The sequence below is a fragment of the Prinia subflava genome, chromosome 3 (assembly GCF_021018805.1).
Source record: "Prinia subflava isolate CZ2003 ecotype Zambia chromosome 3, Cam_Psub_1.2, whole genome shotgun sequence".
Classification (NCBI taxonomy): domain Eukaryota; kingdom Metazoa; phylum Chordata; class Aves; order Passeriformes; family Cisticolidae; genus Prinia; species Prinia subflava.
Window position 1 is genome coordinate 1,086,995 of NC_086249.1, and position 144,179 is coordinate 1,231,173.

Genomic DNA, 144,179 nt, shown 5'->3' on the forward strand with positions numbered 1-144,179 from the left:
AAGGAGAAAGGACACAGAGGCAGGGAGAAGGAACAATTTGGGAATGTATGAGTCCAAGAAATGTGAAATTTTAAGACCTAAAGCTATTCTGAGTTAACAGAAAGAGTCTGGATCAGCAAGGTCTATGACTTCAGATCGAGCAGGTTTCTATCCCTTCTTTTAGGGCATTTTCAAAGATCAAACTTTGCAGGACTTTCTCACCTACAGAGATTCATTCCTTGCTAACCCCCACAGCAGCTTCTGCTCTCCAAATCCTAGGGGAAGTCTAGATGTGGCCACCAGGAAGAGCCCCATCCCCTTCTGGGTGACCAGGCAACCCCTGGAGGAATGAGGCTCAGCTCAGCTGCTGCTTTTAAACACTCCTGCCACAAAAATATGAGCCTGTAGGAAAAACAGTTGTGTCATTTGTCAGAACAAAAAGCTACCAAGAGCAGCAGGCAGGAGCATGCAGCAAGGAATTGTTTCCAGGTCTGGTGGGTAAGAGCTCATGGCTGATCCTCCATGCAGGTCCCATGCTGCAGAAGGGTATGTTACCAGGTTTGTTCTTATTCTGCCCCTGCAAGGGATAATCCTACTTTTATCACTCACTTATTCTTCTCACAGGAGCCATACAGGATGCTACACTTCCAGTGACAAGAAAATTACTTGAGTTTAAGATGTGTAAAATTTAAAAACCATGGGGAGAGGGAAGAACAGAAATCTTTCCCCAAGTTTTTTTATTGAATTCTTTGAGAATTAAGGATACTTGTGACTTGGATTAACAAAAACATGGAGCTGGAAAGGAGTTCCAGAGCCTGAGTAGACCACCCTCAGTTGCTGAGACAGGATGGGATAGCTCTCAGTGCATCTACAACCTGGAGTCTACTGGGCTGGAGAACAGCTTTTGAGGAGAGAACCTGGGACAATGAAAACAAACTATGTTGTGGGTGGTGGTGGCAGGAGTGGAGCCAGCAGGACCAGGGAAGTGATTCCTTCTCTCTGTTTGACACTTGTCAAACAGGGCACTGGGACCGGTTTGGGCTCCCCAGTACCAGGTAAATGGTGAGAGAATACAGCAAGGCCACCAAGCTGGTTGGAACTGGAGCTCAGGGCAGGGAGAGGCTTAGGCAAAGATGGACTTTATTACTGTCTGCAACCCTGAGATGGTATAGAGATAAGAGAGGGACAAGCTCCAATGGGAGATGCTCAGTGATAGGAAAAGAGTTAACAACCAAAGTCAGAAGAGAAGAAAATCCAATTAGGAAACCTTTTCCCCATGAAGGTGGTCAAACTGTGGAACAGGGGTTTGGGTTAGGGAATCTCCTTTGGAGATACTTGAAAATCTCTTGACAAAAAAAACTCAGATCCAACTTCAAAGCTGATCCTTTCAGTCTTCTTTACTCAAATTCCACAATCATAAATTATTCACTGGCCCTGGCAGAGGTTGAAGCTGTGGCTGCTCCATGCCTGAAAATGTTCAAGGCCAGATTGGGCAGGACTTGAAACAACCTGGTCTAGTGGAAGGTGTCCCTGCCTGTGGCACAGGGGTAGAATGAGATAAGCTTTAAGGTCCCTTCCAACCTAAACCATTTTATGATTCCATGTCTTTGTTCTCCTACTCTCCAGTGGCAGGGATTTCAGTCTCTTTGGATCCTCTTCTCTAATATTTCCCACCCTACAGTTCTGATTTTTTTCCTAAAATACCCCAACTGCACATCTTCTGTGTGGCCTTGCTTTTCTTCTCATCCCATGGTGGTGGATGAGTAGAAATGAGACCTCTCCTGTTCTCTGTGGATCTTGTTAATGCTTTGCAGGAGATGTGTCTCTTTTTTAATAGCACTACCTCTGACTCTGGCATCACCTGTGCTGGGGAACCTCTGAGCTCCTCTCCCATTCCTCAACCCCACACAGAGCCACTTCACATTTCCTGGTTAGGTCACAGCAATGAATGTAAAACATTCATCTTATTCATCTTGTTAGAAAACCAGCTTCAAATTCCAGCTGAGATCCATTGGGTGAAGAGAGCTGCATCTGTTTTTATAAGGTATCAGCCCCATCAAGGGGAGAAAGTGGAAGCAGAAGAGCTGTTGTTTATGTGCCAGATGGGTATGGACCAGTCCCAGGCCAAATTCACACCTCATCATAACAGCTTGTTAACCAGCAGGTCAAGAGCTCAAGCAGTAATCCTGCTGTGTTGCAACCTTCATATAGACATGGAAAGATTGGAAGATGTGTCCCACTCCTGGAGGCAATTGGGATATCTGAAGTCTTACCTGCTTGTGGCATTTATCAGGGTGATCACACAGTGATTGGGTAAGACACTGTGCAGATATTTCTCGTGTTCATTAGAAAGAGAGACAAGAGAAACAGTTTAAGTTGCAAAAACTTGCTCAAGAAATGTGCTTAGCCATAGGACTGTGGATTCATCTGCTGCATTTTAATGAGCTCCCTTTGAGAGCAGCACCAAAACCCTTTTCAGGAACTATGCAGGGCAGGCACCTCCACCTCCAATCCCAGGCAGGAAGAGGAGGATAGGACAAGGAAGGGTAAGGCACCACTGGAGTGGGCTAAAAATACAGCTCCACTTTGGCTCCAAAAACATTTTGGTGTAACTTGCTAACTTGAATTTTATCTGTAAACATTTTCAGCCTGATACCACTGGGAATCCTGATTTTTCTGAGAGTTACCAACAGGAAATCCCTGAGCTGGAGAGTTTAGCTGTAATGAATTTATTGTACATTCAAGCACTGAACGTCAATTTGGATTACAATGGCAAAAATAAGCATTGAGAGAATGCAGCTGGACCTTGGGGTCACCTGTCAGGAACTCCAGAGTGAAATTGGCCAGATATAGACCAGCACGGTCCTAATTTATATTTTTCCCTGTGCAGATATAATAGCTAAGACTGAACAAATCTACTACGTCTTGGAGATGAGCCCCCTCACCCTCTCCCCATCACCTTTCCTACTTTCCACAGGATTTCCTTGGCTGTTGAGGCTTCATTAGAGGCTGCCCAAAGAGTTCTGGAGTGTTTGGGTGTGTTGGAAGGCTAGATTCCTCTATTAGCACACACCTAAATCACAGCCACTTGTGTCATTCTGGGAGCCTAAAGTCCCAGGTGCAATCACGATTCCCATCCTCCCAGACAAATGAAGACAAGATCCCACCCCTCGTGCTAAAGGCACACAGGAATTAATCCAGAGCATGGGATACCAGAGGAGAGGTGCACAGGGGCAAGAGGGATAACACATCTTCCTTTCCAGGCATGTTGCCACAATGCTGCCACTGTTCAAGGGCTGCTGACAGCTTGTGCCTGGGATTTCATCCAGACTCCTGCATCAGCCTGGTTTCATATAGCAACAGGGAGGCTGGACTGGAAAACTGGGAAACTCCATTCATTTCTTATGTCCCATCCTAAGCACTCAGATGAGAGCTGATTTTCTTCTGCCGCCCATTACTCACTGCACCCACACAGCAGCACCCACGGGCTGTGCAGTACAGGAGGCACAGAGGGGTAGCACCATCACACAGGGGTGGGAAAAGGTATCCTACCACGGGGATGCTCAGAGGAAGCTGAAATCCCAGGTACAAGCCATATGCCAGATTTTAAAATAATTTCAAGCTAGATGAGAAGAATCCAATGCAAATCATAAGATATCCTGAGCTGGAAGGGGCCCACAAGGATTGTCAAGTACAACCAAGGGTCCAGGAGTGTTGTCCAAATACACCATCTCTAAATAAATGGTTTTGTTGAAGTTTCTGTTCAGTAGGTGCTAATGTTATTGTTTTTGATGTTCTCCTTAATTAATGTCATATTCCCTGAGGTTTCCTCCTAAATTCTTCTCACAGAAACTTTACAACATTTTATAGTTAGCTGGATGAATAAAATAACTAGGAGAAAAGGAAGGTGAAGTTTCGTTCCTCCAACCAAAGGTTGTGGGACTGAAGTCTTAAAAAAAATTAAATAAAATAAATATAAATCTTAATTCATAACTCTACTCCATAATTCTCTAACCTGTTTATGGTGAATCTGGGGATACGACCAGACCTTTATTTGCTTTGAGGGAGCATTGAACTTCCTCTGCCTTGCACATGCACACACATAATCATCTGGCAGACCATGGCCATGCTGCCCTGTGAATTACTGAAGTCGGGAATGGCATTTGCAGGGCAACTGAAGCCTCTTTTCTTCCCTGCAAACAGTCGGTGGCATGAGGAGCTGGTCACCTCCATCCTTTGTCTGCTCCTCCTTCAGCCCTCCAATCACTGGGAACAGCTTAGGCTGGAAGCATTTCCCCTAGCCAAGTAATTCAGAATCACCCTTGGAGACTTCATGGTCTTCCTCCTCTCCTCTGTTCGAGTGACTGCTTGTGTTTTCGGATTCCAGAGCCTCTAATTTGCTCTGCTTTCACTGCTACACTAGCACCAAAATTAAAGTGAGGGATATTAAGTCAAACTGAAGTCACACCTGTTTCACAGAGGTTTTGTCAGGGAAGAAGGTAGTTCACAGAATCATTTAGGTCAGAAAGGATCACTAACATGATTGACTCCAACCATTCTGCAGCACTGCAAAACCCAGCACTTAACCTTGTTCCCAAATGCCATATCCACACAGCTTTTAAATCTGTCCTGGGATGGGGACTCCACTACTGCCCTGGGCAGCCTGTTCTGGGGCTGGACAGGCTTGTAATGAAAATGATGAAAAGTTTTGGGACCCATTTGTTTTGGCAGGTAGGGAAGGATCAATGGTGTATGTTTCACTTGTTGATCTTATGCTGAAAATCACAGCTGAGGCACAGGTTTCAAGATGCTTAGCCAAAGAGCATGAAAAATGTTCCTCTACTCCGCTGCTCCCCAGCTTGACAAACTCTGCTCAAGGCAGCAACAATTTTCATTAAGGCTGGAAGCTTTGCTGCACAGAGCAACCCACGCGCTGCAGCGCCTGATATCTGGCTAACATCAGGGAGGATTAAAGCTTCCCTCTTAGGCCCTTTCAGTTCCCAGCAAAGATGACAGCATCTTGGAATTCTCACCCAGGACAAATCCTACCCAAATTTAGCAAGCCTCCTCCATGGACAATAGGATAGCCAAGCTGCTTTTTGTTGTCACACTATGCATTACTGACAAAGTTATCACAATATAAACACCAAGCCAAGTCAGCCAGGGCCCTCCACTTACTCTAGCATGAGAACATTTCCTGCTGGCTCAGGGGAAAAGGTTATTAAAGGCACACTTTGAGGGAAAGGTAAAGAGTGCTGCCACAGGTTGTGGACCTGCACTTGCCTTGCATCAGTGTCCTAAGTCAAGAAAGGTGATCTGTGAAAGGAGGGGTCCATCTGGTAGATGAAGACTATGAAATCCAAAGGTAAGGTGTTAAAACAAAATGAGGTAGATGGCAAAAATGTGCAGCAGGAACGTGGTTGAATGTGCTTAAACGCACCAGGGAATTATGTAAGAAGTTGCTGCAGTTTCAAGAGTTTTTAGCTGCCCAAGTCAATGCTCTGAACAGAATAGAATCACAGAATCATTAAGGTTGGAAAAGCTCTCCATGATCATCAAGTCCAACTGTTCCCCCAGTTCTGTCAAGGCCACCACTCACCCATCTCCCCAAGTGTCACATCTACACATCTGCTAAACCCCTCCAGGAACGGGGACTCCACAATGGCACTGGGCAGCCTGTGCTGGGGCTGGACAACCACTTTTGGGAAAAAAAGTTTCCCTGATATCCAATTTAAATCTCCTGTGGCACATCTTCAGCCTGTTTTCTCTTGTCCTGTCACTTGTTCCTGAAGAGACCAACATCCACAGAGGACAAAAACAGATGTGACAGACATCAATAGGTGGAGAAGCCATACAGAATCCAGAGCATTTGTCTTTCAAGGCCATCTGAAAAATATGTGAAGTTATCAATCTCTTTCCAAAACAAGCAATTTTTTTGTGGCTACAAATGTAACAGAAACAGAAAAAAGGGAATGTTTTTAGAGAATTCCAGGTAACATTCAGCCTGCCAAAAGGGATTTAAGTAAGGTGTTCCCAGACTGCAGAAAACCATCATACAATTGCTTTTGTCCTTCTCTTGCACAGGAAATGAAGGTGTCCTGCCTGAGCACACAACACAACCTGTGCTGGAGGAGGAACAGCCCAACAAGGAAGAGTGGTGTTCCTGGTCTTCAACCAACTATCGTGGAGCCAGCACAGTCCTGTTCCTGATCATCAGGAGAAGAGCATTTGTGCAGTGCCCCAACTGCCCTTACAGCCAGCGTGGCTTTACCTTTGTATGCCTCCAGAAAATTAATTCCATCACAGTGGCTAGAACATCCATCTCACCACAAGCTCCTCTGACACAATGCCTATCTCATGGCAATCACAGCCAGGTCACAAGGAGGAATTCAAAGCTCCTCTGCTACGCTCAGCTTTAACACTCACCACTAGAACCTCATCTGTAGCAAACAGTGAAAAAACAGTGTTGTCAGCAGCATTTTGGTTTTTGGGTGAAGGAACAGGAATCTGGTGCTGTGTGGGTGTTGCAAGACAGCAGGGAAGATCTCTGCCTTCTGGCAAGGACTGAGGACTTCTACCCAGAGGAGCTGTGGCTGCCTCATGCCTGGAAGTGTTCAAGGCCAGACTGGACAGGGCTTGAAGCAACCTTGTCTAGTGGGAGGTGTCCCTGCCCATGGCTGGGGGATGGAACTGGATGGTCTTTAAACTCTCTTCCAATATAAACCATTCTGTGGTTCCAATGTGCTTCTAGAGCAGAGTACTACCAGCAATTCCCATGGCAAGCACTGAGGATAAGCTTTGACCCATGGATAAGCTCTGACTTATCCAGGCCCAGAGATCTGTTAACACCAGACATACTTGATTTCAGATCTCTCTGGGCCAGGTGTCAAGCTGTGGCCAGAAGCACAATGGCTCATGAACAGGAACCCTCAGCATCTTCCAGACGAGGCACCAAGACACAGGAGAACTTCCTAGAAAGCAATTTTAGACAATGGTGGACTTGGTTTATTGACACTCTTTTCAGCATTAGTTTCAACATCTGTGAAAGAAAGGAGAAAGTCTGTGAGATTACCCCAAAGCTGAGATGTTATCAAATCCTCCAGCAGATGCCACATCTCACCTCAAGGAATTGTTCTCTCTTACTCCAGCAAAGGGCACAACTGAGCCCACAGAAGGGTCCTCTTTCTGCTGTGCACTCATATATCCAATTAAACCACTGACGATGTATTGGGTTCCAGTGAAATTCCACCAGCATTGCAAATTTGCAGGGAGAAGATTAATATAGGAAAATTATTTCCAAACCCAGGACCCATATTCTGAGCAGAGCTAGCCAGGTCAGATGAAACTACAGAAGACAACCCCAAACTACATCGAGAATTTCAGACTAACAACTGAAACTGGCTCCTAAAGGAAAAACCAGAAAAGCAAAGGCTGAAAGAGAGACTTCTGCAGCAGAGCTCCACCAAGGAAGGGCAAGGAAGTCTGTGCATGTCCTCTTTTGGAGACACCCTGTAAGGAAAAGGAGATTTTCTTCCCAAAAAATGCCTTTCTTGTAGCATGTGCAGACCTCAGACAAAAATAGATGCACTTAGCATTGGCAGTATTGGGAGCAATCAACTGGCCAGCTAGATAGTGTCTTCCTGACAGGAAAAGTCTAAAGAGACTCAGAAGTGGAACAGTCACCAAGAGATAGTGCTGGGATTCAGATTTGGGTAGGGATAGGTGACCCAACCATCCACCGTGATGTCACCATCCTGCCACCTTCTGTATGAAGCACAAAGAAAGAAATATCTCCCCAAGGGCAGGAGTTCCTCTGCCTGCCCTGCCCACAAGGTGCACTCTCACACCCTCGTGCCTGGCAGAAACACAGTGGCTGGGCTGGCAGGTTTTCTACGTGTACCAACTCTGCATGTGCAAGGTTTGTAGCTTTTTGTGCAGCTTAACTATCTGAACTGCCTTATTCCTGTATTTAAAAAATAAACAGATTTTGCATGAAACTTTGAGGCAGTGTTCTATGTTTGTATCTGTTTTACATAAACATAAGTATGCTATGGCAGTTCAGGAGTTGCTGATCGTTTCTCATCCATGGTTTCACATAACACCTGAGGCAAGTCCATACAACCTGATTTGCAAACTCCTTTTTAACAGAGATAAGAAACACACTACGTAAGGCAGTTGGCCAGATGGACTCATGGAAGTCTAGGCTCAGCTCACGGTTCAAGCACCATCACCAAAAGATGCTCTGGCAGCTGGAGCAGCTCTGCCATGGGAAAAAAACCAAGAGAAATAGTATTTTTCAGCCTGGAGGAAGGAATACCTTAGAGCCCCTGCCAGTGCCTAAAGGGGCTCCAAAAGAGCTGGAGAGGAACTTTGAACAACGGCCTAGAAGACAGGACCCGGACGAATGGCTTCCCACTGCCAGAGGTTGTTAGATGGAATATTGGAAAAAAAATCCTTCCCTGTAAGGGTGGTGAGGCCCTAGCACAGGCTGCCCAGAAAAGCTGTGGCTTCCCCATCTGTGGAAGTGTTCAAGACCAGGTTGGATGGGGCTCTGAGCAACCAGGTCTAGTGGGAGGTGTCCCTGCCCATGGCAGGAAGTGGAACTGGATGATGTTGAGGGTCCCTTCCAAGCCTATTCCATGGATCTATTAAAAGTAAACTAGTAAAGCAAGATTGAAGAGCCCTGAAGATTGAATGTTGAGCCAGTCAGTGCAATACATTCACCACTAAACTGAGCAGCAGCAGAGCTGACATTTCAGTTATTTAGGGCAAAAAAGCTTTTATACTATTTAATGAAAAATTGTAAACAAATGTTGCATTTTATCATATACAAAACAAAGTGATATTAAAATAATGAGCAATTAAAGGAATTGATTAGATATTTTTTTTCCCCTGGAAAATAATTTTTCATCTGGCATTAAGAACAGCTTGCCTGCAGACTGGAGGTGCTCACAGCTGCCCAGAGACACCACCTATGCCAGATCATTTCAGAGCAGACAGAGCACATGCAAACACTCCCACCTGAAAAAAACCAAAATCCAGACAGCAAGGGGACATACCCTCTCTGGCCATTTGAAAGGTGATAAAATGAGGCACAGAGGAGCCCAGGTTTATCTAGATTAACTCCAGTCTTCCAGCAGCACCTCCATCATATTCTTTCCACTCCTTATTCTTCATTTTCATGCAACTATATTTCAGTAATGCTGTTCAACATTGTAAAACAGCTTAAAGTAAAATTTCTCTCCTGTATCTCCCCACTTCAGCTTCTGGTCCATGCAGATGATGTCTTGGGTTTTTACTCTCTGCCAGCAGACAGACTGGGTAGAAGGAAAAAAAAAAAACAACCCAAAAAAACTCCTAATGGTGCTGGAGGCAGAGTCCATGTAGCTCTTCACATTTCAGTGCTTCCCACCAGAGACTCATGAGTCATGGACAGGCTCCTGCCAAGACTCGTGCAGCAGACTCCTGTTCCAGGCGCACATCAGCATTTTGGGCAGACGTATGTTGATTACTGGCTGGGATTGCAGAATGTGTTAGGCGAGTAGCAATGCTTCCCTGATGAAGGAAGACAGTATTTCCACTACCCACAAATGTCTACAGAGCCTGCTTCATCCCAGCCCCAACACAGCTGGAGCCGTTTTTCTAGCTGCGTGCCATCTTTCGGGGAGAAGCATGAAAAAGAACTGCAGTACCAGCTCTTCTGAAACAGGACTTGGAGCCATCAAGGCAGTCAGTTCTTCAGGCAAATCTTCTTGCCCAAACATTCACATTTGAAGCAATATTGACTTGATGAACAACAAGCCAAGGATTTTGGGGCTGGGAAGGCCACTGGGGTTTAAACCAGGCTCATAAAGAAAACAAACACAAAGGATCCATTGAAGAAGACACACAAGTTGAGAGATACAAATCAGTTTTATTTTATAAAGACAGATGAGCTTTCCTGCAATTGCCAACATAGCTTTAATGCGTCATTTACTATGGAATATTCTGGTCTTGCTTATTTTAAATACCTGGTCAAGCAAGGATAAACCAATGCTGTTGTGCTTGCTATAAAAATAGAGTGGAATCTGATCTTCCAAAACTAATATGCTCAAAAATCTTAAGGATTTCTAATGAGGGATTAGATTGAGATTGCAATGAAATGCTTTCTCAACTTGAAGACAGTTGCAGTTTTAAGTGCCACGGTTGTGCAGGAACTGAAAGGCTCTTGAAAATTGAAAGCACACTATGATCCATTCTCTCACCCTCAAACCTCCTGTTTGTTTCTCTTCCACTACACTGTTTCCAAAGTAATTTACAGGGGGTGAAAAAAAAAGAAAAATAGAAGGAGAAAGCTATGACATAGCTGCAGTCTGTACAATCCCCTTCCTCACAGCCACAAGGAGCTAGTCAATGCTTCATCAGCCTTGTGATGCTGTCTCAACTCACACCACCTGCTACATGGAAAGTGCTGAAATGGAAGAGAAACACAGGGATAATTTAAGGCTAACTAAAGATACATCCATAGAAAGCCCATCTGAGCAGCTTTGTGCAACAGATGCAAAAATCAACCGCAGTGTTTGACACATTAACAATTACAGGGGTTAAACAGGAATGGCAACACAACATTGGGGAGCAGAACTACACTTCATTTGGTTTGTGCAACCTGAGAAATAAACAACTAATAAAAAAAAAGAAGTCCCACTGATGCTGTACAAACCTAATTTCACGTTGCTCAACTGCACTGAGACGTTCCACGTTCACCTATGAAACACAGTGATTTCACAACTACTCTTTGGGTTGCTGAAAAGTCACCATCACACTCAAGCAAATGCTTTTCTGTTATACAGGAACACAAGTGTGTGTACAAACAGGCCTGTGCTGCCTCAAGCATGCCAGATCCCATCCCACAGGGTGCAAAACCGACCTAAAGTTACTGAATTTCACCTGAAATTATGCTGGTATCAGAAGATAGTAAAGGGCCCAGGATGGAGTATCTTATGCTCATCATTAGAAGTGCTGTTCTTTCAGGTATTTATTTCTCCCTCTCTAGGCCAAAGCACAGCAAGAGCTTCCTACCTATTCCTTCCCAAAGATGATGGCAGTGCTTGAGCTGCTGCACCACTTCCTTTGGGGAAGCTTTCATGAAGTTGGAACAGAGGAGCTAATTTGGGGGAGAAGATACTCATGGGTGTCTCCAACTTTGCCCTTGAAATCATGTTCAGTGTCTCAAAATCAAGGTCTCTGAGTGCTCCCATCTAGCACATCATCCTGGGACCAACCAAAGCCAACAAATCGCTGCAGAGAGGCTTGATCCAACTACTCAGCTGCAGACACAACCATTAAAAGCTAACCGAAGAAATGTGAATATAGTTTTAATACAGTCATTAAGGCGTTACCTGGGAAAATGCATATTCTAGAACAGTGCTATTATGTATACCGGTTCTCACAAACACATCTTGTTTTGACAAGAGAAAGCTGAGGTTATACATATCCATATTTTTAAAAAGTTAATTTTAGCTAACCTTATGGTGAAATTAGGAAAAGACTAGGTTGTGGGTTCAAAAGAAAACATAAACCAGGGAGAGAAAAAAAAGCCAGGCATGATGAAGTATTTTTATTCTGCTATATACTTTTATATTTCAGAGCTCACAACTGAGCCCAGATTCTTGGGTATACAATATAGAAAGCAAGAGCAATGAAATCCAAACTGAAGCACATACCAGGAATCACAAAACAGGCTGTAATTGCTTTCCCATTAGTGCAGCTGAACACATGTGGAGGTGGTAACCCACCCAACAGCAAACTGCACCTCCAGCAAACCACAGGAAGCTTCTTTCCTCAAAGTACAGATGTTTAAAAAAATTAATTAATTCAGATGAATAATGTTAAGTGCCTCCTTTTTACAGAGGGTGGAGCAATTCCACACATTCACCTAATCCCAAATTGCTTCATTCCCAGTCTGGGTTTTTGGAAGGTATCTGAAGTGTCTGAGGACACACTGTCCCCACTGCACACCTTGGAGGGCAGCAGCTGAACCCCACGTCGGTACTCGGTTCATTAAGGCTCTGCTAACGAGATCTGTGCCCACCCTAAGTGGAGACTGGTCAGGCTGAGATTATTACACAGAACCTTAGAGAAGATTTACTCCTCAAGGCTTCCACTGGTAGGAAGAGCAAGCATGGAGGAAAAGAGGAGTAGAATAACCCCCAAATGTAATTTCTAATTAAGCAGGCACAAGGAAACTGCAAAAATCACACAGATGCTCATTCTCTGGCAAGTTCACACCACCAACTGAACTGACTCCTCAGTGCAAACCATAACTTCAAATGCTACAGAGCACAGCCAAAATAAAGTTTGTAACAAATTCATGGTATTTCTCTAATACTGACTACATTGCTCAAGCGAACACAGGAGTACATGGGAGAATGTAAAGACATCTTATCATAAAAGTATTTTAAATTAAAGGATTTTTTTCTTCTGAAAAAATTAAAATAAATTTAACTCTAAATAATAATTAAGAACTTAAAAAACATTCATAGAAGGGGCTGATCAGCACTAGAAGTTGTTTTCAGGAAAGCCTTAATAAATGGATTTCAATGCCCAAGAAAAAAAAAAAAAAACAAACAAAAACCCCACAAAACCTCCAACAGATTATAAATACCAGACATAAAAGGACTTAAAGCAGAATGAAAATTTACCTGGGCTGTGAATACACCATGATCCTGTGTTATTGCGCTCAAGTCCATTTGTCTAACAACATAGGAACAGCTTTAGCTTCTTTATTTTCATAATTAATATAAAGAATAAGTGCAATTTTATTTCAATTCCAGATCACTGATTTCACCTCAATGTCTGCTATCAAATCCCTGTCTGAGCTCACTTGTCCGAACTTTTACGAGGTCTGCGGAAGCTGGACATGTTCTCATTCAGTGCACAGATCCTTCGAGAGAACTCCTCAAACTCCCCTAGGACTTGTTCATCACACTCGACCGCTACAGCGTGTTCCACTGGGATAGAGGTAAAGTCTTCCAGCTGATGGCCTGCGCTGAACCCCGTCGCTTCCATACCCATGATCTCCTCTGCCTGCTCCACCGTGCAGCAAAGCACGGGCTCGAGTGCAGGCTGAAACTCACAGGGCTGCTCATTGCTCATGGTGCCAGAGCACTCTCTAGGCAGAAACGCCCCATTTATTGCACTAGAATGTCCTGTGAAAGATTCCTGCCCATCTTGGGTTTTGTTCAGACTTCCATTTTCTCCATTTAAACTACTGCACAAGTCCTGGCCTTTCTTGGTATTTTTTTTGGAGGAGTCCATAGAGGTGTCCAAGGAAGAACACATGGGTGCAGGTTTTTTATCCAGCTCTCCAACACAGGCTGTGACAGCAACAGGTTGAGTTAAAGCAGAGTTGTAACTAGGAGGAGGAGTTTTGTACTGTAGTCTCTCATTTCCCGTGCTGGCTCGTTTTCGGAGTCCTTTATCTGGAGAAGGAAGCCCACTGGAAAAGCCAATATCCAATCTGCCGAAGCTAGAGCTCTGTCTCTTTGGAACAGGAATTGCACTGGATGTATGGTGTCGATCACTATAAAAGAAGGAAAGAATAGATCACAGCCATCAGGCATGCTCATGAGTAATACAGATGTTTAACCAAAGGCTGAAGCAATTGTTTTATCACAGCTCCAGGCTCCGTTTGGCCAACAACTTGTATCCCAAAGTGTAAAAACTCCAAGCGTGCTTAGAGCCACATGAACCACAGAAGACACCGCAGAGGACAGCTGTACTGAAAAGCAGTGAGGTCGTGTGGGAATAATTACACAGCTCTAAGGTTTGGCGAGCCAGTCACCCAGGAAGCCATTACATTATGCTCATTCCTACTGCTAAAACTATTTTATAGGACCAAGCTGCACTTTATGAAATATTACTATTGAACCATATCTTTACGTATTTATGGCCTGTACTGGGTCATCATGTAAACTCTTCAAAAGTGAGTAATAATCCTTATTCACAATTATGAATCCTCCATAAGCAAAGAATCCACCAGTGGACTTCCCTGACAGCTGCACAAAGGAGAGAAACCACACCAATTTCACTATTTACAGAGGGTTATTCTTGCCAGATCTTCTGCCTTTCTGTGCCAGTCATTCCAAAACTTTTTGGACAAATGCCATTCTCTATTTCTTAGGGAACATGAACCACCAAGCCTCATTTACAAGTCTGACTTTACTGTTTAATACAGTTCCGCAAGCTACTTTCACTGTCTCAAGCTCTATAAATCCACTTGGAAAATCCCCTTTACGTCATCTCGGGTATGTTACGAGAATTTTCCTTCATCAGCTCAATACTTATCCAAATATAATCACCACCCTATATGCAAATAGTATGCTGTACATTAACATGAACAGCTGGTTCACTTTCCTTCCAAATTTAAAAAAATAATAAACAGCTATTATTGATCTGCTGAATATACAACTATGATTCAACCACTGTCAGTATGAAACTCCTTCATGAACTCCATTTAAAAGAAACTCCTTCTGCTCAAGGCCTAGTACATTTTGGGTTTTGTCTGGCCCAGGAAAATCTTGAAACAGCAGTTATGAGTAGTCCCTAGCACAGATCCTTTTCCACATTACTTTTCTTGTTTTGCTCCCCTTCATAAATAGAATAAAGTAGATTGCAACAAGTCCCTCTGTGAAGAATAAGTGTCCCCATGGGAGGGCAGGGAGTAGTAATACTGTTGAATTTCCTCTCCCATATTACCTCCTCCCAGGCTGCCCCTAAATGCATCTGTAAGGCTTCTGTCTCTTCCACAAAACCCTCAAATCACCTTAACAAGAAGCTGTTTTTCAGAATACACAGTTGCAGACAGTGAAGTAGAGAGGCAAGGGCCACACATGAAGGCAGCAGCAAAAACATCAACTTTCTTCTTAGATTTCAACAGCTGTTTCAGACCTTTTGAATGCAAACTCCACAAAGCCTTTACAGCTTTGTCTTTTAAACAACCCATGCACCATCAACCACTTATTTTCAGAATGATGTCATATGACAAACACAGGAATCTGCAGCAGAAGACTTGTGAACTGTACTAGGGCAATTTCCACTACAGATATATTAGGGATGGTCTGTTTTGCCCTCCCTTCCCTTTCTGCCTTCATTCAGAAAAATAAATGAATACTCGGTATTACTTATTTGATGAGATTCTGTTTATCTTATAGTTAAATGACAGGTTCTAGGAATCTGCCCAGGTTCCAAGATGTCCAAATAGTCACAAAGACAGATATTCAAGACACTTCACTGGGTCAAAGGACACATCATCCCATTTTTATGTGAACTAATTGCCCAGGACAAGGTGATAGCTGAATATACAAGTCAGGATATTCTTTGATTCTTCAGCAAGTGTTGATCAGCTCAATTTAGGCACAGCAGCAACTCTTCTATGAATCAGAAGAAATGTAAATGTCCAAGTAAATCAACATGAAAACTGATGTGTCTAGCACAAGAAAAACAACTTTAAAAATTGTTGCAGTGGGCGTATAAATTTAAATTCCCCCTCAAAAGAAACATTCCTAAATTCCTTTGTAAAAGTAGCCCTTACAGGAAAATGGGTGAGCAATTAATTCGCTTGCAGGACCAGAAGAGTTTTTTAAGAGGTTGTTACAACAAGGCTACTCAAGCTAACATGTTAGGTATGCCTGAACAATACTTCTTTAGTCCAGCAGCCAAAAATATCTTCCCTTCCTTACTAAATTGAACTGGCAGAATGATCCGTACCAAGTGATCTAAACATAGCAGCAGTAAGTTGTTCATCTCTCCCACCTACAAAATAACTTCTTGGTTAGCAGAGAACATAAGGGCTGCCCCATAGCACAGTAAAGCAGGAATTATCCCCATTTATTGAGCAGATATTCAAACTAATGTATTAGAACAAAAAGTGCTTGCAGACAGATTACCTGAATGACATGCACTGAAATGGACCCTTAAAAGCAGGTTTTAAGCTGGAGAAACATAGGGGCAGAGATCAGAAACTGTCCATTGTTACCAACAAATATGAATAGGATGGGTTCAGCTTCAGTCAGGAATAAATACAGGGATAACATCCCAAATCTGAGAATGGAGGAATGAAGTCAACAGTATGGTTTATCTACTTAAATATTACCTAAGGCGTCTAGACAGAAGCAAATATGTATGAAGGACTTTGGAGATCAGCCATTCAAGAGTTAATTGCCTGGGCTCCTTGCACAGTAACCAGAGAAGGAAAATGAGAGAAGGGTGGTGATCCCCTCTTTGAGAGCCAGTTATTATGAGTAGGGAAGTCACCTTCCCTGGATGTCTCTTCCTGATCACAGGGGCCAACAAGCTCAGGCTGAGTGACAAGTGTCTACAAGGCAAACATGAGAAGATAAATAGCTCTCTATAGACTTCTAAGTAGACCAATGGTCATAGTCTTGCAGGCATGTAAAACAGATCCATAAGGGCTCTGGGTACAGTGCGTTAAACTGTTACATCTTTTCCTGTGCCATCACCTCCCTCCGGGTGAGAATGGAAGTCATACTGAGGTTTTAGTTCAAAAGTTATATTTAGACAGAGGCACAGAGCTCAGAAATACAAGGTTGATATTAGTACCTATGAATACAAGCAGCTGATGGAGGGTGTCTGTCGTAGAAGAATTATTAAAGAAAGGGCTCATAAAATCAGACCTGCTCTATTAAATTAATAGCTAGCCTGTCAGCTCTTCTAAGTGTAGTTAAACAATTTGCACATTCCCATGCAAAAACAATCTTGGTATGAGAACTTGTTAGCACAACAACCTATTCTTGGGTTGAAAAACAAATGCACCTGCAATAACAAGGGATTTGTCCCATGAGAATCAGTAAAGAAAATATGTAAAGAATCCAAGAACAGAGAGATTTGATAGACAAGTAGAATACCTTTTACTAACCAATAGAGTAATTGGCAAGAAACCTATTAATCAATTAAAGTTGCACACAAGGTCTGTAAAAACAGTGTAAAACTAGTTGTGTGAATAAAGAATTGGCTTTTCCCGCATGAAGAAAATGGAGTCTCGACTGACTTATTATAACAGATGTCTATTCCATTTGTGTTTTCCTTGAGGCTGTACTGTTACCAGAATTCACGGCATTCCTATCAAGGTAAAGTCCAGAGAAAGAATCCCAGAATAGAATCCCAGAATAGAATCCCAGTAGGATCTGAGTTGAAAGCAGCTTTCAAGACCATCTAGTTCCAATCCCCCTGCCATGGGCAGGGACACCTTCCACTAGACCAGGTTGCTCCAAGCCCCATCCAAACTGGTCTTGAACACTTCCAAGGATGGGACAGCCACTGCTTCTCTGGGAAGCCTGTGTCAGACTTCCCCACCGTCACAGGGAAGAACTGCTTCCTAATTTCTAAATTAACCCACCCTCCATCAGTTTAAAGACATTGTCCTTTGAGCTTCACAGCTCATGAAATTAAGAAAAAATACATAAAAGTATATAAAAAAGAAAGTAATTTTAGAAAACTATCATCCAGTTACTCAGAAACTTTAGAGACTATCAGGTTTTGTCCGCAGTGAGAAGGGTTTGGCATGCAGGAGCACAGCCCTTTAGTCCAAGGCACAGCTTTGAGATGAATTACTCAGGTTGGGCTGATTCAGCTTCTAGCAACAATCCCTTAGTTGATCTCCTGAGACAGCAGACAGGTATGGATGTCTGTCCAAAAACAATGGCCTGTGACTTGTGGAGTATAAAAACTGTTTTGATTAACTGTCATCAGGCCCTAATGACTTTTAGTCATCAGGTTAGGTGACACTAGAACTGGTTTCACATATGGGTATGTACAGTTCCTGTGAGAAAGCAGGATTTCCAAATTAAAAAAATAAAAAACAATGAGAAGCCTCAGGTCATCTGTGGAAGGAAATACAGGTGACCCTGCCCCTGATAAGTAACAGCTGTGTTAATTACCCAATTCAGCCTCACCCCTAATGAATCATAGCTATAGCCAATAAAGATACGTGTGATAAAAGTGAGTGGGTTAGCTGGGGAGGGAGAAGCATGGGGAAGAAAGATCCTGAGGAGAGAGATTCACTGCTGTGAAGTCAGTTTGGGTGTGCAGTTAGAGCCTGCAGTCACAGTCTAGCTAGGTAAAAGCTGCATTCAGAGTCTGCAAACTAATATATGCATAGTTTAGCAGGAAATAACCAGCAGTCAGAGGCTGCAAGGGAAACCTACAGCAGAAGGTTGCTGCAGCCAGAGTGAGTAAACAGTTGGAGTGAGGATGCCTGAGCTGTAAAGAGGAATAAACCAGGACCCTTTTCACGCTGTGATAAACAAGAAGTCTGTGTGTCGGCTCATTTCTACCCTCTAACAAGTGGGCTGCTGCAACAGTCACCAATTTCAGTGTTTCAATTGCATCCAAACCTCAAAAGCCAATTCTAACAGTCTGACTTCAGCTGTAAGTTTTTCTGGCAGCAAAATTACAAAGTAGCTATTTTCTCCCAAAATATTAATTGTCGCTAGCTAACGAATAGTCAGTTTGAGCATTCTTAGCCCTAAGGCAGAAGACACAGACTCCTAACTGTAAACAGGTGAGATAAAGTGACTGAAGTAAGGCACAAACATTTCTGAAATTATTTTCTTGGTGAACACATTTGGGTTGCAGTTTTGATAAAACCTTTCTTCAGTCAGATTCATCTGTGATTATTTAATCTGTCTGCAAGTGGCTCAGAGAAACTGTAAAGCAATATGAGGGACAAAATACAATTTACAGGCTCAAATATGTATCTTTTCCTCTCCACAAAATGTTTCCTGTGAGGAATATAACTGGATCACAGCTGGACAAAATACTAAACTTTGATTGCCTGGCCAAAAGCCAAAATCCACAGCTACAGCTCTTTGCTATGAGAATGCTTTTTTAAAACTGCAAAAACCTAAACACCATTTGATCTTTTTGTGTTGCAAACTATGACCTCATGGCAGTAAGAATAGTAAATGAAGGTGTTTTAGTTGTTTTATAGCCATCTGAAACGCTTGAAGCTCCATGAGCAGTTCAGAGCCAATATCATGTCAACTGTGCTAAAAAGCAATAATAGTTTCTCACCTTCTCAGAGATTACTGGTTAAATAATGCACAATAGCAATAGGAAGGCTGCCAATATGAAGTTAAGATGAAACTGCATCTTTTGGCAGCTAAGAAATTCTGCAATACATTTTTAAAAAATGAAATCTTCATACCTCAAGCCACCAGAGCTTTCATAGAAGTTTAGGGCTCCTCTTGATTCTAGCAGTATATTAATCAAGACATAGCCTCAAAACACAAATTTAAGCCTTGGCACTCAAGTAGTTTTGAGAAAAGCCTTTAAATGCAACTCAAAAGGTCATCCCCTTGCCTACAGACAAGCCATTCCAAAGGAGTATCTTGTATTTGCCAGCATTAGGTAAGTCTACTGTCTATCCACTAAGAAAAAATCTTCTTGCTGGACTGCTCAGGTTTGCAGCATGTTCTTTACTTTCTGTTAATCACAAATACTATCCCTCACAAGTGACAAAGAAAAAAAAAAGCTGAAGAATAGGTGAGAAAATGAGTCAGACTCTCTTGATTTAATGCAACCATGATCTAAAGAGCCTGAATTTGTGAAAGGTAAATCTGAACATGCAAAAAGAAATAAAACTATGTTAAAAATGTACAGGCTACATGAAAGTGGGGATTTGAAGGGAACTTACAAAAAACAGGGAGAGCAACTTTTTTAAAGAGGCAGAGAGGAACAGGATAAGGAGGAACTGTTTTAAACTAAAAGAGGGAAGATTTAGATCAGAGATTAGAAAGAAATTCTTGGCTGTGAGGGTGGTGAGGCCCTTGCACAGAGAACTTGGGGCTCCCCCATTCCTGGAGGTGTCCAAGGCTAGGTTGGACAGGGCTTGGAGCAACCTGGTCTAGTGGAAGGCATCCCTGCAGGGAGTGGAACAACATGACCTTTTAAGGTGCCTTCCAATCCAAACCTTTCTGTGATTTGGTCTCAAATGCTGGTTTAAACTGCCTGCTCACAAGAAAAAGAATCTAAGGCAAAATCTCCATAGGACCTCTTGCATCCACAAAAGCTAACCTGAAAAACCGAGCTACTTTTCTGGAAGCCAGTGAAACTCCAGGATTAAAAAACTGGAAACAGAGAGAAGTATTCCCAAAAGGAAAAGGAAACAGAAAAGATTTGGGACAAAAGGAAACACAGCAGGACATTGGTACCAGAAAAGGTATGAAGATGGAAGCAGAGTTGTAGACATGCAAGCTTGCTATAGTAAAACACACAAATTGGGATGTGAAAACATGTATTAATCATTTAAGTGTAATGCCCGAGAAACCAAACCAAAACAAATCTCACCAGGCACAGGAACCAGCCACTTAAACCTTGATGCACAGACACTGTGCAGACCTTCCAAAGTGCCAAAGGCTAGCCCAGAGCTCCAGGCAAAACAGGGGAACTCATAGAAGATTGAAGCAGAGACTTCAGAGCCCAATTTGCTCTCACAGATATATGAAAGAGATGAGCTCTTCTACAAAAGCCATGGAGGATTTTTTGGGCTTGCTTTTAATCTAAAATGGTAATGATTATGGTAGTGACAGAACTTAAATTCAGAAAAACTCAGCGACAGTGCTCAGAAAGGAAACTGAAGATCAGCAAAAGGACCAAACAAATCAGGCAGTGCAAGTGAATATGTGGGTAAGAAAAGCTCTTGTCTCTCTGCTCTTATCCTGCAAACAAAGAATAGCCTGGAAATATTTTACTGCCTTCAGTCTGTGTCAGAGGAAATCAGATGACTCACAGTAACCTGAAACAAAAATTTCCTTCAAATATTCGTTTTAACAGCTAGTGGGTTTTCTGCTCGTTTCAATGTTTGTCATCAGGTATTACCCACAGGACAGTGGACATCTGTATTCTGCCCAGTCATGAAAATCTAGCCAGTTTTTCCCTCAAAACAGACTCCTTGTAAAGACTTATTTCCATTTATATTATTAGGAAGCACTAAGAGGCATTGTTTGTAATCAACAGTTTAATAAAAAGTAAGTTAAAAATTAACAACTATTCATACAAGTTCTAGAGGTGAGAAGGAAATGAAGCACAGACATCCATGGGGAGAAGAAGGGAATATGATACTCTCAAAGAACTATACCTAATATCCCTACATGAAATATTACCCAGCCAAAAAAAAGTGCTTTGTTTTGTTAATGATTGTGCATCACCTATACAAAACAACAACAGGACTGTATGGTGGCAAAACCGCCAAGGCATAACTAAAGTTTCCAGATCAGTTCTTCAGAGACAGCATGTGCCAGAAAGAAAGAACAGATATCCACACAGAAAATGATTCCCATTTCAAAGGTTCCAGTGTCAACCCACTTCTGCTTATTCAAGATTGTAGGAGACATCCATGATGTGCACCCCTCCCACTCTACTGATGAACAGAGAAAAGAGTTACAGATGTCAAAGTCTGGCCTTTCATTTTCAGATTTTCTGAGGGGACCACACATCATCTGAGGATTTTTACACTACTGTGATGGGCATCACACAAAAACTCACAGTGATAGTTTCCCAATGAAGAAGGCTTTTCTTTATGCATCTTGCTAGAGGAAAAAACAGAAGCAGAGAGAAACTTTTCAGTTGTATCTGAAATTACTTACAGAAAAAAACTGCACAAGGGGCTGAGCTTCCTCTTTTCAGGACCTATTTACTTCCTCTGTTGGCTGAGCTGAATTTCCATCAAGCAAACTTTTTAGAGTATTGCACAAAGTGGAAACTTTTTCTACTCCTGTATTTTTTTTCCTTAACCAAAATTCCAAACAGCAACCTGGAGGTGGGGGTGTTCAGCCTGGAACAAGAGAAGGCTCCAGATACACCTTAAAGCCCCTGCCAGTGCCTAAAGAGGCTCCAAGTGAGATGGAGTGGGACGTTGGTCAAGGGCCTGGAGGCACAGGACAAGAGAGAATGGCTTCCCATTGCCAGAGGGCAGGGTTAGATGGGATATTGGGAAAAAATTCTTCCCTGTGAGGGTGGTGAGGCCCTGGCACAGGTTGCCCACAGAAGCTGTGGCTGCCCCATCCCTGGAAGTGTTCAAGGCCAGGTTGGATGGAGCTTGGGGCAACCTGATCTAGTGGGAGGTGTCCCTGCCCATGCCAGGGGGTGGGAACTGGATGATCTTTCAGGTCTTTCCAACCCAAACCATTCTATGATTCCCTGTGACCTGTTGTAGTAGGATTCACACAAGTACTTTTTAACATCAAAATCAATTTTAAAAAGAAGAAAATGTAGAGAGAAGAAACTGCTTTGCTCATTAGAGTTAAGAAGGCAGGAAAACAAACTATTCTATGATTCTATGATAAGATGAGAATGCAGGATACAATAATTGCTTAAAGCAAGAGCCTGCATGAATTGTATGAGTGCATACAATTCAAAGAGCATAAATTAAAACCATGTGAATACAACACACCTGTTGAAATACACTGACTAGTAAACTGTGCTTCACATTTTGTAAAGTTCACCTCTGTTTAAGGAGAACTGGTTAAGCCTTCTGCTCAAACAACTGCTGCAAGATAAATCTAAACTAACTTTAGCCTCAAAACATAGAAACCTGTCTGATTTGATTTTCTGCAGACAGTAGAAGATGGGTCTGAATCCTCCAGAGTGAATCAGAACAGAAATACGTGGGATTTCCCTGGAAGATACTATAACTTTCAGTTATTTATTACCGTAGCTTCTCATTTAGCAACAATGCTGAACATGCAACTGCTATTTTCATTAGCAGCAATTATACTACAGAGAGGTTATGTTGCTTATCATTCATATTCCTATGCAGCTCACTTGAATTACAGTCAGGGACTGCCCAGCCTATGACCTGTTTTGCTTAAGCAATTTGATACAGAAGGTGCATCTGCTACCAAACATTAAATACAGTCTTAAGACAACAATTAATTCACCTCCCTCTAGTGAAGAACATTGTTTTTTCAAACAGGATTCCCTTGCTACATCAGCCTCTGAGAAGGGTTCTGGGCTGATATGGAAGAGCTTGTAAGAGCATAAGAAAACAGCAGAATGTTGTGGACAGTTACCTGGTCTGCATTTTGGGAAGGTCATAATCTCACCAAGCATGCTCAGCTTGTGAAGAGGAGCTGCTTGTTTGAGACAAATCCTTACCTTCAATTTTTTTGGTAGTACCCACCTCTTTCTTTTAAATTACAAAAAACAAATACTTACCACCTAACCATTAGCCCAAGCTCCATGAAGTTTTTCAGGTTAGGAAGAGTTTGCCTTAGATCTGGAGTACTCAGCCCATGTTGGTATCTAAGCTACAAAAACAGAAAAAAAAATTCCTAAAATTAACACAGCTTTCTAAATCCCAAAAAATATAACATCATAGCCAGTTAAGTTACTAGGTTTTTAGTAAGTTTAGGATGATTATCCAGCAGTTCCAAGATATTTATTCCCCTTAAGAAAATTTTCCATTTACTACTTGTATTAGGAAACCCACACAAGAACAGGGACAAAATAATCAGTCAACCTGACTCTTAAACCTCCTTACACTTTCTCCATTTACTATCTGCAACAGAAGAACAGGCTCACAGCTTAATAAAAACACGGCCATTATGGGAAGAGACCAAACTCCATCACAATGTTCTATATTCATGAATTCCAAATACTTATTTGTGTGTACTTGTCAGTCTGAGTCTATTAGTGTATAGTGGAATCAGTAATGGAATTATTATAGTAACATCAATGAGTAAAAATACATATTGTCACACAACTGATCAGTCAATATCTGTGCTCCTTACACAGTTTATATCAGCATTTAAATTCCTGTTATTAGTATCATAATTAAATCCAGCACCCAAATCAGATGCTACTTAGTGAAGGGAAAGGCTTTTTAAACCCTGACATACTTTAACCTGAATATCGAGTCCTACAAGTTGTTATGTTGTCCACATGACATAATTGCCACTGCTGAGAATTATAAACTCTGTGTTTAACAAGTCATCAAATTAAAAATACCTCTGAGGAAAACAGCATATGGAAGGGAAAATGTCTGTCTTTCAAGTTTAAATCTCAAAATTTCAGGGAAACTTTGCAGAGGAATTTATCCCTTGTGTGGTTAAAATATGAAAAAAACCCCAACACATTACATTCCCTAGTATCTCTAGGCTACTGGAATGATGCACTACCAATTTAATAAGTGGTTCTCAGCATATGTTAACATGCTCTATCTGCTGGACTTCAATACAGATACACACACTAACTGCATAAATTCAGTGCTGATAGAGCTACTTGCTGCAACATGGAACAGTCCCACTCAAAGTTAAATTTCTTTTGTTTAGAATCACGCACCTGTTTCCATAATTCCTGACAGTAAGATGCAGGAAAGTATCTAAAGTTTCAAAAAAATTTTGACTTCTCCCAAACAATCAGTTTTTCAGAGAAAAAGACTCCTAAAATTGGGAATGATTTTTATGCTTGTCCAAGTTTCAGAAAGAAAAATTACTTTGGAAGAAAATCACCCTCAGTACTGCATTGTACAACAGTTGGCCATTTATTACAGTTTATTATTTCCATATGGACAAAGCCAAATCATATGGTGGGCTTGGGTTCATATTTTCTGCTACAATGACAGAATCTGGCTTAAGACAACCATACAATATAAATTACAAAACCATCACCACATTCTCCTTATGGGATTATAGTGGATTTGATTAACTGGAGAACTAGCCTAGAGCAAAAGAAAAAAAAACCAAAACCACCAATCTCAAAAACTTTACATTTGTTCCTCCTCCAACAATGAAAAGTTTGTGGCATACCCATTTTTACGTAAGTAATTTTTACATTTTAAGCTTTCAGAGCACGAAATAAGGTGGATTAAAGGATCTCTCCAACAGCCAAAATCAAAAGAATTCATTGGAGACCCCAGTATCCTAACATCAGCAAAACCACTGCTTCTACTAAAAGACATTTTCATATTTCCAACAGTAGAAATGCATATGAAGTAAAGTTAGGATACAAGTTTCATGAAACCTCTAGAAAAAGTTACTATTTAATTCATAAACTGCACAACATTTTGACTTTGTAAGAGATTAAAAGCAAAGCAATACTGCCTGGTGTCTGCCTCAACACAAGCTGCTGCAGATGTATTTGCAAACACAGAAACTGCTGAAAAACTCATCTAAGAACAGAAAAACCCATACAAAAGACAGCTGATGAATCGGGTTTTAGTTTGGATCCAAAATTATCACTCCGTTAACGCAGCAAAGGTTAACTCCTGCTCCACATAATTCTGTGGTAGTCTCACATATCCTGACAAAGAAATCTCTGCTTTGCTGCATGATGCAGGCCACTACAGGTACAACACCAAGAAAACGGGAACATGGAGGTGGAGGGAGCTTAAAAACAACATTTTTTACTTAAAAGATCAAAACTCCTCTTCCTCCTCTCCTTAACTTCTGACATAGTAAAAAAAATATTAGTAGGGACTGGGTTTTTTTCCCCAATCCATAAGGTACTTCTCAAACACCTTCCCTTAAGTTTAAATTTTTAGCATCCAACACCACATATGCAGGGCTGGTTACTCCACCTCATCCAATAAATAGTAAGGCACTGAACAGGAGTCATAAGGACTGAATCCAGAGGACACCACAGAGATACACCAAGGGTTGCTGGAACACCTCTGCTCTGAAGACAGGCTGGGACGCTAGGGGTGTTCAGCCTGGAGAAAAGAAGGCATTAGGGAGACCTCAGAGCCCTTTCCAGTGCCTAAAGAGGCTCCAAGAGCTGAAGAGGGACTTTGGACAAGGGCCTGAAATGACAGGACAAGGGAGAGTGGCTTCAAACTAACAGAGGACAGGGTTAGATGAAATATTGGGAAAAAATTATTGGCTGTGAGAGTGGCGAGGCCCTGGCACAGGTTGCCCAGAGCAGCTGGGGCTGCCCCAGGCTTGGAAGGATGGGGCTCCAAGGCCAGGATGGATGGGGCTTGGAGCAACCTGATCTAGAGGAGGTTTCCCTGCCCATGCCAGGGGGTGGGAACTGGATGATCTTTAAGGTCTGTTCCAGTCCAAACTATTCGATGATTCCCTGTGACCTGTTATAGCAGGATTCACACAAGTACTTGTTCGCATCAAAATCAATTTTAAAAAGAGAAAAATGTAGGGAGAAGCTGTTTTGCTTATGAGAATTAAGAGGGCAAGAACACAAGAGCAGACAGAGGTAAACATGCGCTGTCTTGATTCTCTTAAGGAACAGTTCAAATTTCAATTGTTGCTATTAAAAGTCACCTATCTCTACAATAAGTTTCCAATGCAATAATTTTCAAAAGCAGCATTTTATTTAAGATTTTAAAGATTAGATTGTTTCTTCAGGATATTACAGACCCAGCCATCCAAAGAAAACAAGCCTGTTTTAACTGGAGTGGTGTCCAAGATTTGTGTTCATGTAGAAAACCATGTATTCTCCACAGGACTTTGAGTAAATCACTAATGATGTTCCAGTGACAAAATATTAATTCTGATTTCCATACCAATATTTAGCTCCTATACACAGCTTTGTTTTCCCAAGTGCTGTTCTCATATTAGTTACTAGCAACATATACTCTACAGAAACAAGATATAGGAAACGAGATGCATCGTATTTTATGAACAGTTCAAGGCAGAAGAACTTAGAAGAATTATCTGTATGGAGAAATCTGAATAAATAGGATAATACATTTACTTTAAGGCTAACTTCTCTACAGAAGACCAGCTGATCATACCAGTGGGTATTTTCTATCATACCTATGTATTCCAACACCACAGAAAACCATAAATGTTAAAATAAGCTGCATTTAAAACTGGTTCTCAGAGGAAAAAAGTACATTCGTTCTTAAAAAACTTGTATTAGCTTTCTAAAGAAGTATTTAAAGACTGAATTTCCCTAAAAGACTAATACTAACAAAGCCACAGCATTAGCTGTAAGTGAGGCACAACAAACTGAAGTTGTAACAAAATAGGCATAATTATTTTATACTATTTAAGATGAAAAAAAAATAATATTCAGCTGCTTCAGTTTCTACCTGTATTTCCTTCTCTGCAACAGTCTGAACTTATACTGGAAGGTGTCTGTCCCCAGCAGTGAACAGCTCCAATGTGAGCATCTCTACTGCCAATCAAAGAGCTTCCATTTCATCAACCGAATTGTTAGACTTAAAAATCATGTTAGACAACAGAAAATCTTACTGCCTTCTTAAAGGTAATTCCACAGCAAAATGTTCATTCATCAAATCTACCAGTAGAGATACATAATTTATTAACTAACTAAAATACAAACCTGCAAAATTTAAGTTACTTTTCTATAAAGTCCGTAAGAAGGATTAGGACTACTAAAGTCGGCTTTAAAAGAAACCTTTGAGTTATCATTCTATTTCTGGGTAATTGCAGGTTGCACCTAAGATCAAAATTAGGGGGGTTGCCACTCTGGGCCTGCTCTTAAAAAAAATACTGCTATCCTGCATTTATGTGCAAGGAACAACTGTCCACTTCTTATCCTAATTCCTGCAGCAGTATTTAATAACTGATGGTATACAAGCACATACATTTACTTCCAGCCAGAAACCACAGAGTACCTGGATTCAAATAGCTTTTTTTTGGAGGGGAGTGCAGAATGACTCCAATTCTAAACTCATCTGTTCATCATTTCTCATATTGTTTCCCCAGCCATATTCATCTTGTTCTAAGCCATGTGGAAACAGTCTAACAGCCAGTATATGTTATTAAAGTTCAAAATAGCAGCGACTTTAGTACATATTGTGCATAATATTCATGTCGATACCAAAATCTGCTGTATTTTGGACTTCCCTTAGTCCCCACTGCAGGCAACTGGTTCTTGATGTTGTACCAGCACCTGTACCTAAACAATAGGTGGACTCAACCCATGAGTTATGCAAAGGTCTATTACACTATGCAAAGGTCTTGCAATATTAAGGCAGTCAAAAGCAATTTTGAATTATTTTCAGCTATATGTAAAGTTTCTCTTGATAGCATCAAGAATTTCAAAAGAACATCTGCTCCACAAATGTGAAAACCTACCGAGAAAAATAGAAGCAAAAGTACGGTTTCAATCAAATTTGCAGAGCTGGTCACAAGCCAATCATTTGCATAAGGTTTTCAGAAAATGTCAAACACTGGGACAGAAATATTAAGTTTCAGAACTTTTAATAAAATGACATAGTTAATTGTTTTACAAGATCCTGGGTGACTTTTCAGAGTATGACGGAGCACTGGCAGGGATTCAGATGACTAACCACTGCAATAATGAAAATGGGAAGTGTTGTTATAATGCCTGTTGCTATATAAACAACTGTGGAGGATCAGTGAAATAATGCCTGCTGCTACATAAACAGTTGTGTGTGTTTATACCTCTTGGGGGCAATTATAAAATTTTAGATTACTGAACTCTTCACATGTTGCTTGCCTTTGTTTTATTGAATCTGTCTAGTTGTTCTAGCTCTGAACACCTATGTGGGTTTACTGAAAAACCCCTAAGCTACAACATTAGTGAACCATGCTGTATCAATAGCTCTTTAGATAATGCACCTCCAAACTACGCATATAAAAATAATTTTCATTTTTTATACTTAAAAAGACTATCAGTAAGCATCAATTACAGTTTGGAAATAAACATAACAAAAACCTTTTTTAAGATTCTTGGGGAAGCAGGAGCTAAAAAAAAGAAAAATAATCACTGATTATAACAAGTCTTGAAGCCTTGAAGTCCTCAATCTCACTTTCAGAAGGAGCAAATAGAGGGCAGCCACAGCAGTGACAGCCCTCATCCAAGCAAGAGAAAATACTGAAAACCAAGTTATTTCCATAGATATTATGACTTATCTTCATATGCCTGCGTCCGTCTCCCAGAGTTACACCTGAAAAGTAGATGTTTACTTTGCAATTCATTCAAGAGTATTAAACTAACAAGAAAGCAAGTTACATCCACAACCTTGAAGACCCATATCCATCATTAATCCATTGAACATATGCTTTCAAGTTCCTCAAGCCAACCCAGCATACCTAAAGCCTTCACTAAAACCACCTTAAAAGACTCCCACCACAATTTTGATTTAGCAATAGCAAATAAGGCACACAAACAGTGATCAAAGCACTAAAAGGAGATAACTGCATTTTATGCCGTACCTTTGAAGAATATTACAATCAGTTTTTTTAAAGCATGCTTAGTCTGAACTAACTTGATTTGTCCCACATTTACAAGGGAGATGATGATATCAATAAGATAATTTCCTATTATCACAAATTCCTAGAATGGTTTGGGTTAGAAAGGATTTTTAAGTTCATCCTGTTCTAACCCCCCTGCCATGGGCCTGGATACATTCCACTAGACCAGACTGCTCCAAGACCTGTTCAGCCTGGACTTGAACACTTCCAGGGGTGGGGCAGCCACAGCTTCCCTGGGAAACCTGTGCCAGGGCCTCACCACCCTCACAGGGAAGAATTTCTGTCCAATAGCCCATCTAACCCTGCCCTCTGGCAGTGGGAAACCATTCCCCCTTGTCCTGTCCTTCCAGTCCCTCTTCTGAGGGAGCTTCTTGGAGCTCCTTTAGGCACTGGAAGGGGCTTTAGGGTCCCCCTGGAGCATTCTCTTCTCCAGGCTGAACTCCCAAGCTGTCTCCAGAGCAAAGGGGCCCCAGCCCTTGGAGCATCTCCGTGGCCTCCACTGGACTCATTCTAATAGGTCCATGTCCCGATGCTGAGGGCTCCTCACTCTCACTTTGACCAGTAACACTGATAATTAACACTGGAGATGCTACACAGTCCCTGGACCAGGCCAGTCACTAGTACAGTTCAGAAACACTGATCTCTATATTGGAGCAAAACGTCCTCACAGAACTCTGGCTGGTTCAGTTCTCACAAACTGCATCAAATTGAGATGTAAACTTTTTCTCACCACTGGTTCTTCCTGCCCCAAGTACAGCCTGTCTCTTTTCCTCTCCTCTTAGCCTGGAGAATTTTAATTCACTTCCATCTGAAAGGCAGGGGAAATTCGAGCCTGAAATCTACATACAGGAATGATTCAGAAGTGATATGGGAAACTCTATTCTCATCTGATGAAAGACCTAATTCCCTTTTACCTTCTTTGATTTGTCCTACAATTATATATATTAAGCTGCTTCGTCCTCTCATATTCACCAAAACACAAAGTCTGATCTTAATTCAAAGACATCAGCAGCCTCACTTCTAAATGAGTAGCAACTTGTACTATTCTGCCAAACATTTATTAAGAAGTTTTCTTCTAATTTTTAGAACTGCAGCAATATTTAATACTGGATTTTGTTTCACAGCAATAGTGTTTATTGGAGATAGACCTCAAGAAAATAAGGAAATAGGAGTATGTGTTTGAGTAGTTGTAAGAGCACACTGTAGAACTAAATATTTAGATGAGCCAAAAAGCTGAGTTTCCTCAAGCACTGTCTCACTGATATTTATGAAACCCTTTTTGAGAGTAAACACAACACCCCTCCAGAGAGGTCTCAAACATTAGCCTTCATGGTTTGAGTCTGGTGTCCCAGTGAGGGGAACCATTACCAAAGCCAGGCTGGGAGAAATAGCCAATTTTGTAAGTAAAGTATTCCTGTAAAACTTAGCAGTTACTGGGCTTGTTACAAAAACCAACATATGTGGGCCCCCATGCCCATAAAGGTATACCTCATATGCCACAACTGTTTCATAAAAGAACAGTAGAAAAGGCAATTTAGAAGATAGAGCTGTTACTAGCCTCCAAAAAGCTTCCCCCACTCCCAGTGAAGCACTCAAATAACTAAACCCATGTTTACTGCAGTCTTGCTGCATTTATAGCTTGATAAGATGAAACTATAGAGTACATAACCTTTACAGGTTCAGGTCAGAGCTTCTTAAAAGGGTTCAGTACCACTATTTGATGTTTACTGGATTATAGGAGATGGGCACACTTATTTCCTATTACTTCATTCATCCTGAGCTTTTGTATCAAAAATCATTACATCAGGCATAGAACAAGAGGTCAGATGTGCAAAAGTCAAAAGGAGAAAGGTAAATAACATTCTGTACCTCCATCTTAAAACATGGTATTTTCTGTGTGTGTTTAACTCCCTAAATGTAATTCTGCATACCTGAAGTTTGCTTTTTACCTATATATCAACCTATGAATACCAGAAGGGCAATATTCTCAGGGAATACACAGGTACGTACAGAGAACTCTCCCACCTTGTCCTGGACGGAAATCAGAAAAAATATATGGTTAGGGTTATAGTGCTACACACTCCTCCTCCACTTATCTGTTACTTTCACTTTTTAATAAATCCACTCCAAAACCAGCCAATTTTCCCATATGACATCAGTCCAGCTCTACCCTGTACCTTAAGATGCCGCAGGAAAAGAACCTGTAGGATTATTTCAGTGGGCAAACAATGAGCTCCATTAGATGTTGTAAACACAAAATCTTTCAGCTATTTGCTCTTTCATGTTGTGTTGGGAAAGCCCTTGTTTTAAAATGGGTGAAACTGAGCTTCTGGCTGTTCATTCAACCAGGTTTGTGAACCCTGCTCCTCCAGGTGAAAAGGCCTTTCCTTCAAGAAAGCTTTACTCAGAGCAAGTGATTCAGCCCATGACACTGTGGTTAAATGGAACAACAATTTGGTGATTCTCTGCTCCCAGCCACATCTTGCACTTCAGCTGAACTGCCTTCCAGGTATCTATCACATTACCTTTGGTGAACAAAGGAGACTGACTTCTAAAAAAGATTAGATTGTGAATCAAATGGGAAGCCCTCTCACTTGAGGAGTACAGCATGAACAGTTTAACCTGTGAAAGACTTGCTACCTATCAGGGTAACACCAGCATTCAGTGAACTCCACTTGGCACTAAGACACACAAACACAGGAAATGGTTTCCCATATGATGGATTATATTTTAAACTTTAAAGCTAAGGTCAGAGAGCATTAAACCAAGGACAGTTCAACAGTGGTCTTCCTGAAAATGTCAAGTTATACATGCTAAATTGAAGCAGAGCTTGTTTTTTTTCCTAATTACACAATATTAACTTCACAAATATTCACATGAATTACACACGAGGCCAGCAAAGAGAGCTGCAATAACCCCTTCAGTATTTCCAGTCTCTTGAAAAACAAATTAATTTAAAGCTCTGTGTGGTGGTGTATAATTTTGTGTTTTAATACCCGATGTTTTGTTCCTTTCCCCACCCTTGGGTTGGTGGTTTAGCCTAAGTTGTATCCACCCACTAGGTTGTCAGTCTTCACTGATACCTACCCCTTATTCCCAAATGTTCTCTGTCAATCCTGCCTTGTACCAGCCCCTGCCTGGACTGCCTGTTTGGAAGTCCCCTATTTTCTGAGGCTCCATTGGTCTGTTTGTATTAATCTCCTCCCATTAGCCTCTCCATTGGTTTGTGCTCTATAAACCCCACCCTGCGTTCCTCTCCGGTCTTCTCCCTATTGGTCCCTCTACCCTAAAATCCCTCTCTCATTCTGTCTCTTAAAAACCACTGCAGTGCCCTTGTTCTTGTCCTCGCCTCTGCTCTTCATTTGAGCTATGTTACAAATAAAAGATTCCTGGGACTGCATGTGGGGCCCCACTTCTCTCCTTTCTACACTGATCCTGCAGCGACTGCTTGGGACTCTCAGGACCCCAGGGGTTGTATCCTGCCCCTGCCAAGTGCCATATCACCAGGCACATCGTGACAGCTCTGGGTATCCAAACATTCTGGACTGATCAAAAAGGGAATTAATCCATACATATCAAACACTTTTATTCATTTGATGGAGAACAACTTGCTCTAAACTTCAATCACAGTATACAAAAAACCTGAAAGGCATTTATGGATGATAAAGTAGCTGACATAACAAAAGCTTTCAAAATAGGTTTTGTCCCCTGATGTGCCAAATCTTACGCACAGAAGTAAGAGAAAAATTCTGACCCAAGGAGTACAAAACATACATATTAAAGTATACAACAGAAGAACAAAGAATGTGGGGGGAGAAGTGAAAATAATGGAAGCTCAGGAAAAAAAAATCTAAATCCCACAAATCACAACTTGTCACTTGGTTGCAAATAAAAGGTAAGAGGAATTTTTATGCATTAAAGCAACTGAAGTTTCAAGAAATTAGATGCATTTTACCATAATTTCTTTTACCCATTCTGCCACATGGCAGAAACAGAGAAGGCTCCGAAGGAAGAAAGAGGGTTGCAAAGCAGGACTTGGAATTCCACAGATGGGAACATTTTATATTTGAATGTCCAGCTTTGCCTCCAGTGCACACACTCTACTTTTTAAGAAAAACTATACACTGCAGCTTTTTCCTGCACTGATACATTGTGCCAGGGCTTGATAATAGACTTCCCACTTTCCTATCTCTTTCAATTCTATAACATAGAACTTATATGCACTACAAACCAGCTGAAGCTGGCAGACAACATGTGTTTATGTCAGATTGACTATATCAGGAATTTGTTTGCCTTTTGATTACTCAATTTTGGTTCTATTTTAAAAACATACTAATTTTTTTAGGAAACTTTGCAGTCTGAAAAGCTAATGTACAGAGATGATGACAGCTACACATACAAAAGCTATGTAACACAGAGAATATGCTTGCAAGGCTGGTTCCCCAAAATTATTTTGGAGTACTGACTCTAAGCACAGCTGGTGATGTCACCTCTCCTATTCATAGAAACCCAGAACAGTCTGGGTTAGAAAGGACTTTTAAGCTCATCCTGTTCTAACCCCCCTGCCATGGGCCTGGATACATTCCACTAGACCAGACTGCTCCAAGACCTGTTCAGCCTGGCCTTGAACACTTCCAGGGGTGGGGCTGCCACAGCTTCCCTGGGAAACCTGTGCCAGGGCCTCACAACCCTCACAGGAAGAATTTCTGTCCAATAGCCCATCTAACCCTGCCCTCTGGCAGTGGGAAGCCATTTTCCCTTGTCCTGTTGCTCCAGGCTCTGCTCTTCAGCTGTCTTGGAGCCCCTTCAGCACTGGAAGGGGCTCTGAGGTCTTCCTAAAGCCACCTCTTCTCCAGGCTGAAAAACCCAAGCTCTCCCAGTCAGTCCATACATGAGAAGCACTTCATCCCTTGTCACCCAACCACACTGATCATCCCACCACAGCTGTGGGAGCCTCCAGCACTGCCTGTGCTTAGGCTGCAGGTGCTGGGTCTGTATGGGTTGAACAGCCAAGATCTGCTCCTTCATAGAGCAAGCTAATATGGGCCTTTGCCTATGAACAAGGATAGGCAGGCTTTCAGCTGAATGACAGCTGGGACTTGAGTTACAGCTAATCCAGTCTCATTTCAACCTATTTTGTCTTAGCATGGGCGATAGGAAAGGAAAAAAAGAAAGCCTTTCCCAAAAAGTTTGCAAAAAATGTATATAAATTCCCCAATTCTAAATGATCAGGTTAAGTATAAGCTCACTGTTACCCTAGGAAAGTTTCAGGAATGAAACCTCTCCTAGGAGCTTTTGGCTCTACACAGCTGGAGAAGGTGCTTTGTGGTTTTTCAGGTGCAGTCCCTTCCTCTTAACATTAAAATGAAAGCTTGGCACTTCACAAGACAAGGACTAGACTCTGGTTCAACCTGTGCTCTTTCAAGAACACCTTTCTGTACGTAGCTGAATTGGCCTTGGATTCAGACGGTGCATTCTTTCTAAACTGTATGTTTTATGATCTTAGTTTAGAGGCCTCATAAAAGATGTAGTGTGCAAGTCACAGTATCTTACACTCAAAGAGCCATACACTGCATATGCACCACTACCCAAAGAACTCTTAAAGACATTTCTGCTCCTTAGTGTTTATTGCCAAAACAAATTTCTAGGCCTAACATTTCTGCTGTTCAACTTCCCATGGAAAAGTTTATTAGTTTCTGGTACAGAGCTGATTTTTTTCTCATGTTTGATAGTCTAACAGAGCCAGAAACTGAACCTCTTACCTCATTTCATGTTCAAAAGCTGAGTTTCAGTTCAGTCTCTTACATATGGCACTAGTATATAACATTCAACTTTAATTCTATGTAGGTATTAGGAAGACTGTACTTTAACTACACCTACTATATGAAAAGTATTTTGCTTTTCTTCTATGGTTCTGTGAATATTACTTATTTTGTGCGTTAGACAAGCAATTCACCCACAAAGCAGCATTCTCAGGAAAGCAGCACTGGCTGCTCAGCTTCTGAAGCAGATTACACAAAGCACGTAAACACCACCTGCCACCATGTGGACACAGTGGCCGTGGGCACACAAGACGAGGGCTAGACATTGGTTACCTCCCTGGATCTGTACGCTGTTGATGAGAAAAAGAACTTGGGAGAGCTGACAAGAGAGTGATTTATTTTTTTTTCATATCAAATAGCAAAGTTCATGTGTTGCTAATGACTGTCAGGTGAAAGCAGAACTACTCTTTGGCAGGGCTGAGAAAGTCATGCCAATGCAAATAGGAATATCAGTCTAACACAATTCAATAGCAGTCTGACAAAACAAATGAGGATAAGAAAATAAGCCTTCCCTGTGAAACGATCCTGAGTGTGGCATTCAGGCTGAACAGACGAAAAAATAACCTTAGCTCATACAGTGTAACAAATTCCACAGGTTTCACTAAACCTGGCAGGGATGCCCAGAAGGTGATGCTCTGTCTGACACCATATGCAGAGACCCTGCTAACAAACACTAGTGATGAACTTTTTACACGGGCAGACAGGGATAGGAAAAGGGGAAGAGATTTAAACCAAAAGAGGGCAGATTTAGATTAGATACCAGAAAGCAATTTTTTACTCAGAAGGTGGCAAGGCCCTAGCACAGGTTGCCCAGAGAAACAGGGGCTGCCCCATGCCTGGAAGTGTTCAAGGCCAGGTTGGAAAGGGCTTGGAGCAACTTGGCCTAGGGTTGGTGTAGGGAAGGTGTTGGTCTAGGGAACAAGATGGTCTTCAAGTTACCTTTCAACCCAAATGTTTGTATGATTCTATGAACTGAGGTAAGACTAAACACATTCACTCCTTGGGTTGACTGTAGGAAAACAAAGAGATGTAAAATGGTTTAAATTATTTGACATCTGGTTTTGCAAGTCTACTTTTCAAGAGCCAGTAATTTAGACAAGGACAGAACACCACCATTCCTGAGGCCATGTCTAATAAAGCCAGATGGAGATAGTGGCCAAGGTCACAGCAAAAGAATAAAAAGGGTCTCACAACAGTCATACAGCTGCCCTCTGGTTCTGTGGTAAAGCTGAGATAAGACTTAGAACAAGAAATCCAGAAGATCAAGAAGCAAATTAATTTGATGTCCTTCAGTGGCTGACTGAAATAGCAAATCATTTGACACTTAGAGTGTAAATAACTTGACTGCCCCATACAAGAAAATAGCTGCAGTAAATTCCGTTCTTAGTGGTACCTAAAGAAACCATCTTTACAGCTCTATTGAAATTATGTCCTCTACAAGCAATCTTGGAACTGGACAAGGAATAATGCCTGTCAAGTATCATGCAGGAGACAACCTCTTAAACACCTAAAGAAAGTGGAACTTTGATGAACAAGATGGACATGCTCTCCTCAATGGCTACACATCATAAATGCATGCATTAGACATAATGAGCAATACAGGACAAAAATCATTCAATATAGAATCACAGAATTGTTGGGAAGGGACCTTCAAGCCCATCTCATTCCAACCCCCTGCCACGGGCAAGGACACCTTCCACTAGACCAGGTTGCTCCAAGCCCTGTCCAACCTGGTCTTGGACACCTCCAGGGATGGGGCAGTCACAATTTCTCTGAGCAACCTGTGCCAGGGCCTCACCACCCTCATCTTTCTGGGTATACAATTTTGGGTGAGTTGTTCTCCCACAGTAACACTGTGTGTGCTCACAAGGGACTCACTCACCTCAAGGAGGATGGTCACTAAATAAGGATCACCTCATCATACGTAATGAAGAACCTACACTGAAGTCAGGCCAAAGTAATTAAGGCTCTGGGAATGAAAGAAAGAGACAGCAAAGCACCCAGTAAAGCAGCAATAAAGAGGCTTTCTTTCTACAGGCTGCGACTCAAAATTCAAAGCCACTGCACTCTCAAAACCTCTTACTTCAAAGTTAAAAAAATATTAATTAAATAATTGAGATAAAAAACCTAGAGCAGCAACACCACTGCTCAAGCACTTGTGAGAGCTCAGTTCCACAAGGTCCATGTCTGTGCCCCAGCAGAACTGGGCACCACCCACACTGTATGTTCAGAACAAAGACAACTCCGAGACATGCCATTTTGACCCTGTTCTGTGGTCACTTATCACCCACAAAATACCTCACCACGCTTCAGGGATTTTCTAATATTCATGCACCATAACAAGAGATTTTCATGGTGTAATCTCAATTACTCAACTGTGAATACCAGGATGAGAGTTCACTTCTTTCTCTTACTGAAGCCTCAGCTTCCTCAGATACTCCACACACATCCCTAACTTAGGAACTACAGAGTTTATGGGGCTAGTACTTGCTGAATGCTTTCCCACTGTCTAATGCTTTGGAGAGCTGTGCAATTCACTCCCATTTTTAGCAACTCTATTGTATTTCACCTTTGATAATGATAGTGAATTTTTTTGGTAGGTATTATTAGACGTGACTTAATTTCTCTTTGAAATCCCCCCATTTCTATGCTAGTGAGAGTCAAACATCTGAAATTTTAACTGGTAATTTACGGCCTTAGATAATGTTATCCAACTCAAAGAGCTCCTCTGTGAACTTTGCGAGGGATTCAATTTCACAAACAGAAAATATGGGTATTGAAACAATTTGTGCTTGCATACAGATGGAAGTTATTATGAACTCTCAGAATTAACACACATTGTTTCAACTTTGGAATGTAACAGCAAAGCAAGTTTCTCCAAAAAATACTCTACCAAGCCAGCACTAAGCTGCTACTAATTCCAGCTGAATTCTCCTGAGTGCAAGATGTGGTTTCCAGTGTTATTATCCTGCTGTTTTACAAAACAGTACCACTTTATCTCTAGAAGAGTTTTTATGTCAGTAATTTTATTTAATATCAACCCCATCTCACTTCTTCCACACTCACATCTCTCCTTGCTGCCAGAATTCCAGGTAATTGTAAAAGGAAAAAAAAAACCCATAAAAATCTGTGAAACCAGGGAAGCTTATACAAATAATTTCAAGATGGTTCTTTAAGTTGACAGAGTTTTTTTTTCTGGGCTCTTTGTGACAGTGTTCAAAACTGGCATGAATGATTCAAGTGAGGTGACAGAGACCCAGGCTCTTGTTTTCATGCTCCAGTGAAGTCCCCACTATTCTTCCCAGGTACCTTCCCACAGCACACAGAGGGAATTAAGCAACTGATTTACATTTATTTCTGACAAAGAGGACTTGTTCTCTGAATTAAGGCAAACACCTTTGGGTGATGGTCTGGAGATAAGAGAGAGGCAGCTGTTCATTCTCCATCCAAACCTAATTTTTCACACATTCACAAGAACTAAGCATATCTGGATACTTCTCTGAAAGCAGCCCTAATGTCTGTGAAAAGCTATGTAAACACGACAGTTTCAGCATCCCAAGGAACACACAAAGGATTCAGACAATCTTAGGCTTTTAGGTCAAGTCAGCCCCAGAGCACAGAGGTTTTGTGATGCATTTCTGCACATCATCTACCTGCTCTGCTTTCACAATGGAATTTCCCCTTGGCAGAACTATAAAAAGCAGCAATATTTGACCAAGAGCATCAAAACAAAGGTGACTACAACAGTTTATGTGGACATCAGTAACACTTTCATGATTAAATAAGTAGTAGAAGCATCGCCAGAAGTTCTGATTTACTTTTATTATGTTTTTATATCCAACAGCATACAATCTCAGGCATTAATATGTGAACCACTAGTGTTGTACTAACCACTTTGAAGTTTGGCCACTGACTAGCTTGCACCAGCACCAATGACCCCAAGTAGAGCAGGAAACTCTTTTTATACCAACAAATACTTAAAGTCTTCATTTACTTTTATAAGTTTAAACACACGCCAGTGACTTTGGAAATCAGCTGCAAGGAACTGGAAGGCAACATGGGTGAGTGATCGTGTGTTCAAGCACCCAGAGTCGTTCAGAAACAGGACAAGAAAATCCGAATGACAGGTTTCAGTAGGTCCAAGAGTGGTAACAACTCAGAGGTGACAAGTCAAAGAGATAAACAGGAAAACAAGTAAAGTGGTTCCTACAAAAAATACTACAGGCACAAGTGTTAAATAACCCAAACTACATGAACAGGAAAGACAACCACCCTAGGCTTGATGAAGAATTCACCATTTTGATGGAAAAAACAATGGAGCTTCATCCTTGCACCACATAACTGAATGGCAAACTCCAGAATAAGGTAAAAACCAGGAAAGGCTGAAAGGCAAAGAGCAAGCAGCATCACGACACACAAGTTACAGAATAAACTAGTGTAAGCAGAATGAACTAGGAAGCAGAGATTAAGGAAAGCATTGATTTGATAGGAATGAGGAGAGAGATCTATCAAAGCATTTGAGGGAAAGACTAATCTCTTTTTCTCACAAATCTTTCCTCTGGTGGTCAATTGTGAGCAGCTGACTGCCATTACTAATACCACCAACAAGAAGGTACAAGTCTAAGATACATTAACAGCCTAGCTAAGTGAATTCCCAAGATCAGCAGGACTTGATTAACTTTGTCTTAAGATACTTTAGCCTTTAAGTAATTTCAGAGGTTATTGTCCAAAATACACTAAGCATGGGCAAGTATGGAAAATGGTAAATGCAATCTAAGCTTAAAAAACAAAAACACAGAAAGACTCAGAAGCTTATCTTCAGTTTGGGGTAAGGAATGGCAAAAAAGTGATGGAAGAGAAAACTGGAAAACAAACAAGACTAGTAGAAACTAAGCACAAAAAGATCAGATTTTCAAGAATAAAACTGTAAGACTAATGTAATTTCAAACAGGTTAGAAACAGAAATGTCATATTTCTGTTGGAATTTAAATCTCTTGGCATTTTCTGGTATAATATGCTCACAAGCATGCTGGGGAAATGGGATATTGATGACGTATGAGTGAATACAGAGAAAGTACTCTTTCGATGTAATAAAGAATGGTTCATGGCTACAACTGAAATGCTGGCAAAATGGGATTCCACCTGGAATAACAGAACCCCAGTTCTATCCGATATTTTAATTAAGTAATCTGGATAGGGCACAGGCTCAGATGTAGCCAGCATAAAGCTGAGACTGAGTTGTCAACCTCTGGTGTTACGCCACTTAAAAGTCGGTCTGAAGATCCCTCACCTGTCTCACGATTGTCAGAGGCTGAGACCCCAAGAACCCTAAACCACAACACAGAAGTTCTGGCCTGACCGAGGTGGGATCCAGGTTTCTCCCTGCAGGTGCACTGACTGGACCAAGAGGGGCCCCTCAGAAACCCGTGCAGAAACAATGGACTGTCACGGTATCTGGGCCGTGTTTGCACCGAGCTGATCATGCTGACCAAGTCCAGCCTGCCCCGCTCCTTCATTCTGCAACACTCACGAGATCTCCCCCCACTCACTGGCCTGTTGCCTCTTACCTCAAAAACAGACTGTAATAGCACCCCAAAAAAGAGAGCCTTTGAGGCCTCCCTGACGGCGAAGACGGATCTATTGGTGTGCCATGAGGACTGCAAAGGTCTATTGGCTCCGCGTCATGAGGACTCGCGTCTGCTGTCGGTAGCTATGACGCCCCTTTCCTCTTTTCTCTCTCTCTCTCTTTCTTCTCCTCTATTGCATATTGTGGGTGTCAATAAAGATACACTGATTTTACTTGAACTAAGTTCTCTTTGTCTCTTTTTGCACTTTGAATTCAAAACAAACCATCACTACCGTCCATCTGATTGTGACACGTCACCAAAGCAGAAATAAAATTAAGAACAAAAAAGTTCATCTTTAAGAATACATTCAAGTTACAGCATGTAAAATGTGAATTAAACAAGTCACCTGCACAAATTCAGAATGGACTGTTTCATTGCTGTGCAGAAGATACCTGGGGCTGTTCGTTGCACACAATCATGAGGTTTATTTACTCTGCTAAGCTTTTAAGAGTACAAACCTATTAGAACCCAACAAACTGGGAATAAAAGGACAAGACTTGGGAAGCATTTCTCCCATCCTACTCAATGTTTTTAAAGTGACAGTAGTATCACTGTATCCAACTTTGAGATTGCATTTCAGGAAAAATGGATTCAGATGGAGAATTTGAGACAAGAGAAGTGTTGAAAATGTGATTTTTCAATGCATAAAAGTTTGCAAGGAGGAAGAGACTTAAATGGAACAGATTATTATAATATATAAACAGAGGCAAGAGAGGTTTGGATTCAATGTCAGAAATTAGATATTTTTAGTGGCCAAGACAGTCAAGCATTGGAATTAAGCAGTACTTATTTCACGTGCTTTTCTGCACAGAACATCACCAGGGATGGCAGAGGAGCAGCTGACCCTGCCCAAGGACCACAGCCAGACCTTTTTCAGACCAGCTTTCTGAACATTCTCTGAATTCCATACCAAATGTGTTAGCTGCAGGTATTGCTGCCATCTCAACTACAAGTTTGCAAAGTCTCTTGCATTTTTCAGAGCAAAGGATGGATTTTTAAAATACGTTAAAAACAAGGGAGTAAGGTTGACTAGAGGACTTTTTAAGTAAAAGTTACACATTTGCAATACTTCTTATTTTCCACGTACTATATTTTCTTATAAGTTTTCAAAACAGTGTTAAGTCTATAGACTCATAGAATGTACTGTTTGAAAAGGAGAAAATTCATTATTATCTGGCAAGTCCTTCTCTAAGCATCACAGGAGAAAATCTCAAGCAGAAGGCTGTAAGGTGAAGTGAAAATCATGTTTTCAAGGACATTTCTCTTAGTTCACAGGTTTTCACCACAGAGACCAGCACGAAAAGACAGCATGTGCACACTCACATCACAGTGACACCAAGCAGAGATAATAATAATAATAATAATAATAATAATAATAATAATAATAATAATAATAATAATAATAATAATAATAATATCTCAAAGTGTACCAACCTGTGCTATATTTTTGTTGAGAAGATAAACTCCATATTCAAACTGAAGCTTCTCCCCTCCTTTTGCATATAAAGGAAATCTGATGGGAAAAAAAAAGGGGGGGGAGTAGAAAGTATTTAAGATGAAATAATTCAGATGCTTATGTAAACTTCAAAATCCCCAGATTCCTTTTCTGAGAAGGTAAAGATTTAAAAAGCTCCCCTTGCTGATTTTTCCCAGGAACCCCTCCATAGGATGTTATTTACGAACCCTCTGCAACTCCATTCAATCAGCATTTAAAAACTGATGCCAAAACTCAACTATGGAATTCCATCTTTTAAAGTATTTCAGGTTTTTAAAAGACACTTTATGATTCTCCCAGAGCTGCAACATCCCTCTCACCAATCAAAGTGTAATTTCAGAAGCACACAGCACAATTCCACATCCCATGTTATCCCTCTGCATTCAGCCAATCACACTTGTTAGCTCATTTCCAAACAGAAATAATATTTTAAAAAAGGTGCTCTCTTCTGATCATAATCCTGTGACTGACCGAGCACAAAGCCCTTTATACAGAGAAGAAATCTGCAGGCTCACTTACCAGAATAACACTCAGAATAAAAGTGATGACTTTCAACAACCTCACGCACACACCAAAGGCTTGAGAGTCACAGCATCATAGGTCACTATATCCCTTGCAAACATTTTACTACTGATCTTTATTTTTCCTACATAATAAATATTGCTCACCATTTTAAATGCCCAGATGTAGCAAATAGCCTATAACAACATAGCATGGCACTGCTGCATGAGACAAGAGAACTAAAACATTAGTCCCTTAAATATTGAAACTCCTTGACAGTGTCTGCATTAAAGAGTATAATTTTATACATCTACTTAAAGAATATCTGCTTAAGTGAAGCAGTTCTCAAACAGCTTTAACAGCTGTTTTGTACACTGTACTTCTAAGGATTGTCTTTTGACTCCTCCTCAGCACCAGAGGTCATCATGGTCAATTCATCAATCTTAGTACAAATTAAAATTTCTTTTATTGGAACTACAGCATGAATCAAGTTTTTGCCTTTTCAGGAACCCCGTCCTGCAGCTCCTAATCAAGATGCTGAATTAATTATCCACATAAACTCCACACTACAGTAGAAACCAAAGTGTCTCTCAAATATAAGGTAACAAATACAGGAGATAAATATCTACTAGAAACAACACACATTCTGGAGAGGTGATTAGGCAAAGTGAATTTTATCATCCATAAGCCCCACAGTAGAGTACATTTGTAATTTTAGGAATTATATAGCACCATTAAAGCTAAAGGTTAACAGGTCACGATCACAGCAGATCAAATATTGAGATGTCAGCTTCAGGTTTTACTCTACTTTCAAACTTGCTAGGCAACTAAGTCACGAAACATAAAAACCTCTGGGAATAGTATCTATCTAGCTCACCTTGCTTAATAGAGCTATAAACCAAACTAGTACCCCATGCAAGAAAATGAAACTTCTTCAAATGAATACATGCTGCAGAAATTCCATAACACATTATTCTAAGTGTTAAATACGAAGCAAGAGGAATTCATTTCAGTATCTCCAATTACACTACCCAGACAGAGCAAGGGTTAGATTTAAAGGATAAGTTTACAATTAACAGTCTAAAACAAACCCATTTTTTTACAATAAAAGCACCATTAGGAACACAAACCATGTTTCCCTAGAAGGTAGCATTTCATGAAGTCACTGGTAATGGGAATCATGTATTCTATTATTAGACACAGAGCTCTTTGATCTATGCAGTATAGAAAGGGGGTAAAAACTGGCTTATGGTGCTCACTGACCTCTCCCACACAAAGATTCTTTTAAAAGGGAAAATCAGGCTTTTCTGCTTATCATGTTGATCCTGCTTCTTTGCCAATATTCACATTTTTATCCTCTAACTTCCACTAATTGATGTTGAAAGGCTTTAAACCACGTACATCCTCAAGTCAGCTTTTACAACACAATCACTTAAACGAATGTCTTGAAAACTGTCCATCGATGTCTCTGCATATACACATTTATGACTCAAGAGAAAAATATTACTAAGTTTTATGCCTCTCTGTGTTTTATCTTGCTTGCCCATTAAGCCTGGTCACAAGCAATAAACTAAAGGGAGAGGAACCCAAACATTTTATATAGTGCTTCAGTGAGTATAATTGAACCCAACTTGAACTGCTGCCTCCCTGTGTGAAATTCTTCTTGCCTGCTCCACAGAAAAGCACTGACTGTAAGCTTAACCTCTCCCTTTGGCATGCTGCAAAAAGCTGAGTCTGCTGTGTAAGGATTTAGTTACACTAAATACTTCTGAAAAACATTATTTTTGTGTTTTTATAATCACAAAATGCATAATAAAATTCAAAATGGCATCTGCCTACCTATTCTACTGCAAAGTGCACCTTTCTTCTTTCCATTCTTGCTGATACATTTTGGGAAAAAAATAAGCTCCTTTAAAGCAGAACACAGATACTTATTCTGAGATAAAAAATTCCGAGGGGTGTAATATGTTTAGTGAAAAGAATCAAAAAACACAAGCTACAGGTACCCCTTCTATAATCAACAGAAAATATTATCTGAGAGAAGTTATCAAGTGTTAGAAATTTGTTCTCAATCCAGAACAGAGCTCAGAAGCTGAGCTCTGGTCCTCCTCAGAGTAGTACTCACACACTCCAGGAAACCATGCATCTGCCATGTGAACAGTCAGGAATTATGAACAAAACAGCTTCTGCTCAGTGAGAGTCAATATGTGCCTTTGTAAAAATAGGTTGTCATTTACATACAGCTACAGCACATTTCAATAGCATGTAGAGTTCTTAAAATACAATGCTAACATAACCTGAATTTATAGTAGATGATCTATTTCTGTATATAAAGAGACAGGCAATACAGCAATAGTAGTGTTAATAGTGACTTGTAAAGAAGATCCTGGTTTAGAGAACATTAACCTGATGCAAGAAAAAATCCACCATGTTTAGTAACTTGTAACAGGTTTACCCCCTTTGGAGCTGTTTCTGTACCTGGTGTTTCCACTGCTTTCAAGACATATCAGCAATGGTAAGAGCCTGTACTGGAGAAAAGCACAAGAACTAGGAGTGATTAAGGGAATAATCATCCAGCAGGCATGCATAAAGGTGGCTTTAGGATCTATGAGAATTGTGCCAAAGATGCTGAAATTAAACAAGCCCCACTCTGAATTCAGAAGGTGGAGAACTCTGGATAAGAGTGATCCAAACTGCACACCAGACTGATTTGAACCAGATGGTCAATATGTGCTTTGAAGAGCCAAGATAACATCAAGAAGATTCTTGATCTTAAAAGCTTACATTTGTTTTGGGAGTCACGTTTTGCTTATTTAATCCTATAGGACTGTGACAAACCCTAAATTTTCACTAATTTTTTTGAGTCATGTTCTGTTTTATAGGATTCACTGGGATACAAGTCAGATGACCAGTGTTACCCAGCTGCATCACAGTGCATATCTACAATCCATGCATATCTATAATAATGCATATCTATAGACCACAGGACATTTTTAGGCACATAGCTCATATCCCTTTCCACGGCATGTCACTTTGGACAAAACTTGTGTTTTTCTATGGTGATGCCACAATGACTGAACAGTTTCTCCCCTAGTGAACCATCACTATTATGTTTAAGACCCAAGCACTCCCAGGCCCACAACAAGAGGTTTTGATTGTAATTTCTCATAGATGTCCCCCCCCAAAAAAACAAACCCAAAAAACAACAAAACCAAAACCATCACAGCAAAATAATAGAAGCAGATCTTTTAATCATCTCTGAATAACTTCACTTTTGCAGAGAATAGAGATGACAGTTCATCTGCCCTAACCTTACCTCTCTCATCCTCACCCACCTGATCTCTCTCCCATCTCTCCAGCTTGGAGGGTTCTCAAGAATAAGCCCCTCCTCTCTACCTGCAATCTTAATTTCAGCAAGTCATTATCCACCGTTTTATTTTGATCCATTCCCTATTAATTCCTGCCACACTTCCTAAGCAGACATCACCTACTGGATAAAGAACTCTTCAGCTTAAAACTTGCTTTCCTGTCAAAGGCACCTAATATTCAAATATTTAAACCTAGGGAGGATCTGCGGATATGCAATGAGTAAAGAAACAAGTGTGAGCAGGTCAAGGCTCAACAGAGCTGTGAAAAAGAAAAAGCGAGGCAGAGGTTACACGCTATGTTCAACATTACCCTGATGGGGAAAAGTAACATCAAGTCAGACTTTTAAATAAAAAAACAGGGCTGAAAGTTTACCTGAATCCACACTGAAACTACAAAACCAGCACATTACCGTCAACAATGGAATTAAGTTTTGAGTTCAGGGACCTCACACTTCACAAATGCTAAGTTTTTAAATAGTTAGTTGGAATATTTGCATAAAAATATCATTCTAGTAGGTATCAAGCTTAAAGGTACCCAACTACACCATCAACAGGACTCTCAGGGAGCCATTACTTTATTTAGTCTAATTAGACTTTATTCTAACATGGTATTTAATCAAGTACACTCTGTAGCTATAAGAAACACATGTAACTCTTTAGAAGCAAAGTATAATCTCATTACAGTAAATGACATCAAGGTTACAAAGACTAGACAGGATACTAAATCATCCACTCTGGTTTAAAAGTCTTTCTGCTAAAAAAGAGAAAGCCAATATATGTGTTTCCAGTCAATATGAAAAACCAATAGTGGCTGGTTGTCAGGATTTCCACTCTAGTTGACTCATGCAGATGCAAACAGCCAAACAGAGATCTCAGTGTCGAACCAAGACAAATTCCCATTTTCAGTTCAAGAAAGATTCCCGAATATGTATAAACTACAAAATATAAAGTATATTTTGTATAAATATATGTATATATAAAAAAATATAAATATATCTTATATGTATATATATTATGTTTATATTATTTATAATGTATATTATTATTACATTATTTATGTTATATTTATATAATGTACATATATATTAGATGTATTATATGTACATATATTACATACATATAAAATATATGTATTTTGTGGTCTGGTGGCAGTACAGGAGCAGCAGACAGGATTTCAGATGAACACTTTTGCCAATTGTGCTTGTCTAGGGGCCTGAAGGAATTTCTGCTAGAAGTCAGCTCTGTAATTCTATGGGATCCCTCCAGGAATCAGATTAGAGGCTGCAGCCCAGCCCATGAGACCACAAGCCACTGCTCTGTGTTGTCCTTCATCCAGATACAAGGAGATCATCTTGTAATCCTAAAGCTACAGCCACAAGGAAGCCTAATGTATCACCTCTAAGGCAAGTTCAAACGACCCCACACACTCAGCTATTGTAACACTTTCCTCTAAACAAACTTCATCCTTCCTAGGGGTAGGAAGGTTAAGTCACCTTCCATTGTTAATTTAAGTCTTTTCCATGATTCAAGACATAACGAAGAAGGCTGTGCTCATGTGCTGCTGAAAGTAAAACCAAGAAATTTCAGGGGCAGATAGAGAAAAAGCCTCATGCAAGTATTTTTCATTTTCATATTTACAGTTTGAGGTGTGATGCCACATCCATAATCTATCCTGATGGAGTTTTTTTCCTTACAAGGAGTATTATTGACTTCTTAACAAAAGAAAGGGTTGCAACCCATCTCTTATTGACTTTTAAAGGCCCTGGCTTTGGTAACAGCACAGGCAACAACTTGCTAATATAGTGTCTTCCAAAACTGCTCACTAATACTGATGTATTTAAAAACCAGAAAACTGACTTCAGAAAAAGAGATCTTTTGAAGTTGCCCACAGATGCTGATTCTAGAAAACCAGAGGCCTGTTTTAAAGCTAAAACTATGATTACACTACTTGTGGAGTTTTAAGCATTAAACCATTCTTACAACTCAAATAAATTGTGCTAAGTATTCTACTCTAACCAGTAAAACTCTTCACTGTCCTACTTTTTCCAGCTGACCCTCAACGAGTACTCATCAGCCATCAGGATCTCATTTAATTTTGTATCTTTAGCTCATCTTTAGCTGTTTTACATAATCACTTTGGTGCTGGATGAACACTTAAATCACTACAGGATTCCTGGCTCAGGCAGATGGTAAATGTTAGGAAAAGTTGAAAGAATCCTTATTCCATACATTTATTTCAGACCCCAAGTATCTCTTACAAATTCAAGTCCAAATACATTTACTGTTGTGTTCTGTGATTTATGAACTCTGCATGCAGAAATATCACATATGTACCAATATATGGATGGCCCACTTTTATTGTCTATAACCATCTGCCTTTAACACAAACTATTTTTAAAGCTTATGAAATTGCTTCATTTTTAACTGCTTTCACCTGTTTCTACTTTGGTAATACGCCATATGTTTTAGATCTTTTATTCTCTCTTCTGTTCAGACTTCTGGCATATCCCAAATTGCATTAAAGTCTCAAAAGTTTAATCTGTACTTCAGAAAGCTCTTAAGGGAAGAAGTCAGTGAAATAATGGTTTTTTACACATCACATCCAACTGTCTTGCACAGGCTGAAGTGTGGCACAATTAAAATATCATATTACATCTCATTTGGCAAATCTAAGTAAAATTCCAAATATTGTTTAGAATCATGTTTCATAGCCTTAACTTTTCAACTGATTCAGAACTTTAAGGACCAGGAATATTTGCAGCTTTATAAGCTGAATTAGGACACTTATGGTTTAAGAACACCTAATTACCACAAAATGGTTTGTGTTAGAAGGCACCTTAAAAGCCATTTTGTTCCAACCTCCTACCATGGGCAGGGACATCTCCCACTAGATTGCTCCAAGCCCCGTCCTACCTGTCCCTGCACATTTCCAGGGATGGGGCAGCCACTGTTTCTCTGGGCAACCTCTGCTGAGGCCTCTCCACCCTCAGAGGGATGAATTTCTTCCCAATATTCCATCTAACCCTCCCATCTGGCACTGGGAAGCCATCCTTCCTTGTCCCATCACTCCAGGCTCGTGCCCAAAATCCCTCTGTAGCTCTCTTGGAGCCCCTTTATGCACTGGAAAGAGCTCTCAGGTCTCCTTGGAGCCTTCTGTTCTTACAGCTGCCTCCAGAGCAGAAAGGCTTCATTCAGCCCTTGGAGCACCTCTGTGGCCTCCTCTGGATTCACTCCAGCAACTCCACATCCTTCTGATGTTGGACTCCAGAGCTGGAGGCAACTCTGCAGGTGGGGTCTCACCAGAGCAGGACAGAGGAGCAGAATTCCCCTCTCCACTCTGCCCTTGCCATGGGATCAGCCCAGCATACAGGGGCTTCTGACACGTGCCAGTGCACATGGCCAGGGTATGTCCAGCTTCTCATCCAGCCATTTTCCCAAGCTGTCCGTCTCCTCAGGGCTGTTCTCAATCCATTTTTGACCCAGCCTGAGCTTGGGATTGCTACAATCCTAGTGCAGCAACTTGAACTTGGCCTGACTGAACTTCACAAGGCTGGCACAGGCCCACTTTTCAGCCTGTCCAGGACCCTCTGCATGCCATCCCTTCCCTCTGGCACCACACAGCTTGGTGTCACTGGCAAACTCGTCTCACTGTCCATGTCACTGACCTAAAAGTTAAACAGTGCTGGTTACAATTCCAAATCATGAGAACACCAATCATCACTGCTGTCCATTTGGACATCAAGACATTATCCAGTAGTTAAGTGCAGACTGGAATCTTAGTCCAAAGACTAAATGAAGCTGACACCACCACATTTTCACATGACTGTATTTAGATTATCTTTGACACTTCCTGCCCAACTGGGTCAAATTTGTCAGAGAACAAACTCAACCTGTTTTCTGCTTTCACGTCTCATTTTCAAGGACAATAAGCAAAATGACTGCAGAGAGGTGGCTGCAGAGCAGACTTGGCAGAATGCAGCTGAAACCCAGTTATTCACTATCATACACATAAAGAACAGATGTAATTTTTGTGACTGTAAGTCACTCATGTCATAGCAGAGTCACCTATCAGATCTGGGGGAACAACTGCATCTCACACAACATTACTAAAAATGGGTCAGTAACAAAAAAAATGAGTTTCAAACTTTAGACCACAGATAGGACACTCAATAAAAGGATAGGACTAAATAGCACAATCCAGATAAGATAATAGCCTGAAAAAGTCACAAGTTCTTGTTTGATATGTTTGAAGTATGAGCAGTGTACAAGAAAAGGTTTAAATATTTACTGAAGTTTGAGTTATTTCAGCCTCACCCCCTTTTGGGGTCTGCAAGGGGAGCAAGCAGGGAGGAAAGAACTAGTCTTTTCTGTCCAACCTAACCACATCCTGTTTGCTCACTGTAATGGAATGTTGTATCCAGAGGAGGAAGTTTGTGTTATTTAAAAGTCCTGGGGCTTCTCTGAACCAGAAGAAATTAAACCCTGAAAGCCTTTTAAGTGAGAAGGACCACCACTGTCCAAACAGCTCACTTGAAATCACAATTTCCCAGGACACTTCAAATCAAATACTAGCACAAATAAGCTGCTCAAGAGCCATAAGCACCAAAATATCCAGCATTCCTAACATCTTAACACTCCACCTGAAGATCAAGGTGCAAGAAGTTTTGGCTGCACAGCTTTAAAACCAATTTCCTTCTAAGATAAGCTGCACCAGAGCTCTATCAACTTCAGAGCAGAGACTACACAGATATGCTACAGAAGACCCAAAATTAAATGAAAAGACAGAAAAAAGGACTACAAGCATGCCTTTTGCTTGTAATTACAAATTAAGACATAAATTATGAATTACAAATCACAAGCAAATTCAGTCTGGATTACTACATGGTTTTGAGTTCCTATTTAACAGAAAAAGCTACACTTGTAAAACAAATTTGATGACAAAAATACAGACTGCCATGAGGGAAAAGCATATCCCCATTCAAGCTTTATACAATACATAAATATTAGTTTACTGGGAAAAGAAAACATTAGTTTAACTTTATGAAATGTATTTTCAAAATGCTTTTCTGAACAGTTCAGATGATGATAATCAAAAGCAGAAGCACCTTTCTGTGGTAAATGTAACTGCTGTGACCTTGCTCTTGGGGAATGCACAATAGCTTCAGTATGTACAGACCACAGAGAGAAAAGCAAAGATCCAGATTATGAAAGCCAGGCAGTTTCTGACAAGACAGTCACCACTTAGTACAAGAGGGTATCATTCTACTGCTTCAGCAAATAATTTCAAACACCTCTAAATCACAGCAAAAAAATCCATGGAGCCAGTGACCCTGATGGCTTTTTGCAAATTGGGCATTTCTGTAACATATTTCAGCTTGGATTCAAGGCTTGCACTATACAAACCATGATGGATGTCACAACATATGGATTATCTGTAAGGAGAGAGCAGACATCCTTGCAATCAGAACTTTAAATCTCACTGCCATTGAAGGATCATTTTTAAGAAGAAAACACTTTATACAGGTCAAGTCCCTGCTTATTTAAAAAAATGAAGTAATGTTTTGGAAAAACAAAAATTCTCAACAGGTATATAATGTTTCAGTGTGTCATGGTTTGGTTTGAAAGATAGGTGTCTGCTAGGGAAAGCAGAATCTTCCCTCGGATGGAGAATGTAAAACCCCTCCTTCTGAATTATTATAATTTTGAACTTAAGGGGTTCTCAGGTAAAGAAGATATGAGACTAGGAATAACAGTTTTTCACTAGTATGTATAAGGCAAGGCAAACAAATAATAACTGTGGCACTAATAACAAACAGAACGAGGAACCCAGTGACACCTTCTCAGCCGCAGGCACTTTCCCTTTGGTGCAGTTCTGTTCACAGCCAGCAGGGAGTGCTGCTGGCTCCCGGCGGGCAGCAGGTGACAATGGTGGCTTTGTCTGAGACGGGGAGGGATGGAAGAGAGGCCTCACTCCACAAACCCCTGGGGCTGTCAATCCCGGTGCCCTGTCATGACTTTTGGAAGCAGCAGGCTGGAACAGCAGGGATGAGCAGAAATCCTGGGGCAGTGGATGAGATGTATCAGAAACTCCACGGCAATAGCTGGGACTACTGGATGTCCCGGCAGGGCAGGGGGTGCGGGGCCTAAGCAGCAGAAGAAAGTCAGCTCCTGGCTGGGTTATAGTAGTGGTAGCTAAACTGCTCTCCCCAAGTAGCAGCTCGACCGCCCTCCTCCGAAAGCCGAGAGCGAGTGAGAACGCCCAACTGCCTCAGCTCCCATCCTTTACTTATCTTTTTGAGAGAAACTCCCAAAAACCAGAGGAGTGCCACCAGACACCCTCTTTCTCTGAGGCCTGGCCACCTCCCTGTGTCTCAAGGACCCAGCCATCTGTGCATCTTAGCAACTCAATAGGAAAAATATCCACAGATAAAAATGAAAGAAAAAGGAAAGAAAAGAAAACTGAACCCCCAACACAATGGGAGTAAATTAAGACTAGTATGTCCTCACAGAAACATTTCTCAGCTGGTCTCAAATGTCTGGGGTCAGTGGTCTCATCTACTGCAATAAACAGTATCTGCCTTCTCAGACTGGCCAGCAGCATGTAAAAACTTCTAGTTCCCAGAAATAGTGTTAACAGTATCTAAATTCATTAAACAACACCTGATCTAATTCTTTATCTATACACAGCAATATCTGCTGACTCAATGAAGGCAAAAGCATTGTTTTGCTAATTAAGAATCAAATAAGCCTGGATTGTAGCTAAATATCCCCAAGAATTGTAGAACGTAAAAATACAGTTCAAGATAAGTTCATGGCAAAAAGCATTCTTTGAGCAATACAGCTGAACCCATAACACACATTCAACCTACCCCAAAGAATCAACTTTTCTTTGATAGCTATTCAATTTCTCAAGCAACCATCTCCCTCCATCTAAATTTTCCAAGATTTCTTCCCAAAGCTGCCATTTCATTACCTCAGCCAAAGTACCAAATATGATTAAAGATTTCTCAATTGTTTTGGAAAACCTTAACATCAGTGAGAAGTTATTCTTCATGTGCTTGTGTTCTGATTTTCAGCCTGCTTTGTCTGCAAGTGACTTATTTGTTACCAGGCACAGAGCAATAACAACTTTAGTGGTGTTGTACTAAGTCTATTGCAGCTGAAATCCTGATTTACCCATTCTTCCAGACTGGAGTAAGGTCATAATAAGGAGGATCACTTACAGATTATGCTTATTCAACAAGTGTATCACAAATGCTCCAAAATTATCCACAGGCCAGTTCAGCAACACTTATCTCCACTTATTTGCAAATCTAGCTTGCCACACTTCAAATAAATTAAAGATAATACATCAAGAAAGTTAATTTGGAAGCATTTTTGGAGCAGAACTGGCAATGAATCCCATGTGTTTGCTTTATTCAGAGGCCTGAAAAGATATTTTTTGCATCAGAATTTCCACTGTCAGTAACTTACTTTTCATGATTTAACACTGTGTGAACCACACACAACATACCAGTTTTCCTAAGCAATGCAAATGAGTAGGTCTAAAATACAACACCAGTTTACCAAAATAATTGCTTGAGTGTGTGCAGATTCAAAATATGTCCTGCCTGATTTACCTAATCTTCTCCACTTCTCTGAAATTTGTTTCCTTAAACTAATGAAAGCAACCCCAAACTGGAGTAATCCAGTCTGCTGGGGTTTGAGTTCAAGATTCAGTCAACAAACTGTGGAGAAACATCAACACTCCATAAATACAAAGGTGCTGCAGACCTTGTGCGTCAACTTTAGTTGTATTAAGATAAACTTACAGAACCACTCTGAAGACCCAAGAAGGGCACCTGTGGTTTATGCTTGATACACTCCTCAGATGCAACAAGTCTGAACCATCCTGGTGGAGGGTGACCTGTTTTTTTATACATTTGTCCTTCCCACAAGGGGACACTCTATACTTCATTCTACCTTCAGTACTATGGCCAGGCAAATGCTAAGTTCTCACCACATCTGCCTATTTCAAAGTCATAATGTAAAAGTTATTGTAGCAGAAAAAATTGTAAATTCTCAAGGTCCTCATAGAAATGACCTGGATCATGCAAGTAAACCAATCTGAAGCAGATGAAGCATATCCCAGAAGTTACTTTCATTCTGAAAGCTCTCAAAATATTTAACCAGATCAACAGGAGGGCTTAGAAAAGTTGGTAAAGAAACTTGAAAGTGTAGTAACATCTTTATACAGTATAACCTTAAAAACAAACACCTGTACTTACTAATTTGCTCTTGAGCAAAAACCTCAGGTATTTCCCCCAAGGAATAATTTCTAGAAACTCCTAAAAAGGATCTCAGAGAAACCCTGTGTTGTTACATTCCCCTCAGGGACCCCTAGAGCTCATGTCATGTAGTTTGACCCTTCCTTCCCTTTCTGACCCCCATTGGCTATGTGCCAACTTGCCCCCACCCTCAGATGTCCTGAGAAAAGACCCTGTTCCCCTGGGCACGTCCTCTTTCCCCTGGAGACCACCTGGAATAAACATCTTACTGCAGCTAAGGGTGAGAGCCTCTTTTGAGTCCTTTTTCCTGTCTTTTGATATATTCCTCCAAGGCCTGAGAAGGACTGAGCTATCTTAGACCCTTAAGGGAATTAAAGGAGGATTTATTTATCACTGTGTCTTCGTTTAAAGGACAAGTATCTACCAAGGAGGGCAAGAACCTTGATGGGATGGAAAACATGAGCCCCTTCCCTCCAAATTACTGTAACTTTGAAATCATGGGGCTTTCAGGCAAAGATAAGGGAAAAGGAATAACAGGGCTTTACTAGTATATGTATGTACACCAAGAGAAACAATAACAACGATAGCGACAACAAACAAAACACTGAAACACAACCACATCCTTCTCGTGGCTGACGAGCGCTTTCCCCTTCGGTGCAGTCACAGCCGGCAGGGGCGCTGCTGGCTCCCGGCGGGGCAGGTGCGATGATTCCCCCGCGGCTGCAGGGGCGCTGTGGGGCAGCTCAGCCGCCTCTCTCCACACGGTTCATGGCGCCTCCGCCAGGGGGAAAGAGAGAGAAGGGGCTCCCTCTGCAAACTAACGGAGGGCAGCTGGTCTCAGGGCCACTCCGGAGGGCCTGGAGTAGGAACCTCAGAGCAGCGGGCTGGAACAGCAGAGGTGAGTACACCCAGCGTGGTAAAAAAAAGTGTAGCAAAAACTCCAAAGCAGTGACAGCAGCCATGGGGGTTGGACACCACTTGTGGAGTTGAAATGTAGTGAAAAATCCCAAAGCACGGGAAGAAAACAACAGGGCAGGGCAGTGGCAGCCAAGCTTTCACAAGCAGCTGGGAGACACTCCCTCTGGAGACGGGTCAGAGTCCCCTTCTCAGTGAGATTGGATGTTGAAAAGGTCCAGTTCAATAGCTGCTCTTGTGAGGAGAAAGGAGAAGCAGTGAAGGACAAAAAAACTCCACAGCAGCAGTGAATTCCCTGGGCAGCAGCAGTCTGGCACCAAAACCACAACTGTCTCCACTCTGATCTCGAGAGAGAGAGAGAGTGAGAGAGCTGAGCCCAGCCCCTAACCCCCAGCCAATTCTGGCAGTATCTCTGCATTTCCCAAGAGAAAATCTCCCAGCTAAGAGACAGAAACAAACTGCACTCCCTCCCCTGTCCTGGCCACATTTTTTGACTCTCTTAAGTATCTGTTGTTCCCATCTCTTAGACAACAAATGGGAGAAAAAATTCCTGAGAAAGAAAAAAAAAAGGAAAAATCCTAACCTCCAACACTCTGCAATGAAAAAAACCCAAAAGCCAAGTATGTAGGTATAAGCCAGTCAATAATGAGGACACCATGCATTATAGTAAAGATCAAATATAGGGATTACATCACTGCAATTACTCAATGATTTATGTTGGAGTTTGAAAAGCTGCTAAAAGACTGGTAACTGAAATAAACAAATTTAATAATGCATGTTACTGCTGTGGTCAACACAATTAGGAGCAAGGGAGGAACGTGATCTATTACTTTAGAAAGAAAACTGCAATTTTAGGGATTTGATGTAAAACCTTGGAGTTGGTAGGATTGTTTCTCCAACAGCTGGGAAAAGATCTCCAGCAGGAGCTAATTCTGAAAAAATCTAGCCCAACACAGGTAAATAGCCCAACAGGGATTAATTTACTTAGCTTAAACTCTCTCCTTTTCAGAAATCTGTTGTGAAATCAAGTACTAAGTCACAAGAATTTGGAAGGCTGTAGCATGAAGGACTAAACCTTCCAATCTATATGAGAGAACACAAAATTGAATTCATCTTTATAAACCCACACACAGGGAGTTCTACTACTCAGAAATCTGTTTTCAAGATACAAATGTTCTAATTTGCAACCCTTCTCAAAGGGATGTACAGGAAGGAGTATGATCATCTGCTTCAAGAACTACTGAAGCAAAACAGGCCAATGTTCTATTAAGGTTCACAGGAAGTGTGTTCAGACAAGTTATTAAAATGGTATCAAATTACTTTGCAAGACATAATTATATAGTTGTGTTTTATGGTGTCAAAACAGGAAGACCTCAGCAAGTTTAAAGCTTAAGGCAAATTACCTTGCCTGCGCTGCCAAGTCACTAACCTTCAAAGAGAAATCAGACTCATTCAAGCATCCCAATCCTGTCAACTAGGTACAATAAAACTCTTCCATCTTTATTTGGATTATGAAGAATTAGTGTTAAAATGTTGTAACACTTTGACTGCATATTTCCAAAGAGAGGAATTTGTTTTTTCACAGCTTCCTGTCAATAGAGTCAGCTACTTTCCACACGTTCACTTCCCCTCAGTCCTTTCCTTTGCTCTTTTTTCAAACTTTTGTGGAAAAATGAAGTAATTGATGCTGCAAGCCTGACTGCAGCATCCACACACACACACTCAGGGTTGCAGAATTCCCAAGTTGTAAGGGACTTCAAACTCATCTCATTCCAACCCCCTACCAGGGTGGGGACACCTTCAGCTAGACCAGGTTGCTCCAAGCCCCATGCAGCCTGGCCTTGAACACTTCCAGGGATGGGTAGTCCATAAACTCTCTGGGCAAACTTTGGCAGTGCCCAGAATTTGAACGGAGCAATTGGCCTCCCACCAATGGTCAGTGCTGCATTCCTGGCAGTTCAGTGGCCTCAGACTACAAAGGGAACCTTAACCAGTAATTGCCACTAACTTCACGTTACAGCACACAGCTGCAAAGATAGTGGGAAAATAAGCAAAGTTCCAAAACGCAGGAGAAGACATCCAGAGAGTGAATTTAAAGACAAGATGGTTTCCTAGAAGGAAAACATTAAGGATGTAGCTACATGTTCAAAGACAATAATTACAGAACAAATTAAAAGCTCCACACTGAATATTCAGTTGATTTATAGTAGGTGGCAGGTTACTATGCTTTTTCAATTAATTAGAAAATTCTGTGTTAAAAGAAAAGTATTTCTTTTCTCCCATTTATCAACCACTATTCTGGCACTGGCAGCAGCTCCCCAGTGAAACTACACTTGCTACTGGCTATGGGAATACACTGCAGATAGCAAAACATAAAAGGCAAGTTTTCCAAATAGAAATCAAAACTCATGAAACACTAAGAAACACTGCTTATGTTTTTCTAGCATTACTGGATGCCAAATCAAAGCCAGATATGTGCCAACAGACCCAGAATAACAAAGCTGAGTAACTCTATCCCAAAATTCCAACGAGAGAAACTCAGCGACTGTTCCACAGCAACTGAAAGCAGTAACAAGTAACTTCAAATTCCATATCACCTCAGACTACCCAAAACTGTTTAAGATGGGGGCTTTTGGTGTTGATTTGGTTTTTTTTAAGTAGATGAGTGTATTTACAATATACTCACTCTCGCTCTTTCTCCGTCAGCTTGTCATTTATATTATCTTTGATTGTAGACCGGGAGCCCTTGTGAATTATAGGATACCTGAGTGGCACTTGTAAGAAGAAGGATATCATGGAAACTAGGTGAGCGGTATAGCCCAGGGCAACAGCGATGCTTCCATCATCTTTTGCTGTCAATGACAAAAAGATTCTACTATTAATTGCATCCACTGAATCCTAGTATTCATCTTTATTGCTCAGAGAACAACAATTAATGTAGCTCTCAGAAGTCAGAACTCAAGGACAGAAGGAGGTCTGGAGTCATTCTGCTCCACGCTTTACAAGTGTTTGCACTTCACTGTGTTGTGTTTGCCTCTTGTGACAAGGCACAGAAAACTGATGATGGCTTGTTCTCCAGCAAATTTTACTTTCAAAGCTACACTGCCAGGATGGGGGAGGGTAAAGAAGAGATGGGAAAAATAAAACAAAATTCCCAAGACAAAACTCAAGTATTAAGCTTTCTGTGTTTCTCTAGATGGAGTTGACAAGTGTGAGAGGGATCGGGGAAAGCTGCATTCCTCCTCAACTTTATTCACGAGTGAGATCAGTTGAAGAGACACTGACCCCAAGCTATGAACTCTGTTCTCTGCCAATAGCTGGAAAAACTTATATTAACCCATTGTTTTAAAGTATCATTTTCAATTTGACACTTAAGGTTTCAACCTTAAAGCTTCACCTGCCAGGAATACACATAGATCTTGCAACTGTCTATCTTTTAGCCATATAAAGGCTTTTCCTTTCCCTTTTCTCTATTTTTAATTCTTTCAAGGGATACAGACAGCACAACAGTCATCCCTTCTGATGCATCCATGAAACCAGCTAAACAGCAGACCTTCAAGAAAGCTTATAATGACATTCAACAACATACTGAGCTCTATCAGAGCCTGTCATAACATACGTATTTAAGTTATACCCCTGTCAAAATGGATTTTGTAAAAAAGGTTCAAAATTTGGAGCAAAACTTGCTTTTTAGGGATTTTTTTTTTTATCCTTCAGACAACTAATTTTTAAGAGATAGTATCTACTGAGTCTGATATAACATCCACACCAGACAGCTAGGTTTCAAATTTAACTGCCTATTTCACTAAATTGAATGCTTAGTACTTCTTCCTCACAACACAATACTTCTAGAGACTTGGATAAAGAAACAGTAATTCTTTTGCAATGAATTAATATCAGGAAATTAAAAACGGGCCAGAAGATAGCACACCACTGATTCCTCATGAGTTAGTAAACTGAGTTCATTACCATATTTAGTGCAATCAGGGAAACAAAGCAATAGACTTAATTTTTGTCCTACTGACAAATTAATTTGTTTTAAAGATTATTCCTCCAATATTCTAGCATCCAATATACATATTATTAGTACAAGTTGATTACTATGAGGTGGCTCTAAAGAGTTAGACAATTGATGGAGGTTTTTGCTCAAGAAACTAGAGTGAACAAGTACTGGGAGCACAAAATCTTGAAGGGAATTTTAATGAATTTCCAGTTCATGTCAAACATTTGTTGATGAATGCATGCAGTTTCCTGTAAACTGTTATACAGGCAGGCATATCATGTATTTGCTTTTGCAATAGGATGAGGGTTGACAGTTAAAGTAGAAGGTCATTTGTAAAGTACTCCATACTGTCAGAGAGGTTCAAAGTCTTTTTTTTTGCAAGGTATTTATTTGGCAAGTTCACTGGCAACTAGAGAAAACCAAATGGGGATTTATGCCTGTTGCCCTACCTAGATTTATGGACTAAAAGTAGTCCCAATGGAATTTTAGGTCAGACACAAATATTTTCCAGAATCACCGAGTTCGGAAGGCACCTCTGGGAATGGTACCCTCCTCACGCCCAGAGCAGGTTGTCCCCTGGACTGTGTCCAGCTGGGTTCTGAGCATCCCCAAGGATGGAGACTTCATTGCCTCTCTAGGAAACCTCTTCCAGTGTTTCAATATGCAGTTTTAGAACACAGAGGTGCTTTACTAAGAGTCAAAAGAAACCTCCTTTGCTTTAGGTAGGAAGTACCAACAAATAATTTGCAAGTTTTCTTCTAGTTTTAATCTTTCTGGTCAAAAATTTGGACCCCAAGCTATTGGTACTAGTTTTCTTAATTTTATGAAGTTTAGAAGCAGTGTTAACTGTAACAACTACTTTAGGAATAGGCAGATACCTTGAAAGTCTTCAGAATTAGGAAGCTTGACTCCACAAACAAAGTAATCCTTTTGGTTATTCTGTAAATTTAAAATCAACAGTGGAAAGTGAGCATGGAACAATAACATCCAGAACAGCACAACCTGCACAAAACATGACAACAAAGCTAATAAACAATAAAATTAAAAAAACACCTAAATACTCAACTAAACTTAGAGCGACAGACACAGTATTTTAATCCACATCTCACATAGTTCAGAAAATAAATGCAACTTCTTTTAAAGAGTGAAGAGCTTTATATTAATTCATTACATAAAAGATTTTGAAGCTCAACAGTTTAACATATGTTTCTGTGAACTCAGCCAGCCTACTGTCAGGGTTACTTATGTAATTGTACGCAAAATGGAAAACAGCCATTAAATTAAAGCTATTCTATTTTCATAGAAGACACTGTGCAAGAGGTGCTGGGCTAAGTTCCTTCCTGGTAACATCTATAACCTAAAGACCAGATGTAAGAAAGCTGAAATAAACAGAATGAGCAAAGAGCAGATTCTGTCACAAATAAAACATAATATTTGTTTGCAGTGTAATAAATAGGAAGTCCATTACACATCAAGCAGATTGTCAGGATGTTGAAAACATACCAAATCAATAGGGTAGATGTAGGATAGCTCCGACAGCAACTGCTTGCATCGAATAGTCTGCTGGGCATTTGTCTTCAAAAACTGTTCTCTTTGGGGAAAGATTCCAAAACCATTATTTTCTTCAAAAGCTCCAAATAAAGGTATCGAGCTGTCATATCCCTTCTGCAGCTTTCCAATTATCACCTCCTATCCTCCAAAAAGTTAGGTAAATCCACTCAAAAAAAAATAAAGCACACCAAGCTAATTTTTGTTGTCAGGCGTACCATACATTATAGACATATTTTGACTGCAAGAATCAGGTATTACAAAGCTGTGTTACACTAAAACACACCTAAAAGTCCTATCAGAGTCTACACATACACCCAACCATCTGTTCTCTTCTCTTCTAGACTTGCCACTGGTAATTACCACTTTAGATATCTACAAATTGTAGCACGGATGTCTTAACAGAAATTTTAGGGCAACATGAGGAAGAATTTGGTACCAGAAGTCCCATTTTCAATGGCCTGCTCTCAAGGTTATCTTTTTTTTTCCAGTTACAGAAGAAACACAGGTCCTTTTACCTCTTAGCAGTGCATTCCTTTCTTAATTCATAGAGGGATTCATTATGCTCTTCAAGTTTCTGGTATTCTGTCCCAAATGCATTTTCTAAGCAACATGAGGAATCAGGAAAAAAAAAACAGGATAAAATATATTCTTAGTTATCCAAAGTTTTAAAAGTAGATACCGACAAAGTGTTGGCAATAATCCTCCACTTATTCTTACCCTCCCATTTTCCATATTATGCTCCCAGACCAGAGCAGGAGGAACACCTGTCTTCATGCACTACACACCATTCACCAGCCAAATACAACCCATCAGATTTCATCCTCCTTTAATACCTATTCCTCTCAAAACCACACAGAACAGTAATCCAGTTATGGGGTCTCAATACTTGCATAGTCAAAATAAAGTACATGGTAAAAACCGTCCTTTTTGGTAGTGACTAATTACTTTAGACTCAACTAAGTATTTAGAACAAAAGATTCTGCAACAAGATCAAATATGTGTATAGTTCGGTCTTGGTGAGCTCCAAAGAGGCAGGGATACAGAATTTCACTATAGGAGACATGCCTGGTAAAGATGATACCAAGATGAGTGAGTATTCATCTGTCACTTACATATCAAAATACTAAGATTTTTTTGTCTTCTCATACTTAAAACTGAATCCAGATCACAGGTATAGCAACTTCCATCATGACATTATGAAGTTCCTTTATCATGGCAATGCTTGCTGTACTATACTTCAATTCTTCTGATGTTCTCATAAAATGTCAATTGAACATTTTTTTTAAGATTTAAGATTGCCTTGGAGAGGTGTCATAGTAAGAAGTTATGTAGCAACAAGATACCAGAAACTGCTGTCTAAAACTCAGGATAACGTAGAGAGTGAGAAAATTACACCTGTCTGCAAATTTCAGATATAGAAAAAACACAAGCACATTACAGCCAGACAACAAAATAGAAAAGAACCAGCACTTTCATTCTGGTCATAAACTACGCTAAGGTTTCTACACTTACCTCTGTCAAGCAAAGTACTTTTTTGCTTATGCAACAATGCTACTTCTTGACCAAGGGCCTTCTTCTGTCGCTCCAGTTCATTACGCAGCACCAGGATCTTCAACTGTAAACATTCACTCTCCTTTTTCTATGGGGAGAAACACAGCTTAAAAAAAAAAGTTTCTCTGCACAGAAGCAGTTTCATGAAAAGGTGATAGGAGGGAAGGAAAAAACAGGACAAGGCTAGCACCTGCCTAAAAACTGAGTTCATAGATTACCACAGGAAACAGATTCCCAAAAACTCTAATCGTTTTGCTGCGTTGGAAGGAAAGAAAATGCAGCTGTGTGCCACAGTGCTTGCTCCTCCTGTGGGATGCATCTCCTCTCTTGAGCCCAGACCAAAAATTAGGAACGGTGCTTCACCAGGACACAAAAACTGACAGCACAGCACCAGCAGCAGGATGAGCATCCATTCCCTGGTAAATGGCTCACCCACAAAAGGGAAGGTGAGCAGTAAGAAGTCTATACAAAGTCGAGGCAGCAGCTGGAAAAAGGCTGGAGATGTTCAAGCTTGCACTATTAGATTTGATTTCCAGCTTAGGACAATGAGAATAAGAGGATAAAAAGAAAAAGCTGAGAGAGTGTTCAGCCTGGAGAACAGAAAAGGCTCCAGGGAGACCTCAAAGCCCCAGCGGTCCAAGAGAGCTGGAAAGGGAGTTCGGACAAAGGCCTGAAATGACAGGACAAGGAAATGGCTTCCCAGTGCCAGAGAGAAGGGTTAGATGAGATACTGGGAATGAAATTCTTGGCTGTGAGGTTGAGGAGGCCCTGGCACAGGTTACCCACAGAAACTGTGGCTGCCCCATGCGTGGAAGTGTTCAAGGCCAGGCTAGACCAGGCTTGGAATAGCGTAGTCTAATGAAAGGTGTGCCTGCCTATGGCAGGGGGTTGGAACTGGATGAGCTTTAAAGTCCCTTCCAACCAAAAACATACTAGGATTGTATGATATAGTTTTGCTCTCAGATATTTAAAAGTGAAAAGCCTTTGCAAGGAGGGATGAGCATATCCATAACCATAAAGCTCTGGCTTGGAATGACTTACAAGAGATTTTATATTGTCCCTTATGGAAGGTGACTTCTTCACCTCTTCATCTACAAGGTAACCCCTGTAATTACAGCAGGCAAACAAGCTCCTATTTCCCCCCATTTTGTCAAATCCTTGAACTAGTTTGACACTTTTGGAATTTAGCTGAGTACTCTCAACTCAGAATCTGCTTTACAGCAATAAATTAACTTCACACTACAAATGTGCCTTTTACAAGGCACCAGACACATACCAGTGGGTACCAACATAATGAAGTCACCACAAACCACTACTTGGTTCAACACATCTTTGAACAAAGATCATCTTTCCTGGGCAAAAAGCAGAAACTAATGTCAACAGACTTCTCTTGGGAGGGGAGGAAAGCAGGCAAAACCAACTGTCAAAAGCCATTGTAAGATCTAGAACAATTTCTGTTTAAAATGAATATGTCACTTGAGTGACAGCATTTGCACGAGCTCTGTTCATCCAAAGGGAGTCAGGGTGCAAGAAGATATAGCCAGTAGGCTCACCTCACTCTCAATCCACCACAGGTTCCTGTCAAGTTTCATATAAATCATTAGAAGTTTGTTTTTCCTGAAAGACCTCTTTCATGCACTGTGCACTTTGACAGTATGATTGTACAAAATAAAGGTAAAAATAGGATAAGCAATTTATCAATCCATGTAACGCACAACTCATATTGATGGTATTTCACAGCTCTCAGATGAGTTCCCATTTAAAATGACAGGTGTAAAGAAAGGTTTCAAGTTCAAGTGTTAATAAAAAAAATCTAGACTTACAATCAAGATATCAGTCAGATGCTTCAACAAGCCCATAAAATAAGGTTTTAATAAATCAAACATACCAGTTCATTCCTTGTAGATGTACATCTCAGCTTTTCTTCAATCTCCCTTCCTATTTTCTGAACAGTTACCTGAGTCTGTTTAATTGCACACTGAGCTCTGTGGAGCCTGCAAGGAGAAAGTTACAGCTGTGATAAAGGTTCCCCACATGTGCAAACACCTCAAAACCAGCATCAGGAATGAAAACTCAGACTGTCAGCTTTCATTCCAAAATATCAAATGAGGAAGCATAAGGAAGGCAGGGTTAGATGGGATACTGGGCAGAAGGTCTTGTCTGCAAGAGTGGTGAGGCACTGGCACAGGTTGCCCAGAGAAGCTGTGGCTGCCCCATCCCTGGAAGTGTTCAAGGCCAGGCTGGACAGGGCTTGGAGCAACCTGGTCTAGTGCAAGGTGCCCTGCCCATAGCTGGGGGCTGGAACTGGATGAGGTTTAAGGTCCCACAACCACAAACCATTCTGTAATAACTTGCATAGTTTATGAAGAAAACCACCAAGTCTTTAAATTAAATCAAGTATAAAATCTCCTCTTCAATTTTTCAATTCAACAGATGCTGACCAGGCTGCAGGTGAGAGAGCAGGTAATTACGGGTACCTCATTTAATTTAAATCACCATTAACATGAAGATAAATACACACAAGCATTGTTACCATAGGCCAGCTGTAGAAAAAGTGCAAGCATCCTTTAGCTAACACACAGACACCCAGCCAGGAACATGACACATTCCTCAGTATCTCCCACTATGCTATGGGCCCTTCTGTAGCAAAACCACAGGTTTCTTACTCAAATCACATATGAAAACTTTAAGAAATTAAGATGCATTACTGATTGTTAGCCCTGGCTTCAGTGTGAAGAGAGAAAACCAGTTATTTGCCATATTTATTGAAAAATAATCAGACAGAGGAAAAACATAGCAAAAACAGAGAGACATTAACATCTTTCTTAAAATTAATACGGGGTAGAAATTATTGTATTTATTAGAAAAACAGAGAAGTTGTACATGGAAACAAACCATGCTAGTAACATTAATAAACAAGTTCTTGTGATTTAGGACTTTTACTGTGACAGCTATAACTGGTCTGTAAGCTGCACAGATAATTTGGCCTTACAGACACCACCTCAACCCGCCTGGCTCGTTAGAGAATAGAAGAAAACAAGTCCCCGGGTATGTTAATGATAGGTTGGAGTCCAACTCAAAGAGGGGACCCCAGCCAATCCCTTTGAACCATGAATGCACCCCTACCATCGGCCAGTGAGCTGGGCGGAGTTAAGACCCTTAAGCAATCATGTTTGCAAGCAATGGGAAATTTGAAGCCCCTATAAAAGGGGACTCCCAACAATAAACTTCAGCTGTTGCTGCATGAACTCGGTGTGTTCTTGTTGCGTTCCTGTCTCCAGTATCAGCAGCAATTGTTGACATCGATGTGACAGAACAAGCTGCTGTGTGTAGAGCAGGGAGACAGAGGGGCAGCAGGGAATTCCTGCCTGCAGCATGCAGAGCTGCAAAGAGCAGCATGGAGAGCCGGGGAATCCTGGCGGGGCAGCGAGGAGAGCTGCGAGCAGTGTAGGGAGCTGCAAAGAGCAGCGTGGAGAGCCATGTGGGTCTGGACCCCTGTAAGACACTGCCAGGAACATGGGAGCGTAGGCCCCAGAAGACCCTACCCTCCAAGTAAGGACTTTTATTCTAAGGAACAGAGGGATAAAGTATGAAAAACAGGCTTTACTAGCCTTGATAGAGGGGTGCGAGAGCCACGGACGGGATTTGTCCCAAGGAGCCATCCTGGACTTAAACATGTGGGAGCGGGCTGGCAGATACATAATTGCAGCAGCTGCTATTGCCAATGAGACCGTCATCAAAGTTATCAAGCCCTGGAGGCTCATCCTGGACTTGCTAAGACAGGTGGGGAACGAGCAGGACGCAAGAATGGCAGAGGGGATGCCGTAGGTACTGCCCAACAAGGCATGTGGCCGGAACAGGACAATGGGCAAGGCAGTGGGAAGCGTGGGTGCTGCACCAGGGGTGCGTGGGAGGAGGATGAGTGGAACAGCCACACTGCACCACAAAACCACATGGAGCCACAAAGCTTCCCCGGGAGAGCCTGCAAAACATCCTGCTGCTGGCAGCTGAACCAAGCGGCTGTGGTGCTGTTTCAAGCAGCAGAGACACCCCATGCTGCCGTGCTATGCTGAATGAGTATCCTCCAGTTCACCCGTGCCCTGCCACACCAGCCAAGACCCCTGATGCCGCAACTGCCCGTTCTGCCACTCCATGCCCTGCCACTAGCAGCCGTGAAGCAGCACCTTTCACTAGCAGCTGTGAAGCAGCACCTTTCACTAGCTGCTGTGCCTTTCACTAGCTGCTGTGAAGCAGTGCCTTTCACTAGCTGCTGTGAAGCAGCACCTTTCACTAGCTGCTGTGAAGCAGTGCCTTTCACTAGCTGCTGTGAAGCAGTGCCTTTCACTAGCTGCTGTGAAGCTGTGCCTTTCACTAGCTGCTGTGCCTTTCACTAGCTGCTGTGCCTTTCACTAGCTGCTGTGAGGCAGCGCCTTTCACTAGCTGCTGTGAGGCAGTGCCTTTCACTAGCTGCTGTGAGGCAGTGCCTTTCACTAGCTGCTGTGAGGCAGCGCCTTTCACTAGCTGCTGTGGAGCAGTGCCTTTCACTAGCAGCTGTGAGGCAGTGCCTTTCACTACCTGCTGTGAGGCAGTGCCTTTCACTACCTGCTGTGAGGCAGTGCCTTTCACTAGCTGCTGTGAAGCAGCGCCTTTCACTAGCTGCTGTGAGGCAGCACCTTTCACTAGCTGCTGTGAGGCAGTGCCTTTCACTAGCTGCTGTGAAGCAGTGCCTTTCACTAGCTGCTGTGAGGCAGTGCCTTTCACTAGCTGCTGTGAAGCAGTGCCTTTCACTAGCTGCTGTGAGGCAGTGCCTTTCACTAGCAGCTGTGAGGCAGTGCCTTTCACTAGCTGCTGTGAAGCAGCACCTTTCACTAGCTGCTGTGAGGCAGTGCCTTTCACTAGCTGCTGTGAAGCAGTGCCTTTCACTAGCTGCTGTGAAGCAGTGCCTTTCACTAGCTGCTGTGAGGCAGTGCCTTTCACTAGCTGCTGTGAGGCAGTGCCTTTCACTAGCTGCTGTGAAGCAGTGCCTTTCACTAGCTGCTGTGAGGCAGTGCCTTTCACTAGCTGCTGTGAAGCAGTGCCTTTCACTAGCTGCTGTGAGGCAGTGCCTTTCACTAGCTGCTGTGGAGCAGTGCCTTTCACTAGCTGCTGTGAGGCAGTGCCTTTCACTAGCTGCTGTGAAGCAGTGCCTTTCACTAGCTGCTGTGAGGCAGTGCCTTTCACTAGCTGCTGTGGAGCACTGCCTTTCACTAGCTGCTGTGCCTTTCACTAGCTGCTGTGAAGCAGTGCCTTTCACTAGCTGCTGTGGAGCACTGCCTTTCACTAGCTGCTGTGGAGCAGTGCCTTTCACTAGCTGCTGTGAAGCAGTGCCTTTCACTAGCTGCTGTGGAGCAGTGCCTTTCACTAGCTGCTGTGAGGCAGTGCCTTTCACTAGCTGCTGTGAGGCAGTGCCTTTCACTAGCTGCTGTGAGGCAGTGCCTTTCACTAGCTGCTGTGAGGCAGTGCCTTTCACTAGCTGCTGTGAAGCAGTGCCTTTCACTAGCTGCTGTGAGGCAGTGCCTTTCACTAGCTGCTGTGAAGCAGTGCCTTTCACTAGCTGCTGTGAGGCAGTGCCTTTCACTAGCTGCTGTGAAGCAGTGCCTTTCACTAGCTGCTGTGAGGCAGTGCCTTTCACTAGCTGCTGTGAAGCAGTGCCTTTCACTAGCTGCTGTGAGGCAGTGCCTTTCACTAGCTGCTGTGAAGCAGTGCCTTTCACTAGCTGCTGCGGAGCAGCACCTTTCACTAGCTGCTGTGCCTTTCACTAGCTGCTGTGCCTTTCACTAGATGCTGTGAAGCAGTGCCTTTCACTAGCTGCTGTGAAGCAGTGCCTTTCACTAGCTGCTGTGAGGCAGTGCCTTTCACTAGCTGCTGTGCCTTTCACTAGCTGCTGTGCCTTTCACTAGATGCTGTGAAGCAGTGCCTTTCACTAGCTGCTGTGAGGCAGCACCTTTCACTAGCTGCTCTGAAGCAGTGCCTTTCACTAGCTGCTGTGGAGCAGTGCCTTTCACTACCTGCTGTGAGGCAGTGCCTTTCACTAGCAGCTGTGAGGCAGTGCCTTTCACTAGCTGCTGTGCCTTTCACTAGCTGCTGTGAGGCAGCGCCTTTCACTAGCTGCTGTGGAGCAGTGCCTTTCACTAGCTGCTGTGCCTTTCACTAGCTGCTGTGAAGCAGTGCCTTTCACTAGCTGCTGTGAGGCAGTGCCTTTCACTAGCTGCTGTGCCTTTCACTAGCTGCTGTGAAGCAGTGCCTTTCACTAGCTGCTGTGAGGCAGTGCCTTTCACTAGCTGCTGTGAAGCAGCACCTTTCACTAGCTGCTGTGAGGCAGTGCCTTTCACTAGCTGCTGTGAAGCAGCACCTTTCACTAGCTGCTGCGGAGCAGCCATTGCCGCTGAGCCACGCTATGTGACAGCACCAGACTGCGCTGGCTCTGCCACCGCTCTGCAGGGGCGCATGGCTCCACAGAGACAGAGGACCTTGATGCTGTCCAACTGCTCCTGCATGATCATTTCACCCGCACGCACTGGAGACACACAACCTCTGACATCACCAGTGTGCTTGGACCGCCTCATCCCGGAACTGATGGGCATGGCTTCGAGTCTGCAACTTTGACCCAGCCTCTGTGGGGTGCGCCCAGCTGTCGCTCTCACTTGTGGGCAGCCCTGGGGAATGCGTCATCAGGGGTACCAGGATACCAACTACACATAACACCCAGAAGCAGCAATGGATTGGAAAATCCTAAACTCACCGCTGCAGCCACAAGCTCTCTGCCAGAGCTATCCCTGGAATATATACAATCTTGGAACTCAAAGGATACCAATGCAAAACGCCAGAGCCACAGTGTCACCACTGCTGTGTTGCCGACAGCCCTGCCTGATTCAGAGACCATCTCACAGCAGGTAAAGCAAGTGACTATCACAACTGGGGACTATGAAGGGGCAGAAAAAATTGATGTGCCCATGTTGGGGGGCTGGCAGCCTGAGGATGGGACAGTTGCAGTGTATCTCATACTAAGAGGCAATGGAACTACACCTGATAAATACACCCCTTTCCAACAGCCAGTTCTTTCTGAAATGTGTCAGCTAGTTGCGAAGCACAAATTGGGTTGGCCTGCTGTTGGTAATATGCTATAAATCCTAACCACTAAGAAGATAGCTCCCTTTGATATAAAGCAACTAGCAAAATAATGTTTACAACAGTTCAATATATGGTTTTCGAATTGACATGGCGATGCAGTGCAGAACAACAGGAATTAAGAAATCTAAAGGTCCCACAACAAGACCAACGTTATGAGGCAGGGGTTCCTCAACTTCTAGGACTACCACCACTGGGGCACCCATGACTCCAAGCCAGGTTGCATCCATTGGTGCTGGCATGGGTAAAAGGCTTGGGGTTGCAGGCATTGTTTAAGGCAGCAAACATGGCCAACCTGACCCAAACATTCAAAATCAGAAAAGGGGACAAAGAACTGTATCTACAATTTACAGAGAGACTACAGAATGCTATGGAAAAACAAATTGTGAATACAGAAGCCACAAAAAATTTAATTTTGCAATTGGCAAGGGACAATGCTAACGAAGATTGGAGGATTATAGAATGGCTGTCTAATGGAAATCCATCACTAGATGAAATGTTAAATGCCTGCACCAAGGTTAGATCTACTTCCCACAACATGTCCTTGTTAGTAGATTCCATTGCAGCTGCTGTTAAACTGACACCCCTATGTTACAGATGTGGACAACAAGGCCACCTAAAATTGAACTGTCTCCATAAACCCATTCTAACAGCGACATTTCAATGACACAGGAATATAGACACTAAGTGTAACTGGTGTGGGAAATCGAGTCATATGGCCAGACAATGTAATTACAAAATCTGTACTAATAAACTATCTTTTAAGGTATCTTTTAAAAACCAGGGAAACGGATGACCCAGTGTGAGAGGAAGATGCACGACTATACAAGCATCTCCTCACCTTCCTGCGCAAGCCTATGTAAACAGCTCACAGGAAGGACTAGAGGAGCTACTGGAATGGATGTTTCCACCACCATCTCAATTACTATAACCACTTTTAAGGTACATGAAGACCCTATTGAAGCCCAGGGGCTGAACTGGAGAGGATTGAGTGAACTATTTATTGGAAGGTCCATTGCCATGCTACAAGGTATTTTGGTACAGCCTGGTGTTACAGACTTAGATTTTACTGGACAAATACATGCAATGGTGTCAACCCTTACTCCTCCCTTGATTATCCCTGCAAAAACCTGAATAGCCCAATTTATCCCTTTTAAGTCTTCTGTCCTAAAACCAGATCCCCAGGTGTGGGGAAACCAAGGCTTCGGGTTGACAGGAGAACCTCAGGTATTTTGGACCCAGGTTGTGTGTGATCAGAGACCCAACATGGTGGGTACTATCATGATGCCTCAGGCAAGGCTCTCACAAATAAAGGTCAATGGGATGATTGACACAGGGGCCGTTGTCACCATCATCTCTGCCAACATTTGGCCTTCATGGCCCAGCACACCTGCGGGATCTGCCATTCTTGGCCTCGAGGGCACCACACAGAGCTGTTTGAGTAGCAGATCTGTGTTGGTCAAAATTCCTGAGGGTCAAAAAGCTACAATTCGATCTTACATCACTGCAGCACCGCTTAACCTGTGGGGACGGATTTTTAACAGGGGGCACTGTTCTAAAGGGCGTAAAGTATCCTACAGCCCTAAAATGGCTTACAGCTCAACCCATATGGGTATCACAGTGGCTCCTAGAGAAAGAGAAGCTACACACCCTTAAATCTTTAGCAGAGGAACAAGTAGGTCAAGGGCAAATACAACCATCCATGAGCCCTTGGAACATCCCAGAGCTTGATATAAAAAAGAAGTCCGAGAAATGGAGGTTGCTCCATGACTTGAGAAAAATCAGTTCAGTCATGGAGAGCGTGCTGTACAATCAGGCATGCCATCTCCTACAATGACTCATGCCACCTGGGATATTCTAATTGTGCAGCTAAAAGATTGTTTCTTTACTATTCCTTTACATCCAAATGATACCCCAAAGTTCCCTTTCATGGTGCCTTCTATTAATAACACTGCACCAGTGGAGCATTATCAATGAAAAGTTTTGCCAGAAGGTATGAAAAATAGCCCCACAATTTGTCAATTGAGTACGTTGCTCAGGCATTGTCATCAGTCAGACAACAATTTCCAGAGGTGTACTGTTATCATTACAAGGGCGATATCTTAAGAGCAATACTAACTAAAAAAGACTTTTCACAGATTTGGCCAAGCCTGATGCAAGCATTAAAAACTTTTGGGCTGCAAGTAGCACCAGAAAAAGTACAGCAGCAACCACTCGGGAAATACCTTGGACTCAAGATTATGGATCAGACCATACAGCCCCAGACAATTCAATTCTCAACAAAAATTTAAAACTTAAAGGATGCACAAAACCTTTTTGGTACCATAAACTGGCTCAGACTCTATCTAGGGTTGACCACCCCACGATTAGCACCCTTATTTCACTTCCTAAAGCGTGATCCTGATCTAAATTCTCCCAGGCAATTAACACCAGAGGCAAAAGCCACTCTTGAAATAGTAGAGCAGGCTATCACAAACAGATAAGTCCACCAGATATGCCCAAAAGTGTGTATTACTGTGTTTATTTTCATTATTGATTTTCATCCTACTGCTATCATTGGAAAATGGGATACTCAGTGGTCTGACCCTTACAATGTTTTGGAGTGGATGTTCCTGCCCCACCAACCTAAAAAGACAGCGCCTACCGTTTTTGAGTTAATTGCCCAGTTAATCATGCTGTGAGAGAAATTTACTATTGAGTGCAAAAGATCCTTCCAGAATTATACCTGTGACACAAGAACACATTGGATGCTGCTTTGCCGACAGCATAACAAAGAGCCTTGCAAAATTTCTCAGGGCAAATTGGTTACCATACACCATGTCATACATTATTGCAAATGAGTAAAACCACTGCACTAGCTCTAAAACCTCTGCACACCCTTAAAAGGCATTACTGTATTTACTGATGATTCTGGGAAAACAGGAAAAACCATTGTGACATGGAAAGAAAAAAATGAATGGCAAACATTGGAAGGTTATGAGAGTGGATCACCTCAGTTGGTGGAGCTACGTGCTGTAGCTATGGCCTTTCAGCGTTTTCCCCATATTCCTTTAAATATTGTCACTGATTCTGCCTACGTTGAGGACATCACACAAAGATTAGACCAAGCCCTGTTAAAAGAAATTGACAATGCACAATTATTTGGCCTACTAAAAACTTTGTAGTATACTATCCAGGCCAGAACTTGCCCTTACTACATCCTGCACATTAGATGTCATACAAATCTCCCAGGTTTCATTGCAGAGGGCAACACGCAAGCAGATCACCAAACTGGCGCTGCCTGGACAGCACCACAGCCAGACATGCTTGCACAAGCAAAAGCATCACATGCCTTCTTCCACCAAGGTATTCAAGCCTTACAGAGGAAATTTCTACTGTCACAGAGGCTCATAATAGTCAATACCTGTGCCGACTGCCAAGGCCACACTGCTCCACTGCAGATGGGAGTTAACCCTCATGGCTTAAAAGCTTTGCAACTCTAGCAAACAGATGTCACACATATACCCGAATTTGGACATCTAAAATATGTACATGTGTCAGTTGATACTTTTTCCGCAGCTATACTGGCATCAGTTCATACAGGAGAAAAAAGCTGGGATGCCATTGCACATTGGTGATTAGCCTTTGCTGCTTTGGGTATCCTCCATAACATCAAAACAGACAGTGGCCCTGCATATACATCACAAAAAATGAGACAATTCCTACAGCTCTGGGGTGTAGACACACCACACTGGTATTCCTCACTTAGTAACAGGACAGACCATAGTAGAACGTGCGCATGGCACCTTAAAACACATCCTAAATAAACAGAAAGGGGGAATGTGTGGTGAAACTTCACAGAGAGTGGCAAAAGGTGTTTATACCTTGAATTACTTAACAGTACCAGAATAATCCCAGAATCCAGTTAATTTTAAGTCACTTTTTATCACTGTAGTTATCTAGTGATGTCCAATCACCTAAACCTAAAGTAATGTTAAAAGATATTATCACTAATAAGTGGGAAGATGCCTGGAATGTATTACCAGGGGACATGGGTATGTTTGTGTTTCCACAGACACCCGAACACAATGGGTACCTGCCAGGTGTGTACATCCTGCCCTATGTTCTGCTCGGGACCACAGACAACACCTTCCTCATGATGCCCCAGCAGATGCTGTGGAGTAGTGATTTAAGCAACTTGTGCAACTGCTACACGGAGATCTGGCACTTTTTAAGGTGACAAGTTTATTTAAGAATTTTATCTATTTAAGGACATGAAGATTTTATTATTTAAAACATGAGGACTTGAAGATTTTACCTATTTAAGGATATGAATTACAAACCTGAACTAAGATAGACTGTGTTCTGTGTTGGCTGGTTTTCCCACTGTTCCAAAGTTGAAATGTTTCCTGTTATAGAGTTAAGTTGTAAGTTTGTAACTTCCAGTAAAAACTTCCAGTAAAAATCTGCTGCATGCCAATTTGAAAACTTGTATTGTTGGTAATCCCATTTGACAACTCCTGGTTATGAATCTTTGATGATATATGGGATACATCACTGCCTGGGAGTGGGTAGGCATGTCATTGTGCTATCTTGTCACCCTGTCTGCAAAGGGCCCTTGAGAGGGATGACAGAGAATAGTTCACATTTTTTTTAAACAGAAAGGGGGAACTGTGACAGCTATAACTGGTCTGTAAGCTGCACAGATAATTTGGCCATACAGACACCACCTCAGCCCACCTGGCTCATTAGAGAATAGAAGTAAACAAGTCCCCGGGTATGTTAATGATAGGTTGGAGTCCAACTCAAACAGGGGACCCCAGCCAATCCCTTTGAACCATGAATGCATCCCTACCATCGGCCAGTGAGCTGGGCGGAGTTAAGACCCTTAACCAATCATGTTTGCAAGCAATGGGAAATTTGAAGCCCCTATAAAAGGGGACTCCCAACAATAAACTTCAGCTGTTGCTGCATGAACTCGGTGTGTTCTTGTTTCATTCCTGTCTCCTGCATCAACGACATTTTCTAAGTTACAGTTCTAAATTACTACACTTAAGTCACCAGATGTCTTTAGTTCCTTCACACTGTTGCTGCTTCTAAACACCAGTAACAGCATAATTTAAAACAAAAATCTAAGTAATTTCTTTGGTTTCTCTTGAGTCTCTCAAACTGCCCATTGCACCAGCAGCCACAGAGCTGGTCACGGGCAGTTGTACCCCATTCCATATACAGGAACACTGCTATGCTGGCTGCTGAGGGGGTGGAATGGGGCTAAGACTGCTGAAACCAACAACCCTGCATCACCCCAGGGCTTGGTCTATTGTTGGAGTCCATGTTTCCATGGATCCTCCACAGAGAGTGAGAAGTGCAGGGATTGAATTAAAACCTTCAGAAAAATTAGAATATATAAAGCCAGACATGCATAAAGTAGAAATCTAAGCCTCAGTTTTAAGCTTCACATGCCCTAAGTGCCTAGTTGTTAGTGTAGAAGTAAAGAGTTTCAGGCCTAGTGATAGAGTTTAGATATAACAAAAATAGAGTACTGTTTATAATTTTTGGTATGAATTTTGCACAAATAAGATAAAGTTTTTTACATATTTTAAGATAGAGTTTTTCACATAACAAGACAGAATTTTTACGCACAATAAGAGAGAACTTTTACACTAGCAAGATAGAGTTTTTGCACTGATAGATATGCTATATGCGTAGGTTTTTGATAATGCTTTTTGTAGTTTTTCGTAGTTTTACGAACTTAGAAAATTGCACCTAGACTGGGTAGTGTGCAGATAAAGATATGAATATGCATTTGTAACTTATGGATAAAAAGCCTCTGGGTTGAAGGTGGAAGTATTGATTGATCAATCCCATCTATTGATCCAACCTCCACCTTCTGCAGCCTGAGGAAAGAGCCCTGCCAGGGAGCTGAAACGGGATTTTAAAGGTACCATCTATTGTAGTCTTTGTCGCTGGGATCAGGGCCCTAGGGTCCCGTCCTTTCCCTTTCCCCTTGCGGCACTTACCCTGGAACTCTGTTCAGGGCTGCCGGGGACTCTGCGAGGGTTTGGGACCCCAGAACCCCTTTCTGCAATCATGGCCCTGCGGCTGGGAATTCTGCTGGGTTCGGGACCCCTCATTGCCATCTACCCTGCGGCCGGGGACTCTGTGTGGGTTCTGAACCTCGGGACCCCTCATTGCTATTGCGACCCCGCGGCCGGGACCCTGTCTGGGATTCGGGACCCTGGGACCCCTCAATGCTATCGTGACCCCGCGGCTAGGAACCTTGCTTGGGGTCTGGAATTGGAGGTTGTTTTATCCCAAGGCTGGAATGTTATGCTAAATGCCATGTTAAGACTACTGTTTATTCTAGAATTTTATTTCTAAGACTTATACTCATATACTTTATACTCATAACTGACTGTGAGACTGTAAGACCGCTCATGTAGGACTCTCGCACCTTCAGATACATGCTTTCATGTAATAAACAACTTCGTATAAGACCTTAAAATGTTCTTAGACCTTTAAGACCTATTAACCTGTAGAAATGGCTCGGCAGTCTAACACATCTAACGAAGAACTGAGACCTCCTGGAAACCCTGATCCTACTGGGAACTACTTCTTACACCTCCACCTTTGTGAATGCATTCTGAAGCTGTTGGCTATGGAACATGTGGTTACGCAGGTCAAAGCCAAGGTTTGCTGACCATCCTGAACATTACTCAGAGCTCTGCTGTCATGTCATCCAGCAGGATCTAAGTTTTCTACTTCCATACTTTCCAACTTGTCTCTTTCCAAAACTCTGGAACGTTTTTCTTCTACATATAAGAAAGCTTTATCCAAGCTAGAACTTTTAGGTAAAGAGTAATAGCTGAGTGACATTTTCCCTTCCTCTTTATGTAGTTTAACACTGGAAGAGCACTCTAGATGTAGTCCATTAGGTGATCACAAGACAGTTTTACAATTTTTCACAACACTCCATGTAGGCAGCAAAACCTCCTGGAAAGTGTTCTACTCACTGAAAGAGAATGGAGAAATTGTTAGAAAGGTCATTTACTACATGAGTTCTTCACAGCAATTTGATCAATACTCATTAACATAAATTAACAGCATTAAACTGTATAGTAACTAAGTTCTCCTATCCATGCCCAAAGGATAAGAAAGAGAGACTGACTTCTCAACACAATACATATAGTGGAATACTTGTTCAACTGGGTGAATCAGTATCTAAATATGTATTTCTGACATATAAAAACTGCTATACAAAATAGTTCAGCAATAAAATCTGGTTTTAATAAGAAATTTATTTCTTTTTAAGCCAAGCATAATCCACTCATTCTTTGCACAGTTAAACTTTGCTGCCTTGATGCCAAATAGGGCCATTTACACAGCAAGACAGAAAAATTACTGATACTGGTTGACTCAGTCCCAGTACGTCTACTGTTGTTCAAATGGTAACATGACTACATCCAAAGGTAGATCTTCCCAGACAAAAATTTTAGGGACTTCATGTCACAAAAAGCAGCAACTATCAACAGAATTTTTTTTCTCAGCCAAAACGTTGTCCCCACAGGTTTGGTCATCAAACAAAGGGAATACAAACTAAGATGTAAGAACAGTAACATGGAAATTTTGTCTATCACTTCTGCACAAGCAGACTTTGGTGGAAGCAATTATGACTGCGCCAGTGGAGATCAGCAAACTGAGGCCATAAATCTGGATTAAAAAGTATACAGAATAAACAGAGAGAAACTTCAACCCTAACTGACCACATCTTGTTTCCATTTCTAGGCTAAATACAGGTCCAATGCTACAGCTTAGTCAGCACAAGCTGTGCTTTGAGCACAGTCCTGCTTCGTTTAATAACTGCCAACAATAAGCCAACTGATGACATCACCTACATGCCATCAACCAATGTGGGATTCTTCCTACATTGCCCAAGACTTCATTTTTTAAATGTATTTTATTAAAATTAGGACTTCCGTAGCACTTTAAAAGCTAATTGAGGGCTTGAAGAGGCCACTGGCCTTCTACCAAATTTCCTCCAGCAATAGGGAAAGCAGAGCCAGTTACAGCAGAAACTCCAGTCTTTTTAAAGGGCTAGTTTAGCCAACAGTGTTGTCATCCAGTGTCTGCAGCAGCTCAGAGCCATAGACAGCCAGAAGCAGAGCAACTGGAACATGAAATGTGACAGATTTACTGCTGTTGCTTGGGGCTCTGAGAGCTGCTGTGCAATTGTCCAACATCAGGCCAGTTCCATGCTGCTGCCTGGGGAAAAACCAGAAAGCAAAGCAGACATTAAAATTCCTGAGCATCCTGACTGATTGGAGGTGGAGATCCAAAAGGCTGCTGTCTACTTCTGTTCCCATAGCACCTGCTTTTGAGATGGAGGAGATTAAGAAAACACAAAACTCTCTCTCTTCCTTTCACAGTTTGGAAAACAGTTGGATACATTGAAAGTGCAATCCATGTACTGTAAGCTACGATTAACAAAAGCTGCATCCCTACTTGGTCTACAAAGGACCAGCACATAAAATTTCAGTGTCTACTCTACACTTTCTAGATCCCAAATTCCTGAAATACAGGCTCTTTGGGTTATTTCCTCAAGGCTTTTCAAAGCTTACATCAAATTGCTTTCCTCGACCACTGCCTCTTCTCTCCCCCCGAAAAAGCCCATAACCCACGTTCTACCTTGGCTGTAAAATGTGAAACCATTCTAGCATACAGTATCCCACCAATCAATCCAGTCTGGGTAGCAGCTTTGATGGGGACAGGGGGGAAAAATGATTACCATGTTTTAGACTCCTTCATCATTACATGATTTCTTTGACATAATGTCCTTGTCTTGTATGAAAGATCAGTTTTCCTTACTTCCTAGGACTAAACAGTGCAGTGGTCCAACATATAACTTTACAACTTCGGAATGTGCTGTAACAACACATTCACTCTCCTTAAGCCTGCAGTAAGTCTGAAGGTTCAGCTGGAACACTTTCCTTTACAACATGTTGCAGTATCCTAGTCTCTCTTGGTCATGCATTAGTCCAGTGATTTACTACTTCATATAGCAAGTTTATTTCTGGCTGAAATCTCTATATACTGAAAGCTGGGGTGTAGTGTCTTGGTTGGAAAGACAGGGATCTGTCAAGGAAGGTGGAACTTTCCTAGGAATGGAAAAATTACCTCCTTCCCTCCAAATTATTATAACATGGAAATTAAGGGGCCTTCAGGCAAAGCTATGGAAAAAGGAATGACAGTTCTTTACTAGTATGTATATGTACAACAAGGCAAACAAATAACAACAATGGCAGCAACAACAAACAAAACCAGAAACCCAGCAAAAACAGCCTTCTCTCGGCTGTTGAGCGCTTTTCCCTTTGGTGCAGTTCCGGTCACAGCCAGCAGGGGCGCTGCTGGCTCCCGGCCGGGCAGGGCAGGTGCAATGATTCCCCCACGGCTGCAGGGGGCGCTGTGGTGCGAGCTCAGTTGCATCTGCCTCCCATGGTAATGGCCGGTGGGCTGGATGGCAAAAATCGGCTGTAGCAGGAATCTTGGAGCAGTGGCTGGGATGGCAGAGGCAGGCATAACCCCCCCAGGGCAAACAAAATGCAACAAAAAACTCCACAGCCTTATTAGGAGCTGCAGCAGTCGGGTGGACCCAGGATGCTGGGTTAGAGTGTAAGGAAAAAGCCTGAGGCGGCAGCAGAAAGAAGTGGGGTCTGGCTGCAGCATACAGCCAGGGAGACACACCCTTCAGGAATGGGGAAGGGGTCAGGCTCCCAGGCTGTCCCCTGAGGCATCCAAATACATGGTGAGGGTCCTTTCCAGTCAGATTGGGGCTTATCAAGGTCTCAGTTCAACAGCTGCTCTAACAAGCAAAGGCTCACCCATGGTAAAAGATACAGTGGGAGGACAAAAGCTCGATAGTGGCAGCAAATCCTCCGGGCAGTGACTGCAGACCGGCCGTCTCTCCTCTGATCTGGAGGCCACAAGAGGAGCTGAGCCTAGCCCCTCACTCCCCAGCCAAAATCTGTCGGCACCTCTGCCCCTCCCAAGAGAATGCCCCTCAGCTATGATAGTGCAGCCAGCTGCACTCCTTCCCCTCCGCCTTGGCTGCATCTTTTGTCTTTTATAAGTACTGGTCATTATTGTCTCTTAGCAACAGATGGGACAAAATAACACAAGAGAAAGAAACAAAAGGAAAAATCCTAACCTCCAACATTAAAATAACATATGCTTGTATTTACATTAATGAAAGAGTCTCAGCTTTATCAGGCAGTTGATACATGATTTTGCAGTTCTATCATCCACTCCCAATATCTATTTTCTATCAGACACATCTGGATTTTTCATGTAGAGAACTTTAAGCCATAAATACATCGATTAATTATAGCAGTCATATACTACAGCTCCTTCTCACAAGAGAAATAAATGCCTCTGGTCATATTTGCCAGAACAACCTTAGTTTGCAGCATGACTAAATTTAAACTGAGAATTACTATCTGGGATTTAGAAAACAGAATGGAACACTTCTGGCAATAAGTGACATGTAGGATCCTAGAAGTAAAGAACCCAAACTTATTATTAAAGAAAAAAAAAAAATAAAGACTTTCCCATTAAATTCAGAAACTAGAATGCACGCTACTTTATATCAGTCCCCGAATTTAGATCCTGCAGAGTGCCAGCCAGTGTGAAATACGGGCTTGTATTTGTTAAAGCTGTCAAGACTGATGCACGGGCCGCACAGCTGAAGGCGGCTGTGGGTGAGAGGCGGTTATGAGCGAGGGACAGTTGTAAGTGAGGTTGTGATTGGCTGGAGGAACGCATGCACAGCATATGAACGGGAAGCTGATTGGGTGATAGGACGCGTGGACAGCAGCACTACAGCTGAGCCAGCCAATGGGCACCCTTCTTCTGTTAAGTTCTGTTAGGCCTTGGTTTGGTTTCTTTTATGTTCAACGGAGATCAAAGGTATGGAAAGGGGCGATTTCTGCAATAAAGCCATCTTATCCAGATGCATAAGGGGGTCTGTGTTGCCTTGTTCCTCATTGCTACAAGCCAGGTATAAGATCTTTTTCATAACCCCTTAAACCATCATTTGCTACATCTGCTTTCCCACAAGAAAAAATTCCTAATTTATAATCATATACTCCCCTTCCAATTTCTTCAGAAACCTATACCTTCAATTTTTCAAAAGCAGATGTAAGGCAAGAAAATCCAGTAGGGAGTAAGAAAAGAATAGAATGCAAGTCTGACTTAGTCATTTGTGACATTAAACCTCTACAAGAGCCAGTGCTGTAAGAAACTCACATAAGACAGTACTGCTACAGCAGATGACTTTCCATCACTCTTTCAAACAGTTCTGACTCCTACACATGTAAATTACTTACATGTAAGCCTATGCTTACATTGGAGAGTCTACCTTTAAATCTTCCCATTTAAGACTCAAATTAAGCTTTAAAATAATCAAGTCCATGTGGATTTGTGGACTGCAACAGTGAATGCTCTGAGCTATCTGAAAACAGAGAAGAAAAGGAAAAAACACATCTATCGAATGGGCAGCAGGGTAGGTTCCAGCCTCTAGTTTGAGGAATATTTAAGGAAGCTAGCTATGATATAGATCACCTTCAATACTCACAGGGCCTGAATGGAAGAGGAGAGCCTTAATATGAAACTCAAGTTTTTTGAAAAATGAAGCAAAAAAAAGGTGAGATGTCTCTAGTTCTCTTATTCCAATTCACAGATTTAACTCCAGTTAAATGGATAGATTTATGGGTTTATGTTTTTAATTCAAAAAACAAATGTGGCAAATTACAAAGGAAGCTTCTTTTTGTTCTTTCTCAGTTTGTGATTACAGAAACCTTGCTGCCAGGGCACACAGAATCATATTCGAGACACTGTATTTATTAAAAAGGGTAAATTAGATGTAAATCAAATTTCTAAGGTGCATAAACATGTCAAGATGACTCCTGCCAGATGGACAATAACACCAGTAGAATTCAACAGCCTTTTCCTAACAAAACTTCATAGAAGTTTCAGTTCTCACTCTGAGACAGTGAGCAAGCCTAAGACTGGGATTCACTGAACAACTGAAAAGGAAGATGCACAAATTCAGACTGAATGTATTCCAGGCTCCACCCTAAAAAAACCCCAGTTGCTCTCCACTTGATTGTGTTCTTCCACTCAAAGCCACACAACTGATAAAGTGCTTGTGACAGCAGAGCACAGGCTTGTGCAATGGAGGAAGGAGGTAGAACACTAGCCACTATTCAGGTGGCTGATGTTTCAAACCTGCATACTGCTGTACTTTCCTGCTGGACACCACCTCCAAATTCAAATCTGAGTTTTCTTCCCAGAGAAGCAGAATGCTGCAGCTATAGTAGTGGAAACTCCCACCTAACAGGGATGGTCATAACATTCTCAGGAGTGTTCTGCAGGTTCTTGAATATCCATGCCTTCCCTATCCTGCCCTGCTTAATTGAGCAAATTTATTTGGAGTATTTTCCCCACAACAAGATCTTTAATCCATTTTATTTGTTCTCAGCCAAAAGTCTGCCTTGGCTTTCCCTGGTGTAGTTGGATAGCCCTGAGGATTTTACATACATGATTGCATTCATCAAAATCTTTGCCTGGGCTGAGAGAAAGCAACTCAGCACCATTCTCATGGCCATATGCAGGACAAAGGTGTAACAAAAATAAACAGTCCTGATGTTCACAAAATTCTCCTTTATAAAAACTTTCAGCTATCTGTCAGTAAATTGCTCAGATTCTCCTTTGGTGACACTTGTCTATTTAGATTAAAGATAAGGAAGACATTTTTTTGCAATGAGGATGGTGAAACACTGGCATATGTTGTTCAAGATGGTAGTAGGTGCCCCATCCCTGGAAGTGTTCAAGGCCAGGTTGGATGGGGCTTGGAGCAACCTGATCTGCCAAGGCAGGCACGTGGAACTGGATGATCTTTAAAGGTCCCTCACAATACAACCTATTTTACAATTCTACAACATGCTGGTTTTCATCCATTTCATAGAGTCAGAAAAAGGAACAGGACTGGGTTCTGACTTCTCAGTATTGCTTCATTGATAGCATCTTTTACACACCGTCACAAATAAAGAGGCAGAATAAAGCTACTTTTCAAGCCCTGCACAGCTTTGAGTAACTCCTGTCAAAAGTGCTTTGAAGCCAAATTTTACCAAGAGCTAGCATTATACCTGTGCTAAAAATGTGCCACTGCAGGGGCAGCTTATTGTTTATGGCATATTAGGAAAACTGAAGATCAGAGCAGCAGCAGACTACTAAGCCGCCAGTTAACAAACACGTACTGCTGTTATGCTTCATGGACTGTTTCAACTTGCTATGACCCATGCCACTCTGCTACAGATTTTGGCAAAAGGCAGGCTTCTAAGTTTAGTGTTCTAATGATTGAATAGCCTCAGTTCCCATACAGCTCAGCACCATAGAGGTAAAATGCCTGGGAAGAGATTTGTCAAAAAGTCTGCTGCCACCAATAAAAGTCCCTGAGGAACCTCTCAAATAATAATAAAAACAACAACAACAACAACCAAACAAACAAAAAAAAAACAACCCCCAAAAAAAACCCAAAAAAACCACCAGATCCCAGTTTTCATCTCCATAGCTACTTCTCAGGAAGGCACCACAGCACAATTCCAACCAAGTTTTCAGGCCAAGCAGGATGACACTTGTTAAAACTGTTCATCCATTTCAGTACTGCTTAATTAAGCATACAAAGGCACTCTAGAGATCCAATTCCAGCTCCTATTTATTCATCCTGGCCTTAGGCTGCCTGGATTTTCCTGTCCAAAGTCAAGGGGAGGATACCTGCCTGGTCTTGGCTGCCTATTGGGTACAAAGTGCCAAGTTTTCCGAGAGCAAACCTTTTCTGTTTAGAAACATCAAACCTGGCCGTCACAACACAACACCACCCCCCTCCCCAACGCTTATCATTTCCAAAGGGATGTTTTAGCAGAAGAACTTTGTGATTTAAGAGCAGGTAAGAGGAATCCTACAAAATGTTTCACACTTAAGATGGTGTATTTCTGCATCTACTGGGAAAGGATGATAGCAGCAGAAGTAGCAACACTGAAGTCTGAAAGTCTGCAATATGATTACCAAGATACTCTCAGAAAAAGCTACTGCAAGAGTATCAGGTTATTTATTAGTGATCACCTTTCCTGACCCATTCACACTACAAAAAAGATAGTGACTGTTCCACCTCCTGAACATCCATAACTGCAACATTTAGAGAGGTTTTGGTCACAACAGAAGAGCTGGGACCCTTCTCTGAGTAAAGGACAGCAAAGGAAAAAGCTAGAAACAGGAGACTTAATTGTCAGTGCATATTTTAAAATCTAACTAGATCTTTTCTACCTGTCCTTATCTTTATGCAGCTACCAGCATGCCAACAAGCAATATGGCAGCAAAAAGCAACTCATTTCCATGTAGTCCCATCTACTGCCTAGCTCTATTGGGTTCCCTTCTTTCAAGGAGATGAAGATGGAAATAGAAGAACTTCAGAAAAGTTCAAAAGACAGTACAGCTTTGCATGGCTTGCATCTGGATTTATCACATGGTGTGCAACTCTCTGAAGTCAGACAGCCGATGATGAGAGCATGTCTTCTTCCTGCTTTTCCTCCTTTTAACCCCACTAAACAACTGCAAGTCTAGAGTTTGCTATTGTATAGTTGATTTAAGTAGTAATTCCAAAGTCTGGCAGAGCTCCTGTCAGACAGGACACTGACATTGTTCAAGATGGACTGGTTTATGGAAGACAAGTCAATGTACCTGAGATACACCTTAGCATTGAGCAGCTTAAGCCCAGAAGCCCTTGTGCCACTCTACTATTCCCTACTCAGAGCTTATGAAAAACAGCTTCACTTTCAGCATTATTTCCATGTGTTAAAAATAGCTGCATAAAGGCAGTTAGTACATTTGGCATATGCAATTCCAGTGACTCTGTAGTCTCAGATAAACTACTCTGAGGAGCAACTAATAAGTTCCTCTGATAACAGGGTCTCTATTGGGATTGGAAACGGAGCAAACGCAGATACGACCAATGTGCTTATAACATATTCTCCTCTTTAGTCCCAAAATGGCTGGTTTTATACAGTATCAGATAGTTTACAGTTGCAGGTGCACTTCTATTGGCATTCAGCATGAGAAAGAATGCAAACAATCTTAGTTTAAGGCAGCCACCGTGTTTCTACCCTAACTGTCCTAGCTGAAGCATGCACACACCTTAATTTCTAACTGCGCCACAGGTTTATCTACTACTACATGGGCCCAAATCTGAGGCCTTGCAGGCCCAAATCTGAGGCCCAGTTTGGGATAGCTCAACCTTCATTCCATAAGACATCCTGCTCTTGGCTACATTCATCAGCTCCATAGTAGCCTACATTGACAATATATTTTGTCTTCATTTCTAGTTTCAAAGATCAAGTTCTGTTTGTTCAATAAAACTGTTAATAAAGACGGGAGATTTCAAACAAAGGCAAAATAGCTATTTAAAAACATCTTCCCTAAAATAAGGAGAGCTAAACAAAAGCTGATTTTATATCATGTCAACATGTTTTAGCCTTGGACACTAGAAGGTGATTTTATGAATATCTCAGTTTCAGATCACAAACACTACCAGCATTTGTATTCTTAAACAGTATCTCTTCAGTGATGAGATATGCACTCTTCTTTAAATGAACAGTTATATTACAGATGGCAAACCCTGAAGCTAAGCCTGTCACTTGAACCATACCTTGGCCCCATGAGAGATTAATACCCAGAAGTATTATTCAAATCAAATTCTGCCAGGTTAGATATTAATAATATTAAGCAGCTGCCTGGAGTTAGTCTTTTTACCCATCTCAGCACTCAAATTATACCATTGTCAGATTCTGTTGTTGGTTTTGGTTTTGTCGTAAAAGAACACTTTTTTTAAGCAAAAACACATGCAAAATGTTTTCAATCTGCACTAACTGTCTGGCTAAATACTGCAAACATACCATGCCATCTGCTGAAGAACAGTTAAGCCATAGAGACAGCAGTTCTGAATGGAGTAATAAGAACTATATGAAGCAAAACTTCAAAGGGGCAGATTTTCACTAGTTAGAGCACTTTTTGTCTCCAGGCAGAATATGGGAGGACTTTAGGCATCCACATATTTAGAGGCACAAGCCAATTGCTCTATAAGTGTCAACAACAACACAAAAAGCTGTTGCAGAATATACTATATTAATTTTTGTATTTAGAAATTGAAGTAAAATTTTATTACATAGCATTATAAGCCCTTTCTTTAGTGATATCTTCCCAACACCATTTAATACTAAATGTCTATTTTTCAAAGTTTTAAGAAAAGATAGAAAACCAAGAGAATACTAAATATAAACCTATTCCCATTAGTGCTGCAAATATGCTCAGAACTTGATTAATGGAGACATGTCCAGAACATGACCTCAGATGAATTTGGCCCATCTCGAGTGCTGTGTGAAAGGTATTAATGTATAAGCTATTACTACTAGCAACATAATGTTTAGAAAGTTTTTAAGTTATCTCTTTTCAGGCAATATGACAAGGGACAAAAACCTCAAAATTTGAGCTTTCCGGTTGATGTGGTGAATTTTTGTCAGCTAGCCCTTTTAAGCAAATGGCTGGAAGAACATTTGTCACTTCCATATGGCACAAACAACTTACAAGCTGCACCACGTTTGCCTGAGGATCTTGTTCCTATCCAGAAAAAGAAGGGTTATGAGCTGTAGAGGTTCTGAAACGTTCTTCGTTCAAAGAGGAGTTGCCTAACATTTAACTTTTTCCTCCTGCCTAATTAACTTGTAAACCCACATAATTCAGCATCTGAATACAAGCACTGTTTTAATCCAACACACACAAAAAAATTTTATTGTTCACACACTCTGTCATTCCCAATTAGTTTTATTAATCAACATAATTTGAGCCAAGCATACACTTTTCATTAAGGTCTATTCACAAGCTTCATAGATTTTAGCCATTCACTTCTGAGGAAAAAAAAACTACATCACTTCTACCCCCAAAAGCAGTTTTGAAACACAGATCAATCACAGAAATTCTCACTGTGCAGTCAAGAAGTTAGGGGATGAGCTAGAAGCAGTTCTCTCCATTTTGGCTAACACTGTACCACCACAACAACTGGGACTCAGATCACATTGTCACCAGGATTTGCATCCTTTTGTAAAAGTTTAAATAAAGCCAGTACAAGTTGTTCTTCATATTCACATTTATTGTGAAAACATTAGCAAACCATATGTGCAGCTTGTGAATTTTTACAACAGACAAATATCTTTATCATGAGAAACTCTTCAAGATATGGGATTTATGTGACCAGATGCAAATCTTTACGGTGTGGACACCTCAGTATTTTCTTTACAGCCAATGGACAGAAGAAGGAAGACAGCAACTCATTTCCTCCCAAAATATATCCTGTCTAAGGAATCATAACTCAAATTATGCCCATCTCTCTCTTCTTTTCAAAGAGGAACACACTCATACAAACTATCTTTGGGAAGAGTTCATGGGCTGGTTATTCAAGCATGGACTCGTGGAGGAGGTGGCAAACCAAACTGACAAAAAGTGACTAGAGATTATTTTAAAACAAATACCATCACCAGGCTTTTCAGCTTGATAGCAAAGGTATAGAAAGCAGCAGTATAGAAAATGCACCTGTAAACAGCAGAGTTAATATGAGATGGAATAGAAAGGATTCTAAACTACACAGAGGACTCTGCCTTAGTTCCTAACTTTCCTAACTACAGTGATATCAGACAAAAATGACACCTACGTAGAGTCACAAGTTATAGCTTCTAACTTATGCTGGAACTAAATAAAGCAATGTAAACCCTTTGATATGGTATGCAGAATCCACTAAAATACAGTTAGCAACCTGCCTGGATCTGAGACCTGGAAAACCCTATGTCACCCTGTTTTTGAAGACTTTTCTAAGCCTTTTGATTTGTCTTTCGTATTGGAGTCAGAATTCTTACTTTCTCACACTTTCTACTATAAACAATACCTCTGTTTTGCTAACTGTCCTTCATTGTTTACATATTTTAGGTAGGAGGAGAAAGTTGATTGACAGTTGGCTTGACCAATGTGGTTTGAGAGGTGGGATTCCATCCTCCAATCCACAGGCACCTTTGGAAATGTATAAAATTGAGTCCTGTAAATAAACTTGGCCCTTTTCCTGCTTTGCTCATCACTGTGTCCTTGTGCGGTTCTTGTGTGTTGAATTGCGACAACCCTGTTCCTTTTGAGACAAAATAAAAAAGGAGGATGTCTCAGCTCAGCAACAGGGCTTAACAGAAACTAAACCCCACAGCGTGCCTAGGCACTGTGAGAGACTGAGCCTGGACTCTCACATCCCCAAAACAGAGAGAAGCTCCAGTAGTCAGGGTTCAAAACAGCACTGGTAAGCACTCAACAAGGTGAACTTTATCACAGCTGACATCTTAATTTCTTGTCAGCTTGAGGAAAAACAGTCAGGCATGTTTAGAAGAAGGATTACAGATCAATTACACAGGGGTCCAGCTAGTCAAGTTCATGATCATAGTGAGTCTTTTCTGGAACATGCTTCATACTACATAGATGTGCACATAAAATGTGAAAAATCCTTATGAATAAAATAATCAGGGTACAGCGCACATGCTTTCCTTTTTCTGTTTAACAAAGACTTAACGTTAGATAGTACAAGTTCTTTTCTAATGAACTGTGCCAGAATGTAATCAGAACTTCCTAACACTCCCGCTGATTGTTTCCCACTAAAAGCACATAAAATACACATTTAGAAAGCAGCCTTCAGTTTAAATATGATTTACAGAATCAAGAAACAGAACATTCAAATTTTAAGAGAGCTTAAATAAGGACATCTGAATAGGCAACATAAGCTGACTTTTCCTCTCTCTTCAGACAGGCAATACTGACACCTACTGTCAACACTGTCAAATAGATTTAACTTGTACAACTGATTTAAAGAGTCAAATGTATTTTTACATAGACTTTTGAAAGCATATTAAACATTTCCTATTCAAGGGTTTCCTTCATAGCACATTTACTGCCTTTACTGCAGAACTGAAGTTAATAACCTGTCTTGTAAAATGACATTTAAATAGAGATTCCTCAAAACCAACTTATTGACAGTGGTAGGTGGACCACAATATATACTTTTTCATAAATACTATTTCTGAACTATTATAATTAAAGCAGATCTGAAAAAGGACGTCTTGTTTAACTTAATTCTAACACTTCAATTTTTTTTATCACCACAGACATTTAAGTAGCCACCCAAAAGCAAAAAAACACTGTACCTTTCTTAGACCATATCTGTGTTGGAATAACTGGGTCCTGACTACGCTCTCGTGTATTTACAAAAATTTTATTGTTGTTGAGAACAGAGTAAAGGCTTTCCACAGAAACTTTCCAACAAAGAAGCTCCATGATTTTGACATTCACAAGGCATGTCCATGGGCAGCTGCACAGTCAGTCCTAGTTCAGAGCACTCAAGCATCTACGTGTCAGAAGCCCAGCGGCCACCACTGACCCCATATACAGCACAGCCCAGCTCCTCACTATGTGAGTATATTGGCACAACTTTGATATCTCCTTTGCACATTCCACACCATGTGGAGGTTGGTTTTTTTTTAATATTTGGAAAGATTCCTCCCACACATAGACACTACAGAAGTTACAATAGCTACACAAAATATTATCAAAAACCTTACCTAAGCAAAGAGAAGACATCATAAGAGTTACGAACACAGTTCTGATCCACCTGGAGAAGACTGTTCTTCAGGGTACCTGAGTGATCCTTCAGGAAAAAGAAGGAATATTATTTCAAAAATTTAAAAAATCCATCTTGACTAAGAGTATGCACTTTTAGTAGAATAAATGATCTTGCATTTAATGTATTTTAAATCTGTACACATGTTTTATCTATGGCAGGTAGAAACAATTTAAGGTGGCTATAACACCACTTACCTATAAAGGTATAAAAGACTTATCAGTTTACCTGTGTTCTAGACACACAGTGTGTTTTCTTGAACTTTATAATCCACAGCTGTCTGAATTTTATGCACAGAAACACTGAAAAGTGCAATTGACTGTACTGCTATCCTTCAGCTTCAGACCTCAGTGTCATGTGCCAGAGAATTACATGAACATGAGATAAAGCTCTATCCTTTATCCATGCTGTAACACATTAAAAGATCAAAGTAATCCTAGTTTTGAGTGATGGGAACAAGTTTCTGGAAGTTACAAAGTCAGAATGAGATAAGGTTGTTCTTTTAAGAGACCAAAGCATCTGTTCTGCACAAAAGGTATCAAAACAGTAATAGACAAACAGCAATTCCTCATGCTGCAGATGTCAGATATTGAGCTTTTCCATATCAGGCACAGTCACACAAATTCCTAGAAAAGTCACAAACTCAGAAGCATTGCTTTACATGATGAAGTAAATTTTAAGCAGGTCAAGCCAGCTGGCAGCACCGTCTGAAAGGTTATGGACTGCAGGAAAAAAGGCACCTACTTTAGTGTATAAAGCACCTCCATCTGGTACCTGTGATCAGCCAGCTTTCCAACAGATAGAGATGGATTCTGAGTACTACAATCCCAATCCCTACCTAAAGATTCTTTCCTGCCCCAACAGGAGTCTGTCTCCCCATAGAAGATGTTGAAATTCAGAGTTAAATGTTAACATCTCCTGACACAACTGTGTTAACCATAGGCCACACAGCAGACATTCCTTTCCACCAAAAATATGGTTCCACCTAAATAATACTGAGATATACACACTATGTAGCACATCACTTTGCTACAGAGGCACCATCCCAGCAGCTCTCTCAGCTCTTTATTTCCATACTCAAGACACTGGATGCTAAATGCTGAAATCCAGACATCTCTCCATTAAAAAATACCAAAATAAAAACATCTTAATGTCTGAAAGAACTAGGATGGTGGAAAAATGAAAATGCACAAAGTACCAGCATCACCATGCCCTATCCCTGGAAGTGTTCAAGGCCATGCTGAATGGAGCTTGGAGCAAACTCATCCAGTGGAAGGTGTCCCTGCCCATGGCAGGGGTGTAGAACTGGATAAGCTCTAAGGTTCCTTCCAACCCAAACCATTCTAGGATTTTACAGCATGAAGTTGATGGCGTTTCAACAAACACTTGCCCTCAGAAAGCAAAGTGCAACATTTCTCAGAGAACAAGAGGACCTAGAATAACTGGTTTCAGGAGTGAAAGAATTTGCAGCAGCAACCTGTTTCAGCCTTTTCTTTTCCCCCTGTACTACAGCTGGAAAGGAATTTTCCGAACAATCAGGCATCAAGTGGTGTATGCAAACTGTTCTACCCTGAGGAAATTTGCAGAACATGTAATGTAAGGGTTTCAGACTTAGCTATAAGGAAGTTTACCCTCTGGAAGAGGAGCGTGTCTTTTTCTCTGCCACATTTACTAGATACAGGCACATGTACTTGGAAACACACAAAAAGGCTTTGCTTGTGCAAAAGTGGCAGAATCTAGCTGCTAAAAAAATACTTAAAGGATATGTGTATGTGGAGAAGACTTTACCTACAGTGATGGAGATCACAGACTGAAAAAAGAGAGAGATGCAGCTCTCCAAAGATGAGGGTCTTTCCTTCTTGATGGTTGAAAATGAAGCTACAATTCAGCATCCCTGAAAAATATAACTTATGTTTCTCTTTCCCATGCCTCTGACAACTTTTGAGCTATGGAGAGTTGTATTGGCTAGTTCTGCTTTTAGTTCTTTAAGGAGAAATCAGAAAGCTAGTCATGAACTAGAAGCTACACTTGCTTCCCTCAATGCACCTTCTGAAAAGGTATCTGTGCAAGAACAAGGAAGGGTGCGTTCTAGCAGTTGGAAGCAGCAAGCATAAAACTGTTGAAAGGCAATCTGAAAGTCAGGAAGGCATTGAGGAAACCAGAGGATAAGAAGCCTGGCTTTAGGAAAGTTAGTACAGCAGCCAAACTAATTATGTTGGACCTGGGTAAATACTGGTTTTACACATATGCATGAAGCCTCAGACAAAACCAAACAGATTCAAAAAGCTGCTCAAGGATCAGGAATGCTTTAAATCCAGGTTAACAGCTTCAAAATATATCCCTGAAGAACATATCTATCTCATTTAAACATTGATCCAGTTCAAGCAACTCCAGATAAAGGTTCAGTGTATGATTAGTAGAGAGGGTGAAACAGAGAGGAACAAGTGCTTCAGTGGTCCAGGGCCAGAAAGGAAACAGGAAAGTACACTGGACATGGTTCTGATGAAAGTAGCACAATCCTGCTGAAATCTTCCAGCAAAATTACTGCTGCAAAATAATAATAAATTTGTTCAAGTTCAGAAGTTGGAGATACAATTATGTGAAAGTCAAATGTGATCAAGAACAAAGCAGCTATATTGGCAGCACAGTTTTGTATTTACACTGAGAAGAAAAGCTGTAAACATTAGAAGAGTTACAGTCAGACATCTATACTAAAGAAAGAGTATCCTTCAGTGTTCAGAAGGCATCCACAAAGGTTTCTGAAAACTTTGAAACCCAACCTTTTTCCTTTCCATGCGCTAAGTATCCATGGCAGTAAAAAGCCTGCAACTTGAATAAGAACACGACTCAAAGAAAACTTCTTTTTGAGCATCTCAGCAACAACAAAGATGCTGCTGGACAGAAGAGGTGGAAGAAAGGTAAAGTTCCTAATACCTATATATCATCAAGGATACAGAATTTAAAAGTTTTATGGCATCTCTAGAAAAAAAAGTCAAGAATCAGTGACAATAACAATAAAGAGGCTCTGGCTGTGGTTCTTTTATTCAAGTAAGACAATTCCTATACTACAATTGCCTGGGATACTTAGAATTTCTCCACCAGTAATGCTACAAGAGTTTCCTACTTTGCTCCTCTACGTGACAGGCTACAACTGTATTTGCAACCAAGATACAGAATGAGGAACCTGCAGGGTGAGGGACCCCACCTGCCTCCAGCTCTGTGATCTCCAACATCAGAAGGACATGGAGCTACTGGAGCAAGTTCAGAAGAGGCCATGGAGATGCTCTGAGGGCTGGAGCCCCTCTGCTCTGAAGACAGGCTGGAAGAGCTCAGGATGTTCAGCCTGGAGAAGGCTCCAGGGAGACCTCAGAGCCCCTGCCAGTGCCTAACAGAGCTGCAAGAGAGCTGAAGAGGGACTTTGGACAACGGCCTGGAGTGACAGAATGATCCTAGTGGATCCTTTCCAACTCAGAATATTCTGTGGCTCTGTGACAGGGGGGAATGACCTCACACTGACAGAGAGCAGGGTTAGATCAGGTATTTCAAAGAATTCCTCCCTGTGAGGGTGTTGAGGCCCTGGCACAGGTTCCCCATAGAAGCATGGCTGTCCCATCCCAGGAAGTGTTCTAGGTTGGACTGGATGGGGCTTGGAACAACCAGGCCTAGTGGAAGGTGTCCCTGCCCATGACAGGGGGCTGGAACAAGATGGTCTTGAAGACCCCTTGCAACTCAAATGATTCTATGATATGATTCTAAAACCAAAACCAAGAAGTACCTTTAAACATTATGATCTAGGGAACAAGTCCTGACAACAACTGGAAAAAGAAGATAATGTTCCCATCCTCTGACTCAGGACTAGGCTGTCAGTACTGAAATCTTGACAATCTACAATTGCATCCTGCTTCACATAAACTGAATGCAGAAACTGTAGCTGTGTGTCAAGGAGTCATTTCCTCTCCAACCAGAGACTCCTTAACACAATCTATCTGTACCACACTACTGCCAACAACAATTTGAGATGAAAAAAACCTGTCAGATGCACTATTTACAACAGGTAAGTTTAAACCTTTTCATCATCAATGAGGTAATAATCAGAGACAATATTGGGTGGACAGGTATAAATACTGCAGTGTATCCTTGAGGAAAAAACCCATGGGGTACAACAGGTGCAGCATGAGCAAATAAATAACTTCCCATTAAAGACCTACAAACTGTAGGCTTCAGACTGATAATCAAAACTCATGGTTTTATATTTGCCATGAAAATGAATCTTAACAACCACATCACTTTCAATATGTCCATGTTCTGCCTCAAAGAACACAGTCAAAACTTACTTTCAGTAATCAGAGGATTTTGAGACCCTAAATGCTACACTTTAAAATCTTTCCAAAACATCACAGATATCCATGCAACCAAGGCAAGATATTAGTTCATATCTGTCATGTCAAAAAACTATTCCTTCTCAAAACAAAGCATTTTAATGTTCTGAGCACCCAGATGTGAAAAATCAATCTCACTGGTTGAATTTCAGTTTGTCATCAGTACCAACAAGCCAGGACAAATACAACAATACCTTCTGTTCAAATGAAGCTCCATAATAACCATCATTGAGACCAAAAATGATCTCATTTGGGTTTCTTGCATGGATCTGTAGGGAAGGAAGAAAATAAATCAGTTTACAGCCAGCTTACTGCAAATTTTCACACCAAATGAGCACAAATTGCTCCAGGAGTCTAAAGCAGGTTTTCGTCACCTGTAATTCTAGAAGTACATAAAACCTCACAGAAAACTGAATTTAATCATGGAAAACCTGTTTGCTTCACAGCTTTAGCAACAGTCACTATGTTCAGCTATTCTAATTTGAAATCAGGAATACTAGATAGAGCATCTTTCCTATTATTGCATTTCCAGTTGACAAGAACAAATAAGATACCATGGTAGGAGGATGGAACTGGATGACATTTAAGGTCTCTTCCAACCCCAACCACTATACGATTTTATGATTTAAAGCTCTGATGTAAACTAACACGAATATCTGTAATCAAACTTTAAAATGCAATCCTCAAACACACTCATTTCCTTTCTCAGCATTCTACATATGAATTCATCCAGACATTTTGTTTCTTGAAGAAAAAAGTTGAGAAAAAATGTTTTCATATTACCTGCTGGCCCAAGTACTTTAACCCATCTAGATTGACCTTCCATTCAATCAAAAGCTGAAAGTGCTCCTTCTTGCCACCCCAGATTCTCACAACAAAACAAGAGACAGAGGTATCAAGATGATCAGGCATTATTCCAAAGTCAAGACTCCTCCAAGTTGGATTCTAAGTATTCAAAGAAGAAAAAATACAGTTTAAACAAGCTGAAACTAGTCCATAAACTGACAATTCAGAAAGTAGCAAAGCCCACCTCAAAGATTTTTAAAAATTTTAAGAATGAGGAACAGCCATTTCAAGCTCTGCTGCTTCCTTACCCTGTTTGCTAGAGAGAATTCCTGAGTTAAAAGGTACATGCTGTAAAGTACTTCAGAAATTGTGCTTCCCTCCATTACAAGACATCAAAGAATTTACTTCAGAAATTACTAATTCAGTTTAACTAAATCAGGAACTTTCAAAATGGAAGTAACATTTCTTTCACAGTTATAGTTCAGCTTCTGAAAACCAGAGTATAGCTTGTATTCCCGAAGTTAAATGGTGAAATATTCCCCAGTAATTAAATTTGCAGAACTTGCTGACATATTTGCTCACATTCGTCTCCTCCCTGATTGATGCTCAGTCCTCAAATGCTGTCACTAAAAGCTTATCTTTGCTCCACAAGATCACACACCTGGAGCTTTTCAGAAGCAGCAGACATTAAGCTAAACTGCAAATTCCATCAGAACTCAGATTTGCAAAGACGACATGCTCCAAGAATTTCCATTCATCTCTAACAACATTTAAAGAACTGACCCAAGCTCTAACTTTCAATCCAGCATTACTAGTGCCAAGAGAAAACAGGGTGTCCAAAGGCAGAAATGGGAAAGTGCTTTTATTTATATTTACTTCTCTCCCTCCTCTGCTCTGCTCTCCCTCCTCTGAATACAGAAACAGTAGCTCCTCCAAAACAAAATGTAGGAACCCACCATCCCATGAAAGAACTCGCCTTCTAGTGCTTAAGCAGCTTGGAAAAGGCCTAGGATCCCTGAACTGGGATGAGTCAATTTGAAATAGAATGCCTCTGAAAAGATGGGAGAGGCAAAGTTACCTGCTAAGTATTACAGAAGAAATGCATGAATCAAGTCCTCCTAACAAGAAGGAATATTACATAGCTTTTCAGGCATAAGAATACCAGGTCATTAAAATTCCCATAGGTTATATATAGGATGTCCTCAAAAAATCTTTTATTTAGATTTTTGTCATTCCATCTCTTATATCCTGCGGTTAGTTTCCCTTTTTGTTTTAACTTTTCCTGACTTAGAATAAACAGAACTAAAAATCCTAACAATTTAAGAGAAAAACTGGAGAAGTTAGCAGCCTTGAGTAAACAGACAGCTTTTCCTTCATTCAAGAGGGTTTCAAAGCATTTACCCAGGGTCCTATAAATGGAGCAGTTCTACCCTGTTAATGCAGGCATTAGAAAGTCTTCAGCAGGTCTTCAAACTCCCTTAGCCAACAATTGCAACATCCTACTCCTATCCTCCTATAACCCTTCCTCATTTGTAATAAACTGTTCGGTTTTGGCCCCTTCATTCATCTAAACTGAAAAATTTAGAAAATCTATCACATTTTCAAACTTCAGTTTCTTAGAGCTATTAGCTCTTCAAAGAATGTACATATATACCTGGCAGGTACACATTCCTTGCTGTTTTCCTACCCAACACAAAGATGTTAATAGAAATCAGCATTTCTACTGCTCACTAGCTCCCTATTATAACCCTCATGAAAAGAATCTGAAAAGAAGGAGGAGAACACCATGCTCCTAACAGAACTGAACAGTGGAAAGACACATTAAACAATTACGGTATTCAGCAGAAAAATCAATATAACGCATTAAAGACACAATTTTGAAAATAAAGTTTTTCCACATGAAAGTAACTTACCAGAGAATTCTTGATCACTTCACTCTTATAAAATTCTAAAGAAAAATAAGTAAAAAAGCACCTTTAGATTCGCTTAAACACTGATACAAGTCTTAGTATTTGAAACACAAAAAACTAAAATAAGTAACAATCAAGAAAGACAAATATTAGTGGGTCCAGTTTATTAATAACCCATTCATGAGATAGATTTTGAAAAGCAGTCATGCTTTTGACTAAAATTACTCCTTCACATTTACCTATTACAAGTCAGTATTTAAATTTAGTATTTCATCTTTATACGCATGATAATTCTCAAGGTTTACGAGGCTTCGATTTCTGAGGAAAGAACACGGCATGGTACTTAACAGTATTTGGATGACATTTGCAAAAATGACTGGTTTGCCACACACCACCTCTTCCTGGAACACAGCAGATTGGATAAATTAATTACAGCACCCTCCTGAGGAGCGATGGTGACCTGTTCCAGGTGCTCGGAGAGGGAACAGCTAAGTTACCCGGCAGAGGTGCCAACAACCCTGTATTTAAATGGGAATAAGCAACTGCTGGGTGCATGAACCCTGGCTTTCCCAGTCAAAGCAAGAGCTTAAAAGACTTTAGACAGACAGCCCTAGAGGCAGGAATACAGATTTTTTACAATAACCCAGCCCACTGGAGACCTTATCAAAGGATAAAGCTTTGATGAAGTGCAAAACAGTCCCTAACACCAAACAATGCAGAAACAGTCATCAGTGACAGGTTTAACCAACCACCACAACGAAGTCCAGGCAGCAAGCTCAAGTTTTGTATTCTTATCCTTCTAAAACACCAACCTTGGCAAAAAAAAAAAGCAAGGCAAGATGCCAGATCTGTCACTGTGCCAGATGAAAATAAATTTAAGAGAAAATCAAAATTCATCTCCAGTCACACCAAAAGGAGCATGATAACATCTCTCCATAATGAAGAACAATACACCGTAGTGGGAAAGAAAAGCAAGAAAGAGAGGCGATCTAATGCTCAAACACAGTTCTCTAAACTAGAAGAGATGCCTGGATGCTTCACGTCATTGGGTGACAATTATATTGTTTCAAAACCTTGATAATAGTATGCTCTGTGAAACAACTGGTATGCACAGAGTGGGACACTCTTCTCCACAAAGGAAAACTAAAGCTCCAAAAGCTTTAACTTTTATGTGCCCTTGAAAGTTCCAAATTTCTTACATCATCACCCAGGGAAGAGCAATGACAAAAATAGGCTGATTTAAGAGACTACAAAACCTGTCATCTGTTTTGCCTTCTGGGCTGCTAACACTGAAAGCTTCCATTGAGGAAACTGAGGAAACTAAAGAGCTCTTTTCCAGTGTTAGCAAAGGTGATATAACTAACGCCAGCAAGTTGTCAAGACAAAAGAAAAAGAAAGAGAATTCATATAAGAATTCAAAGATTAGCTAGCAAAAAGGTTGATAGCAAGCCTGGTTTACCTTTGTAGATCTTGGCGTTATCACACAAGTGAAGAGTGAAGTACGTATCCAAGAGGCGATAACCATTCTTATTAATAATGTTACGTGCAGCAATATTCCGAAGATGACGAAGCCGGCGCTAAAAATAAGAAAAAAAGAATTCAAAGAACTTTCTTAGATTGAAAATTAATTTTTCAAAGCATTTTAATGATTCCCAAAGCACTGTTGTGAAAAAGAATCCCACCAAACGCTCAATTTTCTCTGTCAGACAGCACATGTAAACAGCCAGGATTCAGCAAAGCCAGAGGACAAGCAACACCTACAAGCTTGGATTAAGCAACACTGATATTCAAGAGAAGCTATTCTTATTCATGTCCTGTATGTAATTTTTATCCCACATGACTAAATCACCCCAACTGTTTGAGCAGTTTCAAGCCAGTATATGACACTATCAGCTTCAAACATAGGAGCAGCATCACCCAGATGTTTTGCACCATCACGCTGGAAACACCTCCCAGCCAAAGCTATTTTCAACAAGCATTAATGGACAAAGAGCTCAAACAAACCACCACCTAACCCAGAGCCATAAGGAACTGACTGAACAAAGCTCCTGATTTCACAGCAATCCTGAAAACTGCTCTAACAACCTTAAATAAAAGTAAAATACATCGGGAAGAGATACCAAGATTTTCAGGGAATATTAAGGGCACAGCAAAATTTGAGATTTTCACCATCAGACACCATCTGCTGTGATGAGACAATCTCTGAATAGAGTAGGATAAGTCACTAAAACATTTAGTTTAAGGGATTTAATTGAACTCTAACATCTTGGTTTACTACAATACTGCACCTTGAATGAAAATCATCAGATCAAATCAATCTCTCTCTCCCACCTGTCTGTGCCCAACAGCTTTAATACCTGTGGCTAAGGTCTTAGCTTCAAGGCACACCACACCCTTAATCTCTGACAAATATTTTACATTATTAACTTCTTAGAAAATTTAACTAGTTAACAAAGCAATTTTGCAGGACTGTCACACTTAAAACATTGCTTAGCTGTTTCTATTGTAATTTCAAAGACTCATGCTTCAAACAGCCGTCCACGAATGCAGTGCTTGGCAAACTGCCACTTCAAATACATAAAGTTCTCACCAAATCCTTCAGTGTCACATTATCGCAATCTCTCTCTCAACTCACCAGTGTCTCACCCACTACCATGGGGATGTTGACAAATGGCTCCACATACTTTGTGGATCACCACAATCCACCAACAAGCCTCAAACAACTGGTTTAGTGCATACTATTACCTCAGAGTTCATCTTACACCATTTTTTCCCAAAAGCATCCTGATTTGTAGGGCTGAATCCACCTTAAAAACTGATTGACCAAAAGCATATTTTAAAAGCTCTTGAAACTTTTCAAAAGACAATTTTCCTGATTGTAGCTTGTCTTAAAATGTTTTTAACAAGAGTTGAAAGGCCATATTCTGTTTTAGAATCATAGTATGACACTTTATATCATTTAACACCACTCCAGTGATATATTAGTTTTCCTTCATGGAAAGGTATGAGGAATATTAAATTTCTGTTCATGTGACAACCTAAAAATCGCTGATGGATTCATTCCATTCAAAGTCTGTTTATGACTTAGAGGAAAAACAGAGCTTGAGCTGGGATGCCCAGGCACCTTTAGTACATACATGATCTACAAAGTTAAAAACAAAAAATTCCAACTAACAAAAAACATTCGGTGAGACTACATGGCCTTATTTTCTTAGAAACTGGTATCAAAAATGTCAACAGAAATATTAAGCCTCACTTCAAAGAAGCCACATGGACCTTTAACATTTTTTCACATCTAACCTCAAAGCTGAGTAGCTTCGCTGGCCGTTTTTATGTGCAGCTGAAACACTCCTTAAGAAACTGCTTTGAACTTGCATTTTGCTACCTATAAAAATGATTCAAGAATTTGATGTGCCATCTCTCTTTTAATTAACATCAGTAGCACAGAAATCAATCAAATACCATGCTCATTCCATTCATCTTTCGTATCTTTTTTTTTCCTTTCATCCCTTATAAAGAACAGCCCATACTGCACCCTAACAAAAAGGGCAACTTTCTCCAGGTCTCTTTAGGATTGCAAACTAATTTGTGTGCCTGCTTTACACAGTATGTTTCATTGACAAAGTCAAACAAGTTTCTTACCATTTACAGTACACAATGAGGTCAACAAAGTTTTTTAAAAAAAAAAAGTTGCCCAATGTCCTAATCTACACCTGCACCTCTGAGGAAGATGTGAGTCCTTATCTCCACGGTCTGTGACTTCCTTGCACCCTTCAGGATCTGGGGTTAAAATCTCACTTCTTCCAAACCAGCTGCAAGAGGATCGTTAAATTTGGAGCTATGAGACCACAACACAGTTCAGAACTCAATGTGCAACAGGTAATAAATAAATGCCTATTTGAATCTCCAGTTCAACCAGCACTCTCCTCCTATCCACTTAGCCTGGCTGATAGGGAACAAATTTCCAAATACACAGCCAATTTTATCATTCTTATATCACACATTCTTTAGTGTGGGGTCATGATGACAGAGACTTGAATCCTGATAATAAATCTTCCCATTTGCTCACTATGTTCACTGATATTATACTGAATTATTCAAATTTCCTCAGAACTCTACAGAGGCAACACTTAGAGTTAATTAACCTCTCCTGATGAAAGATAATTAGCTTCAACCAGGAGACTGTCAGCTACAAAGATATACCCAAAGACAACTGAAATAGGCTCTAGAATTCTCATCAAGTACTTTGTTTTGTAACAAAGTAAATATTATTCTGAGGGAAGTTTTAAATCTCTAGTGTTACCTCCTATGGATTCCATATCATTTTGTGCTGGAGACACTGGAATACACAAAACAAAAACCCCACTGTGTTGCAGCTCAGCTAGCACTGGCATGAGCCAAACACTGCTGGCCCCCAGCACTGCATCACCCTTTCTCATTCCTTCCACCATAAATAAGCACTTGTGCAGCTGCTCACAGAATCGTATCTGGGAACCAATCTGGATGGAAACTAACCTCCTCTCCCTTTTCCTGGGTTAGTTCCTCAATATGGTTCACCACCTGGCTGGACAAGCAGCTGAGCACACCAAGGAGGGGCCTGCACAGCAGCAGGAGGCCGAAGGCAGAGAACTGCTGGAATGAAACCAGCAGCTACAAGTGTACGTGGAGCAACAGAGCCTGGCACTGCCGTGAGCCAAAGGGAAAGAAGCTCACAATGAGGTGCATTTCAAACTGCAAATGCAATTCTTTTTAGAGAATAAATCAGTACACTCTATGTTGAATACAGTAGCTGCAACTAATACACAATTCTTTCATTTCCTCCTCCTCCTTCTAGGTGAAGTGATGAAAAGGATCCCTTTTCTTTAGTGACAAGTTTCAGCTATTTTGCTCTTTCAATGAAAAGAAATCTTGATCATGAGGGTGGATTCCCCCAGGATAAGATGCTCTGCAGCCAGAACAGTCATTCCAAAATGCCCACCTTAAAAATCAAAATACGAGGGCTAAAAAACAATCCAAGTGCCTTGGCAGCTTCATGAGTCACTTAAACTTCAAAAAGGCCAGCGTGAGTGCAAGATGATAGTGGAGGACCTGCTTTCATAAAAAAAAGAGCAAAATACACAATGGGTATAGCTGATTTTCATCGCTGTCTCCTCAAAGAGTTACAGGTTACCAGCAATACAGGACTGAAGACCAGCAAGTATCTTAACGAGATATCCTACAGCAAAAAGAGTTATTTTTGTAGAACTAATACCATGGAAAAGGTTATTTACCTTCCCAAAAGCTCTCAATTCAGCACAGGGAGCCTTTAAAGTGGCATATGTGGATCAGTGCTTAGCACCGTAGTACAGCAGGTCTAACAGCTCATTCTGAGGGGTTTGTGACACAAGTTACTTTGCCTGCAATTGTCCTAGACCTTGGCAATTCCCAAGAAAGCCAGTGGAGCAGTGAAATTACATTGCAGGCCTGGTTATCTTTTGCTTTAATTGCCATTCTAAGTTGCATTTGATTAAAAGCAACTGCTGTATAGCAACTATATGTTGACTCATGAAAGAAATTGATGCTTCCTTCTATGTTGAAGATGAATGACTACAAACCAGTAGACGAGATCCACTAATTTTCCATTAGGAGAAATCCTGAGTAGCTTGTATTTTAAAAACACTGCTGGCATGTAAAGATAGCACAGGTTATAAGCAGACAGTTATCCCAAAGAAAGTCTGATCAAGAAAGCTGTAGGAGAGATCTGAAGAGCAGAACCTACCGTCAGGTTTCATCCCTCATGCCTGCAGAGGCAGAAAAGCAGCTTCCCAGAGCTCTACAACAGCATCTTAACAGAGCTGCTGCGGAGTGCAGCACGACCATCCCTGCTAAGCGACTACCAGCTTCACTCAAAACTCAGAGAAAGAGAGGCACTCCGTTTTCATCATTCTGAGGAACCATTTGCATATGGTGTGTTCCCATTTAAATATCAAATAACAAATATCTAGTGTTCCCATTTAATGACTTTCTGGGAACCCCCTTCAAATTTACCACAGGCCATAAGCAAATCATACTGCTCCAGAATCAAGTATTTTCATCATCAACCTTATTAAGATGGTTTTTTTGTCAGATGATTCCAGACAGTCTACAAAGTCATCTGAGGTCTAAGGACTGAATCTGTCTGGTCCCTTTGTGCTTTAGCTCCCTCAACACTAACATACCATAATTTTTCACTACCTCTCCCTAGAATGCCACCTTCAGCATCCTGATGCATGTTCCCATCCTGCACAATGTGTTTTATGCAGTCTTATGGTGAGGGTCAGAAAATTGAACCAAGGTAAAGCTGCCAAAACCACAAGTTAGTAAGGGTAACTAACTGAGTAAAGTCTGGATAAGTTCCTCCAGCTCAGCTCCCTACAGCTACACAGATGTGTCCACCACAAAAGAGGACAGGGCAGGCAGACTTCAACACTTAAGTTTCTTTATGGCTTAAGCTGATCCAGATGCCACTCTTGGCTTTCCTCCAGGCCTGAGAAACAGAAGTGATACAGCTATTCACTTTTTTTTTTTTGTCTAATAAGCTAATGTAATTAATAAAAATCACTGCAGAGATGATGCAGCAGGGAGGTAAGAAAAGGGAGTAAGTCAAATGAGAGAGAAGTGCACTGTGGTTAACACAAGGTCTGGACTGTTCACGGCAGAAGAACAGGACTACCTACACCAACCTCAAGTATTCATGGAATTTCATAATGATTTGTTCAAGGTCATATAACGGGTAGCAAAAGCAAGCATGGAGAGTTCTGATTCCTCTTCCATCTTAACCACTTCATTATTTCCTTACAAGGATCTGATGATCCCAGAAAAAAAACAAATAATGTCAGTATATCCAAGCTGGATGAGAACACAGCCAAACTCCATTTTCTATTTCTGGTACTCAGCCATCCCAGTGACTCTAGCTCTGGCTCCGAGTATCAATTGTGAAGCTCAGGTCACTAACACGGGCAGCAGCAAAGCCGCCTAATCACGTGGAGCCTATCATGCTACTGGCAGCTGAGATGATCTAATGGCTCACAGCTGGGAAAAGGGGGAGCTCTGTCTTCTCTTTGTCCCATATCTGCCTTCTCCCAGTACCATGGTCTTCACTCCTTAGCACTGGCTCTTTTAGCAAAGCTGTTCATGAATTCTACTCTCAGCAGGCCCTTTGTCATGTTAAATAAATTTGCAAAGCTGTCAAGGGAGTATCTGAACTTTAGGAAGGCAAGCAGTTTGGTTTCCTCCAGCAAGAACCATCCAAGATGCCATCAAACAGCCCAGCTGTGAATGGAGGGTTTGGCTGAAAACTTCCAGATGTTACTAACTGACAGTGGGCCCACTGCACCCATGGCCATAAGCAAGTTTCAGAAATTCTATCAGGCAGATTTTTTAAGAATTTTATAAATAGGATACATTTTCCAGAATTAAGCTTAAATTCAATTGCCCAGGAAGGAAGTTTTATACATCTGTGACTGAATTTGGAAAAGGCTGCCACACCCACCCATTCCTGGTAACTTTCCATACAACTCATGTAACCAGAAACTTTTGCCTGAAATATAAACACAATGGTAAAACCAGCATTAAGGAAGCTGTAAAATCATCTTGCACAAGCAAAGTAGAAGTTTACATAAATTACTTAGCCCAAATTCACCAAAATTATATCATCACTTAGGGTTCTCTCAGAGGCCTGATGAGCTGAAAAGCAATTATTGTATTTCCAGAACAAAGAACTTTCAACACTGGCTAAAATTTCAGCACCAGATCTCCTTCCTTAGCTCCTAATGGAGTGCCCTTCTTATCAAACAGTTTTTAATCAAGACACACCAAGAGTCTTAATTTCTGGGCACCATCTCCATTTTCATCTCCATTTGTGGTGCCCTCCTCACAATTCTGTCAAGTAAATTCTCTGAATTCTTTTCAGAGCAGGATCAGCTCTGACCTCTGTATAAGATGGTACACACTCTTTTTACCTGGCTTTCACATGAATGCTGTAGCTTGGTTCCTTGCTTTATGACCGACAGAAGCTCGGGAAGAATTTAAGCAAAATCCTTCCAACTATTTTAGCATTAAGGCAGGAGGCAAAGATTAGTTAACAACACAAATGTTACTACAGCAAATCCAATGTTTTTGAACTGAACAGACCTGAGCTTGCAATGTCAGCTATTTAGATGCCTGGATATTTGTCAGAATTAAGTCACATTAAAACAGAGGGCTCTGTGTGCTTTGTAGCTCATAGCAGACAGGTTGAGGTCTTTTTCTTAAAAAGCATAAAACCCCCAGCCCTGAAGCAAAAACAAAAGTTACCAAAATGTGATCTACATTTAGCCAACATGAGCATTATTTATTATCACAGCACTGCTCTACACCTCCATATTATACCTTCCAACTTCCTCAGATTTTCACTAGTTGCTTTCACCTCTCTGTGCCAGTTTGAATATTAAGAAGCAATCACATGATCCAATCTTGGAAGTCAAATGACAGACAAGAATTCATACTTAATGTTATGTAAGTTTTCAAGCTGCCTCATTTTCCAATTTAATTTTTTTTTTTTTAAGTGGAGCAAACCTCACAGAAGGTCTGGGTCAACTCTGCTGCAAAAACAAAGCTTTTAATATCCAAGAAATGTACATAGGAAGTTTAGGCTCTACTCAGATGTATAAAACCACAGGAAGGGTAAAAAATTGCTTGTACTCCAATTTGCACACTTGCTAGGAAGATTTATGAGGTTTGCAATTTAACCAATTTCCACAGTTCGGAATCAAGAGAATCAAATGGGCTTTCAGATCTACTTCTGATGCAACGCAGAGGCATTTAATATGCAATTTTGTGGGACACACCATAAGGAATTTTTATTAATTCTATTTTAATGTCTTCTAGCACACACTTGAAGACAGCAAGGCCCTCAAAGCAACACAGCCATAATTAGTTCATATACAGCCACAATGAGTTCAATGAATAACTTGTGGTTCTTCTTAAAACTGCCCCTCCCTCATATCTCCATTTCCTCATGTCAAGTGATCAACCCCCATCCAGGAACTCCTTTCCCTTTTTAAGATTTAGCTACTTTCTTGCAAGTGCCTTCAAAAAACTATTTCTACTAGGAATCAGAACCGAGGACAACACTAATTCAAAGATGCACTGCAGGAACACAACTGCACTTTCCTCTGAAGGTACAACATGCTCACACACATCACATACCTCACATTCCCAAAGGTCTTACTCAAGGAAGCAGATCCATTGAACCTGTGCAGAGTGATTTACCCAGACTAAATGACCACAAGAAAATTCAAAGCCTAAATGGCCACAAGAAAAATCAAAGCTATTTCATCAACATGGCTCAAAGTTTTTCAAGATGCACAGTTGTGAACTTTAGTTTACAGTTCCTTAAATCAAAATGCCTTCTTTTCTTTACATTTCTGGGCAGCTGAAAGGCTTTTCAAAGTTTCCCTTAAGAAGGAAAACATCTATAAAGTTTTCACGTGAACACATCAAGGGTCAATACAAGTTTCTAATCATCCATACCCCATGCCATGGCTACTCCTGCTTCTGTACTGCACTGAGAGCTTCACCAGGAACAGTCAGGAAATGGAAGATGTTCAAAAGACATCAAGTCTGCCCTAATTCACACAAGGAGAAAGTGAAACAGGAAGAACAAGGAATATCTCAATAGTTAACATGGCCCATGCAGAAGTAGAATTATTTTCCAGCTATCTGAACACAAAACAGCCCTTTGCAAGATCAGTATGGAGTTAAAGAATGCAACGTCCAAAGTCAATGTCAGATCTAACAAAATGTGTTAGTCTATGGCATGGTCTGCTTCTTTAATACTAATTAAAGCAACAATAGCATCAGAAAATAATTTAAACAGATAACTATACCATAACTGAAAAAAGCATAAGACTATGTATTCCTCTTGAAAGGCAGCTGTGTTCTCTGACCTACCCTCCCCTGTACCCTCTCCTACTAGCTAACCCTCTAAACTCCTTCCTCACTAAGTAATTGCATTTACGCTGAAGAGCAACTCAGACCTCAACTTCTATCCCCATGAAATGATGTAAACAGCTGGTACCTGTTCAGCTGGCACAAAAAAATCTTCTCTTTGTACCCTATAATCACATGTCAAAAATCTACACCACTTACTTTAGAGTCCAAAATGAATGAAAGAACTACGACTAAAACTGATGTAAGTTCATGATGTTCACACAACTCACTAATATTCTGCACCTTTATCCTTTTTTTACACATCCAGAATTTGTGGTAATTTCTGCATAAAGTTTGTAAAAGCCTGTTATTTAAAGCATACTGTAGGGCCAGGTACAGACGACAAATTCAGTCTTGGGACACAAACAGGATAGCTGGTTAGGTATGGCAAAACAAGACTCAATACACAGAATTAACTTAAACATAATGTTAGCAGGAACAGTTCAAAAGCCCAATCATGAGCCTATGCAGGATCTTGGGCAAATGAAGCTCTTTCTGTGTATTGTTTCAACAGCTGTGTTTGGTTATGGTCACTATAACATCAAGAGCGACAGATGCAGCAAGCTGGCAAACACCACAGCTCCAAAGAGTAACAACTGTCAGCACACCCTTAAAAATTGCACTAAACTATGGTTAAGAAATCTTGGAAATATTGCTGACTGGCCAGGCAAAGCTCTTCTTGCTAGGTGTTTACATAAGATGCAAATAATAGGAAACTAGACTTTCCACCTATTTAACCAAAACCTTTCAGAACAGCTAGCTAGAAATAACACCTTTCCTTATTGATGTTTTTCTCTGAGTTAGTCTAAGTATTTAGTCTCACGGAGCAAGACTGAAACTGTAGCTGCTTCTTTGACACAGCATAGGAACTAAACTCACCAGACAGAAAAGAGAACATCAGGGTGCAAGTCCCGCTGCATTAATAAAACACTGCAGCAGTTGAGAGAAGTCCCTTAAACCTCTTAACATGACCTTGGGGAAGGGAGCATTAGTCTACATTAGCTGTGGGAATAACCTGGGAATATGAAGGTGATACTCAGACAGAAGCACCCAAAAAGTAAACAGGGCCTTAGAGAACCAAGGGCATCAACAAAATCAAAGCAATGACAATTTTGACCTTAAAGAAGCACTTAAGGATGCTCTAGGTCGCACAAGCAAACACCATATGATGATTAATAACCTGAAGCATATTAATGCTTATCTTGTTGCTGGATGATAAACCAAGGGCAAATAAGTCAGTTTCCCTTCATAAATGAGACTTTGGTCTTTAGCTAGAAAGTTGCTCAATTAAGAGCATTGCATAACACACCACAAACATACCAAATAAAGCAGGAAAACAAATTTAGTATGGTTTCTGGACATAAGAGTCTCTCTCTAACTTATCAACAGATCATTTGGTCTGCAAAACACACCTGCATCCCTTATGGAATACAGGTAGTACACTGCAGATAACCACATTTCAGCCCCAGGTTACCAGCCAGCCTTTTGGGCTAAAATTACAATTTTCCAGTAACTGTAACAACTGCTCCTCCTGCTTTGTCTCTAACAAACACTAAACACTGATACAGTTGCATATGGATACAACTGAGTAAGCTCAGCAGGCCACAACTCACACTGTGGTTGGTGTTTCATTGGAGAAGCAGTTCCCTCCCACTCAGCATTTAAAGATAGTGTGTGTCAGAGAAGTGAAAGCAATATTCCAATACAACACTTTCCATCCACTATTCTGATTCCCCCCTCCCCTCATATTTTATAGGAAAGAGGAAGTAAAATATTTAAGAATCAGTCTTTTTTTTTTTCATATAACTCAGGAGAATATGTAACAAGAGTAATATAAAACTACTGTTTAAAAATACACCAGTTTCTCACTGTTTAGTTGAAAGTCTCATTCATGTGCAGCCCTGGGCCCATACAGTAATTTTTTTCACTTCTCCTACACAAGACCCTTCAAACACTTTTGCCAGCACACTTTGAATCACCCCTTTCTGCCATGTTGCCCAAAATGCTGTGTAGGAGTGATACACATTTTTAAAGAAAGAAACCAAGTCAAATCTGGAACTGAACCTGGCAGGGGACACAAAATAAGGGCTTCTTCACATATGCCACCCAGAAAAAGAAAGTCAAAGAAGGTGTTACCCCCGATAAACAATCTTGGAAAACTGGTAACAACTGATGAGAAGGCTGATTTACTCAACAACTGTTTTGCCTCAGTCTTCAGTGACAACCTCTCTTCCTGCACCTCTTGAATGGATGGACAGCAAGATGGGGACTTGGGGAACAAAGCCCCTCACACTGTAAGACCGGGTTCATGACCACCTGAGGAATTTAAATGTGTACATATCAACGAGATGCATCACAGAGTCTTGAGGGAACTGGCTGATTTAGTTGCCAAGCCACTCTCCATGACATTGGAAAAATCATGGCAGTCAGGTGAAGTCCCAGGTGATTGGAAAAGGGGAAGCATAGAACCCATCTTTAACAAGGCCAGAAAGGAGGACCCTAGGAGCTACCACCCTGTCAGTGTCACCTCTGTGCCTGGCAAGATCACAGAATACATCCTCTGAGAAGCTGTGCTAAGGCACGTGGAAGACAGGGAGGTGATTCAACAGCCATCACAGTTTCACCAAAGCAAAGTCCTGCCTGACCAACCACTGGCCTTCTATGATGGGGTGACTACATCAGTGGACAAGGGAAGAGTTACAGATGCCATTTATCTGGACTTCTGTAAAGCCTTTGACACGGTCCCCCACAACATCCTTCTCTCCAAATTGGAGAGATGGATTTGATGAGTGGACTGTTAGATGGATAAGGAATTGGTTGGACAGTCACATCTTGAGCATAGAGATGCTCCCAGAGTTAAGCTAGTATGGAAGCCACAGGAGCCATGTATGCTGAGCACTGCTCTTGGACTTGTAAAAGTGCATAAAACTCCAGCTGGACTTTTAGGAATCCCATCCTTAATTTTAACGGAGGCTACGGATTGTTCTTGAGAAGTTCCACTAACTGGTTGCTCTGTTTTGCTCTACCTTAAACATACACTTCTGACAGCTGTACCTGAAACCTCAGTGCTGCTCCTCTCCACAGAAACTTCCATTATCTGTCAAGAGATATTTCTGAACTGAAAGATACAGAAAATATTGGGTCATCTGGTCTGACACTATCCGTGGCTGTGCACAATGGCACAATTTACCCCTTCCCTCTTTACCACCACATCCACACTCAGCAGATACATCTCCCTCCCTCACTCTCCCAGGCACTGGTTCTGGAATCCGTGACTATGTGCTTTCTTGTCATTAGACAACCACACGTGAAATCTCTTTTGGCCAGCAATTAGCACAGTAGCACTCAACAGATCATTTGACTGTGGCATGACTGCCTCTCTACATTCAGGCTGCATTTTTCTGTCCAATCCTTTCCACTGAAGACATGTAAGAGTCTGAAAGGTTTGGATCCTCCAACCCTGCATTGCTTTGAATGAATCCTTTTGACAGGATTGAACAGTTTGTTTTGAGCATTCAGAAATCCTTAAGTTATCACGACACTCCCAGTTTTCTTGCATCAAGGAACTGGGAATAGATATTACTGGAGAATCTCTGTTCCTGAAGTACAATTATTTCACATTTTCAGCTCTGTTGTGCTCACTCTTACAGCAAGAGAACAACATCCTGACACAATTACTAAGGGATTCAAATGGGAATTTTATGCTTAATCACATGCATTTCTTTATAGCCATATCCTCTATTTCTCTCTCTTAAATAGAGAATACAACAGCAAAAGGCATTCTCTGCCCCAGTCATCCTGCCATGCAAACAAGTTAAGGAAGAGGTCAGTCAGTTTTGACATAAGTGTGATCATGGTAGCAAAAGGTTTTAGACTTAACTTTTCACTCCTGCAAAAGTGTCAGAAGCAAGAATATTGTTTTCTTATCAATGTGAATGTTACTGGAACAATTAAAGCTAGATTAAACCCAAATTACACTATCAGTACTTCTGCCCCTAAAAAGTCACTTCAGTCATTAAAAGCACTCATCTCGAATTCACAGTTGAGAATTTGTCTTTAGAGAGGTTTATAGCCATTACTCAGACCATCCTGCTCTCAATCCTTATAGTCAAAAAAATGTAGCACTGGGTGTTTTAGAGAAAGCTGCCTACTGAAACAAATCACCAACTGGTTTCTGTGCTGGCACACAGCAAACAACTACCTTGCCTAACATAGCACCACATAGCTTGGATCAGCCAGACTGTGGCATTACAGAGGTGGTAATATAGACAAGGAATGACTTTTCTTTTTCATAGTTCTGCAGTAAAATAGCTCCAGTGTGCTGAGCCCCTTCAAGGCATCTCGCAGTTCAGTAACAGACTTTAGAGCTCAGATAATACAGAGAAAGAGAGGGACTTGCTATCAGTGCATTCAGTTGAGCCTCTCAATTTGATTCCAAGTACAGACACAGTACACAGATCCCTCAGCACATGGTCCCTGTGTTAGTGGAGCACACACCAGAACAATATCTCCGTCTCTGTCACAGCCTTACACTTGCTACAATTAACATATAAGCATCCTCAATAAATATTTACTCAACTGGAACATCCTATAATTGATGACTCAATTTCTGTTCCTAGGAACTCCTCTAAAAGTTTCTGCTCCTAGGAGAAAAAGCCTGTGTTTTGGTCTCACTTTCACAAACGAAGTCCAGTGACTAATACCTCAGGCTTCTCCCTGCAGCATTCACTTGGTCCTTGCGCAAGCCTGAGAAAGAATAAAACCAAAAATTCAGCAAGGAGAAGGCTATATTTGATCTCGTGGACAATCCACTGTTTCCTGTTCATACAGAGCAGCATTCATGTTTATGTTTGTTAAGCGAGCAGACCCACATTTCAGAATAAGTACTTGCTTGCAAATTAGGGTCGGGTGGCCAACAGCCACCTCCATCCCCTGCCTTTGCCCCTAAGTGGATGTCTCCTAGAACATGTTTAACAAAACAGCAGTTATAGATCCACTTCAAGTTAACATCTGTTGATTCTTTTCTCTAGGTACTCTTTATAGTCCCGCCTGGTAACATGTAGCTCAAGTAATACAGATTGCTTGTCTACCTCGTAACAACATCAGCTGCACTGAGTCAATGAGCTAAAACAACACTCACATCTTACAGTATTTCTAAAGAAAAGCAAAATTTTGCTAGTTACTTCCACCTTCACCACTACTGCTCCAGCTCCTGTACAATCAAAATCATCACTTGCAAGAGGGAAAAGGGGCACAGAGCTGGTTTATAGAGATTGCTAAATGCTTAGGCAGAACCTAGTGTTCCTCATTTAAAATTCATGCTCTCCAAAATTAAAACGTGTGACAAATGCACAGTAAACCAAAAGCCAGCTATCAGCAAACAGGAAAAAGAGAGTTAGCTGAAGGAAGGATGCAATGGGGAAGAGAACATTTCACCACTTTTCAGAATACACCTCATATTACATCCACACTTGCTCCCCACTTTGCCAAGAGAAGGTAAACACCCCAGCTGCTCCAGCCTCACGAGGTGCCCAAGTTTAATACCGATTGTCAGGGTGTTATTCCTGCTGTAACTCCTACCTTTGGTCTGTTCCAGATCCTTTGCAGGCACAGAAGTAGTTTCCTAGGAGGGGAAACACCACCTGACTGCCCCGGGAGAGACGCACAGACCCCTAGGCCCATGCTTCCTCTTGCCTTCCTCCCAGCCTAAGACAAGCTCCCCCTTGCCTCAGGGACAGCCCTTCTACCAGCCTGGGGACTACCTCAGCTACCCTCGGGGAAGCCCCACTGACCCTCACGCAGTACCTGTCCACAGGGCACCCCACGCCTCAGGGAGCAGCGCCATTCACCCGAGGGAGGAACCCCTGTACACCCCAGTTTAGGAAACATCTCTCTTCACCCCAGAACAACCCATACCTCAGTGAGCACGCCCCTGTACACCTCAGGGCATCCCACACCCAAAAAGGCAGCCCCCCTTCATCTCAGAACACCCTATACGTCAGGGGACACCTCCGATTCACCACAGGACACCGTCCTCCGCCTCAGCTCCCTCCGAGACCCGCCCCGAGGCCGCGCAGTACCTGCTGCGAAGGCAGCTCCACATGTAGGGCGCGGGCGGCGGAGCCGGGCGGTAATGCGGCGGGGCCGGCAGCCGAAGTCATTCTCAAGTAGGGTCCCCGCTCCACTCCCCCAAGGCCGCCGGGCGCGCAGGGGTTAATGGCGGCAGCAACGCCGAGCCAGCCGCCCGCTACGGAGCCATATTACCGCAGTGCCGGGGGGTGGGCGAAGCCCCGCCTCCCGCACGCCCATTGGTCCTCGCGCCTCAGGGGCGGGAGCCCACCCGCCTTCTCGAGTTACGACTGGCTTGATCTGACGCCAATCAACGCCCCTCTTCGCTGGCCCTGTCAAACCGCTGGAACGCGCGCCGGCGTCGATTAGAGGGCCCGCTTCCGGAAGGCGGGACGGCGCCCAGCCGCGGGCGGTGATTGGAGGAGATCGAGTTTGATTGACGGCACGGCTCCCGTCACGTGTGCGGGAGCTGTTGTCATCACGTGGTGGGACGGAAAATAGTTCAGCGGAGGGGACGGGGAGGAGCGGGGGGCGGGGCGGGGCCGGGCCGTCGCCATGGCACCCGGAGGGGCGGGGCGGGGCCGTCGCCATGGCACCCGGAGGGGCCGGGCGGGGCCGTCGCCATGGCACCCGGAGGGGCGGGGCCGGGCCGTCGCCATGGCACCCGGAGGGGCCGGGCGGGGCCGTCGCCATGGCACCCGGAGGGGCGGGGCCGGGCCGTCGCCATGGCACCCGGGGGGCGGGGCCAGGCCGTCGCCATGGCACCCGGAGGGGCGGGGCCGGGCCGTCGCCATGGCACCCGGAGGGGCCGGGCCGGGCCGTCGCCATGGCACCCGGAGGGGCGGGGCCGGGCCGTCGCCATGGCACCCGGAGGGGCGGGGCCGGGGCCGGGCCGTCGCCATGGCACCCGGAGGGGCGGGGCCGGGCCGTCGCCATGGCACCCGGAGGGGCGGTGGGCCTGGGCCCGAATCTGGGGATCGGCAGTGTCGTCATCGTCACCACCCCCTTTACATCACTCCGACCTGCCCACATCATATCCACCTGCCCCATGTGACACCTGCCCCACAACAGGCTAGCCTGTCCCGTGTCACGTCCATCTATGTCATGTCAATATAAAAAAGACCTTAGGCTATTGCAGAAGGTCTAAAGGAGGACCATGAGGGTGGCGAAGGGTCTGGAGAGCCTTATAAGGAGAAACTGAGGCCACTTCTTTTGTTCAGCCTGAAGAAGAGACTGAACAATGAGAGTAGACATCATTGAGGTCTTCAGTATCCTCAGGAAGAGAAGCAGAGGGGCACGTACGAATCTCTTAACTCTCCTGACCAGTGACAGGACCTGAAGGAATGGCCTGAAGCTGAGTTGGGGAAGATTTAAGTTGGATATTAGAAAAAGGTTCTTCATCCAGAGGGTGGTTGAGCACTGGAACAGGCTCTCCAGGAAAGTGGTCAGAGCACCAAGTATGACAGAGCTCAAGAAGCATTTGGACAATGCTCTCAGGCACCTGGTGGAGAAGTTGTGCATGTCCTGCACATGGCCAGGAATTAGACTTGATCATCCTGATGAGTCTCTTCCAGCTCAGCGTATTCCATGATTCTATCATTTCTATTCTTCCCCACATCACATCCAGTTGCCTCACATCACACCAACCTTCTCCACAACACATCCACCTGCCCCATGTCACCCCAACCTGCCTCATATCACCTCAACCTGCCCAACAACAGACCAACCTGCCCCACATTGTGCCAACCAACCCGATATCAGACGAACCCGTCCCACATCACATGGACCCATCCCATTCCATGCCAAGTCGTCCCACATCCATGCCAGCTCATCTCACATCATACCAACCGTGATGCCCACACACACCAAAGCCCAATGCAACCATCCCCTCAGCACCTACCTCCATCCCATCCCACCCAGACAACATCCATCCTGAGCAGAGCGGGGGCCATGCCCACCTGGAACAGCACCATCCCCATGTACTGTGCAGCTCTCTGAGCATCAGTCCTCTGCCTGTGTCCCACCAGGGCCATCCATCCCAACAGCACTCTGCAGCACCTGCCTGGAGCAGATGGTCATACTTGAGACACTCATCCCCATGGCACTGCCAGGGACCATCAGGGACTGAGCCAAAACACCTGTCCCCACACTGCTGGGAATACCAGTCCTGCCCTCCCTGCAGTAGCAGTGGGAATGCCTGTTCCCACTGGGCCGGGCAGCTCTGAAAGGGTTGAGTGTGCTGTGCAGTGTTGGAAAACGCCATCCTCTTCTCTTCCTCTCCTCCAGTCCTCCTGCCCTCAGCACCATACATCTCCCACACCATGGAGACCGTCCTGCTGGATGCCCAGTAGGCCTTCAGTCACCTGCAGTACTCCTGGGTTTGTAATATCCATGCTGTGGTGAGGTGCTGTAACAGCGATGTCTTCAGCACTTATTTTGGTCTAGGGTATTCAAAAGTGAACCTCTTAAAAAGAGGAAGTAAAATGAAAACTGGAATGGAAAGTCAAGTTCTCTGGGGTTTGATGGCCATCCTTGTGGCATGAAGTTATCCTCTTCCATCCTGCTCCTTCCTTTGCAGCTGCTTACCATGGTCTGCTTTTCTCCAAAATGTTTCCTAGTTGAAATGGAGATGCTAAACTTTTCTCCTGGGTGATTCCCTGCTTTGTCTCATAGTAACACATCTATGTGGACTTTTTTTCTCAAATTGTTTGATTCTACATGAAGGCATCAAATAAATTCAATACCTCAAGTTTAAGTCTTGGACATTGTTGAGCCTGGCTTTGTGTGTGAGTTCTGGATGATTCTGTCTCTGATCAGGAAAATTAATTAAAAACCGGCCTTTTTTGGAAGATTTTCTGGAAACAAGTGCATCTCCATTTTTTCCTTCTGACAAAAAACCAAAACAAAACCCTTCTATTTCAGTATTTTCTATAGCCAGTGTTCTATTTTCATGCACCCAGACTCCTTAGATCAGGAAGTTAAAACATAGTAATTTTGGACCTGTTGTATCAGTTTGATTCACCTCCTGGTTTCTGGTTCATTACAAGACACATTCTCCTTCCTTTTGAGCATTCCATCTTCACCTTGGATGATTGAAACTTGATTTTTAGGATGAAATCTGAGAGGGGTCTCTTTGCTCAAGGTGTGAAAAAGGCATTCAGAATGACAAATTTATCTAAACATAAAGATACTTTGAGAACGCTTTCTGCCTTTGAGAGTCTGGATATGTTTCCTCCAGAGAGCAAAACTAGTTCTAGCTTAGACTTGGAAAATCAGAGAAGATCACAGCTGCAAGAACAGGTTTTCCTGAGATAAATCACTAAACACAATTTACGGAAACAATGTGAAGATGCCACTGCTTGTTTTCCCAAAATATTAAAAAAAACCCAAAACATCCTTTAAAAAACAAGTAAGTCCATCCTCAGATGAAATGTGATGTTTCTGTGACTGATTTTCCCCCACTTCATCACATTCTCCTTCTATAAAAAGAATGCTATCGACATTATTCTTATTCTAAATCCAAAACAGAACCACATACCAGCTACTATGGAGAAAATTAACTCTATCCCAGAGAACACCAGGACACTAATTTACACAGATTTGCTGAATTTAAAGTCCATCTGTCATTACCCAAGCAGGATTTTCCTACTTTTCTTCATTTCCACAGGAACAGAATGTGATGATTAAATAGTTATGTTTAGAAAAGTCAAATGATTTACTTACCATAGCAGTTCATTTGCCATGTATATGGAGATTGCATTTGCTGCCTGATGAAGACTGAGAGCTCTAACCCACAATTCAGGGACTAAAAAGTAAAATATTGCCCAGAAAAAAAATCAGATATGACCCCAAAACCCATGTGGATTTATTACTGATTTTGTAGCAATGCAACTTGTACAGCTGCAAAGAAGTCCTGGCAGATTTCCAGCTCACACTAGCTCAAGTTTTGGCCTCATTCTAAATTTCAGATTTATTGCTGGGTTTTTTTATGTCAGCATTTCCAAGGGCATTATAAAATGAGACGTTTGTAGGGATAAGGTTTCAGATTTACCTCTGCTTTTCATGAGTTTTGAGAGGTTTAGTACCTGCCTTGTATAGTTCACCACAATGACCATTCAACATGATGACAGCCATTGATTAACCCAAATCGTTCCTGAATTGTAGGGTTTACAATAATTAGTTCCTTAATTAGCATTGTTGGATTATTTTAAGCAGAGTATTTACAAGCTTCAGCTGGAGAGTGGCTTCTTTTGTCCCTAATTATGAACAGTCACTGGAGGCAGTAATGCTGGAGCAGTACTGCCCAACTCACCCATGTATATGGCATTACATAGGACCCTGAGTAATTTACTGATGCCCTAGGAAACTGTCATATGAATTTTTTAACCAAATCAAAAGGCTGTCATTATCTGTCTGTATCATTTTGATATCTCACAGAATAACCTTTATTATGTTGCCACGGGTGTTCCTCAGTGTGTTATCATAAAAGATGAAGTTCCCACGACTGCAGCGAGTACACTAGATTCATCGCTCAGCTTGGGCAGATGGGGAGGTTATGGATGTGGGAGCATTGTGTGCATCCCACATCCATAACCTCCCCATCTACCCAGCCTGAGTGGTGTGTCTACTGTAGAGGGAAAGGGATGGCGCCAAGAGGGATCTGGACAGGCTGGAGAAGTGGGTCTGTGTGAACCTTGTGAACTTCAACCAGACCAAGTCCAAGGTCCTGCACATGGCTCAGGGCAATCCCAAGCATAAACACAAGCTGGAAAAAGAATGAACAGATAGCAGCCCTGGGGAGAGGAATTTGATGGATGAGAAGCTCAACAGGATTGATCATGGGCCCAGAAGCCTCCATATGCTGGACCAATCCCACAGCAAGGGCATTAGGGGAGGGAGGATTCTGCTCCTCTGTCCTGCTTAGGTGAGACCCCACCTGCAGTCCTGCCTCCAGCTCTGGGGTCCATCATCAGAAGGACATGGAGCTACTGGAGCAAGTTCAGAAGAGGACATGGAGATGCTCTGAGGGCTGGAGCACCTCTGCTCTGGAGACAGGCTGGAAGAGCTCAGGATGTTCAGCCTGGAGAAGAGAAGGCTCCAAGGAGACCTCAGAGCCCCTGCCAGTGCCTAAAGGAGCTGCAAGAGAGCTGAAGAGGGACTTTGGACAAGGGCCTGGAATGACAGAATGATCCTAGTGGGTCCTTTCCAACTCAGAATATTCTGTGACTCTGTGAGTCTGTGACAAGAGGGAATGACCTCACACTGACAGAAAGCAGGGTTAAATTGATATTTCAAAGAAATTTTTCCCTGTGAGAGTGGTGAGGCCCTAGCACAGTGCCGTGCAACTGAGAGACAGGACTTCAAAGGAGGGATGGGATGGGATACTTCAAAAAAGTAGTCCAAGCAAGAAGCCCAAGCAAAAAGAATTGGAATTGAAGTCCAAGCAAAAAAGGGGCTGAAGTCATTTATTTTCCTCTCAGTTCAGTCTTATATACTGTTGCAGCTCTAAGCAGTTATAGCTCTAAGCAGTCATATCCTTAAGCAAGAATTTCTCACTAGTTACAGAATCAGCCTATTGTTTGTGTTACTTGGCAGCCTTACAAAACAACATAGTTTCAAAAACCTTGATACCTGCCTATGCTGTACTTTCCCAGTTCTTCTCATATCTATGGTCACTTATCCCATGGCCTGTATTGCACCAAGGCCAGAATATCTTTAAGCTCAATTGTGCTCTCTGTTTTGTCTGTTTTTTCATATCTCCCCCTTCCTTTTGCACTAATAAAATTTTCTTTATTGATTTATTGATCAGTCTCTGTAAGCATTGCAAAATACACGACACTGCAACAAGTATGCATAAAATAATACCCAAAGCATAAATGGTTACTTTTACTAAGCTCCTTATCCAGCTGCGAAGCCCCCATAACACTATGGGTACAGGCAAAACAAATGGCTTTACAGAAGCCCTGTGGCCCTCTGGCCCCACCACCTGAATTAGTGGCGGCTCTGATAACTATGACTGCTTCCCCCAGTCCCTGTAAGGGGTTGGGGTACTTCTGTGAGGGCCCAGGAGGGAGGTTATTTAGCCTGAGAAATGACATTCTCTTGAATGACTTCAGCTCCAGTATCTAGGAAATCAGGTAAGCATTACATGATGCCCTTGTAACCTTAGGGTGCATTTACAGGTAGGGCATTTATCAGAAATTGCTTGTACCCATAGTATTTCTGGAAATGTGTTGATCCAAACCCCCCCACCCTCTCTGGATAATCTCCTTTAGCAAGTGCTGGTGTTTGTGGGAGAAGAATCAGTTGTGTAACACGAGTCCCCATAGGGACAGTATAGGGTGGAAAAGGAGTCCAGGCCATGATCTTAATTTTGCTAACAGAGTTTGAATCTATGACTCCAAGGAGAACAGAAAGCCCTGATGGGGTGGTGGAAGATCTCCCTATTAACAGAGCACTTCTCTGGGGTTTTGGTAGTCCAAAAATTCCTGTAGGGAGTAAATGAACAGAAGAATCAAGTAATGTTACTGTGTCAGAGGTTGCCAGATCCAGTCCAGCGCTGCCTCGAGTTGCTGGGTGAAGACTTGAGGTGATCCCTGCTGCAGCATCTGCTGCAGTAGCTGTTGTGTTGGCTGGGTCATTTGTGTCTGAGCATGACGCCGCCCCATGCTCCAGCTCTGGTTTCCCTCCTGAAAAGACAGTGCCTCCTAACGAAGATTATGCTGTTTACTGCCATGATACATGACGGGGGCCACTATCTTGTCAGATATTTCCAAGTCTCCTAAAAGTAAGGCTTATCTTCTTAAACGAACTCACTTATCATGAGGGTCTAGGGGAAACAGATCTGGCTCATCATCAGAGTCTATGGGACCAGGATCAAAGGGGTCTTCATCCTCCCCCCCTCCATTCCTGGGGCAGTGGCTGGCAGCAAAAGCTGTCACAGATCACAGTACACAGTATCTTTCTTTCACCTCCAGTGAGGAATGAGGATTAGATAGCTGTACTAAAGAATTTGTGGCTTTCGGTGGGTCTGCCACTCGTCCAGGATCATTAGCCACAGCTTGAAGCTGTTCTTGTTTTTCCATAGTGTCGTAAATCACCGTCCAAGAGGGGAGCATCCCAGCTGACACTTTATTCCCCTTCATGGCATGATCCCATAATTTCACCCATATACCATCCTAAAAGGCTTTTATGGCTTTTATCTACTATGAAGATAGTAGATGCAGTGACATTTTTTCCCTTAGCAGCTGCCCACTTCACCATGAGTTTTAAATCACAACAGGGTAAAGACTTGCTATGTTTCTTAAGCAGCTCAAACCTAAGCAGAAAAATGTCTCTCTCCTGGGCAGAATTCCCCTGACCCATGTTTCCTTTTCCCCAGCACTCAGTCACTCACCTCTCAGTCCTCCCAGTCATTCAGATGGATTGTAACAGGCCCAATCCTGCTTCTTCTGGAAGCACTTCCAGTTCTGGGGAGTGGGGTCACCAGTCACTGTACAGCTTCTTCAAACAGAAGAAGCAATTGCCATGTGACTGAGAGATGGGACTTCAAAGGAGGGGTGCAAAAAGTAGTCCAAACAAGAAGACCAAGCTAAAGAAGTCGGAGTTGAAGTCACTGAAGTCCAAGCAAAAAAGGGGTTGAAGTCGTTTATTTTTCTCTCAGTTCAGTCTTATATACTGTTGCAGCTCTAAGCAGTTATAGCTCTAAGCAGTCACATCCTTAAGCAAGCAAGAATTTCCCGCTAGTTACAGAATCAGCCTATTGTTTGTGTTACTTGGCAGCCTTACAAAACAACATAGTTTCAAAAACCTTGATACCTGCCTATGCTGTATTTTCCCAGTTCTTCTCATATCTGTGGTCGCTTATCCCACAGCCTGTATCCCACCAAGGCCAGGGTATCATTGAGCTCCATTGTGCTCTCTGTCCCCCATTTGTTTTCCCATAGCACAGGTTGCTCAGAGAAGCTGTGGCTGCCCCATCCCTGGAAGTGTTCAAGGCCAGTTTGGATGGGGCTTAGAGCAACCTGGTGTAGTATAAAGTGTCTTTGCACATGGCAGGGGGATGGAACAAGATGAGCTTTAAAGTCCCTTTCAATCTAAGGCAGTCTGTAATTCTGTGATCTTCAGTTTTCTTCAGGTGAATTCAACAGTCAAAGACATCACCAGATTACTGACTCAGTCATGTGTTTATGTGTTGTCTAAACTCACACTGGCAGTTCCTCACTTTGACATGATAGAATACCTGAAGGTATTTCTTCTGGACTTTTTTTTTTTTTTCAGAAGCAGAGCCAGAAGATAACTGCTACTAACAATTCCAAAGAGCAATTTTAACAAAATCTAGTAAAGACTCTTGCAGAATGAAGAGTATTTTTGAAAAGCCTGTAGAGAAAGCTGGATGAAATGCCAGTGAGGAATTGTCAGAAATTACATCTGAATATTTAATTGCCATTTCTGGAAGCATTACTTTATCAGTGGTCTTTTTGCACTGAAGTTGATACATGTGGCCTCATGTCATTCCAAATGACATCTGGTGGAGAGATATCACCTGCAAGTTATTACAAATATTATTTTATAGACTTTATTGCAAATTTTGTAATGGTAGAACCTTTGTGAAGGGAAGAAATGACCTTGTGGCTAACAATAATTCCTACTTCTGCCACAGATCAGGTCAAATATGCTTCTTATTGGAGTGTGAGATCATTGCAAAATCACTCCAATAAGACAACATACTTCCCTGATGGGTAGAAGGATTCCAAATGCAGAGCAAAATACTTGAAGTTTTTGAGGTGTTTAAAGAGAAAAAAGGACAAAGTCTGCACTGAATGCATATTAAATAATGTCATTTACAGCCACAGATGTGGGCTTAAAAGAGTTTGTCTAGCTTTGCTTTGGGAGGGATCAATCTCAAGCAATAGTGACTAAAAGAGACTGGTTTTGTGGGCATTGAACTCATTGAACCTGTTTGTGTCCAAGGTATTTCTTAGGGTCAGTATTTTTAGTTGCAGCTGAATATGTTTGCTCCCTTCACAGAGGTTATTTTGAACTGCTCTGAGACACTTGCAGATACCTAACGTGTTTTGGTCATCCCTAGGCAATGTATCAGAAGGTCACAGTGAAAAGCACAGTAAAAGTCAGATCTTTTCAATGTGGAGGCCCTTGGTTTTAAATCAATAGTAATATAAGTCTTTAATGCAATAAACTCCAAGGGGGGCTGTATTAATTTGCAACAGGCCATTGTTTGCACTTTACCATCACCATCAGCTGCATAAATGCGGAGGTATTAAAACTGACTTAATTTATCGTAAGTTTCCTGAGTGCCCCAGTATAGATAAACCCCACCTCGGACAGAGACACTTCATCATGTTTTTGACACACCATCAAGCTGTTTAGGTCACATTATGTGCGCAGAGGAGATCCACTTTCAGTAGAAGACATTTTCAAGTCAGCTCATAACCATTAAATGATTTCCATGCAGGACACAGAAGAGGACTCCTGGTGCTTTGGTGTAGGGTTTGGTTTATAATTGCAAAAGTGTTTAAGGTTTGTTCTCACCAGAAGACCCTGTGGGAAAGGCACAGCTGCAGGCTGGATGGTTGGAAATTGATTGGGGGGTGAGAGGCAGTTCTGAGTGAGGGGAGAGTCAGTGGGAAGTGAGGCTGGAGGGATGCATGGACAGAGTGTGGCTGAAAGGTGACTGGGTGGAGGGACGTGAGGACAGCAGCACTGCAGCTGGGGCAGCCAGTGGGTGTCTTCTTTCTGCTGAGTTCTGTTAAGTCTCAGTTTGGTTTCAGTTATGTTATGTAGAGATAAAAGGTACATAAAAGGTGCAATTTCTACAGTAAATGGATCTCCTTCGGATGCATAAGGGGGTTTGTGTGGTTTTTTTCCCCATTGCTACGCTTTGGAGGGGAAATGATACTTAGAATATCTGTTACTCTCCTGGTGCTTAGAAGGGCTATTATTTACATGGGAAAAACTTCCTTCTCAGACTCAAACATATATTTCAAATCTATACTGTGAATGAGATAAGGGAAAGTAGTGAAAGGACTAGAGCACAAGTGTGACAAAGAGCATCTGAGGGAGCTGGAGGGGCTCAGCCTGGAGAAAAAGAGGCTCAGGTGGGCCCTTCTCCCTCTCTACAACTCCCTGACAGGAGGGTGGAGCCAGGTGGGAGTCAGGCCCTTCTCCCAGGGAACAAGGCACAGGACATGAGGAAATGGCCTCAAGTTGTGTGAGGGTAGGTTTAGGTTAGATATTGCAAAATATTTTTCATGGAAATGGTCATCCAGCCCTGGAAGAGTAGGGCACTGGTAGAGTCCCCATCGCTGGCAGGATTTAAAAAATATGTGGATGTGGCACTTGGAAACATGAATTAGTGGTGGGCTGGGTAGTGCTGGAGGAGCAGTTTGGCTCAGTGGTCTCAAAGGTTTTAAAACCTAAATGATTCTGTAATTCTATGAAACTAAATATATTTTAAATGAGAAGGCAATTAAATGAAGGCAAACAGCACATGGGGTCTATCACACCTATCCACCTCAGAGTGGTTGCTATCACTGGGGACTACATTAAAAGCCCATGTAAATCAACCAGAAGACGCTTTCTCGTTTCAGTGGGTAGATCAAGGCCAAAGGGACTGCAGGCTGCTGAAAGGACTGTCTTCCAAAGCAAAATTCCTAAGCTCCCATGTAAGTACAGTTATGAAATATCCCCAGGTACATTACGAAAAGTCACTGAAGGAAACTTATTTCTGAATTCTGCTTGAAATGAAGTCCCTCCCGTTACTGCAACTGTATTTTGATCTTGCAGGGGTGGTAATGTGATTTTATCACTTAATCTGATGCATCACAGTTGTTCTTTCCACTCCAGAAGTGGTTGCATTTCATCTATGGGAAAAGTAAATCCTTCTTTGGAATATTTATTGAGACCTTTAAGGTCCTTTGAATCAAAAGTTTCTGCAGGATGACCCATTGATGAAAGCTAAATACACATAAGAAAAAAAATCAGTATACCCATTGAATTGGAGCCTACTGGCTGTTAAGCCTCCCCAGGACAGCATTTACACCAAAACTTTGTACTTTCATTGGCTATAAGCATCTTCCAGACAGTATATTGCCATTATACCAAAACATCAAGACTTTCTTGATCTTTGATACTTATAAAGTATCATCTATAGGTCATAATATTCTGACTGACTTTTCACTCATGAAACCTTTACATCCATTTAGAAAGAATTTGGGATATCCAAACCTTCTGATGTGACAAGGAAGAAGAATGGATGGATACTATGGCTGCTGATGCTATACAGCCTATTTGCATAAAGGTATAGAATCACAGAATCATTTAGGTTGGAAAAGACCTCCCAGATCATCAAGCTCAATCGTTCCCAAGATTTCATGCAATGGCAGTATACGAATTTTGGCACAGAGGCTAATATTGGCTCAGTCAAATGTGGCAGGAAAACAAAAAACTGTTGGGGGAAAAATCTCCCACTATATGATTAGCTAGAAATGTGGATCAGATCTAAGAGGAATCAGGGAACCAGTAAATAATCAGACCATGGATGGAGTTCCAATTCCCACCAGGCTTACCTTATGGCCTTTTACAGCCTGTTAAAACATCTTAACCCCCCCAAACCCCATCTGAGAGAAAAAAAGATAACCACAAAGCAAAATAGAGAAATCCCTACATTAGCATTTTTTCCTGCCCTTTCAGCTGCCTAACGTAGTCCCTTGAATTCCTGGCAGAAGCAGGCAAGAAAACGCCTATTTTTGTGATAGCATGGATTTTTCTTTAAATGAAAAAACTTCATTTATCTAAGCTGTTGCCAAACAACCATTTTCAAGGGGATCATTTTACAGCACTAAGCTTTGAGAATGTGCACCGTAGAAAAATAATGTGTTATTCCTTGTGGTACAGCTGCTTGGGCTAAATTGACAAAAATTTATTCAGAGGGTAATGCATCCGTTTCTGTTCTCTCCTCAAAGAAGGCCGTTCCAATCTGGGTGAGCGATTTCTTGGCATTGCCCCAAAACACTCGGGGGCTTTGTTACACTATCTTGGAGTTACTGACAGGCACCTCATGAGGGCAGCACGTCCTCTCCGTTTCTTCTTTTCAATCTCCTTCACTAGACCCAGATCTGATTCCACATTGAATTAAAAAATAAAAAAAAAATTAAAAAAAAAAAAAAAAGCCCTGTGCACACACTACAAACAGCATTATTCTGCTTCTGCTATGTTAATTAATGAGAGGCTCAAAGCTGATGCTGTAGAAAATAATGCTGCCCTGCTTCACAGAGAAGGAAAAAACAGCTGAGCAAACCCACAGAATCACAAAGATTGGAAAAGCCCCCTGAGACCATTGAGTCCAACCATTCCATACCAAGCCCACTACTAACCCATGTGCCCAGGTGCCACATCCACTCATCTGTTAAATCCCTCCAGAAGACCCTGCCACGGCCCTTGGCAGCCTGTTCCAATACCTGCCTGCCCTTTCAGTGAAGAATTTTTCCCTAATATACTATGTAAACCTTTCCTGGTGCAACTTAAAGACTTTTCCTCTTGTCCTGTCCCTTGTCCCCTGGGAGCAGAGCCAAATCAATCCTCACCTGACTTCACTCTCCTGTCAGGGAGCTGTAGAGATTAAGTCCCCCCCACAGGCTTCATTTTCCCCACACTAAACCCCACTCAGCTCCCTCAGCCACTTCTGGCACTCCAGCCCCTTCCGTGGACATACTCCTGCCCCTCAGTGTCCTTCCTGTCGTCAAGGGCTCAAAACTGAACCCAGGATTCATGCTCAGGATGCTCTATGGCTTGGCAGTCAAGGAAGGGATAAATCACTGCAGGTGGCCTGCATCCAACTTTTCCCTGCCTTTTCCATGAACGGAGTCATGTACCCTTTTGTTCTGTTTACCAGAGGGAGAGCTCTGATTTGAGGCAAGGATGACAAAATAGGACAGTAACCATGTATAAACACACGAGGAAAAAGTGGTGAAAGTGGAAAGTCCCCTCTTCCAGCCTGTAATGAGGGGCAGATTTATCAGGATTCCTGCAGGTATAATAAGGAATGTTAAGAGGACAGGGAGATCTTAAAGAACCAGAGGAGTGCAAATGTACTTCATATATCAAGCTAAACAAAAGCAGAGGAAGGGAAGTTGCTGAGCTAAAGGCAAGATAGGTTCACAGGAAAACAAAGATGCCCATTTCTTAACAGATTGTAAGAACAGCTTTATTAGGGCTGGTCTATTGTAAACAGCAGCCTATGTCAGCCAAGGGAAATGACCTAGATAAGGCAGCTAGAGTACAGCAATTCCATCCTGACACCATCCCAGCAACACACAGCATAGTCATAGAACCAAAGAATCACGGCACTGTTATGGTTGAAAAAGTCCTCTCTAAGATCACTGAGTCCATCCATCAACCAGGCACTACCCAGGTCACTGCTAACCCATTGTCCACAAGTGTCACACCCACAGACTTTTAGAACACTTCTAGGGATCATGATTCTACTGTTTCCCTGGGCAGACTTCCAATGCTTATCATCACAGAGTCAGACGTGATAATTTTAACTATTAGTGCCTAGTTCATAGAATCACAGAATCGTTTGAATTGGAAGCGACCTTAAAGATCGTCCAGTTCCCCTCCCCCACCATGGGAGAGACACTTTCCACTAGACTAGGTTGTTCCAAGACCCATCAAACCCGGACTTGTTCCGTGACTTCCAGGCATGGGGCAGCCACAGCTTCTGCAGGCAACCTGTGCTGCTGTTTCACAGGAAGAATTTCTTCTTAATAACCCTTCTAACCCTGCCCTTCTGTCACTGTGAAGCCATTGCCCCTTCTCCTATCCCTCCATGCCTTTGTCCAAAGTTCTTCCACAGCTCTCTGGGACCCCATTTATGCACTGGCAGGGGCTCTAAGGTCTCTCTGAAGCCTTCTCTTTTCCAGGTTGAACATCCTCACCTTTCCCAGTCTGTCTGCAGAGAGGGCCTTCATCCCTCAGAGCCTCTATGTGGCCTACTCTGGACTTGCCAGGTCTTTGTCTTTGTGGGACTCCAGAGCTGAAGGCAGCAGTGCTGGTAAGCCCTCACAAGCAAAGGGTACAGTTCACTTTCCCTGAGCTGCTGCCACACTGTAGGATCAGCCCAGGATGCATTTGGCCTTCTGCACTCTATTGTACGAGACAACCTGGGCTAGTACCTTGGGCACAAGCTGAGATCAGACAAAATTTCCCCTTTCATAGACTGGTGATAGATAGCAAAAAAAAGAATGTTTGGTGTCAATCTCATGTTAGACTTTAATTAATAGTACTTCCAGCACAGCCAAGAATTTTGCAGAGCTGGTCCAACCTTGCAGTATGGAAAATCACAGGATATTCATTAGTATATCCCTTTTTGCAAGAATGGAGCCATGTTTGAAATAACTCTCTCCCTCTTCTGTGTTAAGGGCATTTTCAGTCTGCAGCTATCCTTTGATCTAAAACGATAATCAAAAACACTGCTTGTAAAAGCTCTGCAAGAACCGACCTCCTCCAGTTCATGGAATCCTCAAAGGTGGATTCCAGTGACTTGTCTCAAAGTGGTTTGGGCAGAGCTCTTCTTGCTACGCATGTCCAGAGAAGTCACTGGAAACACAACCTTAATATCAGCTAGCAGAAAACAGATACAAACCAATCCTAGGGGTGAGGAAAAGGAGAAGCAAGCAACACACCAGGTTTATCTTCCTGAGCAGGAGACTTTCAAGTGCCATTGGCCAAACTTGAAAAGGGCAAAGAATAAGTTTGGCTTTCACCTTGGAGAACAGCATTGTCAGGCTGTGAAAGTCAGCCAGCACTGATTGATTACTTCCATGGTTCACAGGTCAGACCCAGCCCAAAAACAACAGGTTAAACCCTCCCTTGTTACGAGAAAAGCCCACACGAACTTTTCAGCACTGTGAGCTATTTCTGGAGCACTTTGCACCTCTAGTAGTAGAAGTCTGGGGGCTCTGACAAGAATAATCAGAGTGGTTTGAGTTGGAAGTGACCTTAAAGCTCACCTTATTCCAACTCCCCTGCCATGGGGCAGGGATACCTTCCACTAAACCAGATTGATGGCGTGGAACACTTCCAAGAATGAGGCAGCAAGAGTTTCTTTGGGCAGCCTGTACCAGGGCCTCACCACCCTCACAAGGAAGAATTTCTTCTCAATAGCCAATCAAAACCTCTCCTCAATTAGCTTTATTGCCTATTTACAGAAGTTACTATTTGGCCCTTGTCCTATCACTAAGCACTCTGTATAGAAACTCACTCTTTTTTATGAAGCTCCCTTTTAAGTAGTGAAAGGGGCTGGAAGGATTTCTTCACCTGAGGACCAGGGATGCAATCCAACATTTTCTGTTCTAGGCAGCAAGAAAACCCAAAGTAATCTGCTGTAAGGAACAATAGCGCATGGGCTTTCTGTGTCTGCTCAATGAAGGAGGTCCTTGTACAGTCCCAGGCAAAGCCCCAGCCTTAAACCACAAAGATCTGCTTAAGCTATCCTGGCTGCCTCATGCAGGGAGAATGCAGATGGTAGAACAGAATCATTAAGGTTGGAAAAGACTTTTAAGATCAAGTCCAACCCTTAACCTGACTCTTCCAGGTCTACCACTACACACTTCCAGAGATGGTGATTTTGGTGTGAGTCTGCTTTTGTAGAGACAAACCATTTTTTTTCCCCACAGGAAAAAAGGCACAACTGCAAACATACAAACTACTGCTGTAATACCAGCCACAAACCCTGCAACACTGAAGGGACCAAAGCAGCCCACTATTTTTGCCCAAGTTTATTTCTAGAAATTTGTACAAAAATTGATACTCTGTAATACAATAATCTATCAAATATGACAGATAAACATTCGTCTTTAGAGGCAAGATTCCAGGAATGTGAAGTACCATCCTCTTGCATGGAAGAAAGGCACATTTTAGAGCTCAAGATACACTCAACTGAATTGTTGAAAAGGCAGCTCAGACATGCAAGTAGTGCAGTGTTTCAGGTTCATACATAAACAAATTGTACTCTCAAGAAATCTCACTACAAGCAGTGTTAACATCTACGTAAACATTTTATAAATACTTTTAAAAGTAGCTTACTTTAGATCCTATGTGTGCAAAGGCTACTTCTTTACATTCACTGGATGGAGTAATTAGAAGCCATTTGCAGGCCAGAAGTTATTTGTCGATTTCCCCAAGTACTTCTGGGATCCAGAGCACTTGCGTCAATAGTCCCACTGCATTTTCCCCCTACAGGCTGCCCTAAAGGTCTGCAACACCAGGGCTACACGTCTGCACCATCCCACTGCTCCTAGAGCTTATCCTTGGAGTTTTGTGGCTATGAAAAAGTCCCATACTTCCAGAAACAAGCCCTTGTGCAAGCAGCACCTGGGACATACCTGCTTCTAAGCTGACATTTCAAATACAGTGGTGAATTTACAGCCACAAAATCATCCACTGCTATGGACCAAGATTCACCCCACTCTTCCCACTTGGTTTCCTGCACCATCCAGCATAGATGCCACACCAGGGGGGTTGGCAGCCCAACTGTACTTCCAGAAAGGGCTTTTCCAAAGCAGAAATACCCCTGTGCTACGTAAGTATGTCTCAACAGGGCTCTTGTGCAACACACCCGTAAAGCTGCTATGCTGCTCAAATCAACCTGCTGCTTTTTAGGTTGAAAACCAGATGGAACCTGTTCTCCCAAAACTGCTTGTGCTAGTGGGTACAGTAGCTGTAGGATTTTTTCTAATCCATTGCTGATGATCCAACAGCATTATATAGCAGATTACAAAGGCAATCATTTAACTCATCCAAATCCTCACAGCAATGGGGAGTTGTGCTTTTTTTTTGTGTGTGTGTAAAAAGATGTTTGTAATGGGATTTCTCTAAAGCAAAGCCTTTCTTTATTATTTTTTGAAGTGGTCTAGCAATACTTTAAACACTTGCTTTGAAGGATACGTACACCCACACATGCTTTCAAGTACACAATGACAACTTGGACTCCTGGAAAAAATGTGTTGGTTCTGAGAGAAGGAGGTGCTGCTGAGCCAGTGCCTTCAGTTGACTTCCAAGACCTCAGTCTCCGGCAGGCCAAATTTGCTCTTGTATTTGTCAAAGAGCTTAATCAGTGAGTCCACATATATGCTGTGGTAGAAGTCCACATCCTTCTGGGAGGGATTATCGATTTTGGGGATGGTGATGGGCTCTCCAACTGATAAAAAAAGGGACAAATCCACATTAGCTTAAATGCTCCTACAACCTGGATATTTGTCCTCTATAGTAGTTCAGCACATCCATTCTGGCACAGCACAGTTTGCCATTGTATCAGAGTTTGCCTGATTCCTCCCAGTTTTACCAGGCTCTGAAGCACAACTGTCCCACAACAAGGACACATCACATCTGCAGCAATATCATATTTCTTTAGCTACACAAATGCCTCTACTGTTCAAGGTGGCTAGGAAGTCCCCCTTCTGTTTACAGCAGAGTGATAAATCCCTCCTCAATTAACAGGAGCCAAGAGTCAATTCTTCTTAAATATTCCCCTATACACCCCACAAAAGCAAAGCGGACCTTTTTACCCCCCTCCCTCAAAGCCTCACTGCTTTGCATTAGAAGACTCAAATGCAAATTTTAGTGTTGGATTTAATATTCAGCTGTCAGACATGCATCGCACTGGAATATAGGGGGCCAGGTTGCTTCTGACTTGAGCTATTCAAGGCCAAAGAAAGTAGAGCTACAGCCTTTCCCCCCCCAAAACAGCTCTCCTGCAAAATTGCCTGGAAGCAGAACATTGACTGAAGGCTTGTAACCTCTGGAAACTCTTCTAGCTCATTCTCAGTTTTGCTGGAAGGTTTTATATAGAAGGGAAAACCATTTTATAGTCGAGACTCCAAGACCAAACTACAGCGGGCGTACAGCATAGACTCCACTATTCTGCTACCTAGACAGGCACACAGCATATTTATACCAAAACCTTACCAACAGTAGTGATGGGCTTGGAGTAAGGTAACAACCCCCAGGTGTTGGAGGAGAAGAGGCCACGGCCGTGAAAGATGCATGGAGCAAAGCCAATGTGCTTCTGGAACTTCTTCTGAACCCATCTTCCCCAGGAACCCTCTTCAAAGATCACCTGCTTGTACACTTCATTCTCCCCAAAGGAGTAGACAGGAACCAAGTCCGCTCTAGAAAGACAGAAATATTCAGGACCCCACCCCCTGAACTGTAGCTCATATGACAGCCCCACACTTGCTGCTGTGTGTTCTGTCAGGCTCCACAGTTGCTGGTACCATTGCCCAGAGCTTTTTTTGCAGCACAAGGATACTGACACAAGCCAGCCGATTTGGCATGACATAACAGATATACTTTGAAGGCATATAAGAGAATTGTACTGACAATAGGCCTGTGGAACATTTTGCAGTCAGGCATTGGACGTGCTTCCATATATACTCAGCTCCTATTTTTGATGGCCTCCTTTCAGATACATGATGATCGGGGCACTACACAGTTCATCACTCCATACTGACACTGCCTCTCCTTGCCCTGGAAGCCTCCTGCTGTCCCAGGGATCCCTCTATCCCTGTACCTTGCTCAGAGGCAGAAGCCAAAGGACAGTCATGTCTGATGCTTTGGGCAAACATCCACATAACACAGCAAAACTGCAGAAAGGAGAATCCTCCAAGGTATCAGCTACTTCAGGGAACAGAATCACAAAATGGTTTGGGCTGGAGGGGACCTTTGCAGGTCATCTAGTCCTAGCCCCTTGCACTGAGGAGGGACATCTTCACCTAGACCAAGTTGTTCAGATAAAAGCACCTTCCAGGTGTTTCCACAGTAGCAATACTGCTCCAGCACTGAGGTTGCTCCTTACCCATGCCGTAGAGCCAGCTTCACAAATCCTTTCCGGTTCTTCAGCGTCACAGAGTTCTTCCCCGGGGTGCAGTTCAGGGACTCTGCTGCCCCTCCCACCACGATGATGATGGCATTGCCACTGCCATTCTTGGACAAGATGTAGTCGATGCTGTCACGATTCACAGGACATATACCTGGATTGAGGAGACAGACACAAGGGTCACGCTACGGGGTGAGCTGGTGACTTCAGGATCTTCTCCTACTTACAGCACTAAGTTTATGCCCCAGTTGAGGTGGAGTGGTCCAATCTCTCTGTGGTCAGAGAGGGTGGTATCAGCCGGCAACCTATTCCTCAACTAAACAAGCAGTTTCATAGACCTGGCAGCACTAGAATTGGTCATAAACCCCACACACATCAGCTCTCAAACATTTTCCTTTATCAAAAGACTTCAGCAACGATTTTCTATGCCAAGTGATATCAAAGGCACTGGTATTAGATATCCTCCCTCTGTGTAAACTTCACAGTAGGATTTGGTTTACCTTTAGTAAAGAAGAAAGTAGTTGTGTTATTTTGATGGATGAGAGTCTGATTTTTACCAATTCCTCAGCAAAATTAGGTAGTGGAAGAGATGTGGGAGAATACTTTAGTGATATAAAAAAAATAAATAGACAAACCTTTAAGACAGATCTGATATAATACGAAGCTCTTGCAATTTACAGGAGAGAGTTTATCTAAGTCAATACTCTGAGGACAGTGTCTGTGAAGTTCTTTCCCTCTATTCCACAATGGAAAGAGCAGGACCTCCCTTCACCTTTAATAAGCAATCTCTGCCCTAAAGCATCTGTACCCACTCCAGGGAAATGAAAACCCAAAGACAGCACCTGTAATATCCTCTGTATTGCTTTAAAAATGTGAAGAAATTTGATTGCTCTTTAAACTCTTGCTTTTATTCTACAACTGGTGTCCAAGCTTGCTCCTGCCTCACTTTTTTGGCCAGAATAAGGTAAGGAGAAGTGGGATGCCATCACTTACATTCCCATCACACAGCAGATCTAATTTGAGTACTTTAGGTCATTGTCGTATTACACTCATGGTATTTATTGCTTGAGCCAAGAACTAAATGATGAACAGGCCCTGGGGACCTAGGCAGGACAGGTCTGCCAGCCCTGATGTCTATCTGGGCATCAGGGTCATCACCTATCCCAGCTCCAGATAAGAACAGAGCAGACCACATTTGAGACAGATCAGCTGGAACTGAGGATGAAGAATTAGTTTCCTTCAGCACAGCTACACCTCTCTGACTGTTTTTCCTCTGAAAGGCTCAGGCTACACTCACTGCTCCAACTTTCCACTTTGCCCCATTCTCCACACCAAGGCTCATGCTGGCTACACAGGCCTGGCAACCGATTTATGTTCAGCTCTTTCACACTTATTAGCAGGAGGAGATTACTGCTGCTCACAGCACCAAATAATTCCTTCAGAAATTGCAATGAGACATGGAGACAAGTAGCAATAGATAAATTCTGCTCTTTAGCACATGCACACAGTATATAGTGTTTCCTGGTCATCCCCTTGTGCCTTATAGGATCTCTGCTGTACCTTAACCTCTAGGAGGCTGTAAAATTAAGAATTAGTACTAACTGTAAACCAACTATGTGTATTGGAACAGCATTAGGATTTGTTAGAATTCCACCTGGAAGTGGGTCATCCACAAAAAAAAACCAAAAACCAAACCAAACCAACAAACAAAACAAAACAACAACAACAAAAAAAACCCACAAAACAACAACAACAACCCAAAAAAAAACAAAAACAAAAGAAATAAAAAGAAATTATCAGCACTTTCCAAGTGATGTTAAGGCCTTTGTATCAGCACCCTTTAGTTCCAGTATAGGAAAGTGAAGACAAATTACAGCTTTCAGAAAGTTAACTTTATCACACCCATAGTCTTGCATAGATCCTAGGAACAGAGGAAGCATACATAATTTTCCTCTGATTTAAGCACAGTGTTCAAGGATAGCCAAGGCAGCAATGAAAGCCTACTCCCACATTCCTTCCAAAAAGGAGAAAGCAACTCTGGCTGGCCACAAGACTTGTCTGCCAGTCATACTGAACAGAACAAAGATGGTTTTTTAAAATATAAAAAGGCTTCATGGAAAGGTAAGCAACACAACTAAATTTACAGATGTGACAGACTGGAAAGCAGATCCCAACTTCTCATGTGCTGCTGTCCTGTGAATTCTCAAATTATGCACTTCACACAGCAACTACGCTCAGTACAAGAAGATAAAAAACAGCTTGAGACACTGCCCTTTCTAGATAGGGACAAACACCTTTTCTGCACCAGATCGTTAGTTTTTCTCTCCCTCAATTAAGACAGTAATCTCAGAAATGGTCAATTCTAACCAGTCAGAGTCAGGTACAGCTACCCCTGTCGTCTTCCCAGCCATGGTACTTATTAAGATATCTGTTTTGAAGTCATTTATTGATGAATCCATTCCAGAAAAAGCCAACATGTTACTGGATTGTTCAATTCACAGTCTTTAAGTATTACTCCCTCACCTTTATCTAACTGACAAGTGTTCTCACTCCAAAAAGGAAGCTCAGGCCATGCAAGAAGGCTTTACTGGCATTTTAAACACTACTTCCTCTGCCCAGGCATAACTTACAAGCCCTCCGGCATCAAAACCCCAGACTCCCTTAAAACAGACCTATTAATGTAATTCAGCACACTTACATCACTGCATAATCTGTGTGATCCATCTACAGGAATACATTCAGGGAAGGGGCTCTCTGAACAGCTGGTATCATTCAATACTTCAGACTCTTTAACCCTGGCAGGCACCCAGCAGTGGGAGTGGGTAGAGACAGCATCCACCACCACCACAAAATACGGATGTGTGACAAGTTATGTGACAGTGAGCCCAGGAGCTGAGCTGGCCATGGTTACTCAGTATTTTCAGTCAGTGCAACTTTTTCCTGTACCTTCTCACAATAACTAGGACAACTTGGTTCCATGTCTCCACCTTCCACAACTACAGTTGTTAGATATCTCTACTATGCCTTTGGACAAGAGTAGCCTAGAGTTCAGGATGAACACAGAGGAGCAGCAGTCCCTGCAGCCCAAACTAGTCATATTCACAGAATCACAGAATGGTTTGGGTTGGAATGGACCTTAAAGATCATCCAGTTCCAACCCTCTGCCAGGGATAGGGACACCTTCCACCAGACAGGATTTCTCACATTTACTCACAGCTTCCTTTTGACAACTATATGAAAGCAATGTTTGAGTGATGCTACCAGCAGGAAGTGGTTACGTGAGCTTCCAACACAGCTCTTCACTTGAAAGAGGTGAAGACAGTTCAGAGCCAAGGAGCACGAGCAGAAATGGCACAGAGTGATTGTGCTTACCACCAGACATTAAGTAGTCCCTCAATATGGGCATCCTGAAGTTCCCAGCCAGGGTAGCAAGATACGGTCGGATCCCAGGGAATTTCTGGCCGACACCCGTGGCCTCTGTGCTGAAGTTGCAAAAGGCACCCAAGCCCATGATGCCATGTGGATGGTACCCAAAAATGTAATTCCTGGTGGTCAGCAGATTGTGGGTTTTAACCAGCTAGGAAAGAAAAAAAAAAGCTCAATTGAAGATGGATATTTTCAGGTAGTAAATAAAAACGGGAGAAGCAAATAAAGTCGTATCGCCCAGGTTTTGTCTCTCTTCCCAGCACAGAGAACAGCCTAAGAGATCATGTATAGGCTCTCCTCGATTTCAGAGGCTCTGGTAGGAGCAGCCATTTAGACTTCAGTTTCCCAAGCAGAGGGAGCAGGATAAACAGGCTGATCTCAGACACAAGAAGCCTGCCAGCCAAGTAGGAATAGAGCATGGGTTGCTGCAGCCTTTTGCTTCTCTCCTCCTTCCTAAGGAATTCTTACACACCTCTTGCCCAAACCAACCAAGTTCTTCAGTGCTGTAGCCACAGCTACACCTCCTTCCAGGCCCTCTCTCAGCCCATTAGTGGCTCACATCCCAGTATGAGGGGGAAAGAACATAAGCATCACTGTCTCACAGCAAAAGCAAGTTCACTTAATGCCTCAAAAAAAGAGCCAACCCGTTAATAGCCAACAGGCCACCTTCCAAGTGGGAAAAGGTGCAGAAGAGTGGTGACCACCTCCTTTTAAGAGGTTCTGCCCTGGCGTACATGCCAAAGGGGCAACAAGACACCTCAAGCCATCTGTAATTCCTGCAGGGCATTCTCTAGGAGTTGTCATCATATTGTTCTCAGGCTGTGCAATATTCCTAACCATTTGCCCCTCTGTTTGCACAGCATGGACTCTCCACAGCTGTCTTAGGTAGCATGGAACAACCTATCCCCTGGAACCACTACTGCCAGAGGGGGCTTTTTTGATGCTGTAGGTAGCAGCAGCATCCCATGTGTCACAGTATCTTCCCCAGGCAGTACATATGCAGTCTGAGGAAGCACACAGCACAAAACACAGAAGGGCTGCTGCATGATCCTACAAAAATAGAGATCAAATTTAATTTTTTGCCATATGTCAGAATAGTCAGTGTTGTAAGAGACCTTAAGGATCATCCAGCCCCAAACCTCTGCCATGGGCAGAAACACCTTCCTCTAGACCGGGTTGCTCCAAGCCCTATCCATCCTGGCCTTGAGCACTTCCAGGGATGGGGCAGCCACAGCTTCTGTGGGCAACCTGTGCCAGGACCTCACTACCCTAAGCATTAATAATCTCTTCCTAATATCTAATCTAAACATCTCCTCTTTTCAGGCTGCAACAGTACCACTTTTTGGCAACTGCAACACCCCAGCAGATTTCACATGGACAAGCTGAAGCTTTGGCACCACATCCCTCAAACTGTATATGCAAAGGCCACTCTGCATCAGTTCCCATAGGAAAAAACCCCACGGATTTCCAAGAAGTGTTTTGGCACCAAACAAGTTCATTCTGTTCAATCATGCGACAGCGAGTTGAAGTTCCATTGCGACACACTAAAGCAGCACACTCAGAAACTTGATTCCCTCCTCCCTGTTCTCAGCCTTGCCCCCAGATGAGGCTACAGCTCCTGTGCTAATTACAACAGCCGCTGTGATACAGGCATGATGCAGCAGCAGGTTCTGCAAGTTAACTGGCCCTCCACAATTTCCTCAGGCTTTAAGATCATGTAGAGCTCCAGCAAGAGGGCACAGATGCTTGTGGTTGCAACAGCTCTGCAGAGCCCCATTGCCTGTATCACACCAAGCCATCCTTTCATTCCCTTTACCTTCTTTCCCAATTAGTAGATGACTTTGCTTTCAGTTCCCAGGATAGGAGGGCTGTCCCCTTGATCAGTTACAAGAAACAGGGATCACAGACGAAAGACCAAAAACCAATCTCCAGGAAAAAAAGTAGAGATATGGTAAGCAACCTCTCCATCTATCAGTTCTTGCTCAGGATATAGAGAGACCTGAAGCTACCCAAGGCAGTGGTGGACTCCTCATCCCTGGGTGGAGTTAAAAGCTTTGTGCATGTGGTACTTGGGCACATGCGTTAGTGGTGGCCTTGACAATCCTGGCAGAATGGTTGGACTTGATGATCTTAGTGGACTTTTCCAGCCTAGACAACATTTTGACTTTTTGACTACAGGCCTGGTAGATACAGACATGCAGTTTGGCTGGACAAGCAGCAGACACTCCTTCCTTAAAGCTCCTGTCAGAGCAAGGTGATGATTTCCAAGCCTCATCTCTCACCTGCACCAAGCACAGCTCCTTTTATAGGAAAGACAGCTGAAAGAGGGTTTGTCCTTGTCATTCTGGAGCACGAGGCATCTGCATGTTGAGCTTGGCAGAGCCACACATATGGAAGACACACTATTCTCCTGCTCCAGCCCCTCCACCACGTGCAAGGACATCCAGATCTCAGTGGAACCCATCGCTTGGATACCTCATAGGAGCCCAGCCAAGCTGCAGCCTTATCACTGTGGCTGTTTTCCAAGAGCTCCTATTATGGACCCATAGGGCTGGCAATACCCATGACAATCAATCACCCACACCACTGCAGGAGCTGGGCAGGGGGTATGCAGGGATCCAACTAAACAACAGCAAGGGAGAAGGGCTGAGATTTAGCCTGGTAATCATTCATATGTGCTTTTCCCCTGTGTGTCCCATGCAGGCTGCCACTGCCTTCTACACCTGTCCGACAACACAGAAGCTCACAGAAGGTAAACATGGAGGGTGCAGGTGTGGGTCAGTCTGTTCTCCCAGGTAAGAAGTGACAGAACAAGAGGACACAGCCTCAAGTAGCACCACAGGATGTTTACATTAGGTATTAGCGGAAAATTACCCAAAAGGCAGTGGAATAGTTGGACTCAATCTTCAAGGTCTTCTCCAACCTTAGTGATTCTATGTGTTCTTCACCCAAATCAAGCCAGGGAACCCAAGACCAAAAGACATCAGACAGGGTTGGGCACTTCTCTGCAAGTGGAGGTCTTGAATCTGTTAATGCACAAACTCAGCCCAGAAAGGGTCTGACCTGCCAATACTTTCATCTCTCTCCTAAATTTAATCTAGGGGCAGGAATTCCTGAAATAGTGTGAATCATGTATTTCTAGACTCAAGCACGAGTGTTGATAGTGAAGTGCACAAGATGGGGCTTTGGAACGACAATGCATTTAAGGTCTCTTTCAGCACAAACCATTCTATGATTCCATGCCTCTCTTCAGGAGGCTGATCACTTACTGCTGGTTCTTTGAATCCTTCCCCTTCAGAAGCAAACAGTGTTATCAGGTTGCCCCAGGGAACTGCTGTAGCTGTCACTGAACAACACTATTGCAACTCTGTTCTGAACCTCCAACTAGTTTTTCCTTTGCCTTCAAGGTCTTCTGCAGTCCCACAGAGCTCTTTGGAGCCTTGGTGCTCCCAGGATGAGGCAGAGTCAGCACATCCCTGCTGCATCTCAGCCAGATAATCAGTACTGGGAGTGAAGCTGAACCTTCACCCCCTTGCACTAACACACCTGTTCCCAGCTGCTCTTAGAGACCAAACCTGTTTCTCTGGGAGCAAAGTCCATCCACTGTCTAATAACAGATTTCTTTACACAGAACTAAGCCAGCCTATAGAAGCAGTAAGCCAGTGCAATAGTGCAAAGAAAACAAGTGTTAATATTTGAGTGCCAGATACAGCTAAAGAACCATATTGCCAATTTTATTTTTAGGAACAGTGGCACATTCAGTAGTGGAGAAAGGGGACTGCAGAACCACTGCTGCTCAGCAGCAGATGCCAAAGAGCAGGAAAAAAATCAATTGTTTGGGTGGGAGCTGAGTAGCACTGACTATGGAAGCATGGAGAGAGCAGAAAACCAGAGCTCATCCTGCAGGATCCAAGCAGCAGGTCTCATGAGCATGTAAGCCTGCAAAACGACCCAGAAGTGCACTTAGCCCTATCACACCCAACAGCATAGGGAAGAAATTATCTTACCTTCCCAGCAGTGCAAGCCAGGACCTGAAGACTCCCAGCAGCAGGCTCCCAGTATTATATATGTCACAAATTCACAGTATGGCTTGGGTTGGAAGGGACATTAAAGCTCAGCTTGTTCTAACCCCCTGTCATGGGCTGGAATGCCTTCCACTACACTAGGTTAGGACATAGCAATCAAACCCTTCTATTTCCATTCTGTAACTCATGTCCAACAATCAAGGAGGAAGGAGCTTTGCCAGGAAGCTAGCCAAGACACAGAATACAAGACAAATTGAGGAAAACAAAACAAAAAACCACTTTTGGCAGCAATTCCTGCTCTAGCCAGATGCCCACTCTCTCGCTGCAGTGAGCAGGTCTCCCTGCACACACCTGAAGTGCTCCCAGTCTGACAAAGGTGAGCCAGAAGTTTGAAGTCCTGGCTACCTAGAGTCCTATTGCACATGGAGATGCTCACATGCTCAGGTGACAGCTTCTTTACCTACACAAAACTTTTAGATCATGCTGGCACTCCCAGCATGACATCCTCAGATCAGCAGTATGTGCTTAGGAGGCGGCAGGAATCAACAGCATGAGATGGAGATGGTGTATGCAGATGAGATGGAGATGGTGTATGCAGATGAGATGGAGATGGTGTATGCAGATGAGATGGAGATGGTGTACAGACATGTCTGCTCCAGTCCAGCACCATGCATACACCTGCATGGGCTTGGGCTTCACCTGTCCCTTCAGGTCCAGGACTCAGTTCACTGGAACATTCCTCAGCCTTCCTGTACATGCTGCTTAGCTTAAAGCACTATTTACAAGGTCAGTCATTAAACAGGAGACAAACTTAAGTTTCTAGTGCCCTAAAATAGCTTATTACTGTCATAGCAGCTGCATGAAGTCCTAGAGAATGTGGCCAACCACTGCTCATGCTGAGTAACTGAGCCAGACTCAGGCTGCTTTCCAAATCCACCTGGTATTACAAAACATGACCTCGTATCTCCAGGTATGGGTACAATAGTCCTGGTGTTTCAGGCTGGGAGGCACTGCTGACTCCAGAGAGACCAGCCTAACTAGCACAATCAGAGCAGAACTTGATTCCCATGCAGCTGCTCTAATACAGCAAGGCAAATAGGAAGAAATTCTTCCCTGTGAGGGTGGTCAGGCCCTGGCACAGGTTGCCCAAAGAAGCTACAGCTCTCCCATCCCTGGAAGTGTTCAAGGTCAGGCTCCACACGGCTTGAAGAAACCTGATCTAATGGAAGGTGTCCCTGACCACGGCAGAGGGGTGCAGTGAAATGAATTTTAAGATCCCTTCTAACCGTACTGTGATTCTATGAATTAAATCTGAGCTGATAGCCCAACACAGCTCGTACCTGTGCAGGCATGGATGTAGCTACTACAGCTCTATATGCAGACTTTTCTGGAGCCAAGTTCAGCATTACAAGTGCCACCAGTGTGACTGCCACTGGTGTGATCTGCCCTTGCAGTGCTCAGCAGACACATGGCACAGAATGAGATGCAGAAGCAGACTGCTCTGACAAACCATAAACCAAGCCCTACTAACCACTACACAGGTCAGGATCCAGGAAAAGGGATTTTTGCAGAAAGAATATTTAAACAAGTGATCCTCTGTAGACCTGTCTCCCTCTCAGCCAAGAACAGGTAACTAGTTTAACCCAGGAGTTGCCATGCTGTTAGCAAGCCCAAGGCATTCTGGTTCTTGGTACCATTCCTAATATCCAGAGGTTTTACTCATGCCAATGCATTGTTCATGCATCAGTCCCGTAACTGCAGAAAACCATCTCTAGCACCTCTCTACCCTAAGATCGCTGCAGCAGCTTTTACCAACCCTGTAGCCAGCTGGCTGTTCCCCAAAACAAATGCAGGAGTCATGTCCCAGCTATCAGCCCTCTTGTTCTGCCCTTTGCATGTGAATTACCAGTAGACTCTACAAACCTTGCACAACTCCTCCCCCTTAGTGGCAAAGGAATTACACCCATAAGGAGTTCTCACAAATGGGCTATGTGAACTAGCAAGTATTTATTTTAAAACTGCTACAAAGTTTAGTTTATCTACCCCATCTCATCTCTAAACCTACTTAAATAACCAAGCTCTTTGGCAAACTTTTAATATCCTCAGAGAATGTGACCTGCAGGGCTTCTGCAGAGCATATTGACACAAAGGCAAGGATAAATGTGCCATTGAAGGAATGATGGAACCAGCAGAACCAGCACTACAGGTGACCCTTTGGAATCAAGTCCCCAGCATAACGAAGCTCATTTCAGCAATATCCAAGGCAGAAGCGTTTAGTGCAGCACTGAGGACTTGGTACTAAAACACAACACATCTGAGACCCATGTTCAGCAGCAGAGCCTGCTCAGATCTCTGTCAGCCATTAGAACCAGGCTGACTTCCAGCCTGTGCAGGCGTAGTGAATTTTTCCATGTACACTTAGACTTGCCAAGAATTACCTGTTAACAACAGCAAGTTTCATGGTGAACTTGGAAGTGCTGGGCAGATGGTCAGACTTGCTCTTTTCCAACCTAAATGATTCTGTGTTTCTACGAGTACAACAAAAGGCTTGTTCACCAGCAGCACGTTCAGGCACCCTGAGAGGTCAAGTGACTTTGCAAAGGAAGAATCCAGTCTAAGCCGCTTTGGCATCCTGCTGGAATTGGATTCCCTGTTCCTTTCTGAGGCTGGACTATCTTGGGGATAGGTAGTTCAAAAGCCGTATCAAGGTCCCTCCCTCATAGTCAAGCGGAATAAAACTTGTCAACAACCTTACATAACAGTCCTTTCAGCTGTGTGCCCTTCCAAAGAGGATCGAGTTCCCTCCTAGCCGAATTTGACCCCTGCTCCCTTCCAAGTCATCCGACTAATTCTGCAGTCCCAGAGCAGTCTGGCAGCCCTGTGCTCTTTCTGCAACATGCCTGAACCAGCAGGAAAAATACAGGTATGTGGTGAGCAAGTTACAAGCTGGAGAACTGAAGCTATTCCCACTGCTGGAAAACCCACTTCTCCAAAGCAAATAGACTCGAGGACAAATTTCAGTGCTCCCTGCCAAGTGCTAAGACTTCTGGTGCACAGGGGTCCCAGATGTTCTGGCCCAATACATCCCAGAACACAAATGTTACTGGAAAATAGGCAAAAACTGAGCTCGATTTTATGATTTATGAGATGGGAACAGTGTTAGGGTCAGGTCAGGCCATACACAGGACCGCTGCAGCACAGAAGAGAACCACAGAGTGATTTGCATTGGAATGAACCTTAAAGATCATCCAATTCCCTCCCATGGGCAGAGACACTTTCCACTAGACCAGGCTGCTCCAAGCCCCATCCAGCCTGGCTTTGAACACTTCGAGGGATGAGGCAGCCACCACTTGTTGGACAACCTGTGCCGGTGTCTCCACAAGCTGGAGAGATGAATAAAGATTGCAGATTGCCTCCAGGAATCTGGGAGCATCACTAGAAACAGCAGCTTCTGGCAATCACATTGCCACCACTGGTGAGACATTTCAGATTTTCTAACCACAGCTGCCACAAGCAGTAGTATGGCAATGGTAACTGAGCCATGTCCTGCTTACAGTTCAGTGTCACAGGTAAGACTAGTGCCAGTGCAAGATACTAAAGTAGTTAAATCCCAGGGTGTAGAGTTAAACTTTTACTTACTCTTATTGGAAAATAATCCCTGAAGTACCTCCATATAGCCCAGTTTCTCACCCACTGGGATCTTCTTCCCCCTATTGAGAAAAATAAATCATGTTTTTAAAGCTCTTTCCACATGGCTGTCCATCAAAAAGCCTAAAGGACTCCAGTGCTTGCTGTCTCACTAGAGGAACCAAAACTTTCATTCCTCCAAGTGTGACACCTGCATCATTCACTGACATCACACTCTGGAATACAAGATACTTCAAGCAAATTAAGACCTGGCTGCAAGCTCATGGTAGACAATTCAAGCTAGAAACACTCAGATTCAACCTTTGGGAAATGCCAAAATCCTGGATGATTTCAGTCATCTTGAAGCAATGGAGAACGTGCTCATCTGGCTATAAGAGTAGTTGCCAAAGCTTGTTACCACTGCTGGTTCCCAGAGCTAGCTTCTACAGGTTTTTGGGTCTTTTTTCCAAAATGAAGTCTGCTTAATTTGAAGCAACACTGACCCCGTAGAGGACCCGCATCTTAATAATCACATCACAATCTGAACCTTGCAAGACCTGGAGAGGACAGAAAGGCCTTGAATCTGAACTACAGAAAGAACCTATGCCTTATAAATATGATGGTAAAAGCCAGCAATGGCATAATAGTAGTGAGTGTTAATTTTGTACTGCCCTCAGCATCAATGAAGCCTGCAGTCACTGCTCATGATGAGGGCTGACATTAAAATGCTTCACTGAATAATGCTTTTGGTTAGTGATTCAGCCAAGTCACACTAAGAAGGGAAGTCATCCATTACAAGGAAGTGCTTCTTTGTCCAAATATGGGGACAGGGACACTTTAACAAGGATCTGTTCTGCAATATTTACCTTTCTTTGGTGTATTCCAGTCAAATACCAGCCAGGCTAAATATAGAGCAGCAATCGCCCAGCAATCTGTGCACAGTATGTACATGAGGATTAAAGTGCAAGCAATACCTGGAGAGATGCAAGAGAGAAGAAAACAAGGTTGAATCAGGTTTTGGTCTCCATTTACACCTCTTGCCTTTTGACTCGTCTATGCTGAAATCTTAGTCTCAGTCTGATGTCATTAATCCTCAATCAAATTTGATTTGGCTAAAAACCCCTTATGCAGGGCTGAGGCAGCTTCCTCTAGTGCTCTGGGAAACCTCAACCTCCCCTTAATGGTGCCTCCAGACATCTCTTTTATCTCCAGGCAGGACAGCTGCTTCACCAGACTTGATGAGCACCAAGACTTCTTTGTGGGCCACACAAAGGGTTTTTTTTCCCCCCAGCTACACACATCTTCCACAGGTTACACGAGCTCTACATCAGCCATCCTACCAGGGTGTCAAGGATACCACCCACAAATGACATTGTCATTTTAGCACAAACTGAATTGGGAAGGTAGAGTGAGACATGCTGAGAGCAGTCATTCCCCAGTTTAATTATTAACAATCCAATGGAGCAGAGCAGTCTGAGGTTTCACATAATCCAAGTACCCAGGGACAAGCAGGCTTTACTCTTTTATAGGTCTAACACAAACACTTCTTGCCCATCTCTGGTACCTCCTGGAAGGAGATCAAGCCAAGAGAAAGGCATTCCTGTTGCAATCACTCACATCAGTTACCAGCTGCTTCTAATAAATCTCTGTGGATATTCCCATGAGGGAGCCAAGTAAGACATTTCCAATTGTTTCAGCTTCATTTGCATGGTAGACACAGACACGAGCTAAACATCATACAGTCTTTCCATAGCTCTTATGATTTTCTAGAGCCAGGAAAAGTAATTTATAGTTGAAAATATCAGTGCAACTGGTTTACAATATCCACACACG

General features: G+C 42.2%; 2 protein-coding genes across 3 annotated transcripts in view; both read right to left on the reverse strand.

The window, feature by feature from the left end:
• Window positions 1-11,560: 11,560 nt before the first annotated feature.
• On the reverse strand, window positions 11,561-112,699 carry UVRAG (UV radiation resistance associated). The gene is made up of 15 exons (XM_063393720.1): window positions 112,382-112,699; window positions 97,771-97,888; window positions 96,315-96,349; window positions 94,399-94,560; window positions 93,810-93,884; window positions 89,178-89,263; window positions 64,172-64,277; window positions 62,245-62,371; window positions 61,248-61,332; window positions 60,685-60,772; window positions 60,060-60,120; window positions 57,865-58,030; window positions 42,067-42,145; window positions 23,194-23,285; window positions 11,561-13,540 (listed from the first exon to the last, which is right to left on the reverse strand). The coding sequence occupies exons 1-15, from the start codon at window positions 112,460-112,462 to the stop codon at window positions 12,838-12,840; spliced, it is 2,064 nt and encodes a 687-aa protein (XP_063249790.1). The 5' UTR covers window positions 112,463-112,699; the 3' UTR covers window positions 11,561-12,837.
• Window positions 112,700-128,155: 15,456 nt separating this feature from the next.
• Window positions 128,156-144,179, reverse strand: part of DGAT2 (diacylglycerol O-acyltransferase 2) — a 23,802-nt gene continuing 7,778 nt past the window's right edge. For both annotated transcript variants that reach the window (XM_063393721.1, XM_063393722.1), the window contains exons 3-8: window positions 143,213-143,320; window positions 142,359-142,429; window positions 134,641-134,845; window positions 131,248-131,422; window positions 130,359-130,561; window positions 128,156-129,591 (exon numbers count right to left, since the gene is read on the reverse strand). In XM_063393721.1, the coding sequence (XP_063249791.1) occupies window positions 129,437-129,591; window positions 130,359-130,561; window positions 131,248-131,422; window positions 134,641-134,845; window positions 142,359-142,429; window positions 143,213-143,320 (917 nt within the window). In that variant the 3' untranslated portion in view covers window positions 128,156-129,436. The remainder of the gene's footprint in view (window positions 129,592-130,358; window positions 130,562-131,247; window positions 131,423-134,640; window positions 134,846-142,358; window positions 142,430-143,212; window positions 143,321-144,179) is intronic.

Excerpts from the sequence above, each read along its gene's own strand:
- UVRAG (XM_063393720.1), bottom strand. The coding sequence starts at position 112,462 with ATGACTTCGGCTGCCGGCCCCGCCGCATTACCGCCCGGCTCCGCCGCC. Across the intron at positions 64,278-89,177 it reads GATGTCTTCTCTTTGCTTAG|GCTCCACAGAGCTCAGTGTG; the intron begins GTAAGGTTTTTG and ends TTCTCCTTGCAG. Across the intron at positions 61,333-62,244 it reads AAGTACTTTGCTTGACAGAG|AAAATGCATTTGGGACAGAA; the intron begins GTAAGTGTAGAA and ends CATGTTGCTTAG.